Here is a 109,195-nt window from a genome sequence, read left to right on the forward strand (position 1 = left end):
GACCGCACACACTAAATCTGTGTCAAGGCAAAAAAAAAAAAAAGACTGGGAAAGGCCAGGACAGGGTTGTAACAGTCCAAGGCCTTCAAAAGGAACACTTCCGGTCCCTGGCTTCGGTGCCATCCTCTTCTACAACTCAGTAACTCACTAATTCCACTAACGAAAATGTATCCTAAGGAAATAACATTGCTGTGCTCAAAAATGAGTATGGAAGGAAAGAGATTGCTTCTAATGATGTGAAAAGTTGGAAACAACCTAAATATCCATCAGGAGAGGATTAGCTAATAAACTAGGACACATCCACTCAGTGGAATCCCATCCAGATCCAGACATTTAAAATGATACAAATCTGTATAGGCCTTAAAAGATGCTCAAGATGGGTGGTTTTCTTGAAAATCAGGAAACAAGTACTACAGAATTGTTCCATTATTTTTTTGTCTCCCCCTTCCATTATTATAAAGAACAAACAACATACTACATCCATATGTCTGAATATGAAGGTGTATTAATAAGCCTATAAGAATTTATGCCAAAATATTTACCTTTGCTTTCCTCTTTATCTTTTTCTGTATATCTGAAATTTTGCAACTATCATGTATCATTTATCTGATTGGAAAAAGGGAATATATAAATGTTTCTATAATAAATAAAAAAGGTTCTTCCTACAAAGTAGCTCATGAATAAGTCTCACCCATCTTCATCCCCACCCCTTTTTTGAAGTCAAATCATCTCTCATTTGAGATATTCTGGCCGCCGCCCTGGCCAGTCCACTCCCTGCATCATCCCAGCCATCTCCCAAAGCCAGAATGACCTTTTCAGAACAAATTTAATCAAGGGAGGGCTTAAAAGCTGTCCAGTTCTGTCACTGAAATCTGTGTCTGGCCCAGAAAACTGGCTTTCAAACTTTAGGGTACTCACAAATTACCTAAAGAACATGTTCAAAATGCTGACTCCTGAACCCCAGTGACAGTGTTTGTTTTCCAGTGGGGATGGGCCTAGAATCTTCATTTTTAGTAATTTTGCTGCAGCTGGTCCTCTCCTCATATTTGAAAAAGAAAAAAAAAGAAAGCTAGAAACTTCTACATGATCTGGTCCCATCTCACGTCTCTTCCTTCAGCTCTCTGTACTTCAGCCGTTGCGGCTTTCTCTCACAGCCTTGAAAAGCTAATCTCTTGTTCCTCAGGACCTTTGCACAGGCTGGTCAGTTTTTTCTCTTTCTGAAATGCTCCCCTCCCCTCTTCCCGGCCTGGCTCTTATTCATCCATAGCACTCAATTAAATATCACTTCCTTAAGACCCCATGCTTTCACTACCAAGGGCCTGGGTTCAATCCCTGGTTGAGGAACAAAGATCCCACAAGCTGCATGGGCATGGTCCAAAATATATATATATATATAAAACTTCCTGTAAGAGGCCTTCCTTGGTCGTTTTAAGTTGGATCCTCTTGTTAAGGTTGCATGCCTTCATTGACCCTGATAACAATTTGTAAATATAACATCTATTTATAGCATTATTGGATTAGTGTCCATCTCTTCCTCTGAGGAGTATTAAATGATTAAGCAAAGGTGAATAGTTTTATTTTGTTAAGATCTTTTTTGAAATATTTATTTATTTGGCTGCATCAAGTCTTAGTTGCTGCTCACAAGCTCTTCGTTGTGTCATGTGGATCTTTCCTTGCATCAGGCAGGCTTAGTTGCTCTGCAGTTTGTGGGATCTTAGGTCTCCAACCAGGGATGGAACCAACATCTCCTGCACTGCAAGGCAGATTCTTAACCACTGAACAACAACCACCGAAGTCCCAAAGATGAACAGTTTTTGACCGTGGACTCTGAGCAGAAAGGCCATCTCAAAAAGTCATTCCATGTCACTCCAAGACAGGGGTCTTCTTGTGTCTGTCCTATAATGATGGTGCCATTTGTTGTCATTCTTGTTTAGGCCACACGGCATGTGGGATCTTAGTTCTCCCACCAGGGATCAAAACCATGCCCCCTGTGTTGAAAGGAGACTTAACCACTGGACTGCTAGGGAAGTCCTGCATTTGCTGTGATTCTTATGCAATCTTATGACATCTCTTGGATGGTTAGGTTCAGTTGAAGTTTTGCTTTTTCAGTGCTTATGTTTTGCTTCCCCAAGCAGAGTAGGAGTTGCCTGGAAAAAGCAGTAAGATCATATATATATCTTTTTGCCTTTCTAGCACCTAGCACTCCACCTGACACATAGCAGATACAGGTTCAGAGACATTGAAGACTCTAGAGTTTTTTCTCTCAGGATCTCAGAACATGCAGGAAAATCTTCCCATCAGATACAATAGATGTCAATAAATGTCTTATGGTCAAGCCCTTCCCATTCCACAGATGAAGGGACTGAAGCCCAGAGAATCTAAATAACTTGCCCACAGTCACAGAGTTCATGAAAGTAAGAACTCAGATTTGAACTCAGATCTCTCTGGCTGTCCCCTAGATACTAGGGAAAGGACCTGGGGTAACTGGACTCCCAAGTTCAACACTCTAGCCCTGATCTCTGGAGGTTTCTGAGATGAACACCTTGTCCCTGCCATAGCCAAATGCCCCAGAAGTTAGAAAAATTCATCATATGCGGCCCTGATGAGTCTTCAGATTTTTTCTTATCTGGTAAGTGGGATTAAATATTTCCCCATGAATTCTTATGTTTCTTGAGTATAAACAGAAAGTGCTGGAGATATAGAAATGAAACTACCTTTAAGGATCTTAGAGGTCTTTCACAGAGAATAAAACTATCTTTTGTTATGAGTCCCTGTGCTGTGCTGTGCTTAGTTGCTCAGTCATGTGCATCTCTTAGTGACTTCATGGATTGTAGCCCACCAGGCTCCTCTGTCCATGGGGATTCTCCAGGCAAGAATACTGGAGTGGATTGCCACGCCCTCATCCAGGGGATCTTCCCAACCCAGGAATCTAACCCAGGTCTCCCATATTGCAGGTGGATTCTCTACTGAGCCACCAGTGAAAGTGAAAGTGTTAGTCGAGTCTGCTCTTTGTGACCCCATGGACTGTAGCCTGCCAGGCTCCTCTGTCCATAGGATTTCCCAGGCAAGAAATCCCAGGCAAGATTTCCCAGGCAAGAAATCTCCTCCAGGAGATCTTTCCCACCCAGAAGTCGAATCCAGATCTCCTGCATTGCAGACAGATCCTTTACCAGCTGAGCTACCAGGGAAGGCCTAGGAGTCCCAAAGGTGAGCCATGGCCAGGACCATTCACCATGGAAACGGGAATTACAAGGTTGTCTCCTTAACCAATGCCTCAGATTCCCCATGTAGAATGATGAGGCAGAAGAGATCAACTAGTTGACTGGAAAACTTCTGACCCTGGGACCCAGTAGTGAATTTGGATTCTTGGTAGAAGGAAATTAATCTTGGAGAAGAGCCAGGTGTTTAACCTATAACCTGACGGGTTGGCAGCACCATTGGACTTTGAGAAGGAGGCATCAGGGCTGGGGAGAAGGAATGAGGACTGGTGAGCAACACTGCTAGGGGCTCTGGGAGCTCCTACTCCTGTCGGAAGTCACCAGAAATGTCCTGGCCAGTTCTTGGAGCAAGACAGAGGGCAGCCTTCCTCCCTAATGAGTGGATGCTATGAACTCACAGATACCCCCATCTCCTCTACCCCTCTCTCACTCACCCAGCATCTAAAGTCAGCATTGCCTGGGGGCTTCCCTGGTGGTCCAATGACTAAGACTCTATGCTCCCAGTGTAGGGGGCCCAGGTTCCATCCCTGGTCAGGGAACTAGATCCCACATGCCGCAACTAAGAGTTTGAATGCTGCCAATTCCGCATGCCGCAACTAAAGATCAAAGATTCCAAGTGACGCAACTAAGATCTGCTCCAGCCAAATAAATTTTTTTTTTTAATTAATAAATAAAGTTAGCATTGTTTGGCGAAACAGATAAGGCACCCAGTACCAACGTGCCCTCACCTGAAGCTCTCACCCAGATCCATGGATAGAATTCTAGAGGCTCTGGGGAAACCCTTGTAGAGTGTTCCAGCCTACAGTTTTGGTCTCCAGTGGAGCAACAATTTAAGTGGCCCTGCTGGCCTCCAAAGAGTGCCTGGTGGAGAAATAGTCACCACAGCTGTGCCTAAATACAGCGTCAAGTGGAAAATAATACAGAACAAGGAAGAACTAAGCTGATAAACTCATGCAACACACATTTACTAGATATTTATCACAGGAAATAGGCATTCTTTAACACTTTTGTCAATTACCAAGGGCAACTTATTCACAGAAACATGTTGTTTCTAGTTCATTCAGTAAGAATTTATTGACCTCATTGAAAAATCACGAGGTCAGCACAATACTAGTTACTTTGGGGATGACAAAAAATAAGAAAACAGGACGGGAGACAAGAAAACCTGGGTCCTAGGATCACTCAGGGCTTTCCTAGTAGCTCAGCTGGTAAAGAATCCACCTGCAATGGCAGGAGATCCTGGTTCAATTCCTGGGTCAGAAAGATCCCCTGGAGGAGGATATGGCAACCCTCTCCAGTAGTCTTGCCTGGAAAATCCCCAGGGACAGAGGGCAGTAGTCCATGGGGTTGAAAAGAGTCAGACACGACTGAGTGATTAAGCACGGCACAGCACAGGATCACTCCATCCTGGTGTGCTATTGGGTAAGTCCCTCTAGGCCTTGGTGTCCTTATCTGGGAAACAGGACTGGACTGCTGTTCTCTGTGGTCCGTTTCAGTTCTGACCCTCTGAAAATCCCAAATTAGATGTGATGACAGCATCCAGAGTAGTGCTGGGCTTCAGAGTTTAGGCTGAATCTTTATTCCTTCAGGATGCTTTAAGGTTCAGTCCTGCCCATGGGTGATTACAATATGCCCAAGAGCCAAGGGGCTTCCCAGGTGGCACAGTGGTAAAGAATCTGCCTAACAATGCAGGAGATGCAAGAGACGTGGGTTCAGTCCATGTGTCAGAAAGATCACCTGGAGTAAGAAATGGCAACCCACTCCAGTATTCTTACCTGGACAAGTCCATGGACAGAGGAGCCTGGCAGGCTACAGTCCATGGGGTTGCTAACACTTGGATATGACAGAGTTACTGAGCAAACACACAAGAGCCAAAAATGAGTTTATTTCAGGGCAAACAATTCATGTGCCCCAAGACACAAAGCAAAAGGCATGTCACAGAGAATTGTAATGTAAACTACCCTCAGGATGCCTAAGTATGGCCCAGGTCTCCCAGTGTGATCCTGGACAAATCCCTTCTTCTCTGTGGGCCTCTATTTCTTGTAGGATGAGAGTGTTGGACTAGATTTCCTTCCTTCCAGCTGGAGACATTTCTGGTGGGTCTAACAGGTGAGGCTGAGAAGGAAAGGTGGAAAAACCACTTTTTCTCCCCTGTCTCTCCTGCCTTCTTCCCAGGGCCCTCTCCTCCAGACTTGGGGCAAAAAAAAAAAAAAAACAGTTTCAGGCCAGCATCCAGGATATAGTCATGCTTGACTAGCTGAGATGTTTGGGTGAAGAGCAACAGACAGGGGCCTAGTTAAGTTGCTACCCTTCTGGACCTCAGTTTGATCATCTGTAAAATGGTATGATTCAATGGATGATGTCTAAGGATTTTTCCAGCTCTGTGAGCTAACAATTCTAGAGCTGTAGCTTAAAAAAAGCAAAAACAAAACGAGTATGTGTGGTGGGGGGAACTTGCCTGGTGGTCCAGTAGTTAAGACTTTACCTTCCAATGCAGGGGGTGCAGGTTCAATCCCTGGTGGGGGAGCTAGGATCCCACATGCCTCTTGGCCCAAAAACCAAAACATCGAAACAGAAGCAATATTGTAACATATTCAACAAAAGACTTAAAAATAAAAAAAAAATAAGTGGGCCCCAGATGGAGATGCCGGCCCCAGTCATTCCTCACTTGAGTCTTACCTGGTGCTTGACACCTTCTGTCCCTTCCCAGGCCTCCTACCTCCTGCCTTCTTGGCCCAGAGACTGGAAGCAGGTGACTGTCTCTTCACTCAGCAATGACCAAGCCTTTAGAAAGCCAGCATGGTGGCTCCTAGAAGAAGCTATGAATTTGTTTAAAAATAGAGACTGTTTTGGGTGCAGCTATCACCACTTGTCATGGTACCTTTAATATATATGTTATTTAGAGACAAAGCTGAAAAAAGCTGCCTGTATGTGGACCAAGAGCTTCCCACAGCAGCTAAAGGACAGCAAGTGACCAGGAGGCCTGGAACAAAGGTGAGACCTTACGATTAAATTTTTCAGCTCAACTCCCTAAGCTAGGGACCCAGAGTGAGGCGTCTCACTGAGGCTTCTTACCCTGCTAGCAGCAAGACAACGAGCAGGAGGTTGCTCCAGTGGGGCTGTAGCTGAAAAGGAAACCTACCCTCTTCTCCACCACCCTGCTGGGAGCTGGAAGTGAGGCCCAGATTTCCTGAACTGTACGGGGTTCCTGCCTGCCCGCTCAGGATTCAAGGCCTCGTGAACAGTGCTAGGGCAGCTCTGGCCAGTCACATCCTGTACGTCCGCAGTCCCTCTAGAGTATCGTCTCTGGGCGGGGCATGCGCACCAGGGAGGGGATGGAGGGTACAAACATGCCTGCCCTCTGGAAGTGTATGAGACAAGAGAGCCCCAAGAAGCAGAATGAAGCAGCGGCAAAGAAGGGAGCCTGGGAGACACAAGCCAACTCAGCCTATAGAAGCTCAGGCCAAACGTTTGCCCTCTCTGAGCCTCAGTTTCCCCTCTGTAACGGGAGGACTGGACTCTTTGATGCGGGGAGACCCTCTTGGGCCTGAGGTCATGAAACAACAGAGAACAAGACACATGGAGGGGCCTGGGCCCCGCCACTTGGCTTCCCTGGCCCAGTTGGCTTCCCTCCAGCAGATCACCTACAGTTGACATACATTTTGCCCCCTTTCTGCATAAACATGTATTGAGAGACTTCCTTTTGGAAGGGTCTGTCACGTATATTACCATTCTCACCACAATTCTATAAGGTAGATGCTATGCATTCCATCTTATAAATAAGGAGACAGAGGCCCAGTGATGTTAAGCAATCAGTAAGTGGCAAGACCAGGGCAGAGGGAACTTCCTTGGTGGTCCTGTGGCTAAGACTCCGTGCTCCCAATGCAGGGGGCTTGTGTTCAATCCTTGGTCAGGGAACTAGATCCCACAGGCCACAACTAACAGTCTTGAATGCTGCAAGGATCAAAGATCCTATGTGCCTCAACTAAGACCCATTACAGCCAAATAAATAAGTAAAATACTAAAAAAAAAAAAAATGACCAGGGTAGGACCCATACTATCTGGGTGCGGTGCCAGATGAGGTCTCCCCAGGTTTGAGGGGTCTCCTCTGTTATAGGCAAAGACATCCATGTCCTCTTTCTTCTGGGAACTCCTTGCGGACCCAGACACCCCAACAGGAAGGCCTAGAGTTACGTGTCTGGAAGGCACATTCCATCATCTTTATAGGGACTCTCTGGCATATCCATTGAGAATTCATCCTGTCCATCAGACAGAGCAGCAGACTAGACTTTACCCACCCCATTTGACTTCATCCTGCCAACTCCTCAAGATGAGTGTTGTTGCTATTGTTATTATCATCATCCCCACTTTATTTATTTATTTATTTTCATCCCCACTTTAAAGATGAAGGATCCGAGGCCCAGGAGACTTAAGGAACTTGCCCAAAGCCACAGATTCGGTAAATTAAGATACAGGGATCTGACCCCAGGTTATCAGAGCCCAGAGCATGATTAGTTTAACCACTGGACCCAAGCCCACTGAAAGAGTAAAGATCTAGACCTGGATTGAGGCTCTGCCACTGACCTAGCTATGTGAACTTGGAAATTCATTTGATACTTTATCTCTTAGAATTTCCTCATCCATAATAAAGGACAGCAACCTCCACCACTCTGGGTTGCCAGAGCAGGACATGAGGGTACTTGTGTGAAGAGCCAGCACAGGACATGGCAAAGGGTAAGCCCAACCCTCATCTCCCTGCCTTGATGTTATCACACCTTGGTTTGGGCCAGCTGAAATGCTACTGGCACTCCCACTCCCTGAGCAAGGAACTTACCTTCTACACCAAAAATGACCTCTGCCCCACACTTTTTCACCTTGCTATTTGCAGATCCTGGGTTCCCATCCCACTGTCCCAGACATTGTAGAATTGCTCTAGGGGTGGGTAGGGGTGCAAGCCCAGATGCCCCAGAAATGCTATAGGAACAAGGCTTCCAGACTAGGTTGCCAGAATTAGGGAAAAAAAGAAAAGAAAGACTTCGCAGTTAAATTTACATTTCAGATAAACAAGGAATAATTTTGTATACTTATATAAAGAGTTCATGCCTTTAAGTTCAGCTCAGTCACTCAGTTGTGTTTGACTCTTTGTGACCCCATGAACCACAGCACGCCAGGCCTCCCTGTCCATCACCAACTCTTGGAGTCCACCCAAACCCATGTCCATTGAGTCGGTGATGCCATCCAACCATCTCATCCTCTGTCATCCCCTTCTCCTCCTGCCCTCAATCTTTCCCAGCATCAGGGTCTTTTCAAATGAGTCAGCTCTTCACATCAGGTGGCCAAAGTATTGGAGTTTCAGCTTCAGCATCAGTCCTTCCAATGAACACCCAGGGCTGATCTCCTTTAGGATGGACTGGTTGGATCTCCTTGTAGTCCAAGGGACTCTCAAGAGTCTTCTCCAACATCACAGTTCAAAAGCATGAATTCTTCGGCGCTCAGCTTTCTTCACAGTCCAACTCTCACATCCATACATGACCACTGGAAAAACCATAGCCTTGACTAGACAGACCTTTGTTGGCAAAGTAATGTCTCTGCTTTTCAATATACTGTCTAGGCTGGTCATAACTTTCCTTCCAAGGAGTAAGCGTCTTTTAATTTCATGGCTGCAGTCACCATCTGCAGTGATTTTGGAGCCCAGAAAAATAAAGTCAGCCACTGCTTCCACTGTTTCCCCATCTATTTGCCATGAAGTAATGGGATTGGATGCCATGATCTTAGTTTTCTGAATGTTGAGCTTTAAGCCAACTTTTTCAATCTCCTCTTTCACCTTCATCAAGCGGCTCTTTAGTTCTTCACTTTCTGCCATAAGGGTGATGTCATCTGCATATCTGAGGTTATTGATGTTTCTCTCAGCAATCTTGATTCCAGCTGTGCTTCCTCCAGCCCAGCATTTCTCATGATGTACTCTGCATAGAAGTTAAATAAGCAGGGTGACAATATACAGCCTTGACGTATTTTCATGTCCAGTTCTAACTGTTGCTTCCTGACCTGCATACAGGTTTCTCAAGAGGCAGGTCAGGTGGTCTGGTATTCCCATTTCTTTCAGAATTTTCCACAGTTTATTGTGATCCACACAGTCAAAGGCTTTGGCATAGTCAATAAAGCAGAAATAGATGTTTTTCTGGAACTCTCTTGCTTTCTCGATGATCCAGCAGATGTTGGCAATTTGATCTCTGGTTCCTCTGCCTTTTCTAAAACCAGCTTGAATATCTGGGACTTCATGGTTCACGTATCGTTGAAGCCTGGCTTGGAGAATTTTAAGTATTACTTTACTAGCATATGACATGAGTGCAATTGTGTGGTAGTTTGAGCATTCTTTGGCATTGCCTTTCTTTGGGATTGGAATGAAAACGGACCTTTTCCAGTCCTGTGGCCACTGCTGAGTTTTCCAAATTTGCTGGCATATTGAGGGCAGCACTTTCACGGCATCATCTTTCAGGATTTGAAATAGCTCAACTGGAATTCCATCACCTCCACTAGCTTTGTTCATAGTGATGCTTTCTAAGGCCTACTTGACTTCACATTCCAGGATGTCTGGCTCTAGGTGAGTGATCATGCCTTTAAAAAACTTATATTATTTATTTTTATATTTGTATTTTAAAAAGTATTCCTTATCTGAAACTCAGATTTAAATGGTTGTCCTGTATTTTATCCGACAGTCCCTACTCCTAGACCTCAAGGTCAGGTTGGAAGACAGCCCATGAAATGATTTTTTTGTTTTATTTTAATAATTTTACTTATTTACTTATTTTTGGCTGTGCTGGGTTTTCGTTGCTGCAGAGGCTTATCTCTAGTTGTCGTGGCACATGGGCTCAATAGTTGCAGTTCCCCGGTTTTAGAGCACAAGCTCAGAAGTTGCTCGTGGCTCAGGGGCTTAGTTGCTCCACAGTATGTGGGATCTTCCCGGATCAGAGATTGAACCTATGTCTCCGGCATTGGCAGGCGGATTCTTTCCCACTGAGCAACCAGGAAGCCCCTAGGAAGTGGTTTTTGTTAAGAAATTTTAAACAAAAGAACCCATTTTAAGCATACAATTCAACATTTTCTAAGTAAATTTACCAACATGTACAACCGTCACATAGTCTGGTTTCAAAAACATTTTTATCACCCAATAAAATGCCCATTTACAGTTAATTTCCATTATCGCCCCCACAAGTAGCTTTTTAAAATGTCTAATAAATAAATAATATTTTTTTCTGCTGTAAAAATTCATACACTCTTAATGTAGAAACAACAGGTGGGAGGGAGATCGGAGAAGTACAAAAAAGAAAATAAAATCACTCCTAAGTACATAATTCAATGAGAACAATTATTAGTAATTAGGTAAATGCTTTTCTAATTTTTCTCATGTTCATATTTTTTCAAGAAAAATTATATCACATTATATCACACAGTATCTTACTATTTATTTTTTTGTAATACATCATGAAAATATTCCCATGGCATTAAATCTTCTTCCACAGCCTCATTTTTAAAGGTTGAGCAGTATTCTATTGTTTTTTTTTTAAATATTATTTATTTATTTGATTGAGCTGGGGCTTTTATGCTGCAGTAGGCATAAACTTCAATTCTCCTTGAGGCACTCAGGATTTTCAGTTGTGACATGAGAACTACTAGTTGCTGCTTGTGGGATCTAGCTCCTTGATCAAAGATCAAACCCAGCTGCCCTGCTTTGGGAGCATGGAGTCTGAGCCACTGGACCACCAGGCAGGTCCCCCATGGTGTTGTTTTACCAGTTTCTTTATTCAATCCCTTTTTGATGGACATTTGGGTTGTTTTCAATTTTTCACCATTTTAAATAATGCTGTGATCTACCTTCTTATAGCTAAATCCTTGCACACATCAATTATTGTTTTCGTAGAGGTGGAGCTGTTTTGTCAAATATCTTGCATGCATGCACTCGTGCCTGCTCAGTCGTGTGCGACTCTCTGCAACCCCTTGGACGGTGGCCCGCCAGGCACCTCTGTTCATGGGATTTTCCAGGCCATTCCCTTCTCCAGGGGATCTTTCTGACCCAGGGATCGAACCTGTATTTCTGGCGTCTCCTGCACTGGCAGGTAGATTCTTTACCACTGAGCCACCTGGGAAGCCCGTTTTGTCAAAGGGTCTACGCACTTTTAAAGCTTTTGATGATTTATTTCCCACCTTGTAAGGGACACCACCCTGGGACCCAGTTGTCCAAGTCAGAAGCCTCAGGTGAAGTTCAATCCTAGAGAAAAAGGTTGACTGATACCCGGTGGTGGGATTCAGATTGGTCCTTGGAGGAACAGGTCCCGGGAGTGCAGAGGAGAGAAGCTACCAGGTTCTGAAGACTGTCAGGTACTGGGGGGACACTGTGGGATCTCCCTGGAAACCAGAAGAATACTCTTGCCGTTACTCCATCCCCTCCTCACCACCAGCCACAGGTGCCCCAGACAACAAGCTTGAGCAGCTCCTTCCCTGCTGCCCCGTTTGTCTCCCTGCTCCAGGCAAGCTGGACATGGCTCGCAGGAATCTAGCCAGCTGCAGTCAGTCCTGAGTCCTGCCCTCCACCACGGTCCGGAGAGAGTCAGCGTCGCTTCTAGGGGCCGACCTTGGCACCCCCCACCCAGGTGTCCAGCCTCCCTGCCTTCACCCCGCAACCGTGGAAGACCGCACGCGGAAGGCTTGGGGAGGTGGGTGTTGGACTGGAGGCGTAGATCTTGTGATGACTCACATGCCAGCGGAGAGGGAGAAAGGGGCTGGGGGGATGAATGGATTGCAAACCAGAGGGGAGGGGCCAAAGAGAAGAGCTTTGGTGCCTCGATTCCACCGCGTCAGTTTCTTCAACATCTGCAGTGCGTGGGGCTGAGCGATCCCACTGGGGAGTTAGGGGGGGTGGGCTGGCTGACGTTTGCTTCCCGCCCGCTGGGTTGGTCCGAGCAGTTCATGAATGACTCACCTCATTGTCAGGCTGATTCACTGCTCGCCTGGGGACTTGGGAGAGGGGGGGGGGGACTGGAGGGGAGCTGGGGCGGGGGCGGAGGGGGGCCTGGGGGAGGGGAGGCGGCCGCAGCCTCCCGGCTGGGGTCCGGACGCGATGGATGGGTTTCCGGGATAAGAAGTGGGGGGCGTGCACATGACTTGGTTCGTGGCGAACAAGCTTGAGGTTCTGTCACTAGTCTACCTGTGACTATTTACATTTAAATTAATTAAAATTAAATCCAATGAGAGCTTCAGTTCCTCATTGTCACTAGCCACACTTCAAGCTGTCAGTAGCACGTGCTGTTGTCAACAGCTACTCTATTGGATAATGCGGAAAGTTCTATGCGGCAGGCAGTGCTCGTCTACACAGCCTTCACATACACAATGCCACACAGACCAGACCTTCAGCCACCCCCGTACACTCAGATCCCCCCTCTTTGTAGGCATCATATAACAAACACCATTCCACACACATTCCACACACTCATTCAACATGCAACAGCCACCCACCGACACATCCCCGCAGAACTCTCAGTATGCGTACACACTTCCAGTGTATGCCACTGTCCATGGGAAGACAAATGTAAACACATAAACACGCATCATCACTGTGAATTGCATACAACTGTTAATATGATCAAAATACAAATTAGGACAAAATGTATTTGCAAATACACTGAAATAGATACAAACTCAAGCCATGTGGTTCCCATAACAAATCTCAGCACGTTTGCAAACTCCAGTATGGGGGAAGGGAACCCATGTTGTTGAGCCTCTGCCAAGGTGCTGGGCATGGAGTTAGCCATTTCAATGCGTTAATTCATTTAATTCCACAGCAATCCTGTGAGGAAGTTGTATTATTCTATTTGCATAGAGGGGACAGCTAAGTTCAGAGAGGTAAAGTAACTTACTGAAGGTCACACAGCCAGTTAGCAGTATGGTCAAATATGAACCCCTATTTATCTAGCTCCATGGACAATTGGAAAAGGAAATGGCAACCCACTCCAGTATTCTTGCCTGGAGAATCCCAGGGACAGCAGAGCCTGATGAGCTGCCATCTATGGGGTCGCACAGAGTTGGACACGACTGAAGCGACTTAGCAGCAGCATAGATAATGCAGCATGCTGTCTCCGAACACTCCCTCTAAACACACACACAAATACAGGTGTGCTCTCTCCTGTACTTAAGAAGGTGAGGCTCCTCATCCAACAAGTACAGGTATTTGGGGAAGTGAGCATGGAGTTGCCTAGACTCCTTTGTACTCCCTTATGACAAATAGCATTAGGTCATTCAACAAACACTTGCTAGTCTTCTGTGTGCTAGGTCCTGTGCCAAGTGCTGGCTCACAAAAGTGAAAAGTCATAGTCGGTTGCTCTGAAAAAGTTCAAAGGCCAGCAGGAAGGTATGAGGGAAACTTGAAGACAATACAGGGCATGCAAGAGATCTAAGCTATCAGAGCCCCCAAGTCCAGGGAGCCAAGGAGAAGGAAACCTGAGTCAGTAAAAGAAGGCTTCTTGGAGGAGGCAGCATGTGACCTAGGGCATGAAGAGTGAATGAGGTGAAGAGGGATTGGTATTGATTGGGACATTAGTTGAGAGATGAGATCACTTCCCAGGTGCAGGAGACACAAGAGACCTTGGTTTGATTCCTGGCTTGGGAAGATGCCCTAAGTAGGAAATAGCAACTCACTCCAGTGTTCTTGCCTGAAAAATTCCCTGGACAGAGGAGCCTGGCAGGCTATAGTCCATGGGGTCACAAGGAGTCATAGCACCAATGTGCATGAGAGATTAAATAGGACAGGGAAGCAGATTCCGGGGCATTGTAGGTGCTGGGGAATTTTTTTTTTTTTAACCCCACCATGTGACATGAATCTTAGCCCCCTGAGGAGGAATTGAACTGGTGTCCCTTGCAGTGGAAGCATGAAGTCTTAAGCATTGGGCCACCAGGGGAAACAGTCCCAGCCCTGGGGATTTTATATATCATCCTCAGGTGATTAGAAGAGATTGAACATTTTTTACGATAGAAAAAATAGTATCCTGCTTGCATGTTGGAAAGAATGGACCGAAGGGAGGAGACCTTGGACTAGGGAGACAGTGCAGCAGGCTATGGGGATTGTCCAGGCAGGAGATAGTAAGGCTTGACGTAGAGTATAAGATCTGGACAAGATAAGAGATACAGGGGGATGAGGGATCAGAGTGCATTCTGGCCCTGAGACAGTGCAAGGCAACAGCTTTCCCACCCATGAAAATGTAGTGAAAGCTATGATTTTCTTTCAGAGCAAGGCATATGTGCATAGGCACGTGATGTTTTGGGCATAATTATAGGGGATTTGTATTCCCTGAATACCCAATTTAAGAGCCCAGTTCATTGGAATTCTAAAAGGCAAAACAATGTACTGGTTAAGCTTGTGGATGCTGGTATCAAACTGGCTGGTTAATTATCTTAGCTGCAACACCTATTAGCAATGTGGGCTTAGCCCAGACATTGTCCCTTTCCTCCTCTGTAAAGCAGAAGTGATCCTAGCACCAATATCAAGACCTGTTGCTATGAACAAGTGAGCTAATTCATGTAAATTAATGAACCTTGCCTGGAACACAGAAAGTACTCAGGGAAGTCCTGGTGGTTATTACTATAGACTGTTGTTACTGTTTAGTCCCTCGGTCATGTCTGACTCTTTTGCAGCCCCATGGACTGTAGCCCACTAGGCTCCTCTGTCCATGGGACTCTCCAGGCAAGAATACTGGAGTGGGTTGCCATTTTCTTCTCCAGGGGATCTTCCCAACCCAGATATCGAACCCCCATTGCCTGCACTGGCAGGCAGATACTTTACCACTGAGCCACCAGGTACGCCCATTACTATGGATTAACTCAGTACTAATGAGACAGTCCCCTTTGTACTCGACTTCACAGCTGAAGTTCTGGTGTCTTCTGGTATGGGTCCTCCTACCTGAGTCCTAGAACCCACTTTTCTGTTTCCCAGAATCTACCCTTCCTTTTTGGTCTGAGTCTCCATTATCCTCAACCCAGGTTATTAGTAGTAAGCCCACTAACTCCTCTTCTAAAACAAGGAAGAAGAGGACCAGACTAGATCACCATGGGGATCTAGTCTTTGCTTTTACTTTGGAAGAAAGTGTCAGGAAGAAGACCTGTGATTTGGAGCAGAATCCTTCAGCATGAGAAAGTGAAAGTCACTCAGTTGTGTCTGACTCTTTGTGACACCATGGACTGGAATTCTCCAGGCCAGAATACTGAAGTGGGTAGCCATTCCCTTCTCCAGGGGATCTTCCCAATCCAGGGATCGAACCCAGGTCTCCCGCATTGCAGGTAGATTCTTTACCAGCTGAGCCACAAGGGAAGACCAAGTATACTGGAGTGGGTAGCCTATCCCTTCTCCAGCGGATCTTCCTGACCCAGGAATTGAACTGGGGTCTCCTGCATTGCAGGCGGATTCTTTAGCAACTGAGCTATCAGGGAAGCCCAAGTCAAATCAGCATGATTGTCCTCCCCAAATTTAAAATCATAGACAACTTCCTCACTGTGGCCTGCCAGCCCCTCTCCAAAATGTCCCTAGCCCACATTTTCCATTTACTTCAGCCATCACTCCCACCCCCATCCAAGTTCTAACAGGAGGTGGGGGTGGCATTTGCCAAGTTCACTGAACTCAGAAAGGCAATGGAGGAGAAAGCATAGGACTTCCAATCAGAAGAGCCACCACCGAATGACTGTGTGACCCTGAGGAAGTCCCTTCCCCTGTAGGCCTCAGGTTCCTAATCTGTAAGTAATACCCACCCTTCACTCTTCCTGGAATCTCGTGAAGACAAAATAAGCCAATGGTTAAAACCGGAAGATGGAAGCTACAGTGTGGGTAGGAGTTGATAGTATTCCTCTTGGGTTTTTGGCCTCTGTGATGTCCCTTTAGCTGGAGCTGTCAGAGCCCAGAGCCACAGGAAGCCCTGTAACTAGGTCTCTAGGACTATCCACAGTTGGGTTGCCTGGGTTCCCTGGGAGGAGAGGGGGCCTGAAAATGGGAGGGTTGGTGGTCTGTCCCCTAGTTCAGAAGCAGAAAGGCCTTGAAGGAATTCCTAACCTGGATGAGAGTCAGAGGTTCAGGTTTCCTCTCTCATCACCATTCTGGCCTCAGTTCTGACATATGACAGGTTAACTGGTCCACAAGGAACAATGATAGAAGTCATAGGCTTCCAAGAGGTCAGACCAGGCCAGGCAGTCTGCCCTTGGGAAGATGCATGGCTGGTTCAGATCAGATAGTTAAGAATTCACATCAGCTACCTTCCTTCTGCCTTTTGAGTCCTCAAAACTATGCAACCTGTGCTGTCTCTCAACTTTCGTGATAAGCAGGAAGGGAAACTGAGGTCAGGCTGAATCAGTAACCACAGTAGGCTTTAGTGATAACAACTGTACTTCCCAGATCACTAGGCCCTCTCCTGGTCTCTATCTTTTGTTCTGTATCTCCCTGACTTGTTCATATTTTATTCACTTATTTAATATATATGTATTTTTGGCCACTGCGTGGCTTTCAGGATCTTAGCTTTCCAACCAGAAACTGAACTAGTGCCCAAGGCAGTGAAAGCATAGAGTCTTAACTACTGGACCACCAGGAAATTCTCTCCTTGACTTGTTCATGAACTTGAGAGTACAAGGAGTCATTCTTTTCTGTATCCCCAGTGTTAAGCACTGTGCCTGATAAATAGTAGTCGCTGTGTCTTTTATTTATTAATTCTATACAGCATTGTTCTAAGTGCTGGGGATACAGAGTTGAACAAGCCAGACAATGTCCCTATCCTCATGGAGTTCATATTCTAGTGAGGAAGACACACAGTAAAGATGTAAACCATGACGATTATCAAGAATGAAAAATGCTGAGAAGGAAATTAAGCGTTGAGATGGGGCGAGGGATGTTACTTGAGAGATTAATGTGACAGGGAAGATCTGACATCTAAACTGAAACATGAAGGATGAGAACAGCCCGACCATGAACATCTTGCTTAATAAATATGTGTGGCAAGAACTGACGGATGGATGGATGGATGGATGGATGGACAGATGAACAAACGAACAGGGTGGATTCTGGTGTGAATGAGAGTCACGCTGTTAATACTCAGTCCCTAGTATGCCTAACACAAGAGAGGAAGGTGGTCAGGATGGGATGTAATGGGTCCCAAATTCCCAACCTTGCTCTCAACCCGAGTGCGCATCGAGCAAGCGGACTGGATCCAGGGTCTGCTGGGGGGCGTCCGAGAGCTCATGCCTTTCCCTTTAAGGCTGGGGCGGAAGACCGCGGTGAAGGGCCTTTGTGTCGGCGGGAAAGAAATAGGTCCGCCCCTTTAAGAGGGCGGAGACGCTGAGTGGCGGCGGCTTCGAACGCGGCCTAGGGAGCCAGACCCCTGCTTCCCAACCACCCTCCTTCGGCCTCCACCTGGGTTTCCGAGACGCCTCTCTCCGACCTCGCCCCAGAGACACTGTCGCCAGGACTCTGACCCTCCCACGTGGACCAAGGCCGAAGCCCCGGCGACCCCTGGAGTCAGGGTCTGTCCGGCCAAGCCGAGGCCGGAGCCTACTGGCGGTCGCCATGGTAATGCCGCGCCGGGGACCACCCGGCCGCCGGGTCCCCCGGCCGCGGGGACCTGTCTTCTGGGTTCCAGCCTCTCCCTCATGCGAGCTGCAGGACCGGGTTAGGGTTTCAGGGAGAGCTTGGTGGGGTCGGGACGCCTGGCTCTAGTCAGGGCTCGTCTTGGACATGCCCGGCCCCCCAAAAAAGGTCTCCCACTCACCTCCCTCAGGGCTTCATCTCCCAGTCTCTAGCCTTCCGTTTCACCGAGGAAGACTCCGGTTCATCCTTACGGGTGTGCTCAAACGTCACGCCTCCCGGGCCCTCCCCCCCCACCCCCCCAACCATTCTAGTCTGTTTCTTGACATTGGGCGATAGGTCTCCCTAACTGTAGCTCTTGCTGCTTTGGCAGCTGGAGTTAAGCACATCCCTTGGCTCTAGGGCTGACACACTTTTAATGCCGGCCACAGCAGCCCTGCTGTCCAGAAAGGAGGATCTGTGGGGACGAGGGTGGGAATGGGGGATAGGGGGTGGCGGTGGGGGTGGGGTACATCCCACCCTCCCAGGACCTTAGCTTCTGGGTATTAGATAAAAGGAAACCACTGACTTGTCTTTCAGAATCAAGGCCTCTGTGCTGGGCATGCTTGGATTTATGGTAATATCCCTTACATCTGACAAGGGTTCCCCAGGCCAAGCCTTTGGGGGTGTGACAAAATACTTGGACCTACATGCCCTGTACTGGCTCTAAAGAATGACACAGGCTCCCTTGGGCAGTCTTCCCTTTGCTTCCTCCCTCTTATTACAAGATTAAGGCAGATAGACCTAAGGGAATTATTTTACTAGACAGGATTCTAAATCATCATCTAAGTCTTTACGTAAACCCCATCTCTCCTCATCCTTTGTTCCTTCCCCAACACGACAGGAAAAAAAAAAAAAAAAGAAACAAGCAAACAGAAAACAGTACACCTGATGTCTTGTTAGAATTAGGAAAAAGCAGAGAGAGGACAAAATGTACTTGCAAATGGTATTTCTCCTCCAACCTCAATTGCTTTGTTTTCCTTTCAGGCATGCAGTCTGCAGAAGCTGTTTGCTGTGGAAGAGGAGTTTGAAGATGAGGTAAGGAAGTGTTGGTGATCAGAGATGGCACCCAGGCCTAGAACCCAGGTTTCCTTTTACCTGACATGTGTATCTTTTTTTCCTTTGTTTTCTGTGAGAGGCTGAGAGATGATGAGAAATATAAACAACCCACTTAACTGTCTTAAAAACAAATAAACTACCAGAGAGATGAGCTGCTTAATTGTCATACCTTTAAATTATAAGGGCCTTTGCCTGGAAGCTGTGTCACGTGGATGATTGGATCCACCTTCGTGATGACATACTTCAAGTGGGAAGGAAGTTAATGGAGAGGCAGAGCAGCTACTAGACAGCTGGGGACCCAGGGTCACCAACTGGCCACCTGAGCCAGGGAAAAGTATTTCATTCTCTGGCCTTCCGTTTTTGCTCTTACGACATGAGGGATGTTCTTCTGCCTCAAACATTCTTCCCTTCCCTGCTCTCTCTGGAGAAGATGAGGGATTAGATTAGACCTGAAGCTGGCATCTTAGAATCACCCTGCCACGTACCAAATAAATCAGAATTTCTGGGGATGGGCCCAGGCAGGGGTATTTTTTAATCTCTGGGTGCACCTAGAGGCCACTGAACTAGTGATCTGCAATGCTGTCTTCCCACTCAGATCTAACAGATGTAGTTTCATCTGGGTGGCCCAAAATTGTTATGTCAAATCCTTTTCAGAAAGAAACAGGATTTAAGTGAATAAAGCCCCCAGAGGTCAATTAAATCGCTTAAGAATACAACACGGGGCTTCCTTGGTGGCTCAGTGGTAAAGAGTCTGCCTGTCAGTGCAGGAGAGATGGGTTCAATCCCTAATCTGGGAAGATCCCAGATGCTGTGGAGCAGCCAAGCCAATGCATCACAACTATTGAGACTGTGCTTTAGGGCCAGGGAGCCACAACTACAGAGCCCATGTGCCGTAACTACTGAAGCCGCACACCCTAGAGCCCCGTGTTCCGCAACAAGAGAAGCAACCTTGGTGAAAAGCCTGTGTGTGCACTGCAACTACAGTGTAGCCCCTACTCGCCACAGCTAGAGAAAAGCCCACACAGCAACGAAGGCCCAGCGAGCTAAAAGAAAAAAATACAGCACTGATAACCAGCACCAGCGTTAGACATAACTCCAGTCTAATGTACATGGAAACTACTAAACTACGTTTATAGAAGAGTTGCTCTGGTTTATCAGTGACAAGCCATTCAGAGCTACTTTTTGACTCCCAGTGGTCTGCTTTTAAAAAAAATCACTTCTAGATTTGTCCGGATGCCTAATTTATGCCTAGTGAGATGGTGCCCCAAGGACCCTTGTGGCAGCCATAGCCCCACACATCCCTCTCTTTGAAGCTTTTGAAACCTGAGGTTTGATGGGAAAAACAGACCTTTTAAAATTCCCTCTCTGGCTTGTCTCATACCCTGAGGCCCCAAGACACAGTGACAGAGGCATGTATGAGTTCCAGTCCTGGTTCTGTGAAGTTACTTAACCTCTCGGAGTCTCGGTTTCTATATCCATAAAACAGGGATAATAGTATACCTATTCATAAGGTCATTGTGAGAATTCACTGAGAGAATTCTGATAAAATGTTTACATGGTACCTGGCACCCAGTGAGATGCTTCACGTTAGGTGTTTTGTTATCATTTGGGGAATTGATTTTGTTTTTAAAAATAACTCAGAACTGCCAGCTTTGTCGAGGAGATATGTGTCCTTGTCTTTGTCTTTCAGCTTTGGAGATGTGTAATTACAGACTGAAAAAGTGACCCTCCTGGGTCTTACCAGGTCAAGGTAGGACTGCTAGGCTAGTAATGGAATTAAGAGTGAAGGACTCTGACAGCTCAAGTTTCTGTTCCATGACCAGTCCCTTCCCCCTTCCCAAGGCAGATGACATCATGTCTGAGAGGGAGCTCTTCAGGGGAAAAGGGCTCCGTCAACTCCCAGGGTCATCAGGATTTTATTTCTGCTGTAATTCTAATATCATTATTATTACTAAGTCCTAAAGTAGTCCTTGGAGTATGCTAGTCTCCTGATAATACACCAAGCAGGAAAGATCCTTTCTCTAGCCTAGACAATCTAGTGCGGCAGCAGGGGGTGGGGGTGGAGGGGACCTTCCTGTCAGTTAAATCAGCAGTTCTGACTCAAAAACACCCTCGGAACAGGTCTGTTGCTCTTGAAGGTGTCAATCTCACCTTGCTTCCCAACTGGAATCCATACTTAATTTAACTTGCCTGAAAAGCTATATTTAACTTCTGCCTATTTTGCTGGATCCAAGGCCTCTTTGACTTAGCGAAGACTCTGTGTGCATGTGTGTGTGTGTGTGTGTGTGTGTGTGTGTGTGTGTGTGTGTGTGAGATGAGGGAAAGAGTGGGTTGAGGACACGAAGCAAGACCAGCTCCTGAGTGACAGGCTGGACACCAGAAAGCTGATTTCCTTGAGACGGGTGTGTGCCCTGGGGAATTTGTTTGACTCCTTGGTGACCTGGTTCCTTTGCTTCTCTTACTGCTCCAAGTGCCACCACCACCACCCCTCCTCTCCCCTCCCCCTCGAGACTGAAGAAAGAAAGAAGCTACCTGAAGACTTAGCCTTAGAATGTGTCTGGCAGAAGCCTGGTGGCGGACTCTTGGGCGAGGTCAAAGGTGGTGAGAGAGTCTACAACTCCCTTACATGTCTTGGTTTCCTGCTTGCAAGTATCTGCACACACAGATGCACCACATGCCTGAAACAGTAAAAGCAGAGTGCTTCTTGATTTCCAGATGCCAAGACCCATTGTCTTTGCTTCTTTGTAGGATTTCTTGTCGGCTGTGGAGGATGCAGAGAACCAGTTGGCGGGCACACGGCCTGTAAATGCCGGGTGCCTAAGACCTGTCTCCTCCCGGCCACAGGAGGCCCAGCTGCTGCCTCGAGTCACTGCCCCAGCAGAGGCTGCAGGCCTGCCAGCCCTGGGACTCCGCCTTCCTACCTGTGGTGGGCCTAGGGCCACTGGGGGTCCGCCTCCCACAGGAACAGCTCCCCTAAGGCCTGTCTCGACATCCAGCAGCTGGACCGGCACTCAGGGAAGAGTGACACTGACAGAAGTGCTTGAAGAGCCAGGAAGACCCCAGTCTTCAGCCTCCTGCCCCCAGCTTACCTTCAGGAGCAAAGAGCAGGTGATTGGTGGCTTCGAGGGGCCTGAACAAGATGAATTTGATAAGGTCCTGGCAAGCATGGAGCTGGAGGGGCCCAGCGTGGAGCCGCAACTTGGAGTTCACAGTGAGGCCACAGAAATCCTGCCCAGCTGGCAGCAGGAGGACTCCACATTGGCTAAAAAGGCTCGGGTGGCTGATCTGAGCAGACCTTGTCAAAGGGGGCCTGTTCCTGCCCCCCACGTAACTGGTATCCCATCAGCCCGGGATGCACCCCCGGATCCCGCAGTCCTCTGCAGGACTCCACAACCTCACTTGAGACCTAGAACTGTGGGTAACTTTCCTGTCCCAGCTACCTCAATGGTTCGTGCTCAGCCACCCCACTGGGAAGTCTCTCCCGTGGGTCCCCCTCCTCGAACACCCCAGCCTCTTCAAGGTGCTGGCAGGCCCATTCAGAGCAGCCCTCAAAATCGTTTCCCTGCTCAGCCATTCCGGTCTCCAAACACCTGTTCAAGTGGTGAACTCCGTTTTCTTAGACTCCGGACTCCCAACTCAAGCTGTGCTGCTCCCCCAAAGACCAGCTGTGGGCTGTTTCCTCAGGGCCCACCCCAACCCCGAACTCCAGCGTCTTCTGTCCTGTCTCCTGTCTGCACCCCAAAGGGTCCCGGTCCCTTCCCGCTCCCTCAAGCAGCTCTGCAGACACCCATCGTCACCAACCACCTGGTGCGGCTGGTCACCGCTGCCAGCCGGACACCCCAGCAACCCACCTGCACCTCCACCCGGGCCAAGATGCGCCGCTTCCCCGGCCCAGCAGGGCTCCTGCCTCACCAGGTGAGCGACAGCTTTGCTCTGGCCAGAGCCAGAGCTCCCCAGGCGGCTCCCCTGGCTGCTGGAGAGCAGCTGGGTGTGTCCCAGCCCTGCCCAATCCCAGAGGATCTTCAATCCCAGAGGAAGTGGAGGAAGGAAGGGCAGGGGTCAGGGGCTTTCCAGAGCTGTGGGAGAAGTCAGAAGTGGGGAGAACTGAAGGCCTGAAACCCACATAGATGGAGATGCCTAAGGCTCTGCGAACATCACAGTTTCCATACATTTGTTGAGCACCTCCTGTTTACTGGCACCGGCCAGGAAGACTCAATCTCATATTTACTAAGGACTGGTGTGTGTTGGGCCCTTTGCTTGGACCTGAGGATACAGAAATTAACATAGAAATAGTTCTCATTTTTCAGAGCTTCCAGGGGAGTGGAAGAAGCAGACTTAAACAATACGTAAAAGGGACAGAGAGAGTAGAGGTCATTTCCTGGGTGCTGGGGAGACACTGGGCTCCTTGTGCTTCCTGGGTGGGCTTTGGACAGATGAATAGGAGATTTACGGAGGTGCATGTTGGACGGCTGTGTCCTGGAGGACATTTCAGCAGTGGAAAGACAGGAGAGAGTGTGTGCAAAGGCGCAGATTCTCTGGGAGATCCACAGAACCATTCAGTGTGGCTGGTGTGTGGGGTCACTGTGGGGGAGTTGGGGCTGAGCCTGGAGTGTGGATTTTGGCAGCAGTAGAGAGACAGGGTCCCTCAGACTAGTCTTAGATCCAGTCCCAGATAATTGGACTGAGAATCTGGTCTGGTTGTGATAGGTTACCCCTTTCCCTCACATTTGAAGGGTGTTTTCTTCAATCAGAAGAGATTTCTACCCGTTAACTTGCTCTTCCCTGGCATTTTAAGAGAAATCCAAGGAAGCCATGTACATTCCTCCTGGGTTGGATCCCTGTCAGGAAGGGTGAGGTCCCCAAGAAGGAGTTTGGGGAAAGCTACGCTCTTACTCACTTCAGGCCTCTCTATTCAGGTCATCACCCCCTTCAGGAAGCCCCTAGATTTGTTCCTGAGCCAGCTCCAGCTTCCTCACATTTCCCCAAACGGTCCCCAAAGCATCTTTTTTGAGCTGCCAGCAAGGCTCTTGAGACTTCGTTAGGAGAAATGTAATATGTGTTAATTGTCCCTGATAGTTTCCTGAACTCATTATGTAACCCAGACAAGAAGCTGTACTTGTAAATAACAGCTGCTGAGCTTGCTCTCTCTTTCTCCTCCCCTCTCCCCTCGTAGCACAGTGGGAAAAATCTGGACGACATCATGGTTTCCACGCCCCAGACTCCGACTCACGGTGCTCTGGCTAAATTCCGGACAGAGGTAACTGACTCCATGCAAATGCTAACTTCCTGGGACTCATTTAAGAGAGAAGGACATCCTTGTGAGTTTCAGAAGCTGAGAATCAGAATCAGTGCTGCTCAGCCTATTTTCTGGGGTCACACACCATAGCACGTTGAGGGACGCCCATCCTGATGCCAAAGAGGTATTAACTGATATCATGGGTTCAGCCTTCTTTCCCAGCTAAGAAAGAACAGCCTGGCTAACTCCATCTGCCCTCAGCGGAGGAGAGTGTAATAAGTATCAGGAAATTGTATCTCGGGAACCCTTCCTCTCAGGTTTCTGGGAATCAAGCTGGGAAGCTTGTGCCTTCACCTTGCCTCTGGTGGGTTCCCTCTTGGTGGGTGAGACTCAGCCTCCCTCCTCCCTGGGATTCTGGTTGACCTGCTTTGCCCCCGAGACCCACTTTTGCTTTTAATTCTCTCTAGAAGTTTTTCTCTGCTATAGCTCTGTATATCCACCAGTCCATTTCAGCTCCAAAACAGTAAATACTCATCTGAATTTAAAGCATTTTTTAATATAACTAGGTGTACAGTTACAGCCAGAGGCATCTCAAGTGAAATATAGTTGGTTTCAAAATTGCCTGGAAGCCTATAAATTTATGTGGGGGCTCCCTAGCCCTAAGCCTTTTCAAGTTCATTACAAAGGACAGGCGTAGCTAGCCTTTTGCATTATAATTTAATAATTTAATATAATTAAAGTCAGGTCCTGATTTAAAATAAACTAAGTTACAGAGCACCTTTGCTCTTGTGTCTCAGTGAAAGATGTGATATGCAGCAAGTTTTCACATACCCTTTTCTGAACCTTGAGATAAACGAAGGGAGAAAGCATGGCCACCGCGCTGCCGGGAATTCACCCTTGCTCCCCCACCCCTCCATCCTGGCTCAGTCAGGGTCTCTAGCAAAGTGGACCCGTGAACACCAGGCTCCCCTTCTCCTCTGTTGCGCCAGGTTGTCACTAGTTCCCAGGCATCGGTGGAGGAAGACTTTGGACGAGGGCCCTGGCTGACCATGAAATCTACTCTGGGTCTGGATGAGAGAGACCCTGCTTGCTTCCTCTGTACCTACAGCATCATCATGGTGCTGCGAAAGGTAAGGGTTCTGGACGCTGAGACACACAGGAAAGGCCATTTTTATATCTCTCCCCAACCTTGCCTGTTCCACCTTAGGAAAGGGGCACTCTGTTTGCTCCGTCCTACCCTAGGCCTGTCTCTGAGCAGCAGCATGAAGATACCATTGGGTTGTATCTTCCACTCACCTACCTTTTCACTACCATCCACAGTATTAGGCACAGGCAGAAGTGGGTTACGGGCATGTCTCCATACATCTGAGTCCTGAATGGGGTAGGGTAAGCACACTGCTCCCCTTAGAGCTCCCCATAGGTCAGAAGGCACGTGCAGACTCACGTTAGTACATATGCTAACATGCTCCTGCCTGTGGTCTGCGTGATAGAGATCTGTATGAATACATACACATAAATACATAAGAGAAAGGAGGCAAGGGAAAGAAAAGAAGGGCCTGCCAGCTTCAAATCTGCCAAGGGGAGATGGGCTGAGCCCTTTACACTGCCCCTTGGCCCTCCACAAAGGAAGATCATCACCACACTGCTACGTTGCATCACCACCCCCACCCCTCCCTAGGTTGCCCTGGCTCACTTGGGAACCTTACAGATGGGATATGGCTGGCTCAGCAAATGCCTCTTCTTGTAACCAGGCAGCCCTGAAGCAGCTTCCTGGGAACAAAGTCCCCAACATGGCAGTGATGATCAAGTCCCTGACTCGGAGCGCAATGGATGCCAGCGTGGTTTTCAAGGACCCTACGGGTGAGGAGTTAGGTTCTGGGACTGTCTGATGAGTGGCCCCATTGAGGTCAGCAGGTGAAGAGGAGCCACCCTCTACATTCACAGTTAGGATAACTGAGACAGTGAGCCACCTGCTTCCCAACTGGGCCCAGACCAGGCACTGTGCTGTCCTTGACCCTGTAACTGATGGGCGGCATGGTGTTTGCAGGAGAGATGCAGGGCACGGTGCACAGATTGCTGCTGGAGACGCGACAGAATGAGCTGAAGCCTGGCTCGGTGCTGCTGCTCAAGCAGGTACTCTCCCCCTCCTTCCATGGAAAAAGCCCTGGTTGTCTCTTAGCCCTCCCAGGCCCCAGGCAGAGAGTAGCTGCGCTGGTGCTAGACCCTGACTTACTGGAGCCGAGTAAAGGCCTGACCTCCATCCTCCAGGGGGTGGGTGGGAGTGGGAGTGGCCTGTGAAGGGCCAGGGGTGGGCAAGTGGTTCTACCCTGGCACCAGGGCTGAGGTGGGAGTGATTTCTGTGATCTGGTGCAGAGGCCACCAAGGGAGAGGCAGGCGGGACCAGGTGGCCAGCGGTGCTCTCTTAGGACACTGGACCCCCCCGCCCACCCCTTCTCTCCTCCAGATCGGAGTGTTTTCTCCTTCACTCCGAAACCACTACCTCAACGTGACTCCCAACAACCTGGTCCATGTTTATAGTCCAGATGCTGGAGACGGGAACATCCTCAAGCGATCTCAGTCCTTCCCCAAGGTAAGAGGAGCAGGATGGAGGAGGAATGGGTAGAGCTGCTCTCCACCTGGACCTTCTGGTTTCTTCCCTTCCTCCACCCTGGGGAGCAGTTGCCCTAAGGTGAAAAGATGCCTTTGGGGACAGGGCCATCGCCTCCTGTCCCTGGTCCAGCCACCTGCCAGATGGCACGGTAACAGGACCTAGAGGAACAGCTGGCTTCTGCGTGATCCCTGAGTGTCTGATGGCAGACTTGAACGTCATAGAGCATGGGAGTCACTTGAGAACTAACCAAGGTGACAGTCCACAAGGGGGCGGGACCCTCAGTGAGTGACTGAGGGTTGGACTTGCTGCAGGTGGCTGTGCAGAGAACAGACAGCTACAGGTGGTGTCAGGTGAGCCAGCCCGTGCTCGACATCTTTCCCGCTGCTTTCCACCTCTGCTAGGTGAGGGGACACCAGCCTAGAATTCCTCTGGGAACCAAGGAAGACAGTTCCAGGCAGCTCCACTCCAGGGTGAGGGTGCAGAGCCTGGCCTTGACGTGGCACGCAGTGTTCCCTCTGGCCACCTGCACCTTCCTGGGATCCTGGGTTGTTGTCATGGCCTGGCCTTCGGGTCAGGAGACCTGGGTCATGTCCCTGCTCTGCTGGAAATTTGTAACATGACCTTGGGCAAGTCCTGTCCCTTCCCCCGCTGTTGCTCTGTCTATAAAGTGAGTCTATAAAGTTATACTCAGTGACGTCTAGTCAAGCTATGCTTTTAGCTCTGATTTGCTACTTCTCATCTTTCTCCCTAACCTTCTACATTCTCTCAGTATCACCCCTTTCTAACAGAGCATCTTGATTTCCTTCTAAATTTCAAGTCACCCCTGGACTTCCCTGGTGGTCCAGTGGTTAGGATTCCATGCTTCCACTGCAGGGGGCAGAGGTTCAGTCCCTTCTCAAGGAACTAAGATCCTGCAAGCCAAATGGCATGGCTAAAAAAAAAGATCCAGGTCATCTATACTTGTTGAAAAAATATTGAAATGGAACAGAATAAAGAAACAAAACTGACCCTTTCTTCTTTGCATTCCCTAGGGCTAACCATGGTTAACAGGTTTAATTACTAATTTTAATTACCTATTCATGTAATTCGGGGGATTGTTAGCAGCTCGTTTTTAATTCCAGCCTAACTCCTTAGTATATGTCTGAATGGCTTCTTCACTGTCTGCTCCAGTTTTAGAGATTCCCTAAAACATCAGATACCAGCTGAATTAGAAAAGAAAATCAGCCAAAAAGTTTTTTGGTTTTGTTCTATTTTTAAATTATCTGTTCTTTGGGGTGTTTGGTATTTCAGCTACCTCCCCAGCGTGGGCTGGGTGACTGGCCACTGCCGCTTCCTCTGTCCTGTCTTTCCTGAGCCCCTACCTATTCCTTTGAGCTTGTCTGGGAGGAGATGGTACCGTCTAGAGAGATTTCAGGGGTACAGATATTGGTAACCAGATCCTCTGTCCCCAGGATCTTGAAAGTTTCCATGAAAGCCTCCAGCAAGAGAGCGAGAAGCCTGGGAAAGGCCTCCAAACAGCACAGAACCCAGAGGAAGGGGTGTCCCTCGAGAAAGAACTCCCAGAAGCAGGTAAGATGGTCAGTCCACCCAGGAGCCAAAAAGATTCTCCTTCTGTTTCCTCTTGAATAGCTCAGGCAGATTGTTCTGGCTGCATCTTGTTCCTCCTCCTGTGAATCTTTGGATCTTACAGAAATTAGATGTGGTATCTTTCCTGGCAAGGCTGCAGGCCACAAACTAATTAACACAAAGAATGTGATCCTCAGCTCCCGCGTTTCCAGGCCATGTGCTGTTAGCCACAAGGAGGAGATAGACTGGCGCCAGCCTTGAGTCTTCTGTGGGCTGATGGCTAAACCACAGAGGCAGATTTCTCCATCCTGACTAAGCTCTGAGGCCCTCCAGGTGGTGCTAAGGGGTCCAGCATCCCCGTGCTTAGGGTGGGACCAGGATACAGACCTGAGAGGCCCAAATACAGACCTCTTCGTGGAGGGCCAACTTGTTCCTCAGGAGGGAGCCTGACCCAGGTGATGGCTAACACAGTCCAGGTCTGGTCCTTAGCTCTTGGACCCCGTAAATGGAACCCTCATGGGATTATGGGTAGGTGTCTCCATGTTAACCAGATTCCCAGTAGACCATGGATAAGCCACAGAGCCCATTTATTTATATTGTATGAAAAAGTATCCACCCCGTGTGCTGGAATCTTCTCTAGAATCTTCCACTATCTCCTTGTAAGTCAGCTTGAGGACAAGCCAAACCCTCCTCAGAAGGTTGCTGGTGGTCATGGAATAAGAGAGGCAAGCTGCCTGTAGAACGTTGTGGTTGGTGTCACATCTCCACAGTAGGGACAGACCTGCCAGGCAGACAGCTGCTGGTGGCAGCCCGGCAGCACTGAGACACAGATGCGGATTCCTGCTCTGAGTCCCATTCTCCTTGACTCACACTGGCTGCTCACTCCCCTTCATTTACCCTAGTGTTTCTCCAGACAGTGTAGCTAGTGAGCGGCAACTTTTTTGTTAAAATCAAATTCCAGTCCTACTTCCCTGGGTACAATGCTGGTCACCCTAGTTAAATTTAAATGCCCCAAAACTGACTTCTGGGCTTCCCAGATGGCACAGTGGTAAAGAATCTGCCTGCCAATGCAGGAGACGTGGGTTTGATCCCTGGGTTGGAAAGATCTCCTGGAATAGGAGATGGCAACCCACTCCAGTATTTTTGCCTGGAAAATTCCATGGACAGGGAAGCCTGGTGGGCTGTAGTCCATAAGGTCACAAAGACTCAGACACGACTGAGCATGCACACAGACTGACTTCCGCCCTTCTAGCAGCAGTGTTTGTCCGGTGCTCTGTGCCAGACTGGGAGCTGGCCTCTGCAGGTATAGTTTCCAGCCTGACTGACGCTAGGGCTGCCTGATTCCGTCCATTCAGCGGGCGCTTTCTAGTTGGAAGCTGTGGCTCTGGCGTCAAACGGATGCGCACTTGGGCAAGTTGTTGACCTCTTTAAACCCTGTTCTCTTGGGCAAAGTAAGGATTGTAACAGGAACCACCATTAGATGCCCTCTGCAGGGGCCCTGTGAGGCTGAAGTGATGGGTGTAACGTGTGCGGGCCTGTGCCTGGCACCAGGTGTGACCCCAGTTTATGTTAGCTGCTCTTGTTCACAGTCAGAGCAGCAGTGAGGGTTACTGAGGTCAGCTGTTTCCAGCTTCTCAGGCAGGGTACCCATCTGAGAACTGTAGTCAGGACAGTTAATTCTGTCCTCTCGGCTCACAGAGGCACTTTGGGGGAGGGGACGGTGACTTCTCCCACCATGCAGAGTGCAGGTGAGAGACCATGTGAATGAGCTGTGTGATTCTCAGAGCATCTAAGGGCTTTTCGCAGCCTTTTTTGTCCCTCTGTCCAATCAGACAGTTGCACTAGGAGACCTCTGACGCCTTTCTGCTCAAGGGCTGTGCTTCAGGATGGAAAGAAGAACCATGGAGGCCCAGGGGGAGCCCCTTTCTTTGCAGAGTGACCCTGGCATTTTGCCTCTGCCTTTTGTTGAGTGTGGGGAGCAGAAAGGAGATAGAAATCAGGCCAGCCTCAGGCCCATCGATGTGGGGACCACTGCCCAGAGAGCCCCCTCCCTAACTGCAGCCAGGTTCAGACCCTCCTAAAGGGTGGGAGCTTCAGCTCTGAGTCACAAGGGGCCCTCAGGTTATCACTGAGTCTCCCCAACCTCCCTGTCCTCCCCTGCAGATGACCTGGATGGACTCCTGAGCGAGCTCCCTGAAGACTTCTTCTGTGGGACCAGCAATTGGGACTGCCCCAAGGCAGGGCACCCGCCATGAGCCGGCAGCCTCTCAGCACCGTGCCAGAGCTCTGGTTGTGTCTGATCACATGCCTGGGAGAGAGGAGGACCAGCATAGCTGGAGAGCAGACAGAGTTCTGAGACCTCTGTGGTTGTTCCCACCCTGGACACTTTCCCTGAGAACACCCTTGTCCCTCAGATTGTGCACTGTCGTCACTTTGGATCTTCCTTTGGCACGTGGAACTCTGCTCAGTATTGGATCTACTGTCCTTCAAGCGCTCGGGTGCATATCCCTTCTCCTCCAGCAGGGAAGGTGTGTCACTCTCCCACCTCCGCTTGACTTTAGAGGATGCGGGGCCTGGTCCCTTGACTCCCTAGTCCCAGGACAGCTGAGGAGCGAAGAGAAGCTGTGGCTTTTGTGGCAACTTGTCCCTCTGGACAAGGAGGGAACACACTCAGGCTTCCCTCTGCTTTGTCTCTTGAGGCCTATAGCTGCCCAGCTCACCTGTGTCTGGGGCTCCAAGGTGCGGGGGCATGGTTGTGGCTGGGGCATCTTATTCTGAAATAAAAGCAGCTGCCTGCTTCACCTGCCTCCCTCTCTTTCCCAGCCTCTCAGCTCCTTGTCCTGTCTGCCCTGCCCTTGGTGCCTTAGCCAGGACAGAGCCAAAGCTACTCATTTTCTTTCTCTTTTTGCTTATAGACTTTTTTTTTTTTTTTGCTGCACTGGGTCTTAGTTGTAGCACACGGAATCTTTAGTTCCAGCATGTGAACTGTTAGCTGCAGCATGTGGGATCCAGTTCCCCAACCAGGGATCAATCCCAGGCCCTCTGCATTGGGAGCTCAGAGTCTTAGCCACTGGACCACCAGAGAAGTCCCTATAAACTTTTTGACAGTTTTAGATTTATAGGATTATTGCAGAGATGTTCCAGGGAGTTCTCTTATACCTCACAGCCAGTCTAAGAGCCAGTATTGACACATTATTAACTGGACTCTATGCTTTATTGACATTAACCCAGTTTTCCCCTAATACTCTCTTTCTCTTGCAGGATCCCATGCAACATTTAGTCCTCTTGTCTGCATAGACTTCTCTTGGCTGTGGTAGTTTCTCAGACTTTCCTTGTTTCTTAGTGGCCATGACAGCTTCCAGGAGCACAGGCCTCGCTTATTGTCAGATGCCCACCTGTTGGAATTTGTCTGGTGTGTTTTCGTGACTAGACGAGGGTTATGTGTTTGGGAGAGGAAGAGCACAAAGGTGAGCTCACGTTCTCGTCGCGTCATATCAAGAGCTGGTGGTGACTTTGATCACCTGGCTGAGGTAGGGTTCGTCAGGTTTGGTCAGGTTTCTCCGCTGTCAGGTTACTCTTTTTCTCCTTTTCCACACGATTTTGGAAGGAAGTCACTCTGCCACCCACACTTAAGGAGTGAGGGGTTATGTTCTCTGCCTCTTGAAGGGCAGAATATCTACATGGATGATTTGAAATTCGGCATGGAAGATTGGTCTGTTTTTCCTTATTTCTTGTTCAGTCACCTGTTTATTATCAGTATGGACTCATGGATATTTATTTTATACTTTGGGTTAGAGTCCACTACTACTTTATTCTGTTGCCAAGCAACTCTTCGCCACTGTAGATTCTCTGTACCACCTTGAAGGCAAGAATTGGACAAGGGTCATGGGTGGGGTATAAAAGGTCTAATTATACCAAGTAACCAGCCAACCTTGTTTTCCTTTATGGAATGAAGGGAAAAGAGGAAGATGCTCTTAACATACGGTTGAGGGGATGTGAGCCCAGTTTGATGGCCGGTTTTGCCTGCCTCTGCCTCAGCTTTCACCAGGCAGCTGTAAGTCGGTGCCTCCAATAGACTTGGCACTGCTCTGGGGAAGGTGTTATTTTCCCTGTTTCCAAAGAGATCCCATGGATCCCAGCCTCAAAGCTGAAGGGAGCAAGTGCCCTAGGAACTCCATGTTCACCTGGCGGCTGGTTGCAGTGGGACTTTTCTAGAAGGCTTTTGTGGCCCAAGCCTGGGAACAGGCAGGAGCTAATTCACCAGTTCTGCCCTTTCACACTCTCACTTAGTCTTCCTGCTTGAACACCTACCTGAAGTGGTTGGATGGCTTCACCGATTCAATGGACATGAATTTGGGCAGACTCCGGGAAATGGTGAGGGACCAGGAAGCCTAGAGGGCTGACCAGGAAGAGTCAGACACAACTTGGTGACTGAACAACACCTGAGCACACCGCATAGTTCCATCTCTTCCCCCACTAACTCCCCAGCTCTGCCTCTCTAGCTTAGATCTGGGCCAGAGCCCTTCTACTCCAGTGGTCTTCGTGCAGCTAAACCACCTGTTCTCCCGGCCTGTGTACCCATCCCCCCTCAGCCCCTTGGAGCTCTGTTCTTCACTCTTAACCATCCTGACAGATGTCCTGGTTTCTTGTGTACTCCATCACCCCATAGGCTCTGAGCTCCCAGAAGACAGGCTGGGTATCCAGCCACCTGGCCCGGTTTCTGCCAATAAAACTGGGCTCCCTGTGGGTTCCTGTGTGGGTTAAAGTAAAGGCCTCAGGAAGTTAATGCTGTGTATAGTTCCTCTGCCCTCAGGAAGTTAAGGCTAAGGACAGGACACAGAACATATGTGTCTCTGGGGACTGAGCTGTAGTCAGCACCTTCAGGCCTGTGGCAAGAAGGCTGCAGAGAGGCTGGGGAGGTCAGCACAGCCTCAGGCCCCGCTCACAATGACTACTGTGAACCTCGGAGAAGGCCCCTCACGGCCCCACCCACCTTGCCAGCTCCCAACCCTGGGAACCCAGATGTGGGTGCTCAGCTGGGCTGTTGGCGGGGCAATTAAAACACCAAATGGGTGCCAACAGGGTTAATCACACCTGCATTTATAGAGGCGCCTTTCTCTGAGGATCTCTAAGCCCTCGCTGGGCATGATCTCATTGCTTCTCTGGGATTCCCCACCCTGGAATACCACCAAGAAGCTGGGGCCAGAGTGGGTGAACTCTGGGTAAAGGCAGAGCCAGAAACAGCCTAGGCTGCTGCCACACACATGGGCAGGCAGATGTGTGTCCGCTCTGGTGGAGAACGGGGTTCTTCAGTCAACATGCTACTCACAGGAGGCCAGCCTGCGACAAGACCTACTGTGTGCCATGTCCTGCAGGGGACCAGAAACCCAACTGAACCCACTCAGGTCCTGCTCTGGAGCCCATATCCAGGGCAGCAAGCTGTGGGCCACAGTACATGACACAAGCGGTCCTCCAGGAGCATGGATGGGGAGAGGCTGGAGCCTCAGGGGTGGGAGACCTGAGCAGGTGTCTCCCGGAGCAGGTGACCTTTGAGGTGGACTTTGAGGGATGAATCAGAAGGGACTTCCAAGCGGAGGGAAGGGCTAGGAAATGTGAGGGGAATGGTGCCTGACGCGGAGCCAAACCAGGGCACGGGGTTTAGTGGGAGAGGGCAGAATTCAGCAAACGTTTTTAAGCTGGGAAATGAACCATTTCAGATAGATCCTTCCCTATGGGCAGTGGAGCAGAAGAGGGGATACCAGGTAGGAGGCTAAGCTGGTCCGGGTTAAAGGTCTTGAGATGGTAATTGAAAATGTGGGAATGAGGTGGAGTGTGTGTGTGTGTGTGTGTGTGTGTGGAGCGGGACAGCCAGGGCGTGCACCTGCAGTCAGGGCAGGATAGGGACAGGCCGACCCTGAGGGGCCCAGAGGCCACCCTCCACCCAGAGCTGAGGAGAGCTTCTGGGGCCAGGATTGGCCAGCCTCCCTCCCGCCCTCCCCTTTACTGCTGGGAACCCACAGCAGCTAGTGCGGTTTCACGGCCTCATTCCTCCCCCTAGAGGCTCCCAAGAGCAGAGCACTTTGGGTGAGTGGTTTTGCAGCTTGAAGGTCTCCATGGTCCCCAGAGTTGTGAGGTCAAGCCCTTGGTCCTCCTCAGGCAGGCATGTGAGCCCTTTTAGGAGCTAGGGAAAATCAAATAAGAAAAGCCTAACCAAGATTCACTGAAGGCAGCGTTAGGGACCATGCTGTCCTGCTTGGAAGGTGGGGAGAGGCGCTCTTCCTGAATCATTCCATCTCTGGAGTCAGACGCACAGGACCCCAGCCTGGCTCCCCGTCACAAGCTGTGACCTTGAGCAAGTGGTTTCACCTTGCTAAGCCTTAAGTGCCTCATCCATGAAACAGACATAAGACCACCCATCTCAGAGGAGTTCAAACTGTGATAATCAGCCTGATCATATAATTTATTGTCAAAACCAAGGTGCTGTTTACCCGGGAAGAGCCAAGAAATCTGTATGGTGATCTGAGTAAAGGTGGATATAAAAACAATCTGAGTATTCTAAAGCTCTGGGCCCATATGTGCGGAGTTAGTGTTGTTAATGCAGATGCTGAGCAGAGCTGTTGGAACTCCGATGTGACCTGCCGGTATTTCCTGGGCTGGGGCCTGGTTTCCAGCCAACATCAGAGAGCCCTGTCCAGTCTATTTCTGATTGACTCATTTACCTCGGACCTGGCCGACCCAAGATACTCCAGGAAAGTGGGAGAATGCAGACCTGGGGTTCATCTGGGGGCCAGCTCCCCCGTCAGAGGGTATCCACAGGGGCCATCCCAACCCTGGGCTGGGGGTTGGCCCAACACCTTCTCTGCACCAAGATCATGACTCTGGGCAAACCCTGTTTATCAGAGCAGCGAAGGGCCTATTTATAGCCTCAGCTGCTCCTTTCTTTGGGTTACGAGTGAGGGGGCAGGGTGGCTCCTCAGAGCAAGGGTGGCAGTCAGGCGAGGGAACCAGCCCTGCCCAGCTGCTGCCGCCCAGACTCCTGGATCCCCCGCCCTGGGCCCCCCTGCCATGGCAGAGGAGACCTTCCCCTTCACCTCCTCCACCCTGCGCTCTCTCCGCCTGCAGCGGGAGTGGCTGGAATGGGAGGACCGGCGGCGGGCAGCAGCCCAGCAGTGCCGGAGCCAAAGATGCCCCCCAGATTCCCAGGCCCGGCTCACTAGGCCACGCCGTTCCTGCCGGGACCCAGCTGTGCACAATGCCCTGTTCTCCGGTGAGCTGCAGCAGATCAAAGCCCTGTTCCAAGATGAAGACGCTGCCAACATGATTGTGGAGACTGTGAGCAACCAGCTGGCCTGGTCAGCTGAACAGGGTAAGGAGCACCCGGTGGGGGCAGAAGAGGAGGGGTAGGGAGGAAGGTAGGGGTGGGGATGGGAGAGAGCCTGGGCCCAATCTCCCCTCTCCAGCCCAGAGAATAGACCATCCCCTCCCACTTCCCATTTTAGATCCCTCCTAAACAGAGCTGAGGCATGCTTAGTGGTTTGTATTCTTTTCAGAATTAAAGTTATATTAACATGTTGTTGGAATTACATAGAAATACATGTATGTGTGCCACTCTTTGCGACTCTATGGACTGTAGCCTGCCAGGCTCCTCTATCCATGGGTTTCTCCAGGCAAGAATACTAGAGTGGATTGCTATTTCCTTCTCCTGGGGATCTTCAAGACCCAGGCATCGAACCCGTGTCTCTTGAGTCTCTTGTATTGGCAGGAGGGTTCTTTACCACTAGCACCACCTGGGAAGCCCACATAGAAATACAGTTATATTCTAATGCAATGTTTTTCTCTGGATATATATCCACAGGAATATTTTTTCTCTCATAGAATGAAATTATACACCAGATGCTATTTATAGCCTGATTTTTTTCATTTAACATGTTTCTGTGGCAATAACTGTTAAGTCCATATAATATTTTAAATAGGTGCATCAATTCTGTTGTATGGTTGGCCCATGACTTATGCAGTGTTAGTCTCTCAGTCGTGTCCGACTCTTTGAGACCCCACCAGGCCCCTCTGTGCATGGGATTCTCCAGGCAAGAATACTGGAGTGGGCTGCCATTTCCTTCTCCACGGGATCTTCCCAACCCAGGGATCAAACATGGGTCTACCGTCTGAGCCACCCAGGGAAACCCAATAGATTGGTTAGATTAGGTTCCTTTTTTAAAAATCTACTTTAAATAACAATATGACCAACATCTTTGTATCCTTAAGATCTATTCTGACCAGAGCGTTTGTCAATGTAAACCAAACGATAAGAAATCAACTATCTGCCAGTAAAAACTAACTTAAAAAAAAGATCGCTCCATTCTTCAGATTGACAGGAGAAAAGAAAAAAAAAAGACCAAAGAGAAAAAAAGAGAGGAAAAATAAACCAACACACAAAAAGAAGAAAAACTGATTAACAGGAAATTGCCTCAACCTCCACCTATGGATTTGGGGGTTCAAAATCCTTGAAGAATTTATGCTATTAGTCACCACTGGCTCCAAAGTCCTTTAGCTGTTAGAGATGTGACCCCACCCAGGGCATCTCGGTCTCATTCTGCAGCACGTCCCCCATCTCCCAAATGGAACTTGGCCTTAATTTCAATCTTAATAAAAAACAAAGCATGTTTTACCCAAGATTTAGGAAACCCAGGAATTCACTTCACTACAATGCAAACAACTGATGGTCGGAGATTAGGCATCTATGTCCTTCAAACAAGACCTTGGCTATTTCTACAATTTGGATCCAACACCAGTCCTATGATCAACCCCTCCTCCTACCCTTCCTTTCCCCACCCCCACCTCTTATCCCCCGCCCTCCACCCTTCCCCACACTTTCACCCCACCCTCCCCACTCAGGGAATATCCTAGGACTTCTTCAGCTTTCCTTTGGCTATTCCCCAAGTCAGTTCCAGGCCCTCCTATGCATAACTCCTTCCCCTCCCAAATATTAGAGCACCTAACTAGTCCATTCTAAAGGAGATCAGTCCTGGGTGTTCTTTGGAAGGAATGATGCTGGGGCTGAAACTCCAGTACTTTGGCCACCTCATGCGAAGAGTTGACTCACTGGAAAAGACTCTGATGCTGCGAGGGACTGGGGGCAGGAGGAGAAGGGGACGACCCAGGATGAGATGGCTGGATGGCATCACCGACTCGATGGATGTGGGTTTGGGTGAACTCCGGGAGTTGGTGATGGACAGGGAGGCCTGGCGTGCTGTGATTCATGGGGTCGCAAAGAGTCAGACACGACTGAGTGACTAAACTGAACTGAAGTTAACAAAAAGAGCCAAGTACTCCACCAACAGCTCAAAGACCCAGAAGTTTCCTTAATAGGATTGACCTCCTTAGCTGCCCTTGTAGTTTTAAAGAGCAATTAAGGGAATTTGCTGGCAGTCTAGTGGTTAGGACTCAGCACTCTTATTGCCAGGACCCAGGTTCAATCCCTGGTCAGGGAACTAAGATCCCACAAGCTGCTCAGTGGGGCCAAAAAAAAAAGAGCAATTAAATGTTTCTTTTTATGACACATATGATTTTCACAGACTGACAAACTGTTCTAAAAGGCTGTTCCGGATTACACTCTCAAATGGGGGCTTGAGGGAGCCCCTCTCCACAGGTACAGATAAGCACAGGGTTGTGCTCAGCCCAACATGCAGAGTTGTAGACAACAGCATGCCCTGCCCGCTGGCCTCATACCCAACCCCCTAAAACTGCCTGCTCTCTCCAGGATTCTGGGTGCTGACCCCCAAGGCCAAGCACACTGCACCTCTCACCATCGCTGCTGCCCGAGGCTACACCAACTGCGCCCGCTACCTGATCCGGCAGGGAGCTGAGCTGGATGCTCGGGTTGGGGGCCGGGCAGCCTTGCATGAGGCCTGTGCCCGGGCCCAGTTCGACTGTGTGCAGTTGCTGGTGACCTTCGGCGCCAAGGTCAACGTGTTGTCTGAGGAAGGCACAACCCCCTTGCACCTCTGCACGGTCCCTGAGTCCTTACAGTAGGTGTCCAGGGGTTGAGATGGTTTTGGGAGGCAGAGTGTGTGCGTGTGTGTGCGTGTGTGTGTGTGTGTGTGTGTGTGTGTGTGTGTGTGTGTGTGTGTGTGTGTCTCCAGCTCACATAACAGAAAACATCTTCTGGTAGCAGCTTGGAAGACAGGTCACATTCTATGAGGATAAAACTGAGACTCAGAAAGGTTTAGTGACCTCTCCAAAGTCACATCAGCTAATCCCAGGAAGCAGAAGCCTTGTTGCTTTGGGGGAAAACTCTTTTCAACTGCAGTTTGCTATTGCCTGGGAACCCTTTGCAGCCACATTCCTAGTTGTTTAGAGGTAGGCATCAAGATCTGACCCAGTGTTTTCTGATCTTAATATGAGGCACACCTCCTCTTCCCACCTTTTTAAGGTCAACAGGTTCTTGGACCCTCTACATGATGGTATTTGCACTTTTACAAGTCAGGCCCACAGATAGAGCTGGCGAGGATAAGGAGTCAAGGGCTCCTGGAAGACATTCCACAGCCCCAGTGCTGGGGCCCCCTCCCCACATAGATCTAGATCAGTGATGGACCCAGAAATGATCCAAAATTTCCAGTCCTTTCTTGAGTTTTTATGGGCATGTGGTGTACTTTCTAGCATTCTTGATTCTTTTTTCCCTCAATTTTTTATTTTATTTATTTCTGGCCACACTGGGTCTCCCTTGCTGCCTAACAGCTTTCTCTAGTTGCGGTGAGTGGAGGCTATGCTCTGGTTGCAGCACTTGGGCTTCTCATTGGGGGTGCTTCTCTTGTTGAAGAGCACAGGCTCTAGGCATGCAGGCTTCAGTAGCTGTGGCACACAGGCTTAGTTGCTCCGTGGCATGTGGAATCTTCCCGGAACAGGAATCAAACCCATGTCCCCTGCATTGGCAGGTAAATTCCAACCACCGGACCACCAGGGACGTCCAGACTTAATTCTTTTAAGTGAAATGAGAATGGAACCTGACTGAACGAGCTTCTTGGAGTTATTTAAATTTAGTATATACAATAGAAACAAAAATTAGTCTATGATTAGAATTTACCAAGGAAATAAATTATGTAGTTTGTGGCTGGCTAGATGCTGCTCAACTCTTGGTCCCTGAGCATGCACTGAAGGGAGCTGGAACTCTGTTTTGGGGAATGACACTTGGTCATCAGGGTTTCACTGGAGTCTGACGGATCTGCTCCTGAGTTTCCAGTGGCTACTGTTCTGGCTTTTAAAATTGCTGTTAGTTTAGTAACATCATTAATTTAGTTTGCAAGAATGTTTGGTTTACCCCATGGTGGTTTAACAATGCGTATTTGCCTCAACAGTGTTTGACCTATAATTTTTCCAGGAACGAGAAGACTGAACCAGTGTTCCCTAAAGCTGTGCTCCTTATAGTCTGTGCTCCCTAAAATCTGGTTTTGGTTGTTTGGGTTTGGTTGTTTTCTCTAGAGGGAGTGGAGTAAGGGGGACACCCAAGTGCCTTTCCTTTGCTGGAGTGGGTGTGGTTGGCCAAGAAGGGTGGTCTTTATATTTGGGAAGCCCTTCATGTTTGGAGGCAGGAAGAAAATACTAATTAGGACTTTGGACTTTTTTTTTTTACTTTAATTAGAACTTCTATTTCTATTTTCTTTGGTGATGGTGGGGGAAGGGTTACACTCAATTTTCTATGCTGCATGGTATACAGATTAGTGGGTTTTCAAAACTTTTTTTGAAAAGTGGCTATCAAAATGTTAGAAGAGACCATTCACAAGTGATTCAGAGCCAGGCCTTGGGGTCCCAATCTGATGGGGGAGTCAGGTTAGATTCTAGGAGGGACGGTCTCAGGCAGTGAGTATTAATTACTAACTTGCTGTGTGTCCTGAGTTGCACCACAACCTTTCTGGGCTGAAAACCAAAATGCTCCAGGTGGCTTGGATGGGCCCTCCTCCTCTTCTGCCTAGTCACGGGGCCTCCATGAGTCTGGCGGTGGTCACCAGGTTCACCTGAGCCAAGAGGGGTGGGAAGAAGGGGTCAGGGATGACAGGATTTGTCTCGGGGGCCTTGTACTCTGTCCCCAGGTGCGCCAAGCTGCTGCTGGAGGCGGGAGCGTCTGTGAACTTGGCCGCGCGAGACAGCGAGGTGACGCCCCTGCACGTGGCGGCGGCGCGCGGCCTGGACAAGCATGTGGCTCTCTACCTGGAGCACGGCGCCGATGTGAACCTGCGCACCAGCCAGGGCGAGACGGCCCTGAACGCGGCGTGCGCTGGGGCCGAGGGGCCGAGCAGCAGCCGCCGCCACCAGGCCGCCGCGCGCCGGCTTCTGGAGGCTGGGGCCGATGCCCGGGCGGCTGGACGCAAGCGCCACACGCCACTGCACAACGCCTGTGCCAACGGCTGCGGGGGCCTGGCCGAGCTGCTGCTGCGCCACGGGGCCTGTGCGGCGGTCCCCAACGAAGCGGGCCACACGCCCATGGACTGTGCACTGCAGGCTGTCCAGGACGCCCCCAACTGGGAGCCCGAGGTCCTCTTTGCCGCGCTGCTGGACTATGGGGCCCAGCCTGTACGCCCAGAGGTGAGAGGCTCCTGGCGGGCAGGGGGTGCCTGGAACTGGAATTGCCCAGCCACCGGGGAAGAGAGGCCAAAAGATAAAGAGCCCATCGTCTATGCCAGAGGTCGGTCCCCATCTTGGGAGGGACCAGCGAGAGTTATGGAGGAGAGTGTCCAACAGAGAAAAAAGCCCCCAAAGAGATTGGAACACACTTGAAATGTGGGATAAACTGAGGCTAGAGAAGGATTAGGAGGGACTCAGATCTTGGCATCTCAAATTTGGATATAACTATAGTGGCCCAGGCTGGTTGGTGGAAGCATGGTGCCCTTAAGAATCTCTTTTGGTTTCTAGATGCTGAGACACTGTGCCAACTTCCCTCGGGCCCTAGAAGTCCTGCTTAATGCCTACCCTTGTGTCCCATCCTGTGATACCTGGGTGGAGGCCGTGCTCCCCGAGTTGTGGCAGGTATGTCTACCCTACCTGCACAGCTCCTTCCTGGGCTCTGGGGGAGGTAGAGAGGAAGGGTGAACCCTAGGCCTATACACCCAGGATGGGCTTCCTGGAAGCAGGAGCAAGGGGAACCCTGGGCTGGAGGAGGATGGGCAGAGTGAAACCTCTGCGTTCCCTGCCCCCTGGCAGCTTAGAACAACCTTTAGTTACACACACCTCTCTAGCCTCTTACCTGCATCAGTATAGACATTTATCAGGCATCTCTGACTCAGTAGACAGCACTGTTGGAGTCGGGGGAGGTGGGTGTAGACATGGCTGAGACCCTGCCCTGCAGTGTGATCTCAGCTCCCATGACCCCTGCAGGGCCTTTGGTTCTGAATCTGAGTCCTGTGAGATATACTACATGCCCAGGTGGATCTATGTTGTAGAATCTCAGGGCCCCACCACTAGGTTGCCCCCAGAGGGAAGGGCAGAGTCAGGGTGTTGGGCCATCTGACCCTGTTCCACTCCTGACCTAGGAGCACGAAGCCTTCTACAGCTCGGCCCTGAGCATGGTGAACCAGCCAAGACGGCTGCAGCACCTGGCACGGCTGGCTGTGCGTGCTCAGCTGGGCAGCCGTTGCCGACAGGCTGCCTCTTGCCTCCCACTGCCCCCGCTCCTCAAGGACTACTTGCTGCTGCGTGTGGAGGGGCGTATCCAGTGAGCCCCATGCCCAGCCACTGCCAGAGCTTGTCCTGCCCTTCCCATCAGTCATCCCTCCCAACCCTGGAGGACCAGTCTCTGACCTTCTTGTCCACACTCTCATCCACATGTCCTCCGGGGCCAGCTCATCCATTTATTGGCTTCTTGAGCCACCTGCTGACCTCCAGCCTGACCTGAACTTCAGCTCCTCTCTCCAATGGGGAGGTCTGCAGATTCAACCTTTGCCCGCATCCTCCTCCTTTGCCTAAGTGGATGATGGCCCCACCATCCAGGCAGACCCCAAGCCAGGAGGAAGTGATCTTGTCATCCCCTCTGCCCTGCTCCTCATGTACCCATTCAGCCTCCTAAAGAGGGACAGACTCTGCCTCTAGCTGTACTGCCAAAGCCCGATCTACCTTTGTCACCTTGAGGGAGGACCTCACTGACTGGTCTTGAAATCCCCGTGCCCTGCAAGGATGCTGGTAATCAGAGCTCCGATCATGACCTTCAGTGGCTCTACACTACCTTCAGGATAATATCAAATCTCAACAAGGCAGAATAAGTATTTAGTCCCTGCCTCCGCCAAGCTCTCTGGCCTCCTGATCCTGCTTTCCCCTTCTAAGGCTCCTGTAACCCAGCCTTAGCAAATGAGTTACTGGATTGCCAGATATGAGCTGCTCCCCTTAGCTTCCACGCATCTACTTGTGCTGTTCCCTCTACTTGGTCTACCCTTCCCACATCTTTTTTCGCCCTGGTTGAAGCTGATATGATCCTCAAGACTCAGCCCAATAGCCCTCTCTCTGCAGAGCCTATTTCGTCTCCAGTAGGTAGCCTTCCTCAGTATTGTACTTATTTATTTAGGAACCTGTATCTGCCTCAATGACACTGAGACTGGACTATATTCCTTAAACAGGCCTTTCAGGAAATGGCTGTTGAGGGAGAAAGAAATGCATGATGTCCCCCACCCATTTATGGTTGTGTTCCCCACCACCCAGTGATGCACAGTGCCTTTAACTATGGTCTTTGTGGTCTTTGAGGATCCATGACAGGAGAACCAGCCATCAGCTTTCCCCTACTCTCTCTCACTTCCTGCTGTGGTCCCAGAGGCAAAATTACCACTATTCATCCTTAAGAGGAAGCTTTTTAAGCTAAGCCAGTTTTTATGAATGCAAATAAATGATTTGTGCACAGACCAAAGCGTGGCTGTTGTTAGGTTGAAATACGCCTGAGATACCTATCGCTCCGTGTTTACTCCCCATCCATCGTACTCTTCTGTGATTCTCAAGTTTTCTGCACAGATCAGTTGTTACTCTTGTGATAGGAAAAATGGTGTAAGAACAACACAGGAGGACTTCCCTGGTGGTCTAGTGGTTAAGAATCCACCAGCCAATGCAGGGAACAAGGGTTTGATCCCTGGTCAGGGAAGATCCCATGTGCCTAGGGACAACTAAGCCCATGTGCCACCACTACTGAGCCCACGCACCAAGAGCCCACACTCTGCAACAATAGAAGCCACCGCAATGAGAAGCCCACACGCTGCAACTCGAGAGTAGCCTCCACTTGCCGCAACTAGGAAAAGCCAGTGTGCAGCAAGGAAGACCCAGCACAACCAAAAGTAATTACTTAATTTTAAAATTGTGGTTTGTTTCTTTTCTTAAATACAACAACAGGAACCTTTCCAGACCCTGTACTTGCAGTACCCACTGGAGGAGGGGGCTGTCAGCAGCCTGTTCTCCTGTCCCTTTGCTGAGGTGAGGGACTCTGGGCTAGAGATGGATCAGGAGTCCTGCCTGGGTCAGTCTCTTGCAGCTGCTGCCCATCCTCCCCTCCTGTGCAGAGAGTTGCATCTGTCGGTATTTCCTTTCAATAACTAGAAGATAGTCTTTGACCTCGTTATACAGAGTAGCAACGTCTCCTTTCTGGATGAAATTTCTGCTTTAATTTCACAGATCCAAAAGGCCAAGTGAAGAGAGAGAAGTACCCTCTAGTCCTGGGGCCAAGCCAGGAGCCTCACTCTCAGGGGAGGATGCTAAGCTGTCTCCCCCTTTAGAGCAGGCAGACCCCAGTGAGCGTGGCTTTTTCTGTCATACTTACAATGACAAGATACCCAATTTAAAAAGCCCCAAAGATGCATGTGATTATGCATCTGATTTTGGGATGAGATTTTTCTATGTAAAAGCATAGAAGAAAAAAGACTCATCTGGATACAGACTTATCTGGATACAGAAAAAAATTTAAATTTGGTTATAAAAGCACTGAATCATAAACACAAGTAAAAGGCAAAATGTTGACAAAAGTATCTGCCACTAAAAGATTTCATTTTCTTGATTTCTAAGGGCAGGAATGACGTCTCTTTTATTTACCATTGCTGACTTGGTGCTTGTACAGTGTCTTGCAGAGAGTGGACATGCAAATATCTGTCAAAGTAATGAACAGTCATGCTCAACCTCACCAGTAATTAAGGAAATGCAAATTAAAACAACAATAAGATTTAATTCTCTTACTAGATTGAGGGACTGTTTTTTTCTGGCTGTGCCACACAGTTTGCAGGATCTTAGTTCCCTGACCAGGGACTGAATTGGGCCACTCTGGTGAAAGCACCGAGTCCTAACCACGGACCACCAGGGAATTCCTGCAGGGGGTACATTTTAAAGACTAATACGCAGTACCTGTGACGATTTGGAGACACAAGTTCTTGCTCATCCTAGAGGGTCAGAAAGGAAACTGCCTCTTTGATGGGCAATTAAGCAATGCCCTTCAATAGCTCCCCAGTTACACCAAAGGCTGGTACACATGGCAGTATTCATCTCAGCCTTGCTTGCAACAACTCAACATGTGGGAAATGGTAAACAAATCCACACTATGGAATACAATTCAGTCCTTACAAAGGGTATACCCGCAGCAGGAGTGATCTGGGCATAGAGTCCAAGTGACGAGCACATGTACTGCCTTGGGAAAGATTACCAAGACTATTACCAAGGTTGAAATATAATGCGGACAGCAAACAAAACCAAACCTCATGACTGGAGCTGAATAGAAAAAGGCCTGAAAGGCAGGTGCCCAAGAATTTCCTTTGAGGAGGAGAGAGGAACTGTGCCAGTGGGGCTTTTTATGGTCTGCATTTGAATTTTTGACAAAGGGGTGTACCCATGGATTCTTGTGAAATTTAAAGAAAAATTGAAGAGAAGAAAAGGCAAAAGGCCTAAATTGTTAATTTACAAGGTGGTTGATGAGACATGACAAATGTGCTAGCTCACTAGCAATCCAGTGAATGTAAATTAAAGGAACAGACACCCCTCTGCCTAGCAAATGGGCAAACATGAAACAACTTACCTAGTGGTTAGGGAAGGAGTACTTTCTGATTTTTTTATAAAATGGATTTACTATAAATGTATTTAGTTAAGGCAACATCCAGGATTCACAGATACATTTGTTACTCCACAGCCATCATAATTTGACATAAAGGTATAAAAATACCCAAGTTCAATATTTTAGGAAAAATAAACAGATAAGGACCTAAGACCCACTGAAATGTTAATTTTAAATGATTATTACATATAAGAGGCCAGCTTTAGATAGTGGTATAGTCCCAACTGAAGTCTTCCTTCTTTCCTTTCTTTTCCCTTCATAATTCCTCCACCGTCAAAAACCTAACCCCAGGGCTTTCCTGGTGGCCCAGTGATTTAAGAATCTGTCTGTCAATGCAGGGTATATAGGTTCGGTCCCTGCTCTGGGAAGATCCCACATGCTGCAGAACAACTAAGCCCAGACACCACCATCACTGAATCTGCGCTCTAAAGCCCACGAGCTGCAACTACTGAACCTGCGCACTAGAGCCTGTGCTCCAAAACAAGAGAAGCTACCATAATAACAAGCCCACGTACAGTAATGAAGAGTAGTCCCCTCTCAGTGCAAATGGAGAAAGCCTGCATGCAGCAACGAAGCTCCACCACAGCCAAATTATATATATGTATGTGTATATACATATATGTACAATAAATCTTGGAAAACCCTAATCCCAAAAGTCCCTCTTTCAAAAGGTGGTCCTAGTGGTAAAGAACCCATCTCCCAATGCAGAAGACACAAGACTTAAGACGCGGGTTTGATCCCTGGGTCAGGAAGATCCCCTGGAGGAGGCCATAGCAACCTATTCCATATTCTTGCCTGGAGAATCCCATGGACAGAGGAGCCTGCGGACTACCATTCACAGGGTTGCAAAGAGCCAGAGTGACTTAGCATAGCAGGACTCAAAACACTCTTAACTGCATCCTGTCCTTTGCTGTACACATTCACAAAATGCATCCCTAGCTCTTTCCCCATCTTCTCTGAATTACATCTATCATTCGCTTAATAAATTTTTATCAAGTATTCGCTGCATGCAGGCACTGGATAGACTTTGGGAATACTAGAATAAAAACAAAACATAGTTCCCACCTTCAAAGAATTTGGTAAGACAGAAAATGAAAAATGACATGTAGCATGGGGAATGGTATATAACACAGGGTGTATATCCCTAATCCTGAATAGAGGGATCAGGTATCTGGGGCTGTAGGCAAGACAGATTTCCCACATCCTCTGCAGGGCAAGCCCTAGTTGCTGGCTCAGCCCTTCCTGGCTTCAGAGGCCATCGCTCAGTCAATGATTCCCTTCTCAGATTGCATTTATCTTCACTTCTCCCCTTCTCCTCTGTTCTTTCCTCGTGGCTTATAAACATCTTCAGGATTCTATTTCTCTGAACCTCCCCCATCTATTCCCTGTTCCTCTCTAGCATCTACACTGTTTGAGGGGACAAGAACATTATTAGGGCTCTCCTCACACTGTTGATGGGCATGAAAATAGGTACAACCTTCTAGAGAACAACACAGCACCATATAGCAAAAATCTTAAAAATGTGAACATCCTTTGACCCAGCAATTCTATTTCCAGGAGTTTATTCTAGGGAAAAAGAAATAATGGATGTGTACAAATAACCGTCATCAAAGATGTCTATCAAAGTGCAGTTTAAAAACAAAGTAGTGGGCTTTCCTGATGGCTCAGATGGTAAAGAGTCGACCTGCAATACAGGAGACCAGGGTTCAATCCCTGGGTTGGGAAGATCCTCTGAAGAAGGGAATGGCTCCCCACTCCAGTATTCTTGCCTGCTGCAACTACTGAAGCCCACGTGCCCTAGAGCCAGTGCCTCACAACAAGAAAAGCGACTATAATGAGAAGCCTGAGCACTGCAAAGAATAGCCCCTGCTTATCCCAACTAAAGAAAAGCCTGCACAGCAACAAAGACCCAGCCCAAACAAAAATTAAACAACAACAACAACAACAAAACAGTAGACTTCCCTGGCGGTCCAGTGGTTAAGACACTGCTTTTCCAATGCTAGAGTGTGGATCTTAGCTTATCCCTGAGCTAAGATCCTGGATGCTATGCAGCGTGGCCAAACAAACAGAACAAAAAGCAGCAAAGTGCTGAAAACAATCTGAATGTCTATCCAAATGAGACAATGAATTTTAAAATTACAGTGCAACATGGAAGGTAATACTGTTGAATATCTATTTAAACGATTCTCTGATGCTCTAAAAATATTCATTGACAAGTGGAATGCTTTCTTAAATTAATACCTGATTGGAATATAGTTGATTTACAATGTTGTGTTCATTTCTGCTGTATAGAAAAGTGAATCAGTTATGCATAACATACCTCCAGTCTTTTTTAGATTCTATTCCCATATAGGTTATTACACAGTATTGAATAGAGCTCCCTGTACTATTCAATAAGTTCTTATTATCTATTTTATATATAGTAGTGCGTATATGTCAATCCCAACCTGCCACTTTATCCCTTCCCCTTCCCCCTGCTGGTAACCACAAGTTTGTTTTTTCCATCTGTGACTCAACTTCTGTTTTGGAAATAAAGTTCATTTGTACCATTTCTTTAGATTCCACATATAAGCACTATCATATGATATTTGTTTTTCTGTCTGTGAAATGCTTTATGGTAATACAATATATATAAGTCGCTTCAGTCGTGTCTGACTCTTTGAGACCCTGTGCACTGTAGCCCACCAGTTCTCCTCTGTCCATGGGATTCTCCAGGCACGAATACTGAAGTGGGTTGCCATGCCCTTCAGAAGATCCTCCTGACCCAGGGATTGAACTCACATCTCCCGTGTCTCCTGCATTGGCAGATGGGTTCTTTACCACTAGTGCCACCTGGGAAGGCCACATAGAAACAAAGTCATATTCTAATGCAATTTTTTTCTCTGGATATATAGCCACACAAATATTTTTTCTTTCATAGGATGAAATTATACTCCAGATGCTATTTATGGTAACAGCTAAAGAATAGGAAACCAAATATTGACAATAACATAATATATATATATCATTTTCTTTCTTGAAAGTCACTCAGTTGTGTCCAACTCTGTGACACCAGTATTCTCCAGGCCAGAATACTGAAGTGAGTAGCCTTTCCCTTCTCCAGGGGATCTTCCCAACCCAGGAATCGAATCCAGGTCTCCTGCATTGCAGGCAGATTCTTTACCAACTGAGCTATCAAGGAAGCCCTATATATATATTTAGCGAGGAGTGAGTGAGATGGATGATTTTAGCTATACCACTAACTGTATAATTTGGACAATTATTTGATCTTTCTGAGCCTCAGTTTCCAAATCTGTAAAGTGGATACAATATGATATACTTGATAGGGCTCCCTGAGATAATGTATGTGAAGTGCTTAGTACAGAGCCTGCCTGGCACATAATAAACTCTCAAAACATTAAATGGTTCAATTCAGTGATTTTTCATTCCCTCAAATATTTATTGAGAGCCCTTGAACCTGCTATCCTGTTTGGAACTTCACTTGGTAAAGCTCAGTACTCAGTCTTAAAAATTTTTTTTGGCCATGGCATACTGCTTGTGGGATCTTAGTTCCCCAACCAGGGATTGAACACAGGCCACAGCACTGAAAGCACTGAGTTATAGAGAAATTAAAACAGTACCTCACAATCATAATATTGATCAAAAGAAGTCAGACAGGGGCTTCCCTGGTGGCTCAGTGGTAAATAATTGCCTGCCAGTGCAGGAAACACAAGTCAGATACCTGATCCAAGAAGATCCCACCTGCCATACAGCAACTAAACCCATGGCCACAACTAGCTCAGCCTATGCTCTACAGCCCAGGAGTCACATCTGCTTAAGTCCAACCACCGTAAAGCCCATGCTCTGCAAGAAGACGCTGCAATAAGAATTTGGTGCAACTCAACTATCAGGTAGCCCCTGCTCGCCACAACTAGAGAGAGTAGCCCATGCAGCAACCAAGACCCAGCACAGCCAAAAAGAAAGAAAGAAAAAAAAACCCTCAGACAAAAGAAGAGCAAAGAGGGACTAAAACTAATACTCGTACATCAATGTCCACAGAAACTATAATACCTCAAAGTGGAAACACAAATGTCTACTGATAGATGATTGGATTAAAAAATGTGATATATACATACAATGGAATATTGTTCAGCCTTAAAAAGGAATGAAATTTTGATACATTCAGTTCAGTTCAGTCAGTCGTGCCTGACTCTTTGTGACCCCATGAACCGCAGCACGCCAGGCCTCCCTGTTCATCACCAACTCCCGGAGCCCACCCATGTCCATCGAGTCGGTGATGCCATCTAACCGTCTCATCCTCTGTCATCCCCTTCTCCTCCTGCCCTCAATCCTTCCCAGCATCAGGGACTTTTCAAATGAGTCATCTCTTCGCATCAGGTCTACAACATAGATAATCCTTGAAAACATCCTAAGTGAAATAAACCAGACGAAAAGGATAGATATTGTATGATTCCACTTACAAGAGTTACCTAGAATAGGCAAATCCACAGAAGACAGAAAGTAGAATAAAGTGGGGAGGAGGAAAAATGGATACAAGAAAATGGTCAGTAATGATGGGTATACAACATTGTGCATTAATACCACTGAATTAGACACTTTAAATAGTCAAGAATGGTAAGTTTTATTTATATTTTACCACAATAAAAAAGGCTGAAAAAGAAAAAAAGAAGCCACACACCAAGAGTACATACTGTTTGATTCCACTTGTACAAAATACAAAACCAGAAAACTGATCTATGGTGGCAGAAATCAGAACAGTGACTACTCTTTGGAAGTGAGTGGCTGGAAGAGGACTGAAGGGCCGTTCTGTGGTCATTTTCTGTTTCTTGATCTGAGTCCCGGTTCCACCGATGTGTTCAGTTGGTGAAAACTACCGAGCTCTTCGCTTTTGAGTTTGCCCGTCTGTACTATTTACACTTCAATCAATAGTTCACCGGAAAACAACACCATCTACCCACCCCGCCACAGAACGTCTTTAGAACAAATTTTAATTGCAAAAATTCTCTTGTAAGCTGAACCATTTCCCCCTTTCTTGGGGCTCCTGCTTTTCCCGTGCCCTAAGCCTGCAAGGAATCTGTGCCTTCTTTGAAATGGTTTCTTGCCTGATTTACCAAGGTTCCACACTACCTGGGGCCGCATTCTCGGAGAACCGGACGGTGATTAAATTGCCATCTCGTCTAGCCCCGAGTTGAACTCTTGGAGGTCAGAAAGACCAGTCTCGGCTGATTCCGCTAACCCAGAGCTCAATGCGCGTTGCAGACTAGTAATAAATCCAATCAGCCCGGGAGGCTTGGAGCAAGGCCGGAAGAAGAAAGTTGTGAAGGAAAAAGACGCTCTGTTCTGCCCAGCGGTGCCAGCCTGCTAGTACGTCCAGATCCGAAGCCACACCCCTTCCCCAAGCACCTCCCCTAATTTCCTCCTGGCCCTGCCCCTCAACCCTTGGCTCCGTAGACCTCGCCCACTAGGCGTGGCTCTGCCCTGGGAGGACCAGGATCCCGCCAACCATGACTCCGCCCCTCCTTCCGCTAAGAAACCTGTCCCTTTTATTTAAAGAATACGTTTACGTCAGCCCGCTTTACGTAGATTTTCGTCATCATTGCAAGGCACGGGGGCGGGACTTCCTGTCTCTGGTTCTAACAGCTTCCGGGAGAAGCCGGAAGAGACCGTACCCTGGGTAGAAACGGGGCTAGCCAGCCCCTCCCCTGGCCCCTACGGAAAGGTGAGTCCATAGGCCGGCTTGGCGAAGTCAAAACACTTATTCTGGCCGTTTCAGGTGAGGCCTTCCTTCCTTATCCAGGTGCTCTACCCGTCCAGTCCCCCTTTAATTTCCCATGTTCCTCTGCGTACCCAAGCCCCGCCCCCAGTGTCCCAGCCCCGCCCCGAAGTTTGAGGGGTGTGGATGGTTTGTGACCCCCTCACCCGATTCTACCCCTCGCTGGCTGGGAGTAACGGGTTTGGGTACAGCAATAGGAACTAAGCAGCCTTTTGGCTCGAGTGGCCCCACGGACCTCTCTCCAGCGCCGCGGGAATAGGACCGCCCAAACGCGGAGCCTTCGCGTCAGGAAAGGCAGGATCGGAGACCCCTCTTCACCGTGCCATCACGGTCGCTCACAGGTTGAGGAGAGCAAAGGCCTCTGAGGAGGGAAACCTGGGGTCCTACCCGGTCCCTCTCCTCGAAAGTTCCCTGTGCCTGTGCCTCTCGTTTTTGCCTGTTCGCAGCAGTTTCCTTCTCTGTAAATCAGGGTTAATGACAACCTTCTTAACCATCAGGGGTTAGTTGTTGAGTGATAATTGGTACTATTTGTTTACTAAACAATTGCAATGTGCCAGGCACTGTTCTAAGTATTTTGCTTCGATGATTTCCCGTCATCTTCAAAACAACCTTATGAGGTAGGTACTATTTTTAACCCCATTTTACTGATGATAAAGCTGAGGCTCTAAGAAAATTGAGGTTATAGAGCTAGTAAGAGGCAAGACGAGGGTTATAATTAGTTTGGGGGTTTCTGTTTTCCCGACTCCAGGGCACACGTACCAAATTAGGAGGTGAAAAACTATTCACATGTTGGTATGTTCCACAAATATTTTTTGAGCAACTGCTATGGGATTATGCTGGGCATTGTGGTACATAGAGAAATACATGTGATCTTTCAGGAGTTTAGTGGAGAGATGGGTAGGTAGATAAGGCACTGTGAGAACAATCAGGTTATGATAATCATCAGACTGGATTTGCCCAAGGACAGCTGTGAAAGCAGGAGATTCTCCAAGGGAAAGAGGTGCTCCAAAGAGCAGAGATCCTTCCTACCTTTCTAAGAACTGTCAAGAACACATTAAAAGAAGGGAGATTGCGATATGGGCTGTGGGAGCCATTTTAGAATATTTTCTAAATCAGTTCCATGCAGGTAGTGGTTTTGTAGTTGTGAGCCTACGGTGACCTAGGAGATGTTTCTGGTGTCTGTCCTGCTTTGCTGCCAGAAGAATTTCAGAGGAGACATACACAGTGTCTGCTGATGGTCCCTACAGAGGTGTCCCTTTGGGGTGGTCTGATTTTGCTCTTGATAAGTTGATTTTCTTTGGCTCTTGACATCTGGACTTCAATCCATGATTGAATGAGAGTGGGTTCAAACGACACAATCTGGCAAGAGTGGCTCTGCTGTGCCTCGAAAGGAACTCCCAAATAAAATATTCCAGGCTTTTTTGGTTTCTCTGAAGCCACCTTAGAGGCATCTCAGGAAGTGCAGTTGCTTTACCAAAAAAGAAATCCTAGGGAAACTTAGGGCTCAAAGCAGCATGTTTTCCCCCACCTCCCAGAAAAGCAACAGACAGTAACAGCAGCAGCAACAAAGTTGTAACGTTTTTCTGGTGATCCATGCTTATTGGGGGATTGGAATGTGAGAGGAAGGGTGTGGAACCTGAAAGCCAGCATTTCACAATAGAGGTAAAGAGTAAATCCTTAGCTATAGATTGGGGGTCCAGAGTTAGGAGGTTTGTGTCTCTTTAGGATACTGAACTGCATTTTCTTTCAGGGCCAGGTCAGTTAGAACCTAAACAAACAAACCTGGTTGCAACCTCTCATTCCCTGCTGATACTGTCCCCCTTTATTCCTGCAGTGTGGACCCGGTCAGCAGCCAGGCCATGGAGCTCTCTGATGTCACCCTTATTGAGGGTGTGGGTAATGAGGTGACTGTGGTGGCTGGTGTGGTGGTGCTCATTCTAGCCTTGGTCCTAGCTTGGCTCTCTACCTACGTAGCAGACAGCGGTAGCAACCCACTTCTGGGCACTATTGTGTCAGCTGGCGACACATCCGTCCTTCACCTGGGGCATGTGGACCATCTGGTAGCGGGCCAAGGCACCCCAGAGCCAACTGAACACCCCCATCCATCAGAGGGTAATGATGAGAAGGCTGAAGAGGCTGGCGAAGGTGGGGGAGACCCCACCGGGGAACCTGGAGCTGGGGGTGGTGTTGAGCCCAGCCTTGAGCATCTGCTTGACATCCAAGGCCTGCCCAAAAGACAGGCAGGCCCAGGAAACAGCAGTCTGGAGGCACCTGTGAGATCGGAGGATAGCACCTGCTTGCCTCCCAGCCCCAGCCTCATCAGCGTGCGGCTCAAATTCCTCAATGACACGGAGGAGCTCGCTGTGGCCAGGCCAGAGGATACTGTGGGTGCTCTGAAGAGGTACGTGGGCTTGGAAGTGTCAAGTGCAGCCTCTATGGGGCAGGCGGGGGAATCCTCCCTTAGAAACCCACCCTGTAATTTTCCCCCACCCCCTAGCGCCTTGCCTTTCAGCCTTCTCATTCCTCGCCCTCTGTCTTTCCTTTTGTCTTGCCCTTACAGTAAATACTTCCCTGGACAGGAGAGCCAGATGAAACTGATCTACCAGGGCCGCCTGCTGCAGGACCCAGCCCGCACACTGCGTTCCCTGAACATTACCGACAACTGTGTGATTCACTGTCACCGCTCACCCCCGGGGTCAGCTGTTGCAGGCCCCTCAAGCTCCCTGGCCCCCTCCTCGGCCACTGAGCCACCCAACCTCGGCGTCAGTGTGGGCAGCCTCATGGTGCCTGTGTTTGTGGTGCTGCTGGGTGTGGTCTGGTACTTCCGTATCAATTACCGCCAATTCTTCACAGCACCTGCCACAGTCTCCCTGGTGGGGGTCACTGTCTTCTTCAGCTTCCTAGTATTTGGGATGTATGGACGATAAGGACCACAGGGAGAAAATGAAAGGCATGGTTTTCCTCCTTTATGGCCTCCCCCCATTCCTGGCCAGAGCTGGGCCCAAGGGCCTGGGAAGGAGGGGTGGAAAGGATGTAGTGGGTCCTCCTCCATAGGACTTAGGAGGCAGGCATGGGCATTCCCCTCACGTCCACGAGGGGACGGACATTCCCTCTGTGCAAGCACAACTCAGGTAGAAACGAGAATGTCATCTTCCTTCACTTCTAAGGTCCTGAAATTCAGAACTGAGCTGGTGGCCCAGCTCAACAGGGAGCCTGGGCTCTGAGGATTCCCTCCCAGTGGTGGCCCTGGCTCTTTCCATTATCCTGCATGTCTGCTCCTCTGCCCCCAGGGCTGCCTGCCAGGACAGCTCAGCATGGCCCCAGCATTTCTGTAGGGACCCTGGAGTCTCTCTGGGTTTCCTAGTGGAACATCCTTCTTTTGAGTCTAAAATCATACAGGCAGGAGTGAAGTTTGTGTCAGCTTTCCCCATGGGCACCTGGCTGCCTCTACCTTCTCCCTCCACCTCTTAGCAGGAATAGGGTGTTCTCTGTGTTCTGGACAGTTTCCAGTGTTCTCCCTTTCTTCCAAAGCACTTTGCTTATATTCTTTTTTTTTTTTTTTAATAGTCCTTTATAGAGCTCAGTCAGGAAGGGGACTGGGGCACAAAGCCAAGCCCCCAGCACCGGGAGAGGCCAGGCCACAGCTGCTGCAAACCTAGGCCTAAGGCTGTAAGCAAGAGGCAGTTCTGGCTGCCAGCCAGTGTCCTACCCTGCCCAGCCCCAAGGACAGCTCTGGGTAGAGAGCACTGGGCCCCAGGCCCTTGCCTCTGGGGCTCTTGGATGGAGGGTCAGTATCTGTGACTGAATAAAGTTCCATTCTGTGGCTGTGGCGTCTCCAGTGACATGAAGAGAACGCTGGTTGCTCTGCCCCCAGCAATATGGGAATGAGGGTGGGCAGGCCGGGCTACCAACGGGAGATGCAGTTTATTTACACCAGCAGCCATGGGGGCAGGGGAAATACACAGCGTTTACAAAGTTAGCTACCTGTACAGGATGGATTACATATGCAAAAATAAAAATCTCAAGACCACAGGACAGCGTGAGCCCCACCCCCCTCCCCCAATGACCCCAGCATGCGGTAATGCCAGGCGGGTGGCCCCTGGGCATGCGGGGGGGAGTGATGCATGGAAGGAAAAGCCACCGGCCATGGAAATTAGTACAGAACCCCCCCACACACTCAGACACATGATAGGATACAGGGTGGACGACACCTAGCCGGGGTGGGAAGGATGGGAATTGAAACCCACACAGCCTGCTGTTAGAGGGAAGGGAGTGGAGAGCTCCTAGCCCCTGTTCAACTACATGGTAGGGGGGCACACTCTCCCCAGAAGGAAGGGGGTTTGCTCCCTCAGGGTCCCTGCTGGACCAAGCCCATCTCTTACCCAGCCTGGGCAGGGGGCTCTGCCCTGAGGGCGGGCCAAGGAACAATGGGGAAGTGGATGTGGACAAACCAGTTCCCAAACTACTTCCCACTTCTCCCTCCTCCAACCAGAAGGGGGAAACAGAGAGGCCAGAGGGGAAAGGGTGTATTAGGGCCTGAGCTGCAACTGCCTCTCAGAAGGGAGAGTGGCCTGCGGCCTTCCTCCCTTCATCTCCAGCCCGCTCCCAGGTCTTCATCTGGGAGCAGGCTGGAGGCTGGCTGAGATCCTCCTTGCCCTCTGGCCTCCCCGTGGAGGGAGAAGGCTGTGGAGGGGCGAGAACGGAGGAGCCCAGGCCCCAGGCTTTATTCTAACTCCTGCCAAAATCTGTTTGGCTTTTTAAAAAATAATCATAATTCTTGGGTTAAAAATCAATTTGTAACCAGGCGTCAGCCACAATCAGAGCCACCCCAGGGGGAGATTGGGGTTCCAGACAGGGTACTGCAGCCCCATCTCTGTTGTTCCCTTAACCCTCTAGGGTCCCTAACCCAGATCAGTCCGATCAGTCCTGGGTACTAACTACCCAAATGTGGGATGGCTCCTCCTGGGAGGAGGGCAGGGGTCACGTCCAGCGAGTGCCAGAGAACATGGTTCAGGGTCAGCTCCATCCCTGGGGCCATCAGTTCTGCTCCCACCCTGGACTGCAGTCCTCCAGCTCGGTTCCTGGGAGCGATGGTGCCCGCGTGGAGGTTGAATGATACATCTCTTCAGGATGTAGACCAGGAAGGTGGGCACACTGGCGTGACAGTCCCGCAGGGGGGCACTTCCCAGGCATGGCAACCCACCTCCTCCGGACAGCCCACAATACAGAGACCACCCTCTCTTCCCGCCCCACTCCTAGCAAGGGGGGAGAGGTAAAAGATCAGGATTTTCCTCAGAGCCCCAAACCACAAGTACAGAATAAATAACTTAAAAGCGGCAAAAGGAAGGGGAGACAGGGCAGGCTTTGGAGGCAGGAGCATCGAGAGAGGAACTGGAGCTGGTCAAGGTGAAAGAGGGGGGGTGGCAAGCAGCAGTTGGGAACCTGGGCTGCCCCGGGAGGGCAGTGGGGCAGGGTAGGCAGGAGGAACATGGGGCCACCCCAGGAGGGTGAGGCTGGGCCCCTTCCTGGGGCAGGGAATGAGGTAAGAAAACATTTCAAATAAAGCAGCACCTCACCTTGGGGCCCCACTCCTCGCCAGCCCTGGGTCAGGGAGGAGAGGCAGGGGGGGAGACATCCTGATACACAGCTCCCTCTTCCTACCCTCCCCGTGCCCGTTCCTTGAAGCTGTAGAGGCTGGAGGCCCTTTCCTGGCACCCAACAACAAAAGGACAGCTCCTGCTGCCAAGGAGGCCCCCGGGGACTGAGGGGAAAGGGCTGCCCCTGTGAGGGGCAGGGAAGGCGGCGCTAGTTCGGGACGCCTACCTCAGCAGACAGCTCGCCATGCCTGCCTCCCCCTGGGATGGGGGCGTTGGATAGGATTCTGCACACAGACAGGACACACCTAGCCCTGCCCCTCAGCTCCAAGCACCGGACCCATTCACATTGCTGAGGGCAGCTGGGGGAGGCCCCCTCCAGGCTCAGCTTCCAACCCGCGGCCTCCCGGGTAGCCACGATGCTCCTCGGCAGGGCTTAGTCCAGTTCCTGGGGTGGGGGGGGCGGCAGTGCCCTGGCACAGTGCCCAGGTCAGGCCCCTGGCCTAGCTGGACATCCAGTAACTCACAGAATAAATAGGAAAACCGCCTCCCCACCAAACTTATGTCCAAGGCATAATATGTCCAGGTCTGAGTCCTGCACGCTGAGGGCTCGTGCTCCATCGCAGAAGACCCTGACACCCCCCAGGGGTGCATAATTGGATCCTCTGCCTGCCTGGCCCACCAAGCTTCCCAAGCCCAAACCCCCAGCAGCCGTCCATTTGCCAGGCTGTGCCGCCTGGGTGGGGGTCGGGAGAGACGGCTCTGCTCAGCCAAAGGCTATCCCCTTGTACCCAAGTCAGTTGATGTCATCGTAGATGCTGGGCGTCGGGGGCGCCGGTGGCTTTGGCTTTTTCTTCTTGTTGGAGCCCAGGCCGGAGGCAGTCCCTACCAGGCTCAGATGGGATTTCTTTTTCTTGGTTTTCCGTGACTCGGAACTGTTGGTACCTGAAGAGGAAAGAAGCAAGAGGGTTGAGGGGAGGGTTGCGGCAGGGGAACACAAGGTCCCCCGCACTCCACTTCAGGCAGAGAGCCCCTGGAGCCCGGCCATCTCACCTACCTAGACCCCACCCCTGATTCTCACTCGTCTTGGAGGAGCCTGAATCAGAGGGTGAGAGATCAGAGGAGCCGTCCCACTGAAGCCGGCTGATCAGGGCCTGGCTGTCAGTCATGTCAAAGCTGTCATTATCCAGGGAACTCTCGACCTCTGGAAGGACACTGGGAAGGAAGAGGTCAGGGAAGGGCTTCAGGGATGCTAGCCATCACCCTCACCTTCCCCAACCCACCATCCTTCCTGGAGGGTCACTCACGCTGAGGGTCCAAGGAAATAAATCCGCACGGCTCGCCGCTGCTCATCTGTATGCTGGGGGCAGCGTAGGGACCTGGTGGGGAGAGAATGATCAGACCCTGACAAGTCAGGGAAGGTCTGAGGAATACAGGCGAAGCCCCTCCCCTCAGCAGAGGCGGGAGGGATGGACAGACAGGGAAGGGACGAATGAAGAGGCCCCAGATTATGGCCTAAGGCCTAGAGGAGGGGAGGGGGAGGGTGGGAGTCCCGTTGCTCAAGTCCAAGGTACTCCCGACCCGTGCCCAGGGTGAGGGCGCCGGAGGGCCCCCCTGGCCCCCTTCCTAGGTTCTGAGCTCACCTTGTGCACATCTTCTTGGTGTGTTCAGAAATCACCCCACATTGCTGGAAGAGGAATATAAGCTGAAAGGAGGGACGGGGGAAGCCTGTTCTATAGCCACTAGACACTCTCTTCTGTACAAATGCTAGACTGTGCGCTCAGAAATGGCCCCAGGGCGTCCATGGCAGACGGTCCCAGACCACACTAGCCAGGAAACCAAACTCAAGAGAGAGACCTAGATGCCCTCACTGCTGTGCACCAGCCTCTTCCAGGGCCTCGACCACTGCCTGTGGCTCTGCCTGCTCCCAAGGGCTTCCCCGCTTCTCTGATCCCTCACCGTGGTGAGCAGGCTGCGCAGCTCCTCTGGCCCCAGGGTCTCGTAGCTGATCCCAGTTGAGTTGTTATACTGGGTGAGAACCAGAGGTACAAGTTAGAGGAGGGACGGCCAAAGAAGGGAGGGTGGGGGTGTGGAGTCAGTCCCTCTCGTCCCTCCCTCAGCACTAAGGCCTTAAGGTTGCCCGCAGTTCTCCAACAGTTCCTTCCACCCCAACTGCACCAGGGTAACGAATTAGGACCCACAAAGAACATGAATACCCAAGACCGAGACACCCATCTAGTTAGCGTTCTGACCCCGACTTGTCCAAGCCCACCCGACTCACAACGAGGCAAATACTGAGAGGGAACCTACGAGGGATAGCCCCTACTCACCTTAAAAGGATCCGAATTGCTAAGTTCCCCTGAAGAAGAAAAAAGAAGGGGAAGGGTGTTTGATGCAGAGGTACAGACAGAGAACCCTGAAAATAACCAGAGAGGAAGTGGGGGTGATAGAAGGATCACAGGCCCTCCCTCGATTCCCCTGCCCCTCCACCTCCACCCTCCAGCAACAAGTCCCAGAAGACATAGTTAGAATCACTCCCATTGTTCCACCCCACTTACCATTTTTGTGTTTTAAAGACTTGGATCTTCGAGGGGAATTGGGGTTCTGGAATGGGAGATACCATAGCTTTGGGGAAAGGGTAACGATAAGGGGGAGCCGAGAACCCAGGGAAGGAAAAAAGATTTGACAAACATCCTCAAATTTCTACTCTTTCCCACCAGTAAGAGGCCTTTCACCCATACTCCCTCCTCCCACCTACCCCCCAGGCCTCTGCTGCCCTCCTGCCCACCAGACACCCTCGGCCCTGAACCCAGAGAGGTACCCAGTGACCTCAGACTTGAGTCAAGACACCCGAGGACTCCCTGCCCAAAGGGGAGGGTATCTGTCCTTGGCCCAAATCTCCCTCATGCTTGCCCCGGCTCTTACCTTGTCTGATTTTCTCTTCTTGGCTGTGTAGGACAAAAGGGTAAAGGGCAGGGTCACTTTAAGTTCCCAATCTAAGAGCACCTAAAGAAAAGTTACAAAGCTACACTCTCCTCCCTCATTAGGGATAACAACTTGTGACTGTTACACACTCAATTCCTGCCTGCCTGCCTCACCCCGATGGCCCTCCCAATTCCCCAGATGCCCAAACACCTTTCTTCTCTGAGCCATAGGACCAGTCGTTGTCATTGATGTCATCATTATCCTCTTGGTCACTCTCTGACTTGTTCATGTTGTTGCTATTGGCAATCCTGCCGAGGGGAGGGAAGAGGAAGGGTCAAGGCTGCCATCTCTCTCTGCCCGACTTCACACGTAGAGGGGAGCATCTGGGGCCAGGCGCGACCCACCCTCTATACCCTCCAAATGTCCCAGGGGGTGGTGGGGAACTCCACCATGGGATGGGCTGCAAAAGATGGGCACTCTGGTTCTAGCAGAAGAAGCCCTCACCGGCGGTTGGCGATTCGGCTGCTGTTCCGACCCATTCCTAGGCACTTCTCCAGGTGGGGAGCAAAACGGGAGGCGGCAATGCTTCGGCTGCAATTGGGGCAAACACACTCCTTGCTCTTCCACTGGTTGAAAACCTGTCCAAAGATGTCCAAACCCGGCTGGTCCACGATCTCTGGGGACAGGAGAGACGTAGCGATCAGGGCAGGCAAGGGGCCCTTACCTCTCGTTCCCACCCATGGCCCTGTGGCCTCTTCAGAGCCCCTGCCTAAGCTCCCAGGAGCTCTAGGTTCTACCTCTGGTGTGGTTGCTGGAGAAGGACCCTCCAAGCACTCCCAGGGAAGGGCTAGGCTGCTCTCCTTCAACCCTGACGCTCACCAAAATCCTTCATGCTCTCAGGGTCCGTGTCGTCCAGGAAGAAGTAGCCACACTTGACAGCCCGGTGTACCTCAAAGCAGAATCCCAAACAAGAATCCTCAACCAGGTCCGCGTATATCTCCTGAGCGATGGCCTGGGCCCAGGGGAGAACATCCAGGGTCACCAGAGTCACAGTCCCATGGACTGAGGGCAACTCTCACCAACCAAATCTCCTGCCAATTCGCCCTGGCCAAAAATAAAGCTTCCTTTGCCATTTTTTCCCATCTTGATTTTGAGTTCTTTCTTCTTCCGGATCCTTGGGCCTTCTTAGCTGGCTCTTCCCTTTAAGGAACAAGGCTGACTACCCAAATTCCTCTCTGGTGTGGATTCCAGATATAGCGAAGGACAGACATCAAGAGAAAGAACTGGAGGCACACGTGGGGGAGCCCTCACCTCTAGTTTGCTGTTATCCAGGCCAGACAAAGACATTTCCTCCATTTTCATTTGTGAACTCTTGTGGAGACGGTGCTCTGACTGCTCATAGCACAGCGGGCGGCAACACGGCTGCACACATGTGGGGGGGATGTTGGTGTGAGTCCAAGGCACCTCCGATGGCTGCCACCTCCCCTCCCCACCTCGCTGCCCAGAGCTTAATGGTGGCATCAAGATCTACCTCTCCCTAAGGCCTCGGTTAAGTCTGGATGGTCCTGCAGGGCCTGAAACCCAAGGGCGGCCTAGTCCTTCCCAGGCCTGAACTCAGGCCCTGGACTCTTACTGCCAATCAGAGTCTGGGTTTACAGGAGGCGGCAGCTCACCCCAGGTTCCCAAAACTCAAACCCCTCTTCCATACCCATGGTGCAATGCAGCAGGGGGAGGAGAAGGAACTCTAAGGCCTCAAAGCAAACCCACAGGGTGTGGCAAAGAACTGCACAGACTCCTAAATACACTCCCCCCCCTCCCCAGGCTCTCCTCAGAGTCACCTCTGCTTTCAGCCAGGATGTCCACTTGGGGGGGTACTGCTACCAGAAGTAGCAATGGCCCTAGGACCCTACAACCTTCACCCCACTCTGTCTTCCCTTGAAATAAGCCTGCCACTACAGACGGAGAGCAGAGCCCACAGAAACCTAGAGCTAAAAGGCCATCCTAGCCACCATGAGCAAGAAAAAGGAGGTAGAATCCGGTGGGATGGCATGCCAGGAGTGGGCACTCCCCTTACCTGTTCTTCTTTGAGATAACCACCCTCCCTCCCTCAGGACCAGCCCGGAAGTCTCTCCAAGAGCCCCAAAGTCCAGGAATCCCCACCAAAGGATTCAGAAACAGAGCACACAGTCCGGGGCCCCTCTGAACGGTGGGTACGAGTTTAAGGAGCTGCCGGCCTAGAGTGGGGTGGGGACTGACAAATGAGCCGGGGGCACTGGGGAGGGTAGGAGGCCGGGCCTCGGCTCTTCCCCCGTCCCTGCGGCACTGCTGCCGCATCATACCGACTGGGGGGAGGAGAGCCGAGCCGCCGGAGGCCGGCGCCGCTCCGGGACAGACCGACCCCTAGAGAGTGGGCAGAGTGGGACACGTCCCGGCCCCTCTTCTTCCCCGCCCGCCGACAGCCCCGGCCGGCCGGGGAGAGGAGTCCGGGAGGGTGTCTCTATTGTCCCGGGGGCTGGGGCCTGGCTCCCTAACAAAGGCCCCGCGCCCCCTCCCCGGCCGGCCCTGCCCCGCCCAGGGGGGACCCAGACAGGGGGAGAGCTGGGGGCCCCGGCCGGGCCGGGAAGCCGGGGGAAGCCGGGCGTTTCCGCGTCGGCCCTGGGGGAGGGGAAGGGGCGCTGACCCAGACCTGGGGGGAGGGGGCCCAAGCCCCGCCTCGGGCCCCGCCCCCCGCCCCCCACAGGCCCCTCCCCCGTCCCCGTCTCCGTCCCGTACTCACCCCGCCCGGGGGGCCGCGCCGGGGCCCGGCGGCCTCTCAGGGCCGCGTCCTCCGGCGGCGGCGGCGGCGGCGGCTGCTCCGGAGCCCCATGTCCGTCGGTCCGTCCTCGCCTCTCCCCGGGGCCCAGGGCCCGGGGCCGGGGGGTCGGGCCGCCCCCCCGCCTCGCCGCCTCACCGGGCGGCCATGGCCCCTTCCCCTCCCTTCTCGTCCCGTCGCCGCCTCCTCCTCCTCACCTCACCCCGCCCGCGCGCAGTCCGCGCGCCGTCCGCGCGCCCCTCCCCCCGCCCCCCACTCCAGCCCGCCTCTCCCGGGCGGGGGGTGCGGCGCGAGCCCGGAGCGCGCGCGCGTGCCGCGACCGGAGGATGGATGGATGGAGCGAGCGAGAACGCGAGCGTGCGCGCGCGCGCCCCTCTCCCCCTCCCTTCGCGCGGGCGCGAGGCCAAGCGCGAGCGCGCTCCAACCTCCTCCTCTTCCTCCTCCCGCCCCTCCTCAACACCCCGCCCCCGCCCTCCCTTCCTCTTCCTTCTTTCGCTTTCGCGCGCCCAGCGACTGCTCGCGCCTGCTAGAAGGGCCCGAGCGCGTGCATCTGCCCGGCGGCCGCAGCTCGGCAGCATTTGCTCCAGGGGGCGGGGACCGGGCGGGGAGGAGGGGCGCCACGCCGCCGTCCAAAGTACCGGCGGACGGGGACGGGGGCGGGGATATGGGCGGGGCCTTCGGGAGCCACCTCGGCCAATCGCCGTCTCGCCTCGGCCCGACCGGCCCAATAGGATTTCGGTGGGTGGAGCGGCGTTCAAGGTGAGGTGCGCGGTGCGCTGGGGGCGGAGACGTTGTGCCGTCCCGGCCGGCTCCGGGGCGGGGGCAGCGGGTGGCGTCGAAAGAGAGCGCCGGCTTCCAGCGGCGCCTGGGACGCCTTCCGGCCCAGGGTCCCCCGCCCTTCCCTCCGGGCTCCCGGCTCTTTTCCCCTCAGCGCCACCACCCCGGAGTTTACTTATGTGAAGAAGCCAGAGTTGAAGTGGGACGCAGTTATCACCTCAGGGCAGAAAACCGAGGGGTCTCGTCCGAGCCTCGGTTCCCCGTGTTTCTGGGCTGGTTTCAGCTCACTCCGGGCCTCAGAACCAACAGACGCCCTAGATGAGGGTCCTCCGCTGAGGGCGGAGGCTGAGCTGTGCCATTCTGAGCGGAGCGCCCTCCCCGCCCTCATCCTAATTTAGATCCCACACCTGCTCGCCTTTCCTGCTTCCGGAACCCACGCTGGACCCCCCACCTCTCCTCTACGCAGCCTACCAGGCAATGGCCAGACCCTTCCTCCGACCCAGTTCTTCTCCCCTGTGTGTACCCATATCCGCGCGCTCTCAGTCCCTCTTCTGGAGCAAAGGGCCTTTCCCAGCCGCAGTAGATGCCTAGACTGGCTCTGCCGTTTCGGTTACTCTATGTCTGGAGTCCTGGAACGGGTGTATGACAGCCTTCTTCCCCCAGAAGATGAGTTTAAGTGAAGAAAGCGTTAAATCATATACTTTGGGACCATTATTGACTCTTTAATCTTCGGCAAGCATTTATTGAGGCCATAGTTCTAAGTGGTTAAGACCAGAAACCGTCTGAATTCAAATCTGTGGACTTGACAAATGAACTTAAGCAAATGAACTCTCTGTTGCCTCTGTTTCCTCTCTTGTCACTGAGTATGATGACAGTACTTATCTCATTAGGTTGTGGGAATTAACAAGTCAGTACATGAGCAACTTGGTTCAATGTAAGTGTTCGGTGAATCTTAGCTGTTTTTGTGTGTTAATGCAAATATAAGACACACTTCCTCAAGAAGTTCACAATTTGTGGGATAGACAGACCTGTAGGAAAGTAATTGCCCAACAGTGTGATAAAAATAAGAGAACTAGGAACTTCCCTGGCCAACCAGGGATTAAGACTGTGCTTGCACTGCAGGGGCCACAGGTTTGATCCTTACCTGGTTGGGGAACTAAGATTAAATACACTGTGTGGCGTGGCCGGAAAAAAAACCATAGGGGACAGAGGTGACTAGGGAGGAGGAATCAAATGATGTAAAAGAGTTTCTCAGGAAAGGTTTCTTGCACTGGCTGAAACATAGGAATTGGTGAGGAAGTCACATGAAGTAAGCAGAATGGACCACACAGGACTAAGGGTGTGCTCAGAAGTTAGTGGGATTTAACCCTACAGGCTGTCAGGAGTCCTCAAGGGGAGCTGTTTGACCAGACTTAAGCAGAGGCTCTGGAGTGGGGAGTCTGGATAGCTTAAAAGTAGTAGGTTTTTATCATAGCATGAGATGTGTGGGGTGTAGGAGAGAGCCTGAAGACATCGTTAACCAAGACGGGGAACTCTGGAAAGGTGATGAGAGGATACAGGAGAATGACGAGTTCTCTTGTTTGAGTCTGAGATTCGTTGGGAGTTATACTGTGGGATTAGCTGGTGGAGACGCTCAAAAGTTGTTTGAATTTGAGTCTAGAGCCAAGTAGGAGGCCAGTACTTCAAGTGTCTTAGCGTGAATCAGAAATCCTCCACTCCGACGATACTGATCTGTTTCTTGGTCTCAGAATATGTCCAATATACCCTGCCGTAAGGAATTTACATATGCCCAGGAAGCCTTCCTGTCTCCTCCCTGTTTACCTAAATCCTTTCTCACTTCTCCACCCAGGCCACCCTCACAACAAACTCCTTTAAAACTGGATTGTACTCTTCATTTGGCACTTGGCCTGAGTGGCTCTGTGGTGGTGACCTCTTTGGGCACGTGCCCGGTCTCCACAGTTAGCACCAGTCAATAAACACTAAGGACTACATTGGTCCAGGCTCTGGGTGAAGCCTTGGGGTTACAGCAGCGAGCCAGAGAGACACACAGACCTTGTCTTAGTGGAGCTTACTGCCCAGCAAAGCCTGATGTAGGAAAAAGGTTGAATGTGAAGGCATTCAAGCAGCCAAAGAAACAAACGGGTAGAAATCTTTTTGTCAGAACGTCAGGGCAGGCTCCCTAGAGGAAGAGATCTTTTAAGTGGAGCCTTGAATTAACTAGAAAGAGAGGTTAAGGGGAGCATTCTAGGGAACAGTTATGTATATAGGCAGAATGTGTAGAGGCCTGAGAAGAGAGTGTGGTGTGTTTTGAGTCTGGGATGGTTTGTGCAATTAGAGTTGGGTAAAAGGCTATTTATAATACATATATATATATATATATGACATTATTGTGGGCCATTCTTATTCCTTTGGCTGGGAATAAGAATCTTTTTTATCTTTTAAGCATTTTTATTTGCCTACACTAGGTCTTAGTTGTGGCATGTGGGACCTTTTAGTTGTAGCATTTGAAATCTTTGTTGCAGCATGTGGGATCTAGTTCCCTGATCAGAGATTGAACCAGGCCCCCTGTGTTGGAAGTCTTAACCACTGGACCTCTAGGAAAGTCCCCTAATGAATCGTTCTTGATTGTCAAATGTATGCTATGTATGCTCAGTCACTCAGTCGTGTCCAGCTCTTTGAGACCTCACAGACTGTAGTTCGCCATGGTCCTCTGTCAAGGCAAGAATCCTGGAGTGGTTGCCATTTCCTCCTCCAAGGGATCCTGACCCAGGGGTCAAACCTGTATCTGCTGCACCTCTTGTATTGGCAGGCAGTTTTTTTTTTTTTTTTTTTTTTTTTACCACTGAGCCACCTGGGAGTAGGTGGTGGGATTACTATAATGAATGAACACATAAGTTGTCTCCACCAGCTAATCCCACCATAACTCCAACATATCTCAAACTGAATGTGTTGGTCTGGGGAGATAGACAATGAACAGGTAAACAAATATAGAAACAAGGGGATGTAGGAGAAGGCCTCTCTAGAGAGGGTGGTCAGGCAAGGCTTGTGAAGTGACATTTGAGCCTAAGTCTGAAGGTTGAAAAAAGCAAGCTATCTGTAGTGTTGGGGGAATGGCATTTTGGGCAGAGAGAACAAGTGCAAAGGTCTTGTGGTAGGTATGTTTGAGGAGCAAAAGACAGATCACTTGGTTGGATCCTTGTGAGTGAATAGGGAGAGTGGAGTGAGAGAAGGCAGAGGGAAAACAGAGGCCAGGTCTTGTAGGGTCATGGTGAGACAAGGCAAGTTGTAAGTGCAGAAGTTACCAGATTTGTTTTTAAGTGATAGCTCTGGTTGCTGTGTGCAGAAAGGACTGTAGGGGGCAAGACTGCAAGCAGGAAGATGAGTTATAGGTTTTTGCAGAGGATGAGCAATGGTGATGGCCTTGAATAGGATGGGGATGTAAGCAGGCTGACAGATTTGAGAGATACAAGCAGTAGAACAAACAGGTCTCGGTAAGCAAATTTCACCTCCCTTCACTGAGAGATGAAACAGGAGAAGAGTTAAGGCTGATACTAACGAGTAGATGTTTAGTGCTCATCTGGGGTCTTGAGGTACCTGTAAGATATCCCAGAGGATACACTGAAGTCTGTACTGGTCTGCAGCTTTGAAGAGACATCTTTATAGAGGCCACTTTTTGGAATGGTTACTATGGGTGATAACTGGAAGTTCATAGAGTGACTTGAACACCTATGATAGAATGAGGAGAAGGAGCCAATGCCAGTAGAGGAGACCAAGAAGTCAAGAGTGTACATCCACTGGGTGTAATGATGAACACATTCCCCTCAGGGGAATCGTGAATGGAAGGTGAGGAAACAGGAGGCCATGAGGGGCAAGGAGCTTTTCAGAAGTTCGGCAAAGAATGAAACAGGGGTGTGGGGTGAAGGGAGAGGTCTTCAGTGGGCCTGGGTCTTTAGCCCTTGGTGGTTCTGGGAACCCAGCCGAGGCCTGTGGAGGGAAGGCTGTCTTCCTTAACCTCAGAGGGTGAGTCATCTTGGCCCAGCCCACTTCCCATCAGAGGTCTGGGTCCTTTAGGAAAGTCTTTTCTCACTCTGGTGAGGTTGAGGGCTCAAGGTTACCCCAACTCCCAATGATTAGCCCTTACATGATCAGGGTGAACCCCTGACCCTAATGGTTCATCACCTTCATTTTTCAAGGCAGTGCATGCTGGGAGAAAATTTGTTTTCCAAATTCTCAGTCCTTAGTGGTCTGACTACCTAAGTTAACAAACTGAATTGAGAACGTGCAAGAACAGTAGCACAAAACAATGTGAAAATAGGTTGCTATGGAGCCTTCAGGAATGAGGAAGATGATTCTAGAAAGAAGAGGCAAACAAGTTGCCTTCAAGGGTCTTACCACACTGAGCCTGTTGGGTCACCTCTGCCACCACTCCCACTTCACTGAGTCCAGTGATCAGACAGCAGTCAAATCTTTGTATTTTTACTTTATTATACAAAAAAAGGGAAAACAAAACTTCCACAGTTGGCCTTAAGCTTAGGCAGACACCTCTAAGCCATTCCCTCCCACCTCCCATGATACAAATTCAAGTTGTGGTTGTTGTTGAAACCTACAAAAACACTTCTTAAATATTAGAAAAAAACGGGGTTGGGGGGGAGAGCAGGGGTCCTCCCACCCCAGTCATCCCATCCCAGTGCCAAAATGCACTCAGAGTGACCTCTTACAGCACCCACACCCCCACCCCCACAGCTATGTTTGTACTGTAAGAATTTTTCAATTTTTAAAACAGGAAAAAAAAGTGCCCCAAAGTTGTTTTTAAATGAAAAACACATTCCACTAAAACACAACAGCGCAGGGGCACTGGAACAGGGAAATGGGGCTCTCTGCAGGGGCTCTTGAGAAGAAATAGAACCTATGAACCCCTGTACCTAATTCCAGAAGCAGGACAAAGAAAGGGGAGTGGGGAGTAGGGAGTGTCCCCCACTAGCTCCTCCCACCCCCAGCACCACATCCGAGAGGCAAAGCAGATTATCTACCTTCCTCTGTGAGCGGGACCCACCTTTCCCACCACACCTCCTAGACAAGAGTTCTTCCTCTTGCCTTTCATTCAGAGGGGGAGGGTGGAAAAGCACAAACCCCCAATTAAATAGGTCACTGACATGATTGTTTAAAAAAATTTTGATCAAAAGCAACAACAAAAATTAAACCCACAGAGACTAGGTGGCTTGGCTTTTTGAGAGTCTAGGAATCAGGGTTCCAAAATCTGGGGGATGGCTGGGAAGGGTTAGGACAGCTGTCAAAGCAGCTTTTGCAGACCTCTCCCTCAGCTGTGGGTTTGGGGAGATGGGGTGGGGAAGGGAGCTGACCTGAGAAATCAAAGGAAATGGGGGTGGGGTAGCTGGAGGATATGGGGGGCAGGCAGGAGGGGTGTCTAAGAGCTTCCAACACATCTCTTGAAGCCCAGGTTCAGAGCCGACGGCAGCTAGGTGACCCCTCAGATGAGCTGGAGACACCTTTCCCGCCAAATAAAATATTTAAGGTTCACCTAGTCTGTCCCCCTCCCCACTGTCCTGATGGATACTGGAGACTTGCTGTAGCGCCAATGGCCCTGGCTGAGGGAGACCAGCAGAGGAAGCACCAGAGTGGCTTCAGTACACCCGAACTGAATCAGAGATCAGGCAAAGCGGAAGATATGGAGAAAAGGGCCACCCCAACCTATCCCCACCAGGGTCAGCGTCTCCATAGCTCTCACAACCCTTTTACCTTCTCTTACACACACAAATACACGTGCCTTTGCACACATCCACAGGTGCACCCATGCTATGTACAGGCCACAGGCATACACACACGCACACACGCGCACACACACACACTTTTCCATACACATCAAGACCGTTTTAAAAAAGCCCCAAACCTACCCTCTAAACCCTCCCTCTCCCAGAAATGACAACAGAGACGGCAGCCGAGATCGGTAGGAAACGTCTCGTTGACAGCTCAGAGCTTAAAAAAAAAATATATACACATATATAAAAAACACTTCTGCCCCCTCCCCCCCGCCCCCGTGAGTGGGTCCAGGCAGCTCCTTCCCGCAGGGGGCAGGGAAGAAGAGGGCCATGGGGCAAGGCCTATTTCTTCATAGGCGCCAGCCCTCTTCTCCCATGTTCCCTGCCTCCAGTTCCAATGCAGGGATCCAGGCTGCAAGCCCCTCTGGAAAGAAAGGGGTCTTCCTCAAGCTTCCACCCTCCCTTGGGTTGGGCTGCAGGTGTAGGGGGCCTCACTGAACTCTTTGGGAACCCCGACCCACTCCCGGGTCCATTGTCCATGCCGGAAACCGCAAGTGCAGAAGAGGGGGTGGGCTGGACCAGTCCGGTGGTGGCTCAGTCTGATGGGTACGCTCCCTGGAGGGCCCCCCAGGGCTGATGTCTCTGAGGCCGCAGAGTTCTGGCCTGGGCGCCTCCAGCGCCTACCCCCCACCGTGTTTTGTTTTGTTTTAAAAAAAAAAAAAAAGAAAGAAAGAAAGTGGGGGAGGCCAAGGGGCAGGGGACAGAACATGGGGGAGAAACAAAGGTGTTCAGCCGGAGAAGGGAGCCCCGGGTGGGGCTGAGCCTCAGTTGGAGTCAGAGTCCGAGGAGTCCCCCGAGGAGGAGGAGCTGGAGCTGCTGCCCTCGGACTCGTTGTCCTCATCCTCGTCATCGTCCTCGTCGTCGTCCTCATCCTCATCGTCCTCCTCATTCTGGGCGACAAGGAAAGTATGGTCACCAGGGGGCCGTCCTGGCAGCCCCTCCGCCCCGCCAACCATGCCCCATCCACCCCACCTCATCCCCATCCTCGCTCTCATCCTCGCTGCTGGACTCGGAGGAGTCCCCGCCATCCTCAGAGGAGTCCCCGTTCTCATCATCTTCCTCCTCCTCATCCTCTTCGTCTTCATCCTCATCCTCTTCATCATCATCCTCAGACTCCTGGGAGGGATGGAAGCACATCGGTGGTCCCTGCCATGCCACTCAAGGCACCTCAAATCCCCCCACCCAGCCCCCCGTTCTGGGAGGGGCTCCTTACCGACTTAGATTGCAGGGCAGTCCGACTGGACTTGGGGTTTGGGCCTCGCAGCTTGGTCATGTTCTTACGTTTCTGTAGGAGGGGATGGGGACATGGGCAAAGGGAGTAGCCAGGAGTTCTGTACTGCTCCCCCCAGAAAGTGAAAGTCGTGTCCAACTCTTTGTGACCCCACGGACTTGGGCTCCTCTGTCCATGGGATTCTCCAGTCCAGAATAATGGAGTGGGTAGCCACTGCCTTCTCCAGGGGATCTTCCCAATCCAGGGATCAAACCCAGATCTCCCGAACTGCAGGCGGATTCTTCACCCTCTGAGCCACCAGGGAGCAACCCCCTAGCCCCCACCCCCACCACAAGTTCCCTCCTTATCCCAACAGCACCCTGCTCCCAGACTCACATTAGAGATGTACTCTTTATATGCCGCACGTTCCTGGGGAGACAGACTCTGGGGGAGACAGAGGAGGAGGTGAGGGCGGGAACATGACTCAAACTACTGCTGACTGAGCACACTGGTCAAGCACCAGGCATCATCATGCCACCTGCGCCCATCCCAGTCTCCTTGGGTCTCTGCAGAGAACCCTAAGGACCTGAGAACACAGCTCAGTATTTCTGCTTAAGATGCTCCAAAGCCTTTTCTAAGCTACCCCGTCCTAAGACTGCTTTCATGTCTGTCCTGTGCTCTACCCAAATGGAGGCTCCAGAGTCAGGGCCTTCCTCAACTCAGAGAAGCACCCCCGGAAGACTGCCCCAGAAGCCAAGCCCAGAGCCACTGCCAAGGCAATCTGGGGCTCACCAAATTGTCTGGAACCCTTAACCCCTGCTATTCCCCCTGGGTCCTTGGCCAACCCACCTGGGTGGCTGGGGAGGACACTGGTGACTCTCCCCACTTTACAGATCCGACTGCTCAAGCAAGGCACAGAAGGGGAGCTCAGAGGCTAGAGGCTGAGCCAGAGTCTTGGAGACATCCCCTGGTCCCGGCTGGAGGGAGGAAAAGTCAGTCTGACTTGGATCTTCCTACTCCCTGGCTGTGTGACCTGGGGTAAGTTACTTCACCTCTCTGAGCCTCAGTTTCCTTCTCTGATAGTAACCATTACCCTGAAGGACTGCTGGGACGCTGAATGAAATCACGAATGCAGACCAGCCAGCAGGAGGCTTCCTAGGGTCCCCTGCCCTCTCACCTTGACCCAGAGGTCCAGGTTCACTTTGTACTGTTTCTGCTGCTCCTCGGCCTGCTTCTTGTAGTGCTCCTTCTGGCTCTGGGAGATGCGGTGCCAGCGGCTGCCAATCTCCACCATGCGCTCCTTCAGCGGCAGGTGGTTCAGTTGCCCATTGGACAGCAGCTCCTGGGAGAACTTCTGATAACCATTCCTGGGAGGTGTGGGTGTCACAGGGAGGGTCAGGACACCAACCAAGCAGCCCCTCCACCCTGACCCTCCCCACCCCAAGGAGGGACTCTAGCCCCCAGACTCACATGGGAGGTTTCTTGGGTTCTCCCTGGAACTTCATCTTCTTGGAGGAGTTTGCAGCAGCCGGGGGTGCCCGCCTCTCACTGAGCTCTCTCTGTGAGGACACCCAGAAAGGTCACTATCCTCTCTCCTGCCCCATACCTGCAGTCCCTAGCTGACTCTCCTTTTAAGTGCCAGGAAGGAGGAGAAACTAAGGCACAGCTAGGGAGCAATTTCCTAACCACTCACGCCTTCGTCATGTAGGTCCTGCCGTCTGAAAGTGGTTTCATAATTGCACTCACATGATTGGTATCCTCACTCTCATTTTACTGATGCATGACTGAGGCTCAGAGAAGGAAGTTAAAAGACTTATTCAGGGTCACACAACCCAAGCTGGGACTTCTGGCTCCAAGTCCCACGCAGTAAGGAAAGCCACCCACCCGAGAGGATGTTCCTGAGTTTTAAGTGGGAGGAGGTGGCCCTAGCTCCATCCTGTCCCACTGAGCTAACCAGAAGCCCCCTTCCCACCTCGTATCGCTTTTGGTCTTCGGCTGCCTTCTTAATCCACATCAGTTTCTCCTTCTTTTCCATGTTGTTCCAAGTCATCTCCATGGCTTTCAAGGCCTTCTCCCGGTCATTCTGGGGACAGGGAAGGGTGTCAGAAGTGGGAAGGGTCACCTGGGGCTGCCCACTCTGTGGGCAGTAGCAGAACAACCCCTTTCCGAAGAGATTAATGATAAAGCAACTACTTATGCAGAAAGAAAGAAAAGAAAAAAGACCCCTTTCCCATTGCCTGCTACCTTGAAGCGGGCCAGGTAGTCGCCAATGACACTCTGTTGCCAGATCTCCTCTGCTCTCTTGGGCGACTCCGGCAACTTGCCTGGCTTCCTCTCCGACTGGGCCTTCAGCGCCGCCTCCCGGGCCTTGTACTTGGCCTGCGGAGGGACAGTAGAGGTGTCAGCCTTCCGGCCACCCCCAGGGGGCGCGCACGGCCCATCCTGCAATGGAAGGTTCTCCCCTCCACCAACGGGTGGGGAGGGGCAAGCGGAGGCGTGGGCTGGTGCAGATGTCTCCAGCCAGGGGCTCAAGCCGCCCAGCGGCCGGCTCCCCAGGGAGCCTACAGCCCACAGCTGACAGCTTCCCGCCTTCCGGCTCGCTAGGTTCCCAGCCCCACCATCTGCACTCAGGCCGCTGTGTGGCTCACACCTCACATACACACCCGGGGCAGGGTGAGGAAGTGCAGCTAGCCCCCGGGGGAGAAGCGGCCCAGACTCTGCCTGGCAGCCCCTTCTGGTCTGGCAAGCCTGACCTTTTTCTTCTCCGACAGGTCATTCCACATGCGGGCCAGCAGGCGGGTCAGCTCGCTCTCTGAGAGCTCGGGCCGCTCCTCCTGCAGCTGCCGCCGCTTCTCTTCCGAGAAGATGAACATGGCTGACACGGGCCTCTTGGGCTTCTCCGAGCCGCCCTTGTAGATGTGCAAAGAGGGTCGGCGTCCACGGGGTGCTCACAGGGAGCCCCGCCTCTTCCCCTCCACCCCACCTGCTGCTTGGTCATGCCCCCTGCCCACCTTGCCCGCATCCTGGGAGGGCTTCTTGGAGGCTGGGCTGGTGGCTTGCTTCTTGTTGATGTTCAACATCTTCTCTTCCCCCAGGACCCGCTGCTGCTCCTCTTCAGGCAGGCTCTGGTCAGGGAAAAAGAGGGGGCAGCATGGGGTTGAATACGTAGTCCCTAGGCTGTGTCTGTGTTGTCCTAGGGGCCTTGCTCACCAACCACTCCCTGGCCTCTCTCTGCCCACTGCCCTCCCCGAAGGAACACTCACCTCTAGAAAACGGAGCAGGTCCACCTCATAATCCTTCTTTTTCTGGGAAAGGAAGGGGAGTCAAGGTCAGTCAGGGGGCAGCCTCACTGGAGACCTCCTATGCTCCAGGGACCAACAGTCGCCTCTCAGAAAACCGTCCAGAGCCTGGCCAGGGCCCAGTCTCCCGCCACACCTGGTAGGCAGGAGGCCCAGGACCCTGCCTTGATCAGCACAGACACTAAACCAAGCACAACACCGCGTGTAAAGCAAGGGCCCAGGGTCAGACTTCATGCTTCAAAACCCCAAGGTTCTCCGGGCGTCCCGCCACTCCAGGGCTGGCCCTTGCCCCGGCGCACCTGGTCGCACTTCTTGTGGTAGGCATCTTTCTCCTTCTGGGAGAGCAGCTTCCACTGCTGGCTGCATAGCACCATGCGCTCTGTGCTGGGCACATCCTTCATGTTGGCCATCAGCTCTGCGCAGTACAGTGAGTAGCTGTTCCTGTCACAACCGGCAGTAAGGGAAGAGCATGCCTGTGAGTGACCAGGGAGGCCCTGGGCAGCGGCCCCCTTACTTCCAGAGCCTGGGCGGAGGTCCTTCATCAGCCCGGCTCCCTAGCTGCCTGCCGGCTCACCCCCCAACCCCCAACCCCAGGGCAGGGCAGCGCTCACGGAGGTGGCTTGGTGGGTCGCCCATCAAACTTGTCCTTGAGCTGGCGTTCAGCCTTGGTGAGGGTGGACTTGGTGATGCCCTCCTCACTGATGTTGAGCTCGGGGTGCTTCTGGATGTAGTCACGCATAATCTCCTGCAGAGTGAGGTTGAGGGGATGGAGGGCAATGGGGTGTGGGGTTAGCTGGGGCCGGGGGGGTGGGGGAGAGCCGCTGGGGAAGGGAGGCAGGGAGCCAAGCTGGGGGGTGGCCGTGCATCTGCTGTGTCACAAGAGACGTGGTGCCCTGCCCTGCCCTAGCCTGAGATCTCATGTTGGGGGGGGCAGGGGGGGCAGGGAAGGTAGGGGCAGAGGTGAGGGGCCCAGAAGGCCCCTCCCTCAGTGACGGGATGGGCAGTGACTGCCTCCCGCAGAACGCGGAGGCTGCAGAGTCAGAGGGCAGAGGCTCGTGAAGAGCCGGACGGGGAGGAGCGCAGCGGAAGCCTAACCTCGTACTCCTTCCGCTGCTCCAGGGCCTTATGAATCCATTTCAGCCTCTTTTTGTCCGAGAGCTGAGACCACTGCTTCCCCAGGGAGTCCTTCACCTCCTTCGTAGTGGCCTGCAAACCAAAAGCCGTCAGACACACACAGGCAGCCAGGGGGAGGGGGAAGGGGAAGGGGAGGGGGACACAGAGGCCCCCGCCCCCTCAGGCCACAGGAGGTCACAAGAGTGTCCCCCACGGGCCAGGAGGGGAAGGCAGAGAGGCGGAGGGTCCCGCCTGGGTGCGAGGGGACAGGCTCACACACGCACACGCACGCACGCACACGCCAGCTGGCCCAGGCCCTGTCCATGCAGCCCACCCCTGGGGAGGGGCCTCCTCTCCTGCTCCCCTGCACCATGCCCGGCCGACCTGCCGCGGCTCCCCCCTTGCCACCACCGTGCGCCCTCCCCGCCACCCCTTGGCCGGACACTCACATCTGGCCGCACTTTGAGATACACCTTCTTCTCGTGGGTGTACCACAGCTGCTGGGGGGTTTTGGGCTTCTCGGGGATGTCCGACTTCTTGGCATTCTGGATTAGGTCTGGGTGATCCTCCCTAGCCAGGGCGCGGGGAGCGACAGTCAGTGGTTGGGGATGGGGGTCCTGCCAGGGCAGACCCTGGCTAGCTGCCCCACTCGCTAAGGCTCCTCAGCCCATCAGCTGGGGCCTAGTGGACCAGTGGTTAGCTGCCAGTCTCTGCCCCTGAATGTGAACCACTACGGTCAACAAGTGACCCATCCATCTTCCATGCCTCATGGGTGTTGAGCGCCAGGCTCTAATCCCCTCTCCTGCCACACCCAGCACCCTGTGGCCTCCTCTGGGCTCCACTGCCTTACCTGAATCGGGCGAGGTTTCGCTCAAACTCCTGTTTCTCCCTCTGGAAGTCCTGAATATATTTCATCTGGGGGGAGGAGGCGATGGGGTCATCCATGACCCAAGAGCTGAGCCACAAACCCCACCAAGTCCTCCTTGCTACCTATTTTGCCTCCCTGTCAGTGATGTGTATGGAGAATGTCCTGAGTAGGGGGGTGGGGGAAGGGAAGATGGTGGCCTGCCTTCTGGTGGGTTGGTGGCGGGTGGGGGGGGGGGGACTCTGTAGCTGACACTAGGACCTACAGGGGTCTCCCAGAACACATCCCATCCCCTCACTTTAAGAAAGGGAGAGTCCCAGGATGGGGGTGGAGGTGGGGTGGCCACATGGCATTACCCAGTCATTCACTAAGCAGGGACAGCACTGGGATTCCCCGAGATAGTCCCCCTCTGCCTTTCCCCAACACCAAGGAAACCCCCAGGGAGGGAGTCAGGGAGGGCATAGGCCTTGCCTGTCGCTCGCTCCTCCTCTGTCTGTGGCAGCTAATACTAGTGTGCCCTCTCAGGTGGCCCACAGGGCTGGGGGCAGGCTGAGTCCCACTTCTAAGGCACTGAGGAGAGAGACTTAACTGACTGCATCCCAGAGTGAATTCTTGTCTTCTGAAGCTGGATTTCCCCCCACCTCCAATCCTCTATCTTTGGGTCCCTGGTTGTCCTTGGCGATCCTGACACCATCCCCGCCACAACCCTCAGTCATGACCACTTTCCCTGCCTCCGATCCCTTCTTCCAGGTTCTTGGCTCCCTGCGCCATCCCTCCCCCAGCCCCTTCCTTCTCTCACCCTGGTCCCCCCTTCCCACCATCCCATCTCTATCCCTGCATCCTTCCTGCCTCCCTGCACCCCTCCCTCTTGGACTTCTTTTCCAGCCTGTCTCTTTCCCTTCTTCGTCTACCTCCCCTCCTGGCCCCAGTTCAACGTCCCTCTTTCCTTTCTCCCTCTTCTTCCCAGATTCACAACCAGAATAGCGCTGGAGGAGGCCAGGGACACATGCTACTTGAGCCCAACCTCTGCCTCTCATCAGGTGCGAGAAGCAAGGCCGTTCTGCTTCCCTCTGAGGTTTCCACAAAAAAACCGAGAGCAGAGCCCTGCCTCCTTCGCCCCAGTCTCAGCTCTCCTCTCACAGAAACAGCAGCTTTCAGAGCCAGAAGGCACCACCCAGATCAGGCTCAACCTCCACGCCTCAGATCAAGACCAGGCCCAGAAGATGGAAATGACTTACCAAAGGGCACATGTACGGTGATGCAGTGGCAGTTCAGGGGAACAGGCTCAGTGTGTCCCCTAGGCCAGCACTCTGTCCACTGTACCTCGGAGTTTCCTCTGTCCCGCCCTGGTCCTGAGACCCTCTGCCTCTCCCTCTCACCCCATGGGAACATCTGGGCAGTGTGTATACAGTCAGCTCTGCAACAGCCCCATCAGAGGGGTCAAGAATAGCTCCAGCAATTCGTACTCCAGCTTGGTTCAGGCAGCAGCTGCAGACAGCTGGATGGACCCAGTCAAGCGAGCTCCTTTTTTTGGGTACAAGACCAGGCCATGTGAGCCCGAAGCCAGGGTGTGCAAACTGGGACAAGGGCTGCTCCCAGGGCTGGTGCCCTCCCGAGAGCCAGCTGCCTACACTGTCTCCTCTCCAGCAAGTGTGCCTTCTTGTCTCTTCTGCTGCCCCTCGCTAGCATCTCTCCCTGGCTCCATCTCACCAGGCAGTATCTCCTCTGTGCGTCTCTTTCTGCCCACCGCCTCTCACTGTTGTCCTACCTGCAGGCTCCTCCGATGCTGTGCTGCCTGTTTCTCCCAGGGACCACACAACCTCACTGTGTTGACCATGTCCACCCCTGCCTGGGAGGCTGGGGCAGCCTCTACCCAAGGTTAATGGGCTTGACAATCTGGGACAGCACGGGGCCACAAAGGACAATATGTGTAAGGGGGAGGAAGTCCATGTAACCTGGGGACGCACCCGTTACCTGCCTAGAGAAGAGGGCTAGGCAGAGAGCCCAGGCACTAAACCATGGTCCTGGGACACGATGCCCTCCTGCACCCCAGTTCCTCTGACCGCAAAATTCAGACCACTCAGTCTCCTGGAGTTACCTCTATGAGCATCAAGTGAGACCATGTGGGGAAACGTCAGACGTGAATGTGCAAGCCTAACAGTGAGGACATGTGTGTGAAAGAGGACGTGTGTTATAGTGTCTGTCTTGGTCGTGGTTACATCTGTAGCAGTGCCAACACCTGAGGGTGTGTGGGCCCAGGAGGCGATGATCAGGTGCGCTCCCCAAGGCCCTCCTCTACTCTGCTGACCCACCCACGCCCCTGACACCAGGTCCCTCGGTCTAAACCCTTGCTGCCCCCCTACCCCCTGAGCCAGATAACCTACACCATACCAGCTTCTCCCCACCTCTTCCCTCTGCACCTTAGCCCCCCGCCCCCCACCTTCTTCTTCTCCGGCAGTTCCTTGTATTTCTTGGACAGAATCTTGGTCAGGTCCAGGTTACTCATCTCCGGGTGGAGTTTAGCATACTTGGCCCGCTTCTCCATGAAGAAGCGAAAGTAAGGGGTCAGGGGCTTCTTTGGGAAGTCTGGATGTTTCTGGAAGGAGGGACAAGGACACAGTCTAGGTGAGACACTGGTCTTTGAGCCTTGCTTTTCTGAACTCTCGTGTTCCTCCACTTGGAAACTCACCTTGAGTTTTTTGCCTTTGTAAGGATTTTTAACGTGTTCCTGAGCATCGAGGATCAATTCTGTCAATGTACGGAACTTTCTCACCTGGAGGAAGAAAGGAGGTGAGGATAAGGGGAAGTACCAAAGAGGGGAATGCCACCCTGGAGCATACCCTCGTTTTCCAACAGGCCTTCTCTACTTTCCACTAGATTGAAGATATCAAAGGAGAAGGGCTGGGGTCGAGAGCGACACAGCTCAGGCTGTGCTGATACCCAGGCACTGGCCCATGTTTACTGCAGAGGTCCGGGCAGTCGGTACACATCGTAGGAGAGCAAGAAGGCGACCACCTGACCTCGAAATGGTTGTCCATGTCAGCACCTCATTCAATCCCCAGAACAGCTCAGGTGACAGATGCTCTAAGACGGTAAGTATTCAAGGCCACATAGCTTAGAAAGTAGAACTGAGAAGTCTTGGCCAGTGCTGTCAACCGTGCCAACTCCCGAAATGCACAAGGGCGACCACACGAGGACCTCGCCTGGTCTCTTTCCTTCCTGTTTATAGACTTCTGTTTCATCTCCCCCACCAAGAAGGCTGAAGCAAGGGTCGGTGGAGATGTGTGTTCGAATGTGTTGGGGAGGGAGGGGACTCCATTACCTCGTTAGAAATCTCCACCCATTTCAGCTTGCACATGTCTCCAGAAAAGTCTTTAAATGCTACTTTTTCCCAGTCCATATGTGACTCGGTGGTTTTGAACTTGGAGCTGTCATTGGATGGAATGTTGTTCTTCATGCATTCCAGCAAAGTCAACATGTCTTCCTGGGACCAGCGGTCTGGGAAGGGTAAGAAAGGCCATTATGCCTGGCTCATGCCAGCCCCCATCTGTTCCCTGGTCCTTAAGCACTCAACCCTTCCTTCCCAGAGCATCTCAGACCCTTCAGATGGTTATCTCCATCTGAAGACACAGACATCACATGGCCTGGCCCTAAGGAAAAGCTGTGGCCATATAGATTAGAGCAGGGACTCCAGTCCAAACAACATCACCCCTGGAAAACCAGACTTGGACTCAAATTTGGCTTACTTCAAAGCTATTATCATTTCTAACGTGCCAGCCTGCCATGGGTTACAGTTTATTGTAGGGAAAGGGGGAGGGGAAGGAAGCCACAGTGATTTGGGACCCTGATGGAGAACAGCTAGCTTACTGCAGAAGAAAGGGAAACAAAGAGACCACACACCTAAACGTGAAGCTAAATTCAGTCCCAGCTCTACGTGGCTACCCTAAATGTGCAGACTGAGGCAGGGGTGTGGGCCACAAGGAGAACCCACGGCAATGTTTTGCTCCAGCATAGCTGGAGACTAACATTAAAGATGTGAGTATTCCACCACCCTATCCTCTCTCTCAGAAAGGACCAAAGGAGACTTTGGAGCAAGTAAAAGAATGATAGAGCCATACAAGGCAGCTAAGAGGCAAAGCCAGCAGGTGGGCAAAGGGTGAGCTCTGCTCCAGGGAGGGCCCCCCACCCTAGAATTCTGAGTTGTTTTCCCAGCCCAATTCCCCATGGAAGCAAAAAAAAAAAAAAAAAAAGGAGTCTGGACCAGCTATTTCCAGCCACTCCATAAAGGCAGCTCCATTAAGGGCTCTCTGGAGGGGACTACTGGGGAAGGTGAGCTAGGATGATAGCCAACCACGGCTAGGAGTCAAAAGGGCTCTTGACTTGCATTCACATCTGGTCACCTGGGTCAGGGTTTTTGCAGGAGGGTCACATGAACCCATAATCCTCTCTCCTCTCAGTGCCCCACAGGCATTGCCAGATGCTCAGATTCATCCTACCCACCCTGCCACCCTACAACTGGATCCCCACTGGATGTGGTAGAGTATAATTAAGTGTGTTTGAGGTCTCCAGCCATCAAAATACCCTTTCTCTCCAACCTGCCTCACCAAAAACTATGCCCTCTTAATAACAATTAAAAAAAAACAACCCTGAAAAGCTTTCCCAAATCCCTCTCATCTCCCCCTTGCTCCCAATATATTCCTTGTCTCTCCTCCCATTCCAGGACACTGCTGAGGACACACTCGGGGTGACTGGGAACCCCAGAAGGAAGGCTTAAACAGGCCTCCTCCTCCCTCTCTAACCTGGGGGTGAGGGGAATGGAGTGTGAAAAATACAATTTGTAGGTTCAAAGCCAAATAATTTGGGTTTAGCCAAACACCCAGTGTGAGGGGTGTTTGACACTCAAGTGCCTTCCTCCCATTTCAGTTCAGAGAACCCCGATGGGAGAAAACCTTTAGAAGGAGAGTGGGCCTCGCATTCCTACGTGAGAATGGAGGGTTTAAGTTAGAGGGCTGAGGCTGGGGCTCCTACCTTGGCCTTTAGGGGCGGCCATTTCCAGGTCTGTGGGGCAGTCGGCTTCTCCGTTCATTCTCCAGCCGTCCAGCCACTTCCTCGGTCGTGCTGGCCAGGCAAGCCGGGGTCAAAGCCACCTCACCCTTTAGAAAAGACACCAGTCCCCTCTCAGGCGGGCTGAGAGGTGGGGGACTGTCTATCACTCCCTCCCCGAAAGGGGAGGGGGACATAACCCCACACTCTCAGAGAGACCCAGCCAAGACTCCAGAAGACTTGATGAGTTGGTGGGGGTGAGAGTGCACTCCTCTACCTCCTAACCCCACCCCCAGCCTCTACAGCTCCACTCATAGGCGTGCGCCCTCCGCTGCCCACGCGAGACACTGCTCCGCGCTCCAGCGCGCCGCGAGCGCCCGCCCTCCGCCCTCCGCCCTCCGCCCTCCTTCCCCCACCCCGGCAAAAAAAAAAAAAAAACAAACTCCTCCTCTTCTGTGCGCCCCGCCCCGGGGAGGCCCCAGGCTGGAGGGCGGGGGAGGAGGAAGGGCGGGTAAAGGGCGCGCGCGGTCGCGGAAGCGGGCACGCGCCTCAGTCTCCTCCTCCCGCTCCCCCCGGCCGGTTCCCCCCGCCTCCGCAACCCGGCGGGGACCCGGACGCAGCGCAGCCGCCGCCAGCCCCGGAGCGCAGCGGCCGCACCGCCCCCGGGGACCGGATCCGGATTCCCGACGCCCTCCCCCTCAGGCTCCCGACGCCGTCCCCGCCCGCCTGGGCGGGCAAGCAGCCGGAGAGAAGCGGCCTGGCCTGTCCCCCGCCCCCGAGCCACCCACCCCGGCCAGAGGCGCCGCCACCGCCCAGCCACCCCGACGCGCACGGAGGAGCCCGGCGCAGAGGCGCGACCACGGCGGGAACCGCCGCCTCCTCCCCCGAGCCTGCGGCCCAGCCCCGCCGGCGCCCCCGCCCGGGCCTCCGGGGAGCCGAGCCAAGGAGAGGGCGGGAGGACGGCGGCCGGGAGGCGGGGGAGCAGCGCTCACCGGCCCCGCCGCCCCCTCCGGCGGCCGGCGAGAACTGCGCCTGCCGGCTCGGAGAAGCGCGGGCTCCTCCGCCCGCGGCCGGGGCTCGGCTTGGGCCTCGCTTCCTGCCCTCCCCTCCCCCGGCTCTCGGCGTCCTCTCCATTTGCCCTGGTCCTCTCTCGCCCAGTTCTCTGCCTGGAACTCGCCCCGGGTCTCCAGGCGTCCACCGCACCCACGGCTCGCTCCCCGCCGCCTGGCCCCGGCCCCGACCCGGCGCGCGTCCTCAGCCGCCTCGGTTACCCGGCGCAGCGCGGCCTCCGGGCTTCCCGCTCCGGCGGCTCCCTCCCCGGCTCTGATCGGCGGCGCCCTCCCCCGCTCGGCCGGGCACAGCCGCAGCTCCCTCCCGCGGCGGCAGCGGCTCCTCCTCCGGGCGCGGCGGCGGCGGCGCTGGGGCGGCGGCTGCTGCTGTGGCGGCGGCGGCTGCGGCTGTGGCTGCTGCCTGCTGCTCCTCGCGGCGAAAAGCACAAAGCACAGCGCCCTCCGCCTGCAGGCAGCCCGCCCGCCGCCCGCCCGCCGGCCCCGGCCTCAGCTCGCACACCCCCCGCCGCCGCCGCAGCCTCCGCCGCCGGAGCGGGGAGGAGGAGGGAGAAGGGAGGAGGAGGAGCGGGAGGGGGGGCGGGAGAAGCGGGGCAGCGAGCGCGTCCTTCCCCGTAGAGCGCACACCGACCCCCGGGGAGCGAGCGCCAGCCCGCCCGCCTCGCCGGCTCCGCTCCCTCCCACAGCCTGCCCGGGCGGGCTCCGCGGGGGGCAGCTGGGAGGAGGGGCGGGAGCTGGGGGGACCCGGGCGGCCGAGGCGGAGGGAAGGAAGGAGGGGAGGGGGGTAGTGCTGGTGGTGGTGGTGGTGGTGGCGGCGGCGGCGGCTGCTGCTGCCGCCGGGGAGGGGGGGGGGGGGTCGGGGCAGGGAGACACGCAGCCGCCCGGATGGCGGCGGGGCTCGGAGCCGAGGCGGGCGGGCGCCGAGAGCGACCTCGCCAGACCCGCGGGGGAACTAGCAGGCTCGGCCGGCGCAGGAGGGAGGGCGCGAGGCGCGACCGCAGAGAGGGTGCCGGAGGGCCCCCCGGCAGCTGGAGAGGCTCCGGGGGTGTTTGCAGCCCAGCTCCAGAGCTCTCTCCCCCAGCTCAGATTCGGGCTTCCACTCCAGCCCTCACCCGCTCACTCGCCCGCCTCCCGGAGCGGGCATTTCGCGCCCACCCTTATCCCCGGAGCGTAGCCACCGGCTTGGGGCGCACGCAAGCCAATCGCCGTGCCAGGCTTCGGAGCCTGCCTCGCTGCTAAGCAGCACACACACGAAACTTGAAAAAAAAAAAAATCCCTAAAAAATGTCCTCTTTGCAAATTAAAACAGAAAAAAAAAATCTTCTTTGCTCTTTAAATCCCACAAGCGGCGATAAAGCTACGAGTCGGCGGAGGAGCCTCTGTGGGAGCTGGTTCAATCCAGCCCGGCATGGCTCCCCAGGCCTGCCCGGGCGCATGGAGATCGGCGCCGCCGCCACTCGTAGAAACCCCTCTCCCCCGAAATCCGCGGCGCCGGGGCTCACTTACCGAGCGTGTGAATGGGAGCACGGGCCAAGGGCGCCTTAAGGGTGCGGCGGGCCGAAGAGCTGAGCCGCAGCTCCGCCGCAGCCGACGCCGGGGCAGCAAGCCGCCAGACAAAGCCCGAGATGGCGAAGCGGAGCGACGGCTAATGGCGAGCCCCACGCGCCGCGCTCCGCCCGCCCCGCTCCGCCCGCCCGCCCGCCCGCCTCGGCGCAGCGCAGCGCCGCTCCGAGCGCTAGCCCGTCAGAGCCGCCTCGGCGCCGCCGCCTCCCGGGCCACCCCGGCCTCGCCTGGCCCCTCCGCCTCCTCCGGGCGACTCAGCCTCACCCCTTCCCTCCCACCGTGCTGGGGGCTGCACGAAAATAAAAAAAAAGAAAAGGAAAAATGCTTTTCTTTTTTTTTCCTCCTTTTGGCAGGGCGGGCGTGTTGAGACTTTCGAGTCTTTTTGCCCCCAGCTCGCACTCACCTGCGGAGCCGCCGGGAGGGCTGGGGGTGGGGGCGCGTGGGGCTGGAGCCGGCGAGCGCGGGTTGAAAGCTAGCCAAGCTCTGCAGCGCCCGACCCGGGCGTATACGCCGCCGCCAGTCCCCGCAGAGAAATCGTCCTCCTACCCCCGCCTCCATCGCTCTGCGTTTCTCTTCCAATCAGCCGATCGCTTGGCGGCTCCTCCATTCTCCGGCCAAGCCTGCTGCCTAGAGCGAGCTCCACTCCTCCATCTGCTCGCCCGGCTCCTCGCTCCCCTGCCGGGGCCGGCGAGGCGACGTTGGGCCGGAGGGGGATTTGCGAGGGAACCTGCCGGCTTCCCGCTCCCATTGCTCCCTCCCCGCTGCCTCCTGCTTCTCTCCTGCGTCTTTCCAACTCTCCCCTGTCGCCACTGGTGTGTGTCTGAGTGTATGCGCGGGTTTCTTTCTTTTTTTTTTTTTTTTTTTATTGCTCTTTGCTTTTGCAACCCTGGAGCCAAAGCAGGGTGGGGGGGAGAGAAAAGGGGGGGAAGGGTGTTACCAAAAAAAAAAAAAAAAAGCAAGCAAGAAAAGCTCTTAGGTTTGCAACACATTGGAAAACCGGGGGAGTGCCCCGCCTCGTCCGTTCTCGGTGCCCCGCGAGGGCCTTCCGGGTTTTAGAGCGAACCTCTCGCTATTCTCAATGCCCCTCACCTCCTCCGAGTTTAGGATCCGAGGAGTCCGAGCAAAGAGTTCTCCCCTTGGGCCATAGTAAAGGGGTGTCAGGGTGAGAGTTGGGGGCATTTTTCAAGAAGCAGCAACCATCCGTCCCACCCCTGCTTCGGTAGCTGGGCCGCGGGAGTCGGTTGAGAGCAAAAATCCCGGTGGGTTTAGGCGAAGGGGATTCCGGGGCGAAGCGGAGCCGCGAGACCGCGCTTCGCGCATCTCCCCTTCGGTCTCTGCCTCCAGTCTCCAGCCTGCTCCCCCTTTAATTTCCAAACCCCCCCCCCCCTCCTTTAATCTAATTTCTTCCAACTCCACCTTTGTTGTTAACCGGCGTCACGCCCGGACCAGCCAATCCCCGGCACGCTATCAGCTTGTCAAAAAGGCTTGGCCAGCCCTGGGAAAGCAGGCCGCGGGCTCTGCTCCCCCTGCCCCTCCTCCCCCCGGCGGCGGCGGGGAGCCGCGAGGGGAGCCTGGCACCCCGGCCTCGCCGCCAGAGCCCCAGCGGGGCAGCCTTCCCGTAGGCCTCCGCTCTCCACCATCCTGCGGGCCGGAGATAGAAAGGCCTAGGCGCGACCACCATCTACCCTCCCACTGCCGTCGGCTGCGGTTGTCTGTCTCTGCCTCTCCTCCACCGAGAAAGGTTCATCTGGACGCAGGAAGCCAGAAGACGGTCTGAAGAACGCTTGCTTCCATCAGGCGAGCCTACGGTTTGGGCCATCGCTCCGGGGCGGCGCCATCGCCCCCGGCTCTAGGGATGCCAGCCTACCACAGCGGCACTGCCAGCTGGGCCGCCGGCCCCTTTGGACTCTTCCCCTGTCACACAGCCTTCTCCATCCCCACACCACGGCCTCGCTGTTGCTGTAATTTATCTTGTCCCCTGGGAGAACTGAGAGTCCTTTCCCAGGACTTCCACAGCCCACATCTGCCACGTTTCACAAACCGGGAGGAAAATCTTGTCAAGATCTGGTGTGTCCGAATTTTTTAGTGGGTAGGCGGGGCCAATTTACCTTGATGCTAGTGAAGCTTAAGCTTCAGGGCCCTCATCGCAGGCTATCTCTTTACTTTTGATTCATCATTTGGTATTATTTTTTACTCGCCCCTCCCCCTCCCCACAAACCCAGTTCTGCCCTTGGAACTTACAGAGGGCATTTTGTGAAGGACCAAGCCATGTCACGCTGTACTTAGAACCTGCTGCTGCTGCTGCTAAGTCGCTTCAGTCGTGTCCGACTCTGCGTGACCCCACAGACGGCAGCCCACCAGGCTCCTCCGACTCTGGGATTCTCCAGGCAAGAATACTGGAGTGGGTTGCCATTTCCTTCTCCAACTTAGAACCTGCAGGGAATGACTTTCTTGTTTTGACTTCGAAACATCAAAGGGTTTGGAGTCAGAAGTCCCAGGTTTCCAGCCTCTGGGCTTTCCCACCTTAACAGTGTGAGTTTGGTTAAATGTCTTAACTTCATCTGATCCCAGTTTTCTTGTCTATAAAATTAGAATAGCAGCTGTGTGGTTACTTCAGTCCCGAGGGTCGCTCGGCAATTGCATCGGCGGCGAGTATCCTGCAGCATTTCCCCACTACTGCAGCGGTAGTCACGATGAGTTTGCCCCTCAACCCCAAACCTTTCCTCAGCGGATTAACAGGAAGGCCAGTAATGGTAAAGCTTAAATGGGGAATGAAGTACAAAGGCTACCTGGTGTCTGTAGATTGCTATATGAACATGCAGCTTGCAAACACAGAAGAATACATAGATGGAGCATTGTTTGGACATCTGGGTGAAGTTTTACTAAGGTGTAATAATGTCCTTTATATCAGGGGTGTTGAAGAAGATGGGTAAATGAGAGAATAGCATCTTTGGGGGGAAATTTTTTTATATATATTTGTAGACAATAAAAATTTGGTTTTCAAAAAAAAAATTAGAATAGCAGTCCTATGTTCTCTGCTTTTCTCACCAGGGTTGAAGGGTTGCGTAAGATGATGTATGTAAAACTGTAAAATACTCCACAATGTCACTTGCAACATTTACAATGGGAGAAACTTAGACCCCAAGAAAGTTCCAAGTCTTCCACACACAGATCTAGTGTCCAGGTGTCCCAGCTCCTGGCCCTGAACTTCTTGGCTGGGCCAAGGAGCCTTTCGGTAAAGTGCTTTGGAATAAAACAGGGTGAACATGAATCATAAGAATGATTATTATTGATTTTTCGTTCCTTGGGCAGCAAAAATCATGGCTGGCACTCTTCCCACTTGGAAACTGACTGGCTTGTTTTACATCTCCCGTGTCTGTGGTGAGGTCAGGAGTCTAGACTTGGGCTATGGGCCCAAGAGCTATGGGCTATGGGCCCAGAGCATAAGGGAACCTACCTACGCCCCCTCTTCCAATTTATTACCCCCTTGCTCCCGGTTTTCTGCCCTGTGCCTCCAAGCAGAGCCTTAGCATTCCACAATCCCAGCCAGGCTGGTGACAAGGCATAATCCTAGCTACACATTCTCCACTTGGCCCCAGGCTTTCCCTGGGTTGCCAGTATCCCAGCACTAGTTCATATAAAATCCCTGCTGTGCCTGGAATGCATTAACCAAAGTGTGACACTTCAATTCCTAGTGTACATGGAATAATTTTAGATGGTGTACAGATGAACATACTGTTTTCAAAGTTATGTATCATAATGTGTAGTTGGAAATGTTGTTTTATTTTGTTTTTTTTTTTGAGATAGTGACATAAAGCTGCTGCTTCTTGTTTGAGTGTGAGTGTGAGGTGAGTGTCCCTCTTTTATTTTTTTCTTTTTTAATTGAGGTATAACTTTCAGAGAGTAAACTGCACACATCTAAAAGAATACAACTTGATGCGTTTTTACATATGTATATATAGTATACATGTAACGTGTATACACACACACACATATATATACATACATGCACACATATATATAATGTAACTATCACCCAGATCAAGATATTGAATATTTCTAGCATTGAGCATAGCACCCCACTCCAGTACTCTTGCCTGGAAAATCCCATGGACGGAGGAGCCTGGTAGGCTGCAGTCCCTGGGGTTGCTGAGAGTCAGGCACGACTGAGCAACTTCACTTTCACTTTTCACTTCCATGCATTGGAGAAGGAAATGGAAACCCACTCCAGTGTTCTTGCCTGGAGAATCCCAGGGACGGGGGAACTTGGTGGGCTGCTATCTATGGGACGCACATAGTCGGACATGACTGAAGCGACTTAGCAGCAGCAGCAGCATTGAGCAAGCTCACTCAAAGTCAGTATTCCCCTCCAAATGTCACTAGTATTCTGAGCTATTGCCATAAGTTTAGACTGTTTTTGGAGTTCATATACATGGAATCATTCAGTATATACATTTTTACATCTGGCCTCTTTCACTCACCATTGTGTCTGAGATTAATTTATGATCTTTCACGTAGTAGTGGTTCAATGCCTTTTCATTGCCATACAGTAGTATTCCATTGTAGACATTAGTCAGTTCAGTCGCGAAGTCATGTCCCACTCCTTGCAACCCCATGGACTGCAGTGCGCCAGGCTTCCCTGTCCATCACCAACTCCCAGAGCTTACTCAAACTCATGTCCATCAAGTTGGTGATGCCATCCAACTATCTCATCCTTTGTCGTCCCCTTCTCCTCCCAACTTCAATCTTTCCCAGCATCAGGGTCTTTTCCAATGAGTCAGTTCTTTGCATTAGGTGGCCAGAGGATTGGAGTTTCAGCTTCAGCACCAGTCCTTCCAATGAATATTCAGGACTGATTTTCTTTAGGTTGGATCTCCTCGCAGTTCAACGGATTCTCAAGAGTCTTCTCCAAAACCGCAGTTCAAAAGCATAAATTCTTTGGCACTCAGCTTTCTTTATAGTCCAACTCTCACATCTGTACATGACTACTGGAAAAACCATAGATTTGACTAGATGGACCTTTGTTGACAAAGTAATGTCTCTGCTTTTTAACATACTGTCTAGGTTGGTCATAGCCTTTCTTCCAAGGAGCAAGCATCTTTTAATTTCATGGCTGCACTCACCATCTGCAGTGATGTTGGAGCCCAAAAAAATAAAGTCTGTCATTGTTTCCATCGTCTCCCCATCTATTTGCAATGAAGTGGTGGGACCGGATGCCATGATCTTAGTTTTCTGAATGTTGGGCTTTAAGCCAACATTTTCACTCTCCTCTCACTTTCATCAAGAGGCTTTTTAGTTCTTCGCTTTCTGCCATATGGGTGGTGTCATCTGCATATCTGAGGTTATTGATATTTCTCCCGGCAGTCTTGATTCCAGCTTGTACTTCATCTAATCCGGCATTTCACATAATGTACTCTGCATATAAGTTCAATAAGCAAGGTGACAATATACGGCCTTGACGTACTCCTTTCCTGATTTGGAACCAGTCTGTTGTCCCATGTCCAATTCTAACTGTTGCTTCTTGACCTGCATACAGATTTCTCAGGAGGCAGATCAGGTGGTCTGGTATTCCCATCTCTTTAAGAATTTTCCACGGTTTGTTGTGATCCACACAGTCAAAGGCTTTGGTGTAGTCAACAAAGCAGAAGTAGATGTTTTTTTTTCTGGAATTCTCTTGCTTTTTCAGTGATCCAATGGATGTTGGCAATTTGATCTCTAGTTCCTCTGCCTTTTCTAAATCCAGCTTGAACATCTGGAAGTTCACGATTCACATACTGTTGAAGGCTGGCTTGGAGAATTTTGTTTCAGCCGGGTTTCCAGCTGTGGGGGGCACCATTCCAGGTGAGGCATCCAACATGGTGAGGCCCCTGAGCCCCTGCCCCCGTGACTCCCCCTCCTGCCCCTCAGTGCTGCTGCTGTTCCTCTGCCTGCTGTTGCTCCTCCGTCTCCAGATCCGATCATAGTGAGGGAAAGATGAGCAAGGAGACGGTGACTTCTGATAATGAGGTGCATTTGTGGCATAAGATGGAGGAGTAGGAGGACGTGTGTTCATTTTCTCCTGCAAGAATTCCAAAACCACAACTCGCTGCTGAACAACCGACGACTGCAGAATGTTGGATCCCACCAAAAAAAGATACCTCACATCCAAGGGCAAAGGAGAAGCCCCAGCAAGATGGAAGGAGGGGTGAAATCACGTTTGGAATCAAACCCCTTACTGGCCAGAGATGCTCAGAGGGCTCAAACAAACCTCCTGCGCACCAGGGCCCAGAGACCCCACAGAGACTGAGCCAGAACTGTGTTTGAATATCTCCTGTGAAGGTATTGGTCAGCTGTGGCCTGCGCAAGGGCAGGGGCTCTGGGTGCAGCAGACCTGGGTATGGCATAAGCCCTCTTGGGGGAGGTCACCCCACCATAGAGCTGCCAGAACTTAAGACAGGACTGAGGAAACAAGACTCTTGGGAGGGCACAAACAGAACCTTGTGCGCTCCAGAACTCAGGAGAAAGGAGCAGTGACCCTGCAAGAGGCTGACCCAGACTTGCCCGTGAGTGTCCAGGAGTCTCCAGCGGAGGCGTGGGTCGATGGCGGCCTTCTACAAGCTCAGAGGCACTGAATGCGGCAGTGCCTGCACGGAACCTTTTGAAGGAGGTTGCCATTATCTTCATTACCTCCACCATAGTTTAGCCTCAGGTCAAACAACAGGGAGGGAACACAGCCCCCTCTGTCAACAGAAAATTGGATTGTATGCAAATGTGCGTGCTAACTCACTTCTGTCGCGTCTGATTCTTTGTGACCCCATGGGCTGTGGTCCACCAAACTCCTTTGTCCATGGGATTCTCCAGGCAAGAAAACTGGAGTGGGTTGCTATGCCTTCCTCCAGGGGATCTTCCCGACCGACCCTTGTCTCTTATGTCACCTGCATTTAAAGATGGATTCTTTACCCTTAGCACCACCTGGGAAGCCCATTCCATTGTGTAAGTATACCACAACTTATTCTTTCTAATTTTCATGGGGATACAGGTTATTTCCAGTCTTTGACTACTGAGTAAAAGTTTCAAACGTTCTTGTGCATATCTTTTGGTAGATATATGAATTCATTTTTCCTGTAGATTTCTAGGAGTAGATTTCCTTTATCATAGGGTATAAATATATTGGACATTATTAGATACTGCCAAATAATGTCAGTATTTTTGGATTTTGATCATTTTAAGAAGTGTGTTCTTTGTTTTAATCTCATTGTTTTAATTTGAAACTCCTTAATGACATGATGTCTGGTATCTTCTCATATGCCTAGTTGCCCTCTGAATATCCTTTTTTTAGTGAGATGTCTGTTCAGATCTTCTGCCCACTTTTAAAGTCAGGTTGTTTTCCTTTCATTTTATTTTTTGACTGTGCCACACAGCATGCAGGACCTTAGTTCCCTGACCAGCGATTGAACTGCCAGGGAAGTCCCTGTTTGTTTTCTCATTGTTAGGTTTTAAGAGTTCTTTATATATTTTGGCTAACAGTTCTTTATCAGATGTGTCTTTTGCAAGTATTTTCTCCCAATTTGTGGCTTGTCTTCTCATTCTGACCTTGTCTTTCTCAGAACAGAAGTTTTTTATTTTAATTCCAGTTTATTAATGATGTCTTTTCATGCCCTTGGTGTTGTACAATACCAAAAAAGCCACCAGTATACCCAGGGTCACCTAGGTTTTTTTTCTATGTTATCTTGTACATATAGAAGATGTATAGTTTTGTGGTTTTGTGATTTAGATTTAGGTCTGTGATCCATTTGGGTTTTTTTTTTTTTTTTTTGTAAAGGATATAAGATCCATGTCTAGATTGATTTTTGAAGTTTTTGCATGTTGATGTCCAGTTGTTTCAGTGGCATTTTTTTGCAGGAGAGGCTTTGCCATGAGGCTTGTGGGATCTTAGTCCCTGGATCAGGGATTGAACCCCTGCCCACAGCAATGAAAGCACCCAGGCTAACCCCCACTGGAGCACCAGGGAATTTCACACACCATTTGTTGAAAAGACAATCTTTGCCACTTTGTATCTCCTTGCTTCTTTGTCTAAAATCAATTGATTATATATATGTGGATCTATTTCTGGTCTCTCTATTATATTGCATTGATCTATTTGTCTGTTCTTTCAATCATACCACACTGTCTTGATTACAGTAACTTTACATACATCTTGAACTGGAGTACTATCTGTCCTTGAACTTTATTCTTCTCCTTCAATATTGTATGGGTTATTCTGAGTCTTTTGTCTCTCAATATAAACTTTAGAATAGTTTGTTGACCCAGGTGGTGCCGTGGTAAAGACCTGCCTGCCAATGCAGGAGACCAAAGAGACATGGTTCGATCCCTGGGTCAGGAAGATCTCCTGGAGTAGGAAATGGCAACCCACTCCACTATTCTTGCCTGGAAAATTCCATGGACAGAGGAGCATGGCAGGCTATAGTCCATGGGGTCCCAAAGGGTCTAACACAACTGAGCATAGCACAGCACACACACACACACACACACACACACACACATCCACAAAATAACTTGAGGGGATTATGCTTCGGATTGCTTTGAATCTATAGATCAAAATAGCAAGAACTGATATCTAGACAATATTAAGTTTTCCTATTCACGAACATGGGTATGTCTCCATTATTTCATTCTTCTTTGGTATCTTTCATCAGAGTTTTGCAGTTTTCCTCGTATAGTTCTTATACATATTTTGTTAGATTTATACTGAATACTTCATGTATTTCACTCTTTTTGAGTGCTAATGTAAATAACACTGATTTTTATTTACAATTCTTCTTGTTCATTACTGGTAAATAGGAAAGCAATTGACTTCTGTATATTAACCTTGTATCCTGTGACCTTTCTATAATCATTTATTAATTGCAGGAGTGTTTTTTGTTGGTTCTTTCAGATTGTTTACATAGATGATTGTGTCATCTGCAAACAGAGATAGTTTTATTTCCTTCCTCCTAATCTGTGTTTCTTACTTCCTAATCTTTCTTTTCCTTTTCTTTTTCTCTTCTCCTTATTTAGGATTTCTAGTGTGATGTTGAAAGGCAGTAGTGAGAAAGGACATACCTACCTTGTTCCTAATCTAAATGGGAAGGTGTCAAGATACTCACCATTAAGTATGTTAGCTGTACCTTTTTTGTTGATGTTCTTTATCAAATTAAGGAGCATACTCTATTCCTAGTAAGCTGAGAGTTTTTATGATGAATAGGTATTGACTTTTGTCAAATGCTTTTTCTGCCTCTATTGATGTTATCTTGTGATTTTTGCCCATTAATGTGATGAATTACATGGATTTTCAAATGTTGAACCATCCTTGCATATCTGCAATAAATCCTACTTGGTTGTGGTGTATAGTTCTTTTTATACATTGCTGACTTCTTTTTTTTTTTTTTTTTGGCTGTGCTGGGTCTTCGTTGCTGCACCGGCTTTTCTCTAGTTGGGCCAAGTGGAGGGCTATTCTCTAGTTGCAGTGTGCAGGCTTCGTGTTGTTGGTGGCTTCTCTTGTTGTGGAGCACAGGCCCTAGGGCTCTTGAGATTCAGCCGTTGCAGAGCATGGGCTCAGTAGTTGTGGCTCCCAAACTCTAGAGCACAGACAGTCTCAATGGTTGTGGTGCACAGGGTTAGTTGCCCTGTAGCATGTGGTGGGATCTTCCTGGAGCAGGGATTGAACCTGTGTCCCCTGCATTGGCAGACGGATTCTTTACCACTGAACCACCAGAGAAGCCCTATACATTGTTGAATTTGATTAGCTAATATTTTGTTGAGAATTTTTGCATCTATATTCATGAGAGATATTGATCTGTAGGGTTTTTTTTTTTCCCGTTCCTTTCCTTTGGTTTTGGTATTCGGATCTCATAGACTGAGTTAGGAAGTACAGTTGTCCCTTGGTATCCACAGGGGATTGGTTCCAAGACCCCCACAGATATAAAAATCCACAGATGCTCAAGTCGCTTATATAAAATGGCTTAGTATTTGTATAAAACCTATGTATGAATATACCGTCCCATGTACTTTAAATTGGGCTTCCCTGATGGCTTGGTGGTAAAGAATTCACCTGCCAATGCAGGAGACATGAACTCAGTCCCTGAGTGGGGAAGATGCCCTGGAGAAGGAAATGGCAACCCACTCCAGTATTCTTGCCTGGGAAATCCCATGGACAGAGGAGCCTGGCAGGCTACAACCCATGGGTTCACAAAAGAGTGGGACATGACTTAGTGACTAAACAACAACACCACCATACTTTAAATCACCTGTAGATTGCTCATAATACCTAATACAATGTAGATGATACGGAAATGGTTGAAAATGCATCGTAAATGCTACAGAAATAGTTGCTGGCACACAGCAAATTCAAATTTTGATTTTTGGAGATTTCTGGGAAATTGTTTTTTGGATTATTTTCAATTCACAGTTAATTGAAATCTGTAGGTGTGGAACCTGGGGATACAGAGAGCTGACTGTATTCCCTCCACTTCTATCTTCTCGAAGAGACTAGAGAATTGTTATAATTTCTTTTTTAAACATTTGGTAAAAATCAACAATGAACCCATCTGGGCCTTATTATTTTGGAAGGTTACTAACTATTGATTCAATTTCGTTAATAGATAAAAGACCTATTCAGATTTCTTCTTGTGTGAATTTTGGCAGATTGTAACTTTTAAGGAATTGGTCTATTTCATCTAGGTTATCAAATTTGTGGGCATAAAGCTATTTATGATATTCTTGTATTATCCTTTTAATGTTCATGGGAGCTGTACTGTTGTCCCCTCTTTCATTTCTGGTATTAGCAGTTTTTAAAAAATTATTTATTTTTGGTGGCGTCTTCATTGCTGCGTGTGGGCTTTTTCTCTGATTGTGGTGAGTGTGGGTTACTCTTAATGGCGGTACATGGGTTTTTCATTTTGGTGGCTTCTCTTGTTTCAAAGCACAGGCTCTAGGTGCAGGGGCTTCCATAGTTGCAGCACATGGGCTCACTATTTGTGGCCCACGGGCTTTATTTTCTCTGTGGCATGTGGAATCTTCCCAGACCAGGGATTGAAGCCCCTATGTCCCCTGCATTGGCAGGCAGACTCCTATCCACTGTACCACCAGACAAGTCCTGATGTTAGTAATTTGTGTCTTCTCTTCTCTTTTTTTCTTAACTACCCTGGCTAGAAGTCTATCAATTTTATGGATCTTTTCAAAGAACCAGCTTTTGGTTTTGTCGATTTTCTCTGTTGACTTCCTATTTTCAACCTCATTGCTTTTGGCTATGATTCTTTTTTATTATTTCTTTTCTTTTGTTGAATTTGGATTTAGTTCGCTCTTTTTGCTCTTGTTTCCTAAAGTGGAAATTTAGATTATTGATTTTAGATCTTTCTTCTTTCTAATACTATCTGCATTTGTTGATATAAATTTGAGCAATGGTTTTGCTAAATTCTACAAATTTGGATAAGTTGTTTCTGTTTTCATTTATTTCAAAATATTTTAAAATTTCTCTTGAAATTTCTCCTTTATCCCATGTGTTATTAGAAATATGCTGCTCTGTCTCCAAGTATGTGGGAATTTTCCAGCTATCTTTCTGTTGTTGATTTCAAGTTTCCTTCCATTGTGGTCTGAGGGTAGACATTGTATGATTTCTAATCCTCTAAACTTATTAAAGTGTGCTTTATGGCCCTGAATATGGTATACCTTGGTGATTGTTCCATGTGTGAGTTTGAGACCAATGTGTTGTTGGATAAGTAGTCTATAGATGTCAATCATATACAGTTTATTTACAGTGTGGTTGAGTTCAACCATGTCCTTACTGATTTTCTGCCTGCTGGATCTGTCCATTTCTGATAGAGAAGTGTTAGAGTCTCCAGCTGTTACAGTGGAGTCATCTATTTCTCCTTGCAGATCTATCAGTTTTTGCACATGTATTTTGACACTCTGTTGCTAGGCCCATATAAGTGAAGGATGGTTGGGTACTTCCCTGGTGGTCCAGTGGTTAAGAATCTACCTTTCAATGCAGGGGACATAGGTTCAGTCCCTGGTCGGGGAACTAAGATCCCATATGCCATGGGGCAACTTGGCAACTAAGACCTGATACAGCCAAATAAGTTTTCTTTTTTAAAGGATTGGTACATCTTCTTGGGGTATTGACCTTTTTATTAACTGGCAATGCCCTTTTTATCCCTGGTAACTTTGCTTGCTCTGCAGTCGGCTTTGTCTGAAGTTAATATATCTATCCTCACTTTTTTATTTTGGCCGTGCTTTGCAGTATGTGGGATCTTAGTTTCCCAACCAGGGATTGAACCTGGGCAACAGAAGGGAAAGCACTGAATCCTGCTAGACCACCAGGGAACTCCCTCCACGTTTTTGTTGATTAGTGTTAGCATGGTACATCCTTCTCCATCCATTTGCTGTGAATCTATATGTGTACTTACAATATTTAAAACGAGATTCTTGTAGATAATACATAATTGGGTCTTGTTTTTTTACCCTTTCTGACCATCTTTATCTTTTAATTAGTGTATTTGGACCATACATGTTTAAGGTGATTATTGACATAGTTGCATTCATATTTGTTGCTATCTTCTATTTGCTCCCTTTGTTCTCTGTTCCTTTGTTTCTTCCACACATTTTCTGCCTGTTGTGGGTTTAAGTACTTTATATGAATTCATTTTCTCCCCTTTCTTGGCATATCATTATGCTTTTCTGCCCCTATGTTTTTTAGTTGGTTGCCCTGCACTTTGCAATATATATTTACAACTTTCAAAAACACTATACCACTTCATGGGTTGTACAAATACTTTATAGCAAAATATTCCTAATTCCTCCCTCCCTCCTCCCATTCCTCCTGTTATAGTTGTCATTCATTTCAGTGATATATAGGCATACATATATATGTATATAAGCATACGACCTGGGTTCAATCCCCAGGTCGGGAAGATCCCTTGAAGGAGGGAATGGCAACCCACACCAGTGTTCTTGCCTAGAGAATTCCACAGCCAGAGAAGCCTGGCGGGCTACTGTCCATGGAGTTGCAAAGAGTCAGACAGGGCTTAGGGACTAACACACACCCACAAGCATACATAGTCAAATACATTGTTTCTATTATTATTTTGAACAAACTGTTATGTTAGGTTATTTAAGAATGATAAAAATTATTTTTCTAAAAAAGTAAGAAAAATAAATGTTTTCCTTTTACATTCACTTTTTTCTTCTCTAGTACTCTTCCTTTCTTTATATAGATCTGAATCTCTGAGTTACCATTTTCCTTTTCTCTGCTGAACTTCTTTAACACTTTTTTCAGGATAGGTCTGCTAACAACAAATTCCCCTCATTTTTGTTTGTCTGAGAAAATCTTTATTTCTTGTTCGCTTTTAAAGAATAATTGTGTTTATTTATTTTTGGCTGTGCTGGGTCTTCATTGCTGCTCAGGTGTTTCTGTAGTTGGGGAGTTGGGGCTACTCTCTGGTTGCAGTGTGCTGGCTTCTCATTGCAGTGGCTTCTCTTGTTGCAGAGCCCAGACGCTAGGGCGCACGGGCTCAGTAGTTGCGGTTCCCGGGCTCTAGAGCGCAGGCTCAATAGTAGCGGTGCACAGGCTTAGTTGCTCCTTGGCTTGGAGCATATTTTTGGATCAGGGATTGAACCCGTGTCTCCTGCATTGGCAGGCGAATTCTTTACCACCAGGGAAGCCCACTTGTTCACTTTTAAAGGGTAATTTTGCAGAATACAGTATTCTAGGTGGTATTTTTTCCCTCTCAACACTTTTAAACACTTTTCTTGCTTGCATGGCTTCTGAGAAGCCAAATGTAACTTACCTTTGTTCCTCTATAGATAGATCGGGAGTTGTTTCCCCCTCTGGCTTCTTTCAAGATTTTTTTCTTTAGCTTTAATTTTCTGAAGTTTGAATAAGATATACCTGTTCCTATTGCAGGGTTCTTTTATGTGTATGTGTGTTTTGTTGGGTTTGTTTTTTGGCAACATCAACATCTTGCTTGATGTTCTCTGAGTTTCCTGGATCTGAGACTTGTTGCCTGACATTGATTTGGGGAAAATCTCAGTCTGTACGTATGCATGTATATATTTACTATCTGGTCGCAGCTGTACTGGGTCTTAGTTGCGGCATGCAGGATCTTTGTCATGTGGGATCTTTTGTTAAGCTCCAGAGCACACGCTTTAGTTGCCTCTTGGTGGGTGGGATCAAACCCTCAAATCTGCAGCCCTTTGTATTGCAAGGCAGATTCTTAACCACTGGACCACCAGGGAAGTCTGAATTCTTAATCATTATCGCTTCAAATATTGTTTCTTTCTCTCTTTCTTCTCCTGGTATTCTCACTGTGTGTATATTGCACCTTTTGTAGTTAAACTCAATTCTTGGATATCCTGTTCTTTGTTTTACTCATCTTTCTCTTTGCTTTTCAGTTTCAGAAATTTCTGTTGTCATATTCTCAAGCTCAGAGATTGTCCCCAGCCCTGTCCAGTCTACGAAGGAGCCCATCAAATGCATTCTATAGTTCTGTTACAATGTCTTTGATCTCCAGCATTTCTTTTTTATTATTTTTTAGACTCTCCATCCCTCTGCTTATATTATCCATCTTTCTTGCATGGCACCTGCTTTTTCTATTAAATTCTCAGCATCAGTTCAGTTCGGTTCAGTAGCTCAGTCATGTCCAACTCTTTGAGACCCCATGGATTGCAGCATACCAGACCTCCCTGTCCATCACCAACTTCTGGAGTTCTCAAACTCATGTCCATTGAATCCGTGATGCCATCCAACCATCTCATCCTCTGTCATCTTCTTCTCCTCCTGCCTTCAATCTTTCCCAGTATCAGGATCTTTTCAAATGAGTCAGCTCTTTGCATCAGCATATTAATCATAATTTTTTAAAATCCTAAACTGTTAATTCTAAAGTTCATGCCATACTGGACTCTGGTTTGTTCTGCCTTGTCAAACTGTGTTGTCTTTTAGTGTGCCTTGTAGTTATTTGCTGCAAGGCAGATATGAAGTGCTAGGTAAAAGGAATTAAGGAAAACAGGCCTTTAATAATGTGGTGGGAACTTGGGAAAGCATCCTGTAGGTCTGATTAGGTCTTCTCTTTTGGTGAGCCTGTTCTATTAGATTGTGAACCTAACCAGTACTTCTCAGGTTTTTCTCCGCACAGGTGGGGCAGGATGACTACAGGGGGCTGGAATTGTTCTATTCTCTCTTAAATTAGTCTGCGGTAAAATCCCAGCAGGGGGACATCCCTGGTGGTCCAGGGGCTAAGACTCTGCTCCAAATGCAGGGGGTCCAGGGTCCCATCCCTGGTCTGGGAACTATAATAGATCCCACATGCTAAATTCAGAGTTCTCATGTTGCAACTAAGATCCAGCCGTACCCAAATACATAAATACTTAAAACAAAACAAAACAACTGCCTCCCCCTCTCCCAGCAGGTTAGGTCTCATAAAATAGTTTCTCCTAAGGGCAAGCCTGTTAAAAAGAAAGGAATGCTCTAGGATATTTCAGAATGGTTCCTTTCCCCTCCCAGTGTCAGAAGCATGAGAGGATTTTTCTCTGATATTCTCTGTGAGGACCTGGTAGAGCCCTTGGATATAAAACTTGGATAAACTCACGAAAGTTTGGGTCCCACTAGAACTGGGTTCCCTTGGAGTGTTCAACTCCTGGGCATGTCTACACTAAACTTCCAGCAATTTGTCAGTCACAGTTCAGGTTTTCCTGCTGACAGTGGTTCCAGTGCCGGTTTCTGCTTAGGTAAATTGCGATCCTCTGTATCAGCCTGTCTGTCCTTCCAATTTGGGGGGTGGGGGGTCCACAATGGTTTGCCTTGTGACCTTACTTCTCTGGCAGATCAAAGAATTGTTGTTTTTTCATTTGTTCTTCTCTTTACTTGTTTTTAGGAAAAAATGAAGATTTCTAGCTTTTCTACATGCTGGACCAGAAACCAGAGTCATCTACTTCTTTTTGTTGTTCTTTTGTTTTCTCCTTTTCTACACTATTTAATTCATTATTTTCCCCAATATGTATAACATAAAGTTTACTGTCTTAATCATTTGTAAGTGTGCACTTTAGTGATATTAAATACATTTATAATATTACACTACTATCACTACCATTCATCTTTATAACTCTTCATTGTGTAAAACAAACTCTATACCCATTCAATAATTACTCCTCATTCCTCCTCCCTCCAGCTTCTGGCAACCACCATTCTGCTTTCAGCCTCTATGATTTTTTTAAAAGCATGTAAACCTGTATGTATGTGCGTCAAAAAGCAACAGTTAGAACCAGACGTGAAACAACAGCCTGGTTCAAAATTGGGAAAGGAGTACAAGGCTGTATATTGTCACCGACTTATTTAACTTATATGCAGAGTACAACATGCAAAATGCTGGGCTGGATGAATCACAAGATGGTGAAATCAAGATGGCTGGAAGAAATATCAACAACCTCAGATATGCAGATGATACTACTCTAATGATAGAAAGTGAAGAGGATCTAAAGAGCCTCTTGATGAGGGTGAAAGAGGTGAGTGAAAAAGTTGGCTTGAAACTCAACATTCAAAAATGAAGATGATGGCATCCGGTCCCATCAGTTCAGTTCAGTCGCTCAGTCGTATCCGACTCTGCGACCCCATGAATCGCAGCACGCCAGGCCTCCCTGTCCATCACCAATTCCCGGAGTTCACTCAGATTCACGTCCGGTCCCATCACTTCATGGCAAATAGATGGGGAAACAATGGAAACAGTGACAGACTTTATTTTCTTGGGCTCCAACATCATTGCAGATGGTGATTGCAACCATGAGATTAAAAGATGCTTGCTCCTTGGAAGGAGAGCTATGGCAAACCTAGACAGCATATTACAAAGCAGAGATATCACTTGCTGACAAACATCTGTCTAGTCAAAGCTATGGTTTTTCCAGTAGTCATGTTATGAATGTGAGAGCTGGACCATAAAGAAGACTGAGGGCTGAAGAATTGATGTTTTTGAACTGTGGTGTTGGAGAAGACTCTTGAGAGTACCCTGGACTGCAAGGAGATCAAACCAGTCAATCCAAAAGGAGATCAGTCCAGAATATCCATTGGAAGGTCTGTTGCTGAAGCTGAAGCTCCAATACTTTGGCTACCAGTTGGGAAGAGCTGACTCACTAGAAAAGACCCTGATGCTGGGAAAGATTAAAGGCAAAAGGAGCGGGGTGGGGGCGGCCACAGAGGATGTGATGATTAGGTAGCATCACCAACTCAATGGACATAAATTTAAGCAAACTGCAGGAGATAATGAAGGACAGAGGAGCCTAGCATGCTACAGTCTCTGAGGTCACAAGGAGTCAGAACTTAGCTACTGAAGAATAACAACAAAACTAGTGTTCATGTATAAGTAATCTGGAGGAAAATAGTCTAAATTATTAACAGTGGTTACTGGAGGAGGGTATTGGAGGCTTTTATTCTCAGTGTTAAATAGTTCTGTAATTTTAAGTGTTTTATGATATGCATGTGTTAGGGGAGGCACACTGATTGAAACCGCCCACCCTGGCCAGGCACCATAGTAACCATTTGCATGAGCTGTTTCACTGTAGGAGGTCCTGGTAAGGAACACAGAACTAATAAGCCTCCACCAACTGGAAGAGTTCGGGAAAGGTCAAAAGGAGACACCACATGTCCGACCACCTCCCAGAATCCTCTCTGGCATTCATCTTGGCCGAACAAGACGTGCACCACCAGGAAGGACTCTGAGTCAGAATGATTGGCTAAAGACAACCCGGAAACTAGTCCCATCACCATAAAACCCGAGACTGCAAGCCATGTGACAGCTGTTCTCCTGGGTTCCCTTACCCTACTGCTCTCCACCCGGATGTCCTTTCCCAATAAAATCTCTTGCTTTGTCAGCACGTGTGTCTCCTCGGACAATTCATTTCCGAGTGTTGGACAAGAGCCCAGTTTTGGGGCCTGGAAGAGGTCCCCCTTCCTGCAACACTTGTATTATTTTGAAATTTGAAAATATAAAGGTGCCCGCAAATGTGTCCTCCCAGCCTGCAAAGCATTCTGTGGTCTATCTCAGAAAAAAGGGAGCTCTCTGCCTGTCCCATCCTGCCAAGCTCCCAGACCGTGGCTTCTACCTCCTGCTTCTCTTGCTTATCAGCCCTTCCTTCCTCACCTCCTGTCACCTGGCTTTGGGCCCAGGTGCCTGGGAAAGAAACAATTTTTTGAGGTCACCATGTGGCCTGCCAGCCCAGCAGGCTTTCCATCATGTGACTTGATTTTGTTGAGCAAATTTCACCCACTTTATCTTCAGATTATGTCTCAATGTTTTCCATTCTCCAGACTCTTATTCTCTCAAGATATTTCCCCTCTCTCATCTCTGACCCAGCTCTTACTTTTCCTCAGGAGTCAGAGTAAATGTTTCCAGGTAGCCTTGCCAAACTCCAGTCTCCTCTGCTTCCAGCACTTGCTGTAGATGCAGATCACTCTTGAACCCTGACTCCCATGTGGACTGGAAGTCCTATGAGGGTTGGGATGGCATCCACCTGCCTCTGCTATTGACTCATCTACCTGGAAAGATTCCCAGTGTACCTCTTTTCAGGCAACTCCTCCTGTATATAGCTTCCAAATAAATCACTTTAATCATGTCATCCCCAGTTCTAGAACCTGCAATGACTCCCTAGTGCCTACTGAATCAAATCCAAACTCTTCCTCTTGTGTATATTTAATTAAATCAAAGCTAGTGGAGTTGATGGAATTCCAGTTGAGCTGTTTCAAATCCTAAAAGATGATGCTGTGAAAGTGCTGCACTCAATATGCCAGCAAATTTGGAAAACTCAGCAGTGGCCACAGTACTGGAAAAGGTCAGTTTTCATTCCAATCCCAAAGAAAGGCAATGCCAAAGAATGCTCAAACTACCGCACAATTGCACTCATCTCACATGCTAGTAAAGTAATGCTCAAAATTCTCCAAGCCAGGCTTCAGCAATACGTGAACCGTGAACTTCCAGATGTTCAAGCTGGATTTAGAAAAGGCAGAGGAACCAGAGATCAAATTGCCAACATCCACCGGATCATGGAAAAAGCAAGAGCGTTCCAGAAAAACATCTACTTCTGCTTTATTGACTATGCCAAAGCCTTTGACTGTGTGGATCACAATAAACTGTGGAAAATTTTGAAAGAGATGGGAATACCAGAGCACCTAACCTGCCTCTTGAGAAATCTGTATGCAGGTCAGGAAGCAACAGTTAGAACTGGGCATGGAACAACAGACTGGTTCCAAATAGGAAAAGGAGTAGGTCAAGGCTGTATATTGTCACCCTGCTTATTGAACTTGTATGCAGAGTACATCATGAGAAGCGCTGGACTGGAAGAAACACAAGCTGGAATCAAGATTGCCGGGAGAAATATCAATAACCTCAGATATGCAGATGACACCACCCTTATGGCAGAAAGTGAAGAGAACTAAAAAGCCTCTTGATGAAAGTGAAAGAGGAGAGTGAAAAAGTTGGCCTAAAGCTCAACATTCAGAAAACAAAGATCATGGCATCCGGTCCCATCACTTCATGGGAAATAGATGGGGAAACAGTGGAAACAGTGTCAGACTTTATTTTTTTGGGCTCCAAAATCACTGCAGATGGTGACTGCAGCCATGAAATTAAAAAACGCTTACTCTTTGGAAGAAAAGTTATGACCAACCTAGATAACATATTCAAAAGCAGAGACATTACTTTGCCGACTAAGGTCCGTCTGTCTAGTCAAGGCTATGGTTTTCCAGTGGCCATGTATGGATGTGAGAGTTGGACTGTGAAGAAGGCTGAGTGCCAAAGAATTGATGCTTTTGAACTGTGGTGTTGGAGAAGACTCCTGAGAGTCCCTTGGACTGCAAGGAGATCCAACCAGTCCATTCTGAAGGAGATCAACCCTGGGATTTCTTTGGAAGGAATGATGCTAAAGCTGAAACTCCAGTACTTTGGCCACCTCATGAGAAGAATTGACTCATTGGAAAAAACTCTGATGCTGGGAGGGATTGGGGGCTGGAGGAGAAGGGGATGACAGAGGATGAGATGGCTGATGGCATCACGGACTCGATGGACGTGAGTCTGAGCGAACTCCGGGAGATGGTGATGGACAGGGAGGCCTGGCATGCTGCGATTCATGGGGTCGCAGAGAGTCAGACACGACTGAGCGACTGAACTGAACTGAACTGAACTGTTCAATGAGGTGGACAAAGTTAAGAGAGAGATGACAAAATGGGAAAATATATTTGCAAGATCCAAAACTAACAAAGGATAGACTCTTTCAGATCTCCTGCAAATCAGCCTCCAAAAAGGCATCAATAGAAATATAACACAATGATATAAAAAGACTGTTTATGTAGGAGGAAATGTGAAAGACTAACCATCAAGTGCAGAGATGCTCAAACTCTTTAGTGAGTGACCAGACAAATGCAAATAAAACAACAATGAGATCATACCTCAGTCAGTGTAGGAAAAACCAGACAGCTGGATAACATCAATCATATGGGAATATAGGAACCTTCTGCTCCGTGTGTGGGAGTGTGCACTGGGGCAGACACTGAGAAGAAAAATATGTCTGTACTTGGTCAAAGGGAGACATATATTTACAGCTTATGACCTAGCAAGTCCACTCCTAGCTTCTACATATATAACCCAGAGAGATTCTCACTGAATCCATAGGTGAACAGGGCTGAGGGTGTGCACTGCAGCGCGGCTTGTTGGAGGTGAGTTGGGTGCAGTCAGATGTTCCTCTCTGAGATAGTGGAGAGGCCAAAGTGGGGGGGTTGCCCCCACAGCAATGAAAACACCTCAGTGTTCACAGGCAACCTGATTGGATCTTCAAACCATAGTGCTGGGTGAAAGGAGGACCAACAGAACAAGGCCTAGAACACAGTGCTGGTAATGTATAGAGATCAGTTCAGTTCAGTGGCTCAGTCGTGTCCGCCTCTTTGCGACTCCATGGACTGCAGCACACTAGGCTTCCCTGTCCATCACAGCCTTGTTTAACTCAATGAAACTATGAACCATGCCATATAGGGCCACCCAAGACGGACGGGTCATGGTGGAGAGTTCTAACAAAATGTTCTGACACCACTGGAGTCAGGGGAATGGCAATGGTCCACTAGAGGAGGGAATGGCAAACCACTTCAGTGTTCTTGCCTTGAGAACCCCATCAACAGTAACATATATAGAGAAACACACACTGTTTTGTCAGGCCACTCAAGATGGCTGTTCTCTTGCCTTGTGTACATCCCCTGCCTAGCCAGTGCCTGCTTCACTTACACCCTACTCACATGATTGACCTTCCTACGTACTTGCCCCAGGGTCCAGCTACTGATAGCTTATTAAACGGGTGGTAAGGGGCATGCCTCTCTGCTGGTTTCCCTGGTAACTAATGACAAGCAAAGTCGCTCAGTCGTGTCCAACTCTTTGCTACCCCATGGACTGTAGCCCACCACGCTTCCCCGTCTTTGGGATTTTCCAGGCAACAGTACTGGAGTGTGTTGCCATTTCCTTCTCCAGAGGATCTTCCCGATCCAGGGATTCAACCCAGGTCTCCCGCATTGTAAGCAAGATGCTTTACCATCTAAGCCACCAGGGAAGTCCTTAACTAATGACAAACCAGATATCAATTCCCCCTACAATTGGCAATCTCCTCTTCCCCACCGGAACAAAGACTGCAGCCAAGTCTTGCTTACTGTCCGCTATACATGGTAGGGTGTTGCTCTAGGACTTTGCTTCAGACGTGTAAGCTCCCCCATCCATTAAACCACTGATGTGCCTATTGCTGACTCCAGACTCCTTCTTTAGACTTGAAGCTCGGCAAGCACAGCATTTGTAGCCCAGAGAAGCAAAAAGCAAAGGAGAAAAGGAAAAGTTATAAGCATCTGAATGCAGAGTTCCAAAGAATAGCAAGGAGAGATAAGAAAGCCTTCCTCAGTGATCAATGCAAAGAAATAGAGGAAAAGAACAGAATGGGAAAGACTAGAGATCTCTTCAAGAAAATTAGAGATACGAAGGGAACATTTCATGCAAAGATGGGCTCGATAAAGGACAGAAATGGTATGGACCCAACAGAAGCAGAAGATATTAAGAAGAGGTGGCAAGAATACACAGAAGAACTGTACAAAAAAGAGCTTCATGACCCAGATAATCACCATGGTGTGATCACTCACCTAGAGCCAGACATCCTGGAATGTGAAGTCAAGTGGGCCTTAGAAAGCATCACTACGAACAAAGCTAGTGAAGGTGATGGAATTCCAGTTCAGCTATTTCAAATCCTGAAAGATGATGCTGTGAAAGTGCTGCCTTCAACATGCCAGCAAATTTGGAAAATTCAGCAGTGGCCATAGGACTGGAAAAGGTCAGTTTTCATTCCAATCCCAAAGAAAGGCAATGCCAAAGAATGCTCAAACTGCTGCACAATTGCACTCATCTCACACACTAGTAAAGTAATACTTAAAATTCTCCAAGCTAGGCTTCAGCAATAGGTGAACCGTGAACTTCCAGATGTTCAAGCTGGTTTTAGAAAAGGCAGAGGAACCAGAGATCAAATTGCCAACATCCGCTGGATCATCGGAAAAGCAAGAGAGTTCCAGAAAAACATCTGTTTCTGCTTTATTGACTATGTCAAAGCCCTTGTGTGGATCACAATAAACTGTGGAAAATTCTGAAAGCAATGGGAATACCAGACCACCTGACCTGCCTCTTGAGAAACCTACATGCAGGTCAGGAAGCAACAGTTAGAACTGGACATGGAACAACAGACTGGTTCCAAATAGGAAAAGGAGTACATCAAGGCTGTATATTGTCACCCTGCTTATTTAACTTCTATGCAGAGTACATCATGAGAAGCGCTGGACTGGAAGAAACACAAGCTGGAATCAAGATTGCCGGGAGAAATATCAATAACCTCAGATATGCAGATGACACCGCCCTTATGGCAGGAAGTGAAGAGGAACTCAAAAGCCTCTTGATGAAAGTGAAAGAGGAGAGTGAAAAAGTTGGCTTAAAGCTCAACATTCAGAAAACAAAGATCATGGCATCCGGTCCCATCACTTCATGGGAAATAGATGGGGAAACAGTGGAAACAGTGTCAGACTTTATTTTGGGGGGCTTCAGAATCACTGCAGATGGTGATTTCAGCCATGAAATTAAAAAACGCTTACTCCTTGGAAGGAAAGTTATGTCCATCCTAGATAGAATATTCAAAAGCAGAGACATTACTTTGCCAACAAAGGTCTGTCTAGTCAAGGCTATGGTTTTTCCAGTAGTCATGTATGGATGTGAGAGTTGGATTGTGAAGAAAGTTGAACGCTAAAGCTGAAGAATTGATGCTTTTGAACTGTGGTGTTGGAGAAGACACTTGAGAGTCCCTTGGACTGCAAGGAGATCCAACCAGCCCATTCTAAAGGAGATCAGTCCTGGGCATTCTTTGGAAGGAATGATGCTAAAGCTGAAACTCCAATACTTTGGCCATTTCATGCGAAGAGTTGACTCATTGGAAAAGACCCCGATGCTGGGAGGGATTGGGGGCAGGAGGAGAAGGGGATGACAGATGATGAGGTGGCTGGATGGCATCACCGACCCGATGGACATGAGTTTGAGTGAACTCTGGGAGTTGGTGATGGACAGGGAGGCCTGGCGTGCTGCAATTCATGGGTCGCAAAGAGTCGGACATGGCTGAGCGACTGAACTGAACTGAGGGTGCAGCCTAACACATACACAAACACACTCACACACACACCCCCCAAACCAACTGAAAACAGACATTCTGAGAAATTTGGTTCTGGCTTGGACAGAGATTATGGTGGTGCCGTTGAGCAAGAAAATGTATGATGTTGGGGGGATGCATAGCTGAAAAATATAGGGGTAAAATGGCACAATGTATGGAATTTATTTTCTAGTCGTTCAGCAGAGGGGAAAAAGATGAAACAAATGTGTTGTAGGCAGGGATTTAAGCAAGATTTTAAGGTAAACTCTTGATACGTTTTGAGTCTGAGAGATGAATATATTGGGGGTTGTTGTACTATTGTCTCTATTTTTGTGCATGTATTAAAAATTTCATAGTAAAACAAAATAGCATCAATTTTGATACATATTTTCAAGACTATGTTCACATAGTCCTTGACGGTTCAGTGGTTACAAAGCTACGCTTCCAGCGCAGGAGGTGCAGTTTTAATCCCTGGTCAGGGAACTAAGATCCCACATGCAGCAAGGCAACCAAGCCTGAGCACACACAAGTAGAGAGTTCATATGCTGCAATGAAAATTCTTTGTGCTGCAACTAGAACCCAACACAGCCATAAAAATAAACAAATTTATTAATTTAAAAAAAACTGCCATGGTTTCCTTTTTTTTTTTTTTTTATGTAGAAAATGAAGACAAAGGGGAAGGAAGGACAGAAGAAAGAAAACAAGAGTGATCAATGAAAATCCCATTTGTCCTCAGGAGGATAATTAACCTTTTGCACCTAAAGTCCAATAGAAGGGGGAGGACTTTTCTGGTAGTCCAGTGGTTAACAATCTGCCTGCTAGATCCCCTTCTGGGATGGTCCCACATGCCTCGGGGCAACTCAGCCCCTGAGTCCCAGAGCCCCTGCTCTGAAACAAGAGAAGGGACTGCAATGAGAAGCCCTCGCACCACAACTAGAGAATAGCCCCTCCACTCGCTGCAACTAGAGAAAGCCTGCACACAGCAACGAAGACCCAACACAGCAAAAACAAATAATTTAAAAAAAAATAACAGAAAGAAATTGATACCTCATATACCTCTACCACTATGGCATTTTAACCATTTCTGTCTAAGCCTCTCCCCTCCCTTCCTGTGCCCACCTTACTTTTCCACCTGGCTGTCACCATGACGGCCACATCACCATATGCCTCCCTTAGAAACAGCCATGCCCTTCTGCTTACTGAGCGCCAGCACTGAGCTAGGACTCACTGGTGTGTGATTTCAATTCATCCTCTCAGTAACATTGTGAGTGAGGTCAGTTCTGTGTCCTGGTCTCCATTTTACAGATGCAGAAAACTGAGCCCAGGAATGTGGTTCTTAGCTGAAATTTCAAACAGCTTGGTCTCAGGATCCTGTACTAAGCTGATCCAATCGATTCTTCATCATCATCATTATTTTTGAATGAATGAATGTGAAGTCACTTAGTCATGTCGGACTCTTTGAAACCCCATGGATTGTAGCCTACCAGGCTCCTCCATCCATGGGATTTTCCAGGCAAGAGTACTGGAGCGGGCTGCCATTTCCTTCTCCAGGGGATCTTCTCAATCCAGGGACGGAACCCGGGTCTCCGGCATTGCAGACAGACGCTTTACCATCTGAGCCACCAGGGAAGCCCATTATTTTTAGGGCCTGCCTAATAGTCCATTATATTGATGTAACTCCCTGTAATTTACTAACAGCCCTCCTATTGCTGAGTATTTGGGCTCTTTCTAGATTTTTACTTTCATTGACAGTCCTGCAAGGCATATTTTTGGGTATAAAGCTTCTGGATTCTGTGGCATTATACCCTTACCAGGAGTGGGTGAGGGTTAGGTTAGTTTCTGTTCACACAGTAGACCTCATTATGGCAGTTATTTCATGTTGAGGTAGTTTTCCTGAGAGGAAGTGCAGGCATGGGGGCAGGGCATCTGTGAGGAGAGAAGGCAGGAAATGTAGGGGTTGGGGCGGGTGAGGTCTCAGGCCAGGCAGGAAGTTGGATCCTGATTGATTTTTGTGGTCTTCATGTTGTGGGGGTGGGGGGGTGGGTCTCTGGCAAGCCCCAGGGACTGGGCAGGCCTGTGGGACCTGAAGCTGCTGTGTGTTGGAGAGGAGTGCCTGTGACCACTGTCCCTGGGGTCACAGCAGCGCTCTGGCCTTTTGGCGGCTGCCCTGGCCAGCCTGGGAGGGGTCAGCTGGGGATAGGCAGCATGTAAATATAGATCCGGGGAAGGAAGCC

General features: G+C 50.1%; 6 protein-coding genes and 1 long non-coding RNA gene across 29 annotated transcripts; 4 read left to right on the top strand and 3 right to left on the bottom strand.

Annotated features, from left to right (window-relative positions):
• Positions 1-17,562: 17,562 nt before the first annotated feature.
• HROB (homologous recombination factor with OB-fold) lies at positions 17,563-31,135 on the top strand. Its single transcript, XM_042256059.1, has 10 exons — positions 17,563-17,808; positions 18,850-18,900; positions 21,670-22,836; positions 24,095-24,178; positions 25,147-25,287; positions 25,909-26,017; positions 26,205-26,290; positions 26,622-26,747; positions 28,220-28,337; positions 30,498-31,135. Exons 1-10 carry the CDS (start codon positions 17,806-17,808, stop codon positions 30,587-30,589), a joined length of 1,977 nt encoding a protein of 658 aa, XP_042111993.1. The 5' UTR covers positions 17,563-17,805; the 3' UTR covers positions 30,590-31,135.
• Positions 18,741-22,856, bottom strand: LOC121820627 (uncharacterized). The gene is made up of 3 exons (XR_006061234.2): positions 22,773-22,856; positions 21,454-21,599; positions 18,741-18,874 (listed from the first exon to the last, which is right to left on the bottom strand). It is a non-coding gene; the product is annotated as an uncharacterized LOC121820627 (long non-coding RNA).
• A 4,174-nt stretch (positions 31,136-35,309) lies between the features above and the next one.
• ASB16 (ankyrin repeat and SOCS box containing 16) lies at positions 35,310-50,729 on the top strand. The gene is made up of 5 exons (XM_015098825.4): positions 35,310-35,700; positions 38,092-38,359; positions 40,418-40,910; positions 41,238-41,351; positions 41,855-50,729. The coding sequence occupies exons 1-5, from the start codon at positions 35,400-35,402 to the stop codon at positions 42,038-42,040; spliced, it is 1,362 nt and encodes a 453-aa protein (XP_014954311.3). The 5' UTR covers positions 35,310-35,399; the 3' UTR covers positions 42,041-50,729.
• Positions 50,730-51,010: 281 nt separating this feature from the next.
• On the top strand, positions 51,011-54,985 carry TMUB2 (transmembrane and ubiquitin like domain containing 2). 3 transcript variants are annotated; one of them, XM_004013410.6, is made up of 3 exons: positions 51,011-51,777; positions 52,995-53,561; positions 53,721-54,985. In XM_004013410.6, exons 1-3 carry the CDS (start codon positions 51,743-51,745, stop codon positions 54,085-54,087), a joined length of 969 nt encoding a protein of 322 aa, XP_004013459.2. In that variant the 5' UTR covers positions 51,011-51,742; the 3' UTR covers positions 54,088-54,985. The 3 variants fall into 3 exon arrangements, with proteins under 3 accessions (XP_004013459.2, XP_042111996.1, XP_027830245.1); XM_042256062.2 differs by having other exon boundaries at positions 51,011-51,160; XM_027974444.3 differs by having other exon boundaries at positions 51,011-51,106.
• Positions 54,986-55,065: 80 nt separating this feature from the next.
• Positions 55,066-63,076, bottom strand: ATXN7L3 (ataxin 7 like 3). Of its 6 annotated transcripts, none has more exons than XM_042256060.2 (13): positions 62,456-63,076; positions 60,991-61,101; positions 60,559-60,691; positions 60,184-60,355; positions 59,890-59,987; positions 59,680-59,702; positions 59,313-59,379; positions 59,085-59,170; positions 58,714-58,782; positions 58,398-58,441; positions 58,062-58,133; positions 57,812-57,969; positions 55,066-57,699 (listed from the first exon to the last, which is right to left on the bottom strand). In XM_042256060.2, exons 2-13 carry the CDS (start codon positions 61,039-61,041, stop codon positions 57,551-57,553), a joined length of 1,122 nt encoding a protein of 373 aa, XP_042111994.1. In that variant the 5' UTR covers positions 61,042-61,101; positions 62,456-63,076; the 3' UTR covers positions 55,066-57,550. The 6 variants fall into 6 exon arrangements, with proteins under 6 accessions (XP_042111994.1, XP_042111995.1, XP_004013027.1 ...); XM_042256061.2 differs by lacking the exon at positions 62,456-63,076 and adding an exon at positions 61,754-62,327; XM_004012978.6 differs by lacking the exon at positions 62,456-63,076 and having other exon boundaries at positions 59,085-59,113; positions 59,313-59,358; positions 60,991-61,452.
• A 4,657-nt stretch (positions 63,077-67,733) lies between these two features.
• UBTF (upstream binding transcription factor) lies at positions 67,734-84,606 on the bottom strand. Of its 16 annotated transcripts, none has more exons than XM_042256066.2 (21): positions 84,354-84,606; positions 80,621-80,745; positions 78,915-79,090; positions 78,282-78,365; positions 78,033-78,188; positions 75,578-75,642; positions 75,177-75,297; positions 74,710-74,820; positions 74,226-74,359; positions 73,914-74,055; positions 73,579-73,620; positions 73,327-73,440; positions 73,069-73,224; positions 72,560-72,694; positions 72,288-72,398; positions 71,786-71,874; positions 71,493-71,682; positions 70,712-70,759; positions 70,319-70,390; positions 70,078-70,221; positions 67,734-69,995 (listed from the first exon to the last, which is right to left on the bottom strand). In XM_042256066.2, exons 2-21 carry the CDS (start codon positions 80,676-80,678, stop codon positions 69,870-69,872), a joined length of 2,274 nt encoding a protein of 757 aa, XP_042112000.1. In that variant the 5' UTR covers positions 80,679-80,745; positions 84,354-84,606; the 3' UTR covers positions 67,734-69,869. The 16 variants fall into 16 exon arrangements, with proteins under 16 accessions (XP_042112000.1, XP_042111997.1, XP_027830244.2 ...); XM_042256063.1 differs by lacking the exon at positions 84,354-84,606 and adding an exon at positions 83,668-83,771; XM_027974443.3 differs by lacking the exon at positions 84,354-84,606 and adding an exon at positions 83,208-83,477.
• Positions 84,607-85,866: 1,260 nt separating this feature from the next.
• LOC105612015 (small nuclear ribonucleoprotein F-like) lies at positions 85,867-86,275 on the top strand. The gene has a single exon (XM_012186201.4). It carries the CDS (start codon positions 85,958-85,960, stop codon positions 86,195-86,197), a length of 240 nt encoding a protein of 79 aa, XP_012041591.1. The 5' UTR covers positions 85,867-85,957; the 3' UTR covers positions 86,198-86,275.
• Positions 86,276-109,195: the final 22,920 nt, after the last annotated feature.

Source organism: Ovis aries, chromosome 11 (genome assembly GCF_016772045.2).
Source record: "Ovis aries strain OAR_USU_Benz2616 breed Rambouillet chromosome 11, ARS-UI_Ramb_v3.0, whole genome shotgun sequence".
NCBI classification, from domain to species: Eukaryota; Metazoa; Chordata; class Mammalia; order Artiodactyla; family Bovidae; genus Ovis; species Ovis aries.

Bases quoted from the DNA above. Each gene is read 5' to 3' on its own strand.
- HROB (XM_042256059.1), top strand. The intron at 24,179-25,146 runs GTAACTGACTCC...CTGTTGCGCCAG, and splicing joins TGGCTAAATTCCGGACAGAG to GTTGTCACTAGTTCCCAGGC. The intron at 25,288-25,908 runs GTAAGGGTTCTG...TCTTGTAACCAG, and splicing joins TCATCATGGTGCTGCGAAAG to GCAGCCCTGAAGCAGCTTCC.
- ASB16 (XM_015098825.4), top strand. From the start codon at position 35,400: ATGGCAGAGGAGACCTTCCCCTTCACCTCCTCCACCCTGCGCTCTCTC. The intron at 38,360-40,417 runs GTAGGTGTCCAG...CTCTGTCCCCAG, and splicing joins ACGGTCCCTGAGTCCTTACA to GTGCGCCAAGCTGCTGCTGG. The intron at 40,911-41,237 runs GTGAGAGGCTCC...TTTGGTTTCTAG, and splicing joins CCCAGCCTGTACGCCCAGAG to ATGCTGAGACACTGTGCCAA.
- TMUB2 (XM_004013410.6), top strand. From the start codon at position 51,743: ATGATTTCCCGTCATCTTCAAAACAACCTTATGAG. The intron at 51,778-52,994 runs GTAGGTACTATT...TTATTCCTGCAG, and splicing joins CTTCAAAACAACCTTATGAG to TGTGGACCCGGTCAGCAGCC. The intron at 53,562-53,720 runs GTACGTGGGCTT...TTGCCCTTACAG, and splicing joins ACTGTGGGTGCTCTGAAGAG to TAAATACTTCCCTGGACAGG.
- ATXN7L3 (XM_012186195.5), bottom strand. From the start codon at position 61,200: ATGCCACCATTAAGCTCTGGGCAGCGAGGTGGGGAGGGGAGGTGGCAG. The intron at 59,703-59,889 runs GTGTTTGGGCAT...TGTCCTACACAG, and splicing joins CTATGGCTCAGAGAAGAAAG to CCAAGAAGAGAAAATCAGAC. The intron at 59,380-59,679 runs GTAAGAGCCGGG...CTTTCCCCAAAG, and splicing joins AGAAGAGAAAATCAGACAAG to CTATGGTATCTCCCATTCCA.
- UBTF (XM_042256066.2), bottom strand. From the start codon at position 80,678: ATGAACGGAGAAGCCGACTGCCCCACAGACCTGGAAATGGCCGCCCCT. The intron at 78,189-78,281 runs GTGAGTTTCCAA...CCCTCCTTCCAG, and splicing joins ACAAAGGCAAAAAACTCAAG to AAACATCCAGACTTCCCAAA. The intron at 70,760-71,492 runs GTGAGAGGGCAG...TGTCTCCCCCAG, and splicing joins ACCTGGACCTCTGGGTCAAG to AGTCTGTCTCCCCAGGAACG.
- LOC105612015 (XM_012186201.4), top strand. From the start codon at position 85,958: ATGAGTTTGCCCCTCAACCCCAAACCTTTCCTCAGCGGATTAACAGGA.